We start from the raw sequence: 144,179 nt of genomic DNA on the forward strand, positions 1-144,179 counted from the left end.
ATGAAAGAAGCAAGGGTAAGACAAGGAGTAAATGGGCTCCTAAGTTTTAAAGGTAGTTACACAGCACACAGGGAAGACCACAGTTTTGATGTCCACTTCCTTGGTCTTACCACAGCTACACAGCTTGCTAAAACAGGATACTCACCATTGCTGGGAAAGTAACTGTTCTAGAGGATGGCTCTTTCTATAAGGTCAAAGGCAACTGCTATAACCATTGTCAACAGCTTATGAAATGCAAAAAGCAAGTCATAAAAAGAAAAAAAATAATTGAATGTGGGGGGAGGGGAAAGGGCTAGAACTGTCCTATCCAACCTTATATAATTAAACTAAATAACAAAAATAAGGCAGCTGCTGGCACTTTTTGTGCTCTGACATTACTGTTTTGAGTCTGCGGTAATGTGTACGATGCGTAAACAGTGAAGCTAGGCAACCAGACAGGGCACATATTCTGCTAACTGAGCAGTCTAATCTAATGTTCAGCCACCAGTTGAGACAAAACAGCCCAGGCAACAAAGAGATTGTATTTATTTATTTCAACTCTCATCATTACAGTGTCTGTCTATCATCTTCACTATGGCTAATCTCACTCTTGAAGACTGAGCACCACCCAGATCAATCTCTAGCTAGATCCTTAAAGCAGTCTGGCTGAATGCTCAGTTTATGTCCATCACTGTCAATCTTATCAAGCTACAGATGTTTTGGTGACCACATGATCACCAGCCACATAGCAGCATTCTTTAGTAAACACACTTTGGAATCTGTTGGTCTTCCATATGCCAAAACCAAACCAGTGCTGCTGGAGGTGTTGCTAGGTTCAGCTTCAAACATCCTAATTTCTGATCTTGACCCTCCACTTAGTACGGAGCAGCTGATGAAAACAAGGAGACTCAAATACATTAATCTGTTGCTGCTTTTCAGCCTTCCTCAGTGTCCACATTTTGCTGCCAGGCAACAGAATTGGTATAACTGTGTTCCATATATCTGCAGTTTTGTAGCAAGCTTGATGTCATGATGTTGTCACAGAGGCTGTTGAAGGGCCCAAAACATGGCAGCAGCAATAGCTGTTGCTATATAACTGTCTACAACTTTCAAGCTTCCTCCTAACTGTCTGATGCTTTCCAAGTATTTGACAGTTACCACCTACTCCATGTCCTGTCCAGACAGATTAATACTGAGCTAGTTGTAATCTGGAGCTGAAGGCTACATGATGGTAATAACCAGGGTCTTAGTTTTATTAAATTAATAACCAGACCAATGTGTGTTACTTCCTGCCTGACCAGATTGGCCATCAGCTGCAGCGATTTGCCCTCCAGGGTAAGTATGTTCACATCGTGAGGTTGTTTATGCTGAAGCCAACCACCTGCAATGCAACAATCTGGTTAATTGTCCTTGTAGATGAAATGGCTAAGAGTTTCTCTCTTGATGAAGTAAAAATGACTAATTAAAACCTGCAAAGTGGTTATTCCAGTATCTCACATGTTGGTGGCAACTGTAAAATGTTCGTCTGGAGCAATTAATAGCTAATATTAAAGAAATTAAATGCAATTGTAAATGTCATGTCTGCTCTGTATTCTTTGTGCAGCACTGACACTACTACTGCTCTTTGGCTTTGCCCCTTTCTTGCAAACAATATGTAAGATTACAAAAGGAGATTGTCTGGACCTACAGGAAGTAAGAGAGGATGCAAAATTTGGACAATCCAAGGAATAAGAACTATTGAAACAATGACTATGTTTTGTGTCATTTTAAATTTTCAATTCTACTTAATCCTATGCACTGTCAAACATTTAGGATCTGATTTTCAGTTAGGCTTGTGCATTTATACATACAGCTGGAAATAGGCTTGCCAATCCCTGATTTGTGCACGGGCACACACTGGTTATTCCACATGCATGTATTAGGCACATGCAAACACATACAAACATTTGAAACTTTGAAAATGTGGTCCTTGAAATGAAGTTCTACTCTGTAAAGTGACTAAATATGGCACCTCAAAACTATTCAGACACCATCCCTGTGGGTATTCTAGTCATTGTTTATTACTTTAATAATAGTTTTTACTACTTTTTTCTGTAAGATTATAGTATGAAAAGAAGTCAAAGAAACAATACAGGTGCTCAGCACCTTTGAAAATCAGACCATAGGTTTTCATTGAAGGGTCAAATCTCGTCAGTCACAACAGTGAGACCCTTTGAAAACAATGATATATTTTATTGAACACTATTAGGTTGCACAAATGTAACTGTGGACAGTATTTGGCTTGCAGCATCTTTATCAAGAGTGATGGTACACAAACCAGAAGGAATGCAAGAACGTTTTGACTTTCAGATTCCAGATTGATCTTGTAGGTCTGGCAGATGGGGGTGGGGGGATTTTTTTAAAACTAGTAAAAAGAACATATTTAACACAGAAATAATTGAGAGATGATAATGGAAACCTACAATATCATTTTTGCAGGATCACTTTTCAGAACAGAACCAAACTTTAAACTTTTAGACTACCACTAAGTTCTTTGATATTTGCTTCGAAACATGGGGGGTGGGCGGGGGAGGAGTGTTTAATTGCTAAAGAACTAGAAAACCGAGTGGCTCAGACTGTCAGACTTTCCTTCCAATGCACAGCATTTTTATTTCCGATGTTCCTATTTAATATTTACTACATCACATCTGATACCATTTAAAAACTATTCAAATAACTAGTTAATGAAGAAATAAAGATGGAGATCATAATAAAAAATGAATATGTGGAAGCAATATGTGAATCTTTCTCAATATATTCTATTCCTCTTTCCCTTATGCTTACCAAAAAGTGCCAAATGTTCCTCAAGGCAGTGGCTGGTGATAGACCTGACAGGCAGGTTGGAATGACACCAAGCTATTGCTGGGAAAAGCAGCATTTCCTCAAAAGAAAAAACAAGGTACAGAACATGCTCTCTCACTTCTGATCTTTCTTTTCCCCTAAGAATGCAGTTCACAACCTATTTTATTTATTTGAGTTTGCAGACATAAAATGGCCAAAAGATTGTTTAAAGCTTCTTAATATGAAGCAAGTGAAGCAGGTAACCTGCTGTCAGGTTACTGTTTCTTGTGATTGCTGCTGAAAGCCCATTGAGAAAGAAACCATGCCTGTCACCATAGAAAGGAAGATGTAAAAGCAATTCATTGTTTCTGCTCTGAAGAAAAACAATGTGCCATAGCCAGACTCCTCTCTCAGCAGTGCCAAGTGCACAGTAATTTATTACCTCTGGATGTTGGATTCCAAGCGGAGGAAACTTGAAATGTCATACCTTCATTCATAACACCGGCTCATGGAATTATTTTTTCCGGATTCCTGGGAAGTTGAAATATTTTAGAAGAATATCAGGAACTGTTGTTTTAGTGTGTTTGGCGAGTAGATAATTGCCTTCCAACTCTACTCTTTCAGGAAATGATGTAAGTGTTGCATTGTTCCTAGATGGGGACAGCAGTGTTTTTTAGCAAGGCACATACATATATATTTTTAAAAGAAACAAAAACACAACAAAAACATGCAGTCTAGTCATGCATTGAACCCAGACTTTCTGAATCAGGGCTAGATAAGAGGTTGGCCCCAGACAACTTGTCCACATTTCACATAACTGAAAGCATTCTTGAGAAGGTATGTAATGTAAGTACCACTTTGTTTTCAGGAAAAAAGAAACCTAAAACAAAACACTTTATGATGTGGGAGTAAAACCCTCATTATGTTAAGTGATATCAAACATGACCAGAAAAAGCCCCTGGGAGAAGTTAAACTTATTTATTTGATCACACGGGACAAACTAGCCTGGGAACTTAAGGGCACACAAAGGGTGCATGTAGGAAGTGACAATACATTAAAAATAATTTCTTATTGTATGAAATACATTTGGAAATAGTTTTCTGTTAAGCTGTCACCTTATAGCCACCAGTTTAAATGAAGTCCAGGATGATAAATGATTTAGTAGCAACCATGCAATAGCTGTTGGATGGCCTCTATGAAGAAAGTTAGGTGGTGTCAATTTGGTTCCTAGTGCACAGGCATCTACAGTGCAAAAATCCCCACTGTAACTGCCACTACCTGGAGCCCCTGTGGGCAGCCTTACCTAGTCTATGCAAGGGCAGAGGAGCAGTGTGAAGAAGCTTGCACTATCTCTGCTGTGACTTTTATATAAATTAAGGTGCCACGGTGACAGCTCTGGCACCTTTCTCCAGCACCTATATTTGCTTAAAAACAAAAAACAAAAAAAAAAAACTTCATTATTTTCTGAGCCTTCTGTTGGTGGTAGCTGTCTTACTGAAGAGCACCAACTGTGCCATGGGGCCCAGTGTAAAAGACTGCCTCATTGATTTCCTCCATATCCAGTAAAAAAAGAACTTTGCTGTATAAAAATGTACATATTCCATTCATTTTAATGGTTGTTCCATAGGAAACTGCAGCTGCAGCAAAAGATTTTACACTAAAATCTTCAGTCTCAGTGGTTCTTAATCCCAGAAAGCATTTTAACATTGTTGTATTATTATTTTGCAGTTCTTCTGGATTTGACTCTTTTGGATTTTTTGAGAATCCAATGGGAAACTGGGTTGTAACATTTCAGACACTAGTTATTAGTTAACAAATCGGACTGCTGCCTTAAAAGTATGTATTATTGTAATTCTAATTTTGTCACAAGTGTCCTTATAAAAAGCGGGAGCTTTTCTCAATGCTCTGTTAAATCAATACATTGGAGGAATGTGCAATATTTTTCCTGTTCCTATTTATGTAATTCTACTTAGAAGCTTTTCTAGGGGACACAGTAAATATTGGAACAGATTTTTGAACCATCTGGAGATAAGATTTTCAGGAACTGAAATCAATTTACTGAGAGCCAACAGCATCTGGAAAGGCCAAACCTGGTCCACTCAAAGGTCTTCCTATGACCATGAGCAATCCATAATTAACTTTTCAGAAGCTGAAGCTACTGCAAAGCATAGTGCATGATCTAAAACAATCTAGAACAAACATCGTGATGAAGGGCACTTTAGAAATGTTATAACCGCCACCAATGCCTTACCTCCTCTTTATCTTTACTAAATGAAGATGCGTTGCTGTAAAGTATTCTAGCACTACAAAGCAAAGTTCAAAATCTTCTTCATAAAGGGACAACAAAAAATGCTCTTCTGGTCGCACGTTTGTTTTAGCTCATGGAAGAATGAAAATGAAGGTTACTTACCTGTAATTGGAGTTCTTAGAGATACCTCTGCATATTTACACTTATGGACACTGCGCCGCCGTGTGGTGCCTTATGGTAAAAACCTCTTATAGCCATGTCAGAGTGCTTCCACCCCACCCCCAACCATCACTACACACTGAAAGTGTGGCTCTAAAAGGAGCAGAATGCCCTCACCCCCTCAGTTCCTTCTACTGCAAAACCAGAGACAGTACAACAAAGATGCTGACAGAGAGGAGATGACTGGTGGAAAGTGTAAATATGCAGATCCATCTAGAAGAACTCTGGTTACAAGTAATCAACCTTAATTTCTTCTTTAGGTGGCTCTACATTTTCCCATTTATGGGATTGAATGATCTGCGGTGCTGAAGCTAACCTGGAGGCTGGAGTAGAATCCTAGTTGAATAGACACTGAAACACTGCCTTGCTGAATCCAGCATTTGTCCTACAAGCCAAGTCCAGAGTCCAGGACGTAGGCTATGTTTACACTGGCGGCGGCAAATTCACTGCCGCCAGATCGATCTTTCATGATCGATTGAGCGGTCAGTGAGACCCGCTCAATCGATGCGGGAGTCGACTGAATAAGTCCACCCCCTCAACTAGCGTAGCACTGAGCTGACGGGAACAGTGCGCAGAAGCAATCGACGGGAGTTACGCAAACTAGTCTGCGTGGTTTGCATAACTCCCATCGACTGCCGCCGGATTTCCGGGTAAGTGTGAACAAGCCCTCATTGAAGGTCTGACCGAAGTCCAGGTTGCAGCTTTGTAAACTTCAGCAAATGGCATCTGCCTAAAACAGACAAAGGAAGTTGCCACAGCTCTAGTGGAATGCAGTCAAATTGCAGCAGGTATAGGAACTTTTGCCAATGTGTAGCATTCAACAATACATTGTTTAATCCACTGGGAAATTATATGGTTTCTTCCCTGAAGCTCAGTGTGGTTCTTGGGATAAGACACAAACAACATAGATTTATGAAAACCTAGCTCTGTCCAGGTAATAGCCTGTCTAACATCCCAAGTATGTAGAACTGATCCCCCCTCTTATTAGAATGCAATTGGGGTGGGGGCAGGGAGAGAGGGGAACAGCCAATCAATGGTCTTATCACCTTAAGTAAAGTCTGACAACTACCTCGTCCTTATGAAAAGGAATTAAAAGGTATGTCAGCCATAAAGTCATTCAATTCACTCACCCTCTTGAACAATGTGAAGGCAATAATGAAAGTTATCTTGCTAGATAAATGGTAAAAAAAGAACAGTCAGCCAAGGGTTAAAAAGGGGTGATTTTACTAGTGTGTCCAACATCAAGCCGAGGTCTCAAGAAGGGACAGTGTCTCTACCTGAGGGATAAACATTTGATAACACTTTCATAAATCTTTTAACTGAACAATGAACAAAACATCAATCTTCCATCAACTAGAGTGCGATATGCGGAGATGGCTACCAAGTTAACTTTTAACAATGAGTTGGATAATCCTTGCTTCTCTAAGTACATTACATAGTCCAGAGGAATGGAAGCAGATATAGGAGAATCAGATCATTCCTTCATTTAAATATGAAATCTGGACCTCCTTAGATGGTAGCAGTTTCTAACAGATTGTTTTCAAGAGTTAATTAGTATGTCCTGTGCAGACTAAGAATTAGGGTTTGGCAATATACAGGAGGCAGAACACACGATGGTACAAAGTGAACCACAGCTTTCTTGTATTCTTCCTCTGTCTTCCTCCTAGCAAGGATCCAGGTCTAGATCAAATATAGAGTATAATGGTGATAGCAGTGGAACCGAAGGGAAGAATGGGGATCCAGCGCTTTGTGGAGAGAGGAAGAAGCAAAAGGGTGTTCCAGGAGAAGATCCACAGTGCCTTCTGGCCTCTACTTCTTAACAGGGACCAGGGAAAAATGTCTCTTTTGGAAACTCTATGTTCCCCCCCCACACTCAGAAGCAAGGGGAACCAGAAAGTGAACCTGGGCTGCCACAGTGACAGAGTTCTCCAGAACCCAAAATGTAGCAGAACTGACCTGGGAACTGACAATTGATCCAAAGACATGACATCAGATCCAATGTTTGACACAAATCCACTTCCCTTGCTACCAAAGATGGATTTCTATTTCGCAGCTGTAGCATTCTTGTCAGAATTGGACAGATCTGACAGTTCTGCTGCACAGGAACTAGCACTGCTAACAGCAGCCAGTTTGTCTATATGCTGTAACAGACAGAACCAAAGGCGCTGATGACCGGATTCTGACAGCAATCAAATCCATCTTTCTGGATTCAGAAGTGGAAATCAGAACTGATCCTGGTCTTGCAGCAGCAGGGGTTCTGTCAGGATCAGACAGCTGAGACAAATAAGGTACAGTACTGGTGAGGGTGGCCAATCTCTCTCTCGACCACTCCTCTGGAAGGTGGGTAGTTGCATCTGACCATATGTCACATTTGGATGTGTAGCCTCAGAGGAGCCGCAGGAACAGAGTCCAACCCAACAGGGGTTGTGGCTTCTTGGAACCCTGCAGCCAGTTGGATGCTAGTAGTCACGGGGGCAGACAACTGGTCTCTTAGACCTATGAGCTGAGGCCTGATTGGGTCCAGAGGGTTTAGCCTCAAGATCCTTCCTTTAGAGGGAAGAGCTGCAAGCGAGTCTCCCATTATTGTAGGCTCTGGGAGTAAAGGTTCAGCAGAATGAACACCCAGAATGTGAGCATCCTCCGAGGCACTTGAGGCACTGCACATCGTCACTGAATGCTGGGAAAGAAGCGCACTTCTTAAATCCCAGCTTTCTCGGTTTCTTCAGTTCCACCATAACCCAGAATCAGGAAGAACCTTATATACTAGCTGTGCTGAATGAACTAACACTATTTCTAAGCAAAAAAAAAGTACGGCTTCAAAGAGTCTAGAGCAATTCACATCCATCAGGCATGTAGTTAGGGAAGGCGCTCTGCCACCTTTATAGCATTGCTCTCAGTGCATTGTGACACTGAAGGAGAAGCAGAGGGGCACAGGAGTGTTTTGACACTGCTAGAAGAGGTTTTTCCCATAAGGTACCACAAGGCAGTGGAGTACCTATAATTAGGAATATGCAGCGCTGCTCGAAGAACAACAACATATTCTTTAGATCACAGAATGGGAGCTGATGTGTCACAACAGACTGGAGGGGGGAGTTAGATACATCTCTTAAAATAATGCCAGAGAGTGATCTGGTTTTTTCCCCACTCTATTTATTTAAATATGAGGTCATTTCATGCCCATCCATTAAGTAATTGGGGGAAGAAAGACAGAGGAGGAAAGGGTTGTGAATTTCCAGTAGACTGCAGGTTTAAGTTTGCAGGTATTCAAAACATAACATTACCCTCCCACTTTCAACTGTTTGCGCCATTGTCATACTGGTCATGCAAGGGTCTCTTTTATTTGCAGTTCCTCTCCACCAGACAGACAGACAGACAGAGTTATTTGTGAGATGCAAAAATTGAGTTGCCAAAACATCCAGTTTCAAATGCCTAGATTCCCAGAGCCACAAGTCTGAATCTTACCAGAACTGACTACCATTTCTCCTGTTCAAATAGTTACACTGGACTAGATAGTCCCCTTCTACAGAAAAATTGACAAGAGAACCAGGATCTTTCCTGAGGCGTACCTCACTGAGTTTTGAAAGAAGCAATTTCTCCCAAGGTGGGATTTTGGAAGTTCATGGCACTGCAAAGGGTAATGTCTCACAAACCCATAGATTCCCAGGGTACACAATCAGTAGAGCTGGCTCTACTACATCCTCCTGCTCCATCTCTCAGTCCCCACACAGCTTCTCTCGTGTGGAACAAGGAAGCAGGACAGTACTGTAGAGAGACTGCTGAAAATAAAAAGACAGCACAAAGATAATAGGAGCCGCCTCTGCTGTACCAGGAAGTGTCAATATAGGAAGGACTAATAGCACTAAATACAATATTTTATACTTTTTCATTATTAAATAAGTGATACTTGCCTTTTAAAAATCAATTATTTAAAATGCTACTATGGCTAAAATGGATTTTTCCCAATGACTATTACCAATATCTATATCACATAGCTATAGCAGAGGGAGAGGAGGGTTTCAAAAAGCGAGATAAAAACAAAGGCCTTTGTCTTCACCCCTCAACTCTAATGTTGTAATACTTTTAAAAGATCACTTTTGTGTGTGTTTTAATTAAATATTGTGTAGCATTGTATAGCATTGTGTAGCATTTGATTTGTGAAAAGGCTACATAGTTCCGGTATGTACTATCACTATGGGATAATTAAACGGGTCAGAGGCTTCCTCACACAAGAGGGAACTGCTTTAATTTTAATTCAAGCCATTTCAGACAACTTGACTGACTGTTTCTAAAAGGGTAGCAGCGAAAAAACTCACAAGGCAGTTAGTGATGTTAGCTTCCAAAGCAGAAACACATTTAGGTTAACTTTTATTTAAACAAAATCTATAATGGCAATATATCTACTTAGAATTTATCAGATGCATCATCCAAACTAGCACACCTTTTATAAATCATATTAGCAAGAAACATTTGTAGCACTACCGGTCCTCAAAAAAAAGCAGGCAAAATACTGTAGGTAAGAAGTATTGCTTTTTGGCTAGAGTATCTGTAGTTTGGTCCAATAAATGTCTCACCTATTTACTGGTACAAAAGCTACCATATGGTTATTTTGGGGTCCAATTATATATCATTCTCTACCTTGTCCACGTGTGTGCTAGTATGATTATGGAACAATTGTCTCTCTGTTTGAAAGCATTCATACTCACATTGCCATCCACCAGTTAGTACCTGTACATTTCACAGTCCAAGGTGTGTAAAGGAATAAAGCACCCTTTTCAACTGGAGAATTAATTCATCTTAATTAAATGAATCATGGGTGATAATGTTTTCACTTATTTTCTCCAATTTAATATCTGTTATTTGAGATACACAAAATTTGGTCAAGGAAAAGTTTTTTGTTTTTTTAAATATACTTCTTAAATAAAAGACAGCAAAGATGTGATATTCCAACCATAAGTCCTGGGATGTGAAATGTCTCTTATAGGTATCCCCTAGGGTTGGTATAGGTCAGAGCAGAATCTAAGCGAGTCTCCCTCCCTCTTCCCCCTACTAAAAATAAAAGGTCTGCTTTAGGCATCGAAGAGATTAGAGGTCCAGAACTGCTGAAGAGAGGATTTTTAAATTTTATTTTTTAAACAAGTTTTTGATCAATATTAAAAATATAAAGTATCATGACTATTCAACTATTGGTCTAACGAATACTTTTAAGCAGTATATTACCACTGCAGCAGCAGTTTTTGCACCATCCTTCAAGTATTGCTTTCTTGCTGTGTAGGTGTCAAAGCAGAAAACTCACCTTAAAATTTAAGGAAAATTCCAGTGAGTATAGGGTATTCTAATCACTACTTCAAGATACATAGAAGAATAAATCAAAATAGTTTAGGCTCAAAGCACTAAATATAAAAGTATTAACAATCAAGCAGAAAGCTACCATCTTAATCTGGTACAAAGCAAGACTGCAAACATCAGCTTCATCATTCAAATATAGCAGAAGTCTAGGGCCTGATCCAACTCCCAGTAAAGTCCACTAGAATTATTTTTAAAAAAGCAACTTTAAAGTGAATTGTATCAGTACCCAAGAGATTTTGGAAAGTTTAATTGTTAAGAATTTAAAATATTTTAAGTCAGCCTAAACATTTAATTTTTTTTATGTAGCTTACCCACAACTTTGAAACTCCCTTCATATGCATTTTTCCTCCAAAGGGGAAAAAACAGATCCTTCAAATCCTACACTATCATTTTCCAACAGAGCCCATGCTGAGAGGTATCATTAGCCTCCTGATAAACCACAACCTCATTCACTAAACAAATATCAAAAGAGTGACACGTAAAAAAAACCATATATACATACATGATGCACTTATTTAGCTAAGCTATAACTAAGCACCACAGTTTTCCTTTTAAGTTTTAGAACAAAGCATTTTTTCATCCACTTTGCTAAACCACTCTACAATCAAGTTGTATGTATTGTTAATTTATTTCAAGAGCTACAGCACATAATATATTTTTAAAATATTAATGAAGCCTATTGAATAACTTAGTGATAAATAGTTTTATTGTAGTCTCCCAATGACGTGTGCCAACAAGCAGATAAATGTTTGTTTGTATGTTAAAGATCAACTGTAAACACTTTTCTTCAAAGTATTTCTTAAATGTATAAATTCCCAAAATGATAAGGGGGTTAGAGAGATTTTCAAAAGTGCAAAGTACCACTGGTTTTTGAAAACAGTTATCCTTAGGTATCATTATTAATTTAATCTATTTTGGGTTTTCTTTGCCAATGAAGTGCAGCTCTAGGCTTAAAATTCTTACTCTTGTACAGATGCTCAGCATACATTAGTCTTACAATATTATTGTTTATCAGCCCCCGAGTGGGATGTATCAGAGACACAGGTAGATTTATTGTTTTTCAAAACTGAGTGGATCTGATATGAATTATTTTATAGGAATAAAAACACAAATCAAACTCACTCAGTACCAAAGGAGTATTAAAGTACATTTTGTCAGAAAGTTATTTTGGTTTAGAGGATATTCATATTAAAACACCTTGTGGAAGAGAGTGCTTTCAGTTCATCCTTCAAATGAACAAAAGCTATTAACACTCTGGACCCTAAAAATAGGCAACAGTATCTTTTGTTTTTCTGATGAAACATGTACATCTGGGCTCTCAGTTGCAGCATGCATTCGTCAGTGGGTACATAAGCTTAGAAATATTCCAGAAATCACCTTCCATTCAATAGGGGTTTTTGTTAGGAGGTTCTCCTCACTTTTTATATGTGGGATACTTCGGAGCCATCTATGTTTTTTCCATCCACAACAGAATTAACAACATTCCACCATGCTTCAGTGTCAGCAAGTGCTCTTTTCAGTCCAGGTACCTGATGATGATTGATGAAGCTGTCAGGCCTACAGTAGCGGATAGAGCAGTTTGGCAGGAATTCAGTGTTATTGAAAGAAATCTCAAATACTTATTTCATCTCCTCTGCTAACTTTTAATCACATTATCAACATGCTGCCAGGAATGGAGCCTTGACACCAAGCCATAAATTTACACAGGCAACCATTGTCTGCATAGTGCAGTTACAACAGATAATGAGCAAGTTCTGTTTATTTTTACCTGTTTCTATTTTATATTGCATAGTAGTTAAAATAATATTTGAAAAATTTTCCTGTACCTCAGGGTAGTTTGCATCAAGTTTCATTCTGTTATTGCATTTAATTTCACTTGGTTTACAAAAAGATAATTAAGCTAAATTATATTCAGTTATATTGCTATTAAATAAAGATTTTAAATAAAAAGAAAAGATCACGGTGATGACAGAAGCTTGCAAATGCTCCAAAATACACCTGTTAATAAGAACAGAAATTAATACTGCAGACACTTCACCTTTAATGCCACTTACTCGCTTGCCATGCTGACAAAAACAAAAAGAGATCCTTTCCTCGATTGTTTTAAGGTTAACACAACAGATTTTAGGTAATAAGTCCCAATAAGATGGGCATTGCTCATCCTATTAAGTGCACCAATGGCAGGACAAATGCTTAAGGTAAATACTGTACCTGATATAAAATGCTAATGGAAGGACCGATATTTCCAAAAGTTACTTTTAGGTGCTTTTGGGGGAAAAGAAGAGGGCTGCTTTGGAGTGTAAAATTACAACAAAGCCATGAGCCTGTTACATAGAGAAAAATCATTGTTTCCTGCGACCTCTCAGCCACGCTTACAGGTGGCTATTTTAGAGAGAGCAATCAATACCTCAACTCTACTTCATAAAGGTGCAACTGTAACTGAGTAACACATTCGAATCTTCCAAAATCCACTTGGTTTTGCAAGATATGCTGGTTTTCTTAAAATAACTCTTAATGAGTGTGTGTATATATATCCTAATTTCAACCAAGTATGGTTTGCATTTGTAATACCTGCTCTCTATGGCAGGACTGTGGCTTGTACAGAAATGATAAAAACTAAATTAAGCTTTCTTCCACCCAGACAAGGCTGTCTTCACAAGCCAAGGAATTCTAGTTTGCAACTCCCTGAATTGATGGAATCATGGTTTAACAAGACAACACCATTTCCAGACCTGCCTGTCCTACAAACTAAAATACTGATACGCAAATCACCCTGAATAAAACAAGCTTGTAGAGGCACTTAAAGATGAGGCACGCAAGACTCCGCTGTAACTATAACACAAGTTTTTGGTTTAGGAAGAAGAGTATGCAGGGTTTTTCTCCTACTTTGATTAGGCTTTCTGAAAGAACCTCAGTGTTGGTCTGATAAGTCTGAAGCAAGAGAGTACTGGCACAAGAAAAATAACAACAATGAAGAAGGTCTTAAAAAGAAGCATATTTAGCCAGGTCCTTCTCCATCTCAGCATATTGTTCTTTAAGGCGCTCCATAGCTTTTCTGTGCTCTTCATCCACTTCTGCTCGTTTGTTGTGTTGCTCTTTCATGAACACCTCCCAATGGGCTAGATGCTCCTTTTCACCAGTCATTAGCATGTCAGTCTGAAGCTGAGAGGAGGAGAAAGGGAAGTTATAAAAACGATTGTTAGAAGACGATAGTGGGTTAATGCAGATTTGATGACCTTACAAAAAGCAAATATATCAAAGAAACAGTTTTATCTTCTGGTGCTGGAGTGAAAAATAACAGTTATACTCATATAGTCACGCTGCACAACAAGTCACAAGAAAAGTGATAGCCTCATGACATACCAATCACAACTTGCATCCATTCTAGACTGGTCACCCAAAAAAAAAAAAGGGAAAAAGAATCACACCCTTAAGCTAGCATTTCACTTTGGCTACAATTCAAGTAATTTATCTTATGTGATGACAATAGTCAATGGAGCTAATAACATTGTAATGTTGGAAGTACTATTCCTAGCACTACTCCTGATCTTAGTATGGCCTATCCCACCTACCCACATTTTGATCACAGGAATATGCTATTTATTGTTTGCAGTCTCCATCTTGGTTACATACATGACAGATGCCTACAGTAGGAATGGACAGTGTTTTCTTGTTCATGTTGAAAGAAACTGGCCAGACCCTCAGACGAGGCAATTCATCATTTAAGAAAGAATTTTTGGCTATTTCAGGATGGCTGAGAGGTTGGAAAGGGAATCATTTAAGTAAACTCCAGCTAATTTTTTTTAAATGTCTTTGCCCACTTCTTTCTGACCAGCCTGGTACAGAAAAGACAAGCATAGGTAATTCTATGGTTAACAATGCTTTCAAAATACATCCAGTCTGTGTTACAAGAGGCTGGATATTGAAAAATATTGTGCCCACTATATTTCACACCTGTGAGAGGGGAATAAAGTACCATTTTAGGTAGTCAAATGTGTTCATTTCCACCCACATATAAAGTCATCGAGCTGAAAATCATTGGGCATTTTGGGAGACATATATATCTTGATTTAAGATATTAAAAACCATTGGTCAAAAGGCGGAAGGTTGCTTCCTGCCTCACCCTTTCTTCTTCTTCTCCAAAACTGTCTTCTAGTTTGTTCTGGCACAAAAGAAATAACATTGAGAAAGTGATATTAACAGCCAGGCTCTTTAGGTTAATCAAAAATGGGATTAAACAATTTAATGCCGAAATTCAATTACTATAATTTCTTATTCTTTAAATAAATACAGGCAGCATACAAATAAGAACACAAATGTATCTTAACAAAACTGTCCTAAGTCCCACAGAGTAATGATTTTATGCACAAAATAAAAATGAGCCCATAGAGCTGTAATTTAATCTGCAGTATAAGTGAAGAAGTGAAGAAATGAATATGAAGATATGAATACTATAAATTTGAAAAATCAGAAAACAAAGACAGTGAAACTAGCCTATGCCAGAGCAAACAAGCAGGAATGATAGGGTGACAGACACTGATTAAAAAGACAATAATGGACTTTCACAGTAATGTCTTTATTCTCCCCACCCAAATAGTGATGTGGAAATTTTAACCCTCAAAAAGACTGACTGGTTTGGGGTACTGAACCTGTGATCTAGAAGTGAAAGGCTCAAAGCCTGACCCCAACTCAGTAAAAACCCAAAATTATTGGCATTTGATAGCTGCTGAGTGGCCTGTTTAAAATAAGTTTATAGTCTCAAGAGGACAGGTACCCATATCACAAAGAACACTGCTACAATTGACACCCTTTTGGCAGTCTCAGCAGGTAAAAAAGGAAGGCATGGGCACGAAGAGTGAACTATCCTCTTTCTCCTCTATTTGAAGGCCCAAGCACACAAGGTGGGGCTGTATGCAGAAGCCTGCATTGCTGCCTCCTGTGAATGGAGGGTTGGGGCCTTCAGGGCTGTCAGTCCTTCACATTTGACATATGCTAGAATTAAAAAGTATATAAGCTCACATTCTCTTCTACTGTCCATCCCAGGGAGTTCTCTCCTCTCCCACCCAAGTGTCTGCATTACCAAGAGGTAGCTAAATGACTCCCTTCGCCTTAATTATAATACTTTATTCACTAACGCCCAAAACTATCCCCACCAGTGTACCTACAAAATGATATTCTAATTTATCCAACTGCTAGCTCTGTCATTAATATTCTCATTTCTGGCCAGGAAATTCAACATTAATCTCACATGAGAACACAACAGGACTATATAAATTAATAAGCCTTTACAGGAAGCTTCTTGTCTATGCAGCTGTTCTTGAAGAATGAGAGCATGGGCAATAAGTAGAAGGTTTTCCAATACTTGACCTAATTTTGCTAAGTAAATTGATATTCACTAATGGTGAAAAATCCAAAGAATTGCACAACTTTAAGGTATACTGTAAGCCACATACAGCAACTTGAAACTACTCTGTTCATATAAAGTCAAGCAGCAAAAAAAAAATATAATAGGACAAGATGGCGTTCACCTCACAACTTCCAAGAGAGAAAGGAGAGATGCTGGGAGTTTATTCTCCCCTTAATTTAAGGGTTTTATGGAAATTTTCTACTCTTGTTAACCGTTTCAAAAGAAACCAGAGGGAAGAAGAATCTTTCATTAAACACTGTTTATTCACTGCATAAACAAACATTAGGAGACTCCCTCAGTAGAATTTAGAGATAATGCGATACATTATAATACTAACAAATTAGAGGGATTAGTACACTACTTCCGTAGTACACTACTACTAGATGAAAAAAATATTAACTTGCATTTTCCCCCTATATCATCCTGCAGTATTTTTTTAAAGTATATTACCGTTAAAAATGCCTAAGGCCCAAAGAAGGGAAACAGTAAGTAAAGTAATTTATTAAAATGTGAAAATCCACTTCACACTTTTCAACAACATCCTTAAGTGGCCAGAAAGATTTAAAAATTTTCAACATACACATGATCATATACTATGCAAGAGATATACACGAATTTTTTTTCAAAATACCTTCTCCCACCCACTAACCACTCCCTATAAAAGGCATACTTGAATGGTTCTTAGAATACATAGGTGAATTTCACAAGTCAGTGTTATTAGGTGATATCATGAACTCTGTATACAACAAAACATGATATAAAATTATCTTAATTCATCATTACCATATTTTAAGATTTAAGGCAAGTGAATTTTTGATGACCATACAAATATTTTATTTTTGTGTTAACAGCCTAGGCACAAGTCAATTTTATGCCTGGCCTGGCAAATTTTCATGACAATTTTGCAAGAAAAAGTACTAAGTTATTTTCATCTTCAAGGAATGTTATTTCAAGCTATTTCCAACTGTGATATTCTCTTCCTTGGGAACCTTCCATACCCCACACCCTCACTTTATATTTCTCACACCTCAAAGTCAGAACACTTGCAAGCCTAAATCATAATCTTAACCATATGTATTAATTTATAAGCTTGACAAAGTACTAACCTCTTAGTGCTGACACTTAGGATTTCCTGTTGTGAAGCACTAGTTGATTTTCACATCATGCTGAGTAAAAGATACATAGCACAAGGATTTTATGGTGCATAGAATTAAAAGATGACTGATCACTCAAGAGATGCAATAATCTCCCTGACAAATATAGCCTCTCCTATTGATAATGTAAGAAAAAAATTTAAAAAATAAAGAAACAAAATCTAGTTTACTGACATGGGTCTTACTGCCAAACTTTATGTCCAGAGGCCTAAAGCATCTCGATTTGTTTATATGAGCACTTACTCAAGTTCTCTTATGAATTAAAACAAAAACTGTGATGAATAAAAATGTTAGAAGTTTTAATATTTCATGGTGTAATTGCTCTAGGTTCTCAGAAATACCAGGAAGTCTAGCACTCAGGAAACCATTTACTAGCTCACTGTGCAACCTGAAATACATCACCACCTTCCAGTGCTACAGTTGTCAACTGGAAAACTGGTTGAAAAAGGTCTCACAGTAGGAAAGATAAAGACAGCTCAAATGTTACTCGTATGTGGATCCATGTGTTGAAAAAGTATCCCATTGTTACCAGAAATAAGTGGCCAACAAGGGAAAACTAGCCCAGTTTGTTTAAAATAAAAAAATTACAATGAAAACAAGACTATACTACAGAGGATACAAGATGGTTACTTACTAACACGACTGTAGTTCCTACCTGCAAGGTTCCATGGTGAAGGCATATGTACATCCATACATGCAATTTCAAAACTTTACAACAGCAGCGTCCACTGGAGCTGGGTATGCCTGTATTTGTGTCTTCATACCTCCCCATTTGAAGATATATTGGCATAGCACCAAATACCACTAAGTTCCTTCCATTCACTAAAGAATCTATTGTAAAACTCAAACAGTGGGGAAGGAGAATGGGAATTGTGGATGCAGACAGTCAATTATCTCGAAGAACCAATTAATACTGAATTTTTTTCCTTCTTTGAAAATGCCTGCAAGTAGGTGAGTGACATGCAGCTCCCTAGACCAGAATGAGGAGGGACTGAGGAGCTTGCTTGAAAGAGATCATCGGTCTAATGCTCCCAAATTGAGAACACAAATCTAAATGTTAATTCCAGGGAGGAAGGCTGTATGAAAATATGACTAGAATTCCAGGGAGCAGCCTTGCATATACTCTGTATGTTGGAGGACATTTGCGACATGCAATACAGCCCACCTCAGACCTGGAGGAATGCATCCTCAGACCATTTGGCATTCGTATCCCTGCTTACTCAAATGTGGATGCAGAGTCTGATACAATTTGACAGTCTTGGAGTGGAAGCTAACCAATCCCTAACACAATATCCATGTGCTAGACATATTCTGGGTGATTTACAGAATAGCTTAATCTCACTCAGATAAGAATTCAGAGCCTTCTTGACATTTAGACAATGCAACCTAGCATTCACATGTGATTGGGAAACGGGTGGAAGCAGAGATTCACCACAGGCATGTTAACAGACTGATTTAAGTGGAAATCATACATCACTTGAAGAATGGAACTTCAGGTGAGGAAGAATACGGTATATGGTAGGTGTCTGCATCTCATAAGCTCTTTGGACCAATCTGTTCATCATTAAGAACAGTCTTTAGTAAGAGGTGGTCTGATTGCTCCCTGTATAATATGTCAAGTGGTGGTTCCATTAGTTTGGCAAGCACTGCATTTAAGTCCCAAGGCAGCAGTAGCTCCCAGACCGAAGACAACACATAAAACAGGCATTTTAGGAACCCTGCCTCTGTAGCACTTGAGAAAATACAGTATATTCTTGAACTGAGGGATAAAAGGCTAAGATTGCAGCCAGGAAAACTCTTTACAGGGCTGAGGGAGAGAAATGATTGTTTGCAATGAAGGCAGAATGGAATAAAGAGCGTGAAAGACTAGTGAGGATCAGAACCTTTGTCTTGCCCAGATGAAGGAACACTTCATAAAGTATCTTGTGGAAGATTGCTTGATGTCCAGCAGGGCGACCAATATGTGCAAATTAGACCAAATGTTATCCAAATTACTAATTAACAAAAGCCCTCTCTCTCATAGTAGGTGCTGGATTCCACTTCCCTACCAGTTGATACAAGGAGACAGAACAAAATTGAGGGGGGAGGGGAGGGGAGGGGAGTTTGGAAAGTGGAGGCTAGTCCTCATCAGCTGTCCAATCAACTTTGATTCTGTCCCCTACATCTACAGACAGGCAACAACCCACACTGTGGACCTCACCCTAAAAGAGAATACAAGATACCAACTCATTTAAGGACAGATTTATGTGCTGAGTACTCATGCTAATCAGGCTGTTCTATGAACATGGTGGTGTAAACTGGATCACAGTTCCGATGATAATGTTGACTGAAAAGTCTCTGAATTTTTTTTTTTTTTTTTTTAAATAGTAATATGTTAGTTTAGCAGTCTGGTGGGCATGCATTTCAGGTCAGCAGGAACTAGAACCACTGTAAAGACAGCAATCTTAGATTCTTCATGCGCTGGAGCACCACACAGCACTTTTTCAGATAATGTGGCTTATGTCTATGGTAATATCAATTCTTTGAAGTTTATGGATTCCAAAGAGACCCATACCCAGTACTCCTCTGCCAACGGGGTCACAGCCAAAAGAATCAAACAATTTTTCTAAGTTGTTCCCTGCTGAAGCATGTCCAGATCTAGAATCCAAAAGACTACTGGAGAATGAAAAGAATAGAAAAAGGGGATACTCATGGTTTAGGACAACAAGGATACTGGAGTGGAGCCTTACAATGTTAAAAATTAGTATTTTCAATAATGCCAGCAAGAAATATCCTGGATACCTTATCAGAATTTTCAAATTGTATTGTTTGACTCCCCTATAAAGTCAAAGTTAATTTAGAACAGATAATTTATCTATCTAATGTACCACAGAAGTAATAATATTTAATCCAAGTATTTTTCTGTGGATATTTAAATTCAAGTGACAACCAAACAAACCAAGAGGTCTTTATGGAATTCTGCATCTGTGAAAATACAGACTGCCCAAATGAGAACCAATGTTTTCAAAAACGTATTCTTCATGGTTTAAAAGATAATAAATATATGAAGGCTGGGAGATCTGGATGGAAATTCAACTGCCTCTGGACACAGAATAATAAAATAGAGCAGGCTTAACATGTAAATACTACAACATTTGTGGGAAGCTGTATTTCCAATGCCTATATATTCTGACAGGAAAAGGAAATAAATTAAAAATGAAAATCTAATAGTGTTCTAAAATATTAATATGAACATAGATCATAAAAATGCTGGCTTTACATAGGCAAGGTACCTGAAGATCTTAATACACAGAGGACTGATTTACTAGGCAGTGAAGTTATTAGCTTTAGTAGTTAATCACTATGGGTACTGGAGGGATGAGGAGGGGAAGTAAATGAGAAAGCAAAAACATCATATTCTGTTGACATTTATGTACATTAGTTTTTCATTATTTCCCCAGCTGAGGTGCGTAATGTTACCATGTCATGTAATTTCTGCTACATCTGTATTCAACAGGTCAAGGAATCGTGTAGCATGGGAGTCACACATTTTGGAAGTCACCTGCTTCTATAATAATACAGGGAACTTCCACAGATAATTAGAAGTGGCACATTCCTAAGCATATAACTTCAGACATTGCTAACTTTAAATTCCATTAGGATATAGGTATTCAGTTGTGAAGCTTCTATTACACACAACAAAAATAAAAACGTATCAAATACTCTGAATAAATTCATATTCATCTGCTAGGAGCTAAAAGGATTAGACTTTCTGGAATCTTCAGAAAAGTGTCAACAGAGCTAGAAAATTCCTGACTTCTTAAACTCAAAGCCTTTACTACTGCAAAGTTATAAGTGACACCTACATTTTTGAAGTGCAGTTATAGTAATAAAAGTGACTATGAAAACAGCACCTTTTCCCCTCAGATTTGTTCCTCAGATGTAGTCTCGGTAACTACTTACTTTTGTGTAAGTTTTTACTACTTTTTATTCCTGTTAGCATTGTGGAACCAATGCAACTATTGGAGAGCGAGCTTGTTTATATTCTAGCCAAGACACAACCAGCAAAATAACTTTCTTTTTCCCCCAAGGGTGCAGTGTGTGTGTATTTTTAGAGAAAAGTTTAAAATCTTCCAATTGCAGATTCTGGATTGCAAGTAATGAATAAACCAGAAACAACCAACCTGATTTTCAAATCTCACCTTAAGTTTATAGGGCTGCCAGTTTGAAGATTAACATTTTAACTTGTAAACTGAATGTTTGACATGGGATAAGAGACACAAAGAATGAACTCATTGTAACGGTTTTTGGTTTTTTTTTTGTTTTTTTTTTAAACAGAGTAGCTTTTCAAAGTGTAATCTAATTTTAACTCATCTCCTGTATAGTCATTTGTGCAAGAATCCTAATTTAACAGCATGAGACTGCTGTACAAAAATTCTTTCATTTCATTTTTTGAAAGTTCTATAATTTAAATCCTTGGTTCCTAAAATGCAAGTTAAAACAGAGTGCTTGCCAATATTTTTAATGTATGTTCTGCTGTTCCAAAAAGCAAATTAAGTTAGACCTAAATAAATATAAAATGGCAATATTTAATAATCACAATTTAGTGATCAAAGAACACACACCAGAAGCCCCATGACTTTTCTTTACATTTGTTCTTGTGTTATTTAGGCACTGTATAATGCACCAACATGTATAATGCATCAACACTGTATAATGCATCAACATCTTCATGCTATCTTAGACACAAGAAAGATACAAAACTACATGAAATGCCAGTGCCTCCTTCCATGTGGAAGAACTGAAGTGCAAGTTCACATATGCATACACAACTATACCTGAACAGAACAGAAGTCTTAAATAATTCATAGTGTTGTACAATTCTACTAGGATATGTAGCCAGGAATCATTAGGCAAAGTCATTTTAACTCCTTGGTTAGCTATAAATAAGAATCTATGTCTTAAGTATTAGACATGCCAATCATTTCCTGCTGTTCAAATATACTCACAGCATTTCATGGCAATGTGGTCAAGAAATTAAAAAAAAAAATTAAAGAAAATATATTAAAAGACACACACTAAGTTCTGTGACATCACACTGCTCTGCCAAAAGATTAATGACTCTCAAAGGAAAAATAAAATACAGATGTATTTGGTTTACTCACAGATAGAATAAGAAAGAATTTTCAGGTCCAATTTTTTAAAATAAAATAATCAACTGTTTTTTAATGTCTAAAACAGTTGGATTAGCACCACTTGCAGTGTCTAAGAGAAACAGGAAGGGAAGAGATAATATTTAAAAACAGAAAGCCATTTATGACCTTTGTTGAATTCTGAAGCTGAAGTGGATTAAGTCACACCAATTCAACTATATTGGCACATGAAAAAGATATTGCCTAAGCAAAGCTACAGTAAGAGAGTGGTAAGGTTGCACTGTTAAAAACGCAGAAGTCAAGAAAAGTCAGAGGTAAAGTTATATATGCAATATCACTATGGACCCTTGTGCATACACAACATTATAGTTTTTAAGGTGATTAGGTATCTCAGTGACAGGTATGACATAAGAATCTAACTGGCCAGAAAAAAAAACCATAAATCACATTTTAAAGGTATGCAATGAATGGGATAAAGAAGATTATGTCTAGATCTCTTTTCCATATAAAATAAATACGTTAAAAATATTAAGTTTGCAAAGCCAAGCATTCAGAAGACAAGAAATTTCAGAATTAAGGTTGCCTGTTCCTGATGCAGGATTGCATAATGAATAAGGCTGTTTGCAGAACCCCTGCTTCATCCTTAGTTTTATTTTAATAAAATAACTTGAAAAACCACAGAATTTCTATTGCGTGCAATCATAATAGCCCTCATATCATTCGCCAGCAGGGCGTGAACAAAGGAGTTCAAGACCAGCAACAAAGACCTCTAATCATGTCTTAAACTAAGGCCTTGTCTACACTAGAAAGTTTTGTCGACACTAGTTACAGCGATGATCAAAAAGCACTCTAATTACATTTGTGCCTGTCCACACAGCACGCCTTGTGTCGCCAAAGCGTGTTTACAGTTGGTGTTCATTGACAGTGAGAGCAGTGCCCTGCGGGCAGCTATCCCACTATGGACTGCTCTCCACTGTTATTGTCAGTTTTCTGAACACATCATGGCTGGTCACGCAGTATATCATGAACTCCCATTTGGAACTGGAATCCAAGGTGCCTGACCTGCTGTGTGCCACGCAAACAAACAATGCTGGATTACTGTTTGCATTCATGGAGCATCTGCACATGGTGTACCGCCGCTTTTGGGTTCACGAAACAAACACCAAGTGGAGGGATAGCATCGATATGCAGCTCTGGGAAGATGAACTGTGGCTGCAGAACTTCTGAATGTACAAAACCACCTGCATGGAACTCTGTGCGGAGCTAGCCACTGTGCTTTGGTATAAGGACACCAGAATAAGAGCTGCCCTCTTGGTGGAGAAGCACGTGGCGATTGCCATGTGGAAGCTGGAAATGCCAGACTGCTACCGATTGGTCACTAATCAGTTTGGAGTCAGGAAGTCCACCACTGGGGCTGTGTTATTGCAAGTATGCAGAGCCATTAATCGCTTTCTGGTATGAAGGACTGAGAGTTTTGGAAATGTGCATGAAATAGTGGATGGCTTCACAGCAATGGGATTCCCTAACTGTGGCAGGGCAATAGGTGGCACACATCCCAATTTTGACCCCGGACCATCTTGCAACAGAATACATCAATAGAAAGGGGTACTTCTCTATGGTACTGCAGGCGCAGGTGGATCACTGACATCAACACAGGTTGGTCACAGGAACACTGACCCGTACACAAAGCTGCAAACAGGGACTTTCTTTCCACACCAAAGGATTCCAATGGGGGATGCTGAAATGCCCATAGTGATCCTGGGAGACCCTGCCTACCCCTTACTGCAATGGCTTATGAAGCCTTTTATGGGCAACTTGGATAGCAGCAAGGAGCACTTCAACAACAGGCTGAGCAGGTGCTGAATGACTGTTGAATGTGCATTTGGCAGATTAAAAGCTCGCTGGCGATGCCTTTATGGCAGGTTAGACCTAAATGAGGAAAATATTCCCATTGTTACAGATGCCTGCTGTGTGCTCCATAATATTTTTGAAGCTAAGGGTGAAAAGTTTCCCTCTGGGTGGAGCACAGAGGTGGATCACCTTGCGGCTGAATATGAACAACCAGATGTCATGGCTATTAGAGGGGTACAACAGGGGAGGAGGGGGCATTTGAATCAGGAAGGCCTTGAGGAACTATTTTGACAATGAGCACCAACAAGATGTCTTTGTAAACAACACTGTGCCATGCTATGACTGCTATCCAGCTTGTCTGGGTATCAATGTGAGGTGCGACCACTGCGTGCAAGAGACAAATAAAGGTTGCTTATTCTTCACAGAGTATGTCTTTATTAAATAACAGTTATTCACAACACACAAAAAGCTGGGCTGGAGGGGAGAAAGCAGTGAGGGGCAGTGCGAGCTATGCCAGCTGGGTGTAAGTCCATCTATTGTTCTGGAAGCTGTCTGAAGGAGTGGAGTAAATGGGGTACCGAGATGGGCCAGGACTTGGAAAGCAGTTCTGTATTGGCTGCAAGGGGGAGCAAGCAAGCATGAATTCAGTCTGCATCATTATAAGTGACTTTAGCAGCTCTGTTTCCTCCTCCATGGCTTTTATAATGCACTTGTAACCTGCTATCACTCACTCCTGGTTTTCCCTCCTCTCCTGCCTATCAATTTTCTGATTTTCAGACACATGTCTCCATGCCCCTTTTTTCCTTCACCTCAGAGGATCGGAGGAGTTCTTGGAACATCTCCTCTTTGCTTCTCCATGGCCATTTTCTTATCAGACTCAGAGCTTGGCAAGCATGGAAGGATTTCACCTAAAGGGCACATCTGCAGAACCACAACAAACAATGAACAGAAGTATTATTGTGAGTGCATTAGTAGCATTGATGTATTACTGCAAAATACACGTCTTTCTCACTGTCCCCTGGCAAGTGCACAGCTCAACGATCAACCAGGACATGGTGAGTTGCGCCTGGGAGGGAAGGGGCACTCAAGCTGGAAAAAAAGGTTTTCAGTGGGTTTTTTTGTGGGTATTAATGCAGGTAGACAGCAACAAAATTTCAAATTGTGCCACCATTTTCCACAGGAGGGGCCATAGAAGTTGATCTCACTCCTGAGAGTAAGCAGGGATGCTAGGATGCATCTCCCCCATGCGAGCAGCTTCAAACTGGGTCCCTCTGCTGCTCGCCTGTGCGCTGCTTTGATCCCTGCACAAGTGATTGTTGATTGGTGCTGGAAAGTTTCCTACAACAGGAGAAGAAACAAAGCAGCTCTGCCGAGGAATCTCCGGCAGAGGATTGGTGAGTACTTCCAGGAAAGTTTCCTAAATCTCTCTACGTAGGATTCCAGTGAAATCTCAGTGTGCATTAACACACTTCCCCTCCGCACTGCCTAGCTTACAGGGGAATGGGAAACATATGCAAACACAGCTACTCTTGTGCATTTCTATCCCTTCAACCAGCTGTATAATGCAACAAAGCAAAGGACAGCTGTACCTCACGTAACCAAGAAGCATCAGCTCAAAAAAAAAAAAAAAAAAAAAAAAAAAACACTTACCCAAGCTCCCTTTTCCTGCATCCTGCATGCCAGAGCTACAGAGCTGGGACTGGTTTGAAGCCTTCTGGGTCGAGAAGAGGTCCTGGCTCCCCACGTGAACAAACGACCTGGGGTGTCCTGCTCTGCATCGTCTTCCAACTCAACCTCCTTGTCCACAACTTCTTCGCCAGGGTTGAGCCTGGTGTCTGCTGTCTCCAGGCCTGTGAAGGTATCCACAGGTCTCTTGGCAGTGGAGGTGGGGTCACCGCTGAAGATGGCTTTCAGCTCCTTATAGAAAATGCAGGTTATCTGGTCTCTGCACCAGAGCGATGGTTTGACTCCCTGGCCTTTTGGTATCCCTGCCGTAGCTCCTTGATTTTTCACCTGGCACTGCAGCGTGTCCTATTCATAGCCCTTCTCCGCCACTAAAGGAGAAATTTGACTGTATGTATCCAAGTTCCTTTGGCTAGAGCGGAGCTCGGACTGCACAGCCTCCTCTCCCCAAACGCCAATCAGATCCAGAAGCTCCAATGTGCTCCAAGCATGGGAGTGTTTGGTGCATGGAGTTGCCATGGTGTGCTGAGACGATGCAATATGAGCTCTCCATGTCAACCAAGCAGAAAGTGGAATTTCAAAACTTCCCGAGACTTTAAAGGAGGAGGGGTAGATGGCTGAAGGGAAGCAGGGAGTTCAAACAGATGGCCAGTGCAGTCAGGATGGGCATTGTGGGACACTTCCTAGAGACCATTTACCGCAGCATAGCTAAGCACGGTGTCTACACTGACGCTTTGTCACAAAGTTTGGCGCAAAAAGCTCTATGCCTCTCATTGCAAAATCAGGGGAGTTGGGACGGCGGAGAGGAGGATTGCCATGTGTACACCACCACTGTTTTGGTGCAAAGAGCTGACTTTGTTCGACAAAAGTCTCTAGTGCAGACCAGGCTTAAAGGAGTAACTTCACTAACAGCAATAATAGGTTGTTATCCTTTACGTGGACCACCCATTAGAAAGAGAATGACACTTTAATAGATTTTAAGGCCAGAAGGGACCATCATCTAGTCTGACCTTTTGCAGAATACAGGCCACAGAATTTCACCTAGGTTGAACAAGTTCTACTATGCTATGCAAATGGCAATTTCCCTGGATGTTAATTAATTTTGCAAAATCTGGACTGATTTTCACAGGAATAGCAAAAGGCACCTTGCTATCCCCCTATGAAATTTCAAGTTCTTGCGCTCAACTGCAAAGACACTTATTAAAAATTCTGACTCCTTCCTGCACCATCAAACCTTGTTTGTCCACTAAACAATACTCTGCCATTTCTGTATATCCTCACTTGCTCTTTGCATGTCCTCTGTCATTCAGTCCCATAAATTTCCCTCTGAGTGCTGTTTGGAGGGATTCTTTTGGTCAACCCTTTTTGCATATTCTTCCAGCTATCCAACAGCACACATGCCATGATAGACACTTTGGCTTCATTCTTAACATATGCCACATATTTCCATCTTCTTTTCTGGGTACTTCAGAGATAAAAAGTTACTGATTTCTCTGACAAATCTTGGTATTTGTTATATATTGATTCCATTTAATACCTAGTATTTTTCTAAGGCTTTTGTAGGAGATCATTTAGATATCTGTCTGGAGCATTGGTGGATTTTCAGCTTTCACATCCGTACATGGAACCAACATTTGAGTCGAAGATTCATGGTTTGCTCTTTACGTTGTAGATTTTTGATGACTAAATCCAGTTCAAACTGGTGAATGCAGCTGCCACCTTGCCAATTTGTGATGTTATTTCCTTGTGGGCATCACCACTGACGTGCACTTTACTACCACAATATGCAAATTGACTCACTTCTTGTATTCCTTTGACTTCTAAACCAAATGCATGAAATTGTAAGTTGCTGGGTTTCTCAGATTTGATTTTTCATAAATAAGTATTAACCCTATCTTTTTTGCAATGCTGGACAGTCTTTACTTGCGTGTTGGTTGAGCTGTCACTTAAAGCTATGTCAGTAGCAAAATCAAGATCTTCTAGAGTACTGTTGAGACATGTGAAACCTGTTCTAAATCTGTACTTTTTCTTGTAATGAAGTCAATGGCGGTGCCAAAAAAACCCCTAACAAACAAAAATCACTTTGGCAAAGATATCCCTTTTTCCCTAACCTCACTCTTGGAAACAACTGAACTATTTTTGTTCAAACTAATAAAAAATATTCACACTGAGGCAGAGATGAAACATAGGAAATTTCACCCACAGGTTAAAATTAAAAGCAACTGAAAACGGGAATTTGTACTGGGAAATGTTAGGTAACCTTAACTATAGGCACTGATCCATCTCATTCAGAAAAATTTAGAAAAGAATGCATGCAAAACACAGGCACATTCTCAAAACTTTTTGATGGAAGTTTTAGGGTTTCCTACTTATCCTCAAAGATAGAAAAAAAATATTGCATAACCTGAAATTATTTGACTAGCCCATACAGTGCTGCCTCTGGTATCTTTGGAGGCACAAAAATCACTCTACACCTATATTAACCAGATATGTATGCATTTAGAAGTTTCATAATAGTAGCTACGAGAAATTGTACCAAAAAGTAATTTGCAAGTGGAGAGAATGATTTTCAATCTCTAATACCGCAAACATAAAACCAGTTTTCACTGAACATTCAAAAACATGCTTCCCTCCCCAGTGACAAGTATTTCCCCACCTACTGTCAAGTTGCTAATGCCAGCCATTTTGACATTAGCACTATAGAAAAAGCCAAAACATTGTTTTTAAAAAACATGAAATAAGGGAAAGCATTTTGTCCCATTCTCCTCTCTCTCTCTCAAATGGCTGAATCATTTCATTAAAATAAAAAATAAATAAAAATCACCCTTCCTGATCATGGTCAACCTGGAAAGTTTCAACCCAAGAAGTTGAAGTTTTACCACACAGCCTTAAAAGAAATATGCACATAACCTTAGCTGTAGCTGTCACTAGTACTCCAGCTATAAACCTGATACTTGAGTGGGGAAATATAGTACAATGAACATTCTGAAATACAGCAAACCATCTTTTTAAATTTCACTTCAGAAAGAATAACAGAACTACAAGAGGCAGTAGGTTCATCTAGTTTCCTATCTACATTTCAGTATTAGGTACAATGAACCTAAACATTGGCAGGTCCCATGACACTATATTATTCACACAATGCCAGTACTCAACTGCAGCTGGATTAGCCATCTCCGCTGATCATGGAAAGCGTGACATATTGCAAGAAATGAAGGAAAAATGTGAACACCTGCTGATACACACCACTGCACGTCTTAGTTCATGTGACTAGGCCAGAATAGCAGCTCTGGCATTTTCTGTACATCCACATAATTACAAAGTACCACTTTGAAATATAACCATGAAAGGTGAAATGGGAAAATGCAAAAGTGCCATAGGAAACTAATTTATTGTACAATTTTCCAAATTTGAGGTTTAGAGTAGATGTAATTCAAACAAGCAAAGTGCAGCCCATTGAGGGATTCCAGTGATTCAGATATTCCTATAATATGGCCTTTCATTAAATAACCAATCCAGAAGCATGAAATGCTTCCTCTTCAACAAGCAATAACATGCTCAATGTTTTCAGCTAACCAGCAAAGCTTTACATTTCCATTCTGGTAGATTTGTGGGTGTTTTTTGTTCCACAGAAAATAAAGTTTTTTGGTTTGTTTTTTTAAATATCTCCTGTATTTTATAAATACCACACTCTAAGCAAAGAGGGGAAAAATATTGAAAAGGAATTTTTAAAAAAGAAGTTTCCACACATTGGAAGAGTGAGGGAAGAGCTGGTGGCTATATTAGTCTTGTGCTCCAATAACATACACCGCTGACTGCTTTATTCAGCTCCTTCTTACATTTGCAGAAGTCATTCCAAAAAAAGTTGCACTTTTAGAAAATAACAGTAAAAATGTATTCCTAAATCTTGTTTTACCAAGCAGGCAGATTTGCTGTGGATGAGTTTGAGTGTCTTATAATATTTAGGTTACATTATAAATCCACTGGTCTGTCTTTACCTTTCTTTCTTCCTGCTCCCTCTGCTGGAGTCTGTGGATCCTATGGTTGGCTGCTTGCACTGAAACAAATAAATTGCAGTCTATCAATCAGCTGTTCCCAACTCAAAGAGAAGCCTGACTGAAAAAGGTTTAAAACCCATGAGGCTACTGGGAGACTATCGCTGCATGCAAAGACTGTGTTTTTCGTCCACTGGGGTCATTTACCTTTGGAATGAAAAGCTTTGTCAGTATTTGCAGGAAGTACTCTACAATGCTAACTTTGTGGACATAGAGCACTAAGTTGCACCCTTGTGCTTTCCAGAAGCCAAACAGGAAAGGCAGCTAAGTCCTCCTTTGCCCATATTCCATACTATTGCTGGCAAGTTACTGTGCACTACTCAGACCTCAGAAAAGATCTAAAAGTCTTATAAACCAATAACTAGAACCAGATGGGGTGAACACTAAATTTTGGTTGTTTCTTTGTTACTTATTTTCTTTTTTTCCAAATGTAAAAATTAGTAGAAAATTACACAAGGAGAGAGCCTTTTTAAATAGGAGCCAGTCTCCTCTATATTGTGATACTAGCTCTATGAAAATCTTTTAGTTTCAATGATAACTCTATTCCTAGCCAGACTTCTTTGACATCATATTCCATACATGCTGTGCACAATGGAATGGAGTCATTTTCCCCTCAGTGGGTATCTTGCATTCACAAACACAAAACTTAGTTTCCTGAACTATGTATCAGTCACTCATTTATTCTTATAATCATTAAAGCAGCAGTACTGCCATATAGATTGCACAGCTCAGCACTCAAAAATCAAGTTATGGCAATATCAAGGTTATTATGCCCCCTAGTGTATGTATATATTTGGATACAGGCTTTACTTACATGACTGCATTCTTTGAGCAGTAGTATGCAATGTATAAATATTTTTCTATAACCTTTATTATATATGTATAGCATTTCCTATTGTGTACTACTCTATATATGCCAGAGTCCATGCATACTATATGAAAATTAAGTAGTCAACATGCTTATATATATTAAAAGTTAAACATAACAGAGTGAAATATCATTGACATATAAGCTACCTACTTTTATAGCTAGATTAAATTTTGTAGTTAATTGCCTAATCCCCTGATTTGTGTTTAAGAAAGGCTGTGCTGCTGGCTGAAATGAAAGTATAAAATACAGAGGCACTGCCAAAGCTAGTAAAACACAAAACTTAGAAGAGCGCTCATTGCACAAAGTCTAAGCCATAAATGATAACTGAATGGTTATGACTAAGATCTATTATCCACATAGAAGAACGATCTTCTGTCATTTAGAGAGAGAGAGAATATAGCTCTATGCAACTTTAAAGAGCTGCAAACAGAAAATGTATTCTGTTCTATTACCTTCAGTGGGAGGTTTCAGACTCTAAAAATGCAGACAAACTTACTGTGTAAATGGAAGACAGCGCTGCTTGGTAGACAGAACATTGGAGGAATGCTCTGGGTTCAACTGCAGGGTGTAACATTGGCCTGCAGGATTACAATGGACAAGTCACTTCACCTCTCTCAATCTCCATTTTTCAATCTTCAAAATGGAAATAATTATCTCCTTTGTAAAAACACCCTGAGATCTCTGGATGAAAAGTGCTCTATAAGACCATTACACACACACTGTTGTTTTTACAAGGAGATCGTAATCTCTGTCTCATTTTTTTCAATCTGTAAAATTGAGAAGTTAAGTGACTTCCTATGATCACCCCCTGGGCAATGTCAGCACCTGGAACTGTAAACCCAGGGCACTGAAGTTCAAGTCCAGTGTTCTATCCACATTGCCTCCCATGTACATAGTAAGTTTGGCTGCACCTTTAGGGTCTGAAAACTCCCTTCTTTTGGGTCTGAAATCAATGGAAGGGCTTTGAAGTAACATTAACAGGAGTTGGATAGTGCCAAAACAGATCAGAAATACACGTTATCTTAGTCCTTTTTAAAGTTGCACAGAACTAAGAATTAAACAGTTGGATGTGGAAGACTTATTATATGATAGCAATTTAAGTGAGGATCATATTTTGAGTTCAAACTATTTGATATTATTCCTTTTAAAATACTGCATCATAGAAAATCAATAGCTTCTTGCTTACATCTCTTGAATGCTTCGTTCAGATTGTCATGCATCACCTGTTCACATTTAGGGAGAGTTTGGTCATTTGTCTCATGGATCATATTCTTTAGGTTTTCAAGAACTCTCACTTCTCGGAGGCCACGTTTTTCCTGTTAGGAAAAGTGAAAAAGGAAAGTTCTTCATGTCTTACACAGTTTTCATTAGCAGACACTCATATGTGGCTATTTTTAACTATTTAGCTCTAATGGAATATTTTTAAGGTTTGAGAACAGAGTGTGTGGTATGTTGTTACAAATAGCTATAATATGCCTCAAACATTTTATCTAGCTATAGTAAACACCAGCTGGAGACCCCACTAGCTTTCACGTGACACATACAAAACAGGAATCAAATGAGTGGCAATCCTGGGTTAACATGAAATCTATTTTACAAGTATAATGTGGTTACTAGGTTAATAAACTATTAAGTTTAACATAGTTCATCCAAGTGAATGGAAATGATCACTGCCACTTAAAACATCACATCTGCTTATTTACCACTGTTACATTACACGTGAAACCAACTATTAACAAATGTGAAAGTCCCTTTCTTCTTTGTGCAATGTAGTGACATTGCTCTCCCCTGTGAAAAATATTAAAAGTTATTAATAACATAACATGTGAGGCGCTGAGAAAGCATATTAATTTAGATATTTGAGATTTATAATAAGGGTTGGGTATGACAAAAAGATAAGGACAAGAGAACTGAAATCATCACACTTTTAGGGATTTGATTATTAAAAGATTACAGACCAATTATATAATAGTTCTACCTTTTGACTGGCAGATAGATTTCAATTTGAGTAATATAATACTGGCAGCGTACATGAACTGACAAAGATCCAGGCCAAATCAAGGCAAGTAAGATTTTGACACTCCAAGCATAGTGATGAAGTCAAAACTAAAGGATAACGTAATGCTGATGACTAAATAAGTGGCATACCATCTGACTCATTGCGGACCAGCAAATCCAGTGCTAGTGTCATTTTACTAGTGGAGCTGCCTATGCTCTACTGGTTAAGCTTTTTAAAATAAAGGTTTTGGCAACACAGCACCACTATCACCTTGTTTTTCCAATGATGTTTTGCTCTTTTTAAATTATGATTGATCTGCATCACAGGACTATCCCAAGAAACCAAAAATTCATAAAGTTATCCTGGGCTTTGTTTTAGTCTGGCCTTCACATTTTGGCAGGTAGAGTTGCAAGTAAGCATTCCTGTATTGCAATTTGCCCCTCACCAGTCTATATACAGTAATGTATAATATAGTAACTAATAATATTCTTACACAGTACTTAAACGTGGTCAAGCATCAATCATTATCCCCATTTTAAAGAAAGGGAAATGGAAAAGCAGACAGGTTACATGACTTGCTCTAAGAGTTACAAATAGAAACCAGATTTCCTGACCGCTGGTCTAATATTCACTAGATTACAATCCCTCCAAATATGAAACTCTTATCACTGAGACATGTTCATTTTCTCACCCTCAAAAGTCACTATATAGTGTATGCTAGTTTATTACTTGAAGAAAGAACACACTTCGTACCTGAAGCATCCTCAAAGCTAGCTTTTGAGGAGAAACTCTAAACTAAGTCTTACGGCTTTAAATAAGGGTGAAAGTGTAAACTATCCTTTGCTGTGATAAAAGAAAGGGTGGTTCTTACTAGAAGGATAAGAGTGATGGAAAACCAGCTTTCAAGCAAGAATGTACTTGAAATTAGCACAGTGAAAACCTTAGATGTACTCTGACAGCTACATTAATTTACTCTGATTTTGACCAAGACCTGAGGATGAAAAGTTTATCCTACCTCTGTAGTCCCTAGCTTAAATTAAAGTGATAAATCCTCTGAAGAGCTACATAGGACATTTAGATATTAGAGACAACAGTCTCTTTATTGGTTAACTTTGATTAAAACAATTTTTTTAAAAGTGTGTACGGAGCAAAGTGGGCTTCTCCTAACAGGAAAAATGGATATGTTTCTAGATTTGTCTGGTCAAACTAGCATGGAGACAAATTAAATCCACTTAAAATGTAGTTGTAAAAATGGAACCTTGTTTTTCCATCAGGCCTGCAAGTTGCATCTTGTGTTTAGATTTATAGCTCAGCCTCACTGAATGTTGACAAATACATAGCTGCAAACCAGTCTGGCTCACCTTTGTGTTAGTATTGCTAAAATATAGACATTAGAGTTATAAGAATGTGTTCAGTGCTTAGACTTTATGAAATGCTTGTAGGATCCTGCATGTATTAATCTTATTTATAAATATTACAAGGGATACAGATGTTTAAGTGTTTGCTCTGTAACCATAAAACAGTTTGCTAAAACTGTAAAACCCCACAATCAGTGAAAAAGCATTACAAAGTATGAAATATTAGTTTACCACAAGAAATGTCATCTCCTCCCCAATAAAAGAAGGCCTATAGACGTCAGACAAGCCATTGTGGAACATCAGTTGACAAAAGACTTTGATTCATCCCACCCCCATGAAGTGGAGACGTGCACAACCCAAAGTCCCATCAGCTTGAGGTCTATGGGAAGGGGATAAAAATTGCTGTCAAGAAAAATTGTTATCACTATGCTGCTAGGATTTCAGAGAGGGCAATTTTCTAAGCATAAGCAAGGGATGCTCAAACTGCTCGGTTTGGGTTAGTCCTAAAGAACATACAGAGCTTGCATAGTATAGCAGCTACTATTACCCTTTGGAAACTAAAATTGTATCTCATGTGTGTGTGTGTGTGTGTGTGTATGTTGACCTGCTTTAATTGTGTAAATAACTCATTTTTTTTAGTTAATAAATCTTTACTTAGTATTAAAGAATTGGCTACAAACATTGTCTTTGGTTTGAGATCTGAAGTTCAATTTACCTGGAGTAAGTGACTGGTCCTTCGGGACTGGGAGTAACTTGAATATTGTTGGGACTTTTTGGTGTAAGGGGCCATCTACCAAAAAGGCAGGCTTCCCAGGTAGTCAGATAGACCAAATTTTGCAAGGGGACTGTCTGTGACTCTGTGTTAAGGCTGTTATAGTGCATGAGAAGTTCAAATTTGTTAATTGGTTGGTGAACTCTAATTATAGAACATACACAACCAGTTTGGAGTCTGTGCTGTTCCTTGACAGTCTCCCAAGGCTAGCACTCACATTTGTGAGCTATTATAGACAGCTAGACAACCTCATTATTGTATTAAACATTTGTTTAAAAAAATAAAAAAATTGAGTAAAAATATTAATGAAAGTCTAGATATTGTATCAGTCTAATCAGGTGTTGATCTTAACCCTTTCAGTGCCATACTGTTTTCCTTCAATATGTAAATGTGTGTAAAAACAATTATTCTTAGAATTAATCTTTTAGAAATACAGAATACTATTTACTTTTCTAAAGTTTTGCTGCCATCTTGTGGCAATTCTTTTTCACTCATTCAAAATTAAGCTTGTCTAAAATTTTCCCCTCTTTTACCTCTCTAATACATTGACTTTGTTCTTGATTAATTGTATCCAACTGACAATTCTTTAACTGCTCTCTTTGCTTTTATAAAATATAAAAGCAGCAACTTAATATTCTGCAAGAAGTTAATTACACTGCGGACATCCATAAAGCAAAAACAAATGAATAAATAAAATGCAATACATTAAGCTTGGATTTGCTTTTAAATCTAACAATCCATAGAAAGTAATAAGTACATCTCCATCATAGAACACTAACAACTGAATTACTTCAAAACACATTTTCTTTTTAAAAACGCGGGTAAATTTATGACTAGTCAAATTATGACTAAAAGCACTGATTAGAGTATCATAATGCAGGCAAGCTCTGTACCAGTTTCCACACACAGTAAATCTGTACAGCATGTCAGGAATCCTTCATGATGAAAGATGTATAAATATATTCATGCTCTGAATCTGCAAACTGCTTCATGCAGACAGACTCCTGCACTCAGGTGGCTCTACATAGGAACATAATCCCACCAGGTGCACAGGTCCTCCCCCAAAGATCCATTTGCAAAGGAGAATGTAACCTATCAATGAAACTAGTAACTGTTTAAAAACAATCACCGGCACCTATACAACAGAGTAGGATTGGAAGTAAAGAATATTGTATTCTGTGAAAACTATAGGGTAAGTTTAATATGTATACAGAAGCAATAACCCAAGTTGGACTTCTGCCAGGATACTTGGGCTAACATCGTCATTGATACTGAAAGATCTTAGAGCATTCATATCCACAAATGCTCATGTTATTTTTAAGGCTCGACACCTCCATTCTCATAATGATCCTCATAAAATTATTCTATGAAGTAAGGATATTGTATACTGTATCAAATCTAGCAATACTTTCACTGATGTCTCTCCCATTGAACTAATGACCCAGTCGGACTCTGCTTAGTTTGAAACCCAGTAAGGTGACAGCATGAGGTATTATGCATAGGTTATATATAGTGCATTTCAGAGCAAAGATATTTTTAAATAGCCATTAAACCAAATTAATAACTAGGCGGCTCTAATCAGCACATGTAAGTACAGGCCATGCACATATTGAGAGAATAGCCCTTTCTGTGTCAAACAAAATTTGATTGCTTTAAGTTAGTTTGTGCTCACAAATCCCAAACAATTAAGGAAATCTCACTGATTCACTCACCAACTCTCCTAAAACTTTTCTTCTGGGGTAGGGGAGGAGACGAAAGAACTAATCACATTTTTTAAACAGCTACAGTTCACTCCCAGTAATCTGAATGCCCAATATCCAAAAATCCTAGTTGTCTGAATCCAAATGTCCCCGGTGTATCCCAATCAATCACAAGCAATACATTCCTACCTATAGATACAGATATCCTTCCCCTTAAACATGTGTAATTCATGCTACACCAGCATTAACAACTTGGTTCCATGGCGCAACATTGTGTCCAGTTCAAAGCTCAGCCCCTGTAACTAGCTGTATCCACAGCTGCATCCCGAGTCATTGTTCCTCTTTCATCAAAGAGCCTCACAGACTGAGTCATGGCACTTTTCACTCACCAGGGCCGCAGGGACACCACTCACACCACAATCTTACTGAAAATGAGGGGTTGCGTCCAGCCTGGACAGCCACGGGATGGACAGGGTGTGCAGGGAAGGGGCTGACATGCAGAGCACCACCATTGTTTGGCTCACAGCTGCCACCCATCAGGTAAAACAAAGCCAGAGTGATTTTTCAGGCTAACTTTCCCTGCTGTACCCAGACCTTTACTGCCTCCCAGCCTGCAGCTAGAACCCAGCTCAAAATAGCACTTCTATTTATTTGAATGGTCAGTTATCCAAAAGCTTCAGATAAATGGTAAATATATACAGTACATTTCCACACTTAAAAATAAAGTTCTTCATTTACACCATTCAGAGTCAGTACAGATCCACTGCTCTCCTGGGATTTCAGATGTTTGTTGCAATATAGAGTCTTTCCATCTACAGCCAACCAGAGGCTGCTACCATCCCTCTGATGATTCATCCACAGTGATTTTGTAACATCAGATTGGATTACTGCACTTCAGCCAAGGCTTTTGAGAGACTTCAGAACAACAGAGAATTTGGGTGTTTGTAAACAAGCAGGGGTTGTTATATTTTGTTGATTTTTAATTGATTGCTTGTATTGAAATAGAGTGAGGAAGATACCTTGGTGAAGTGCCAGTGTACATTTCTAAATAAACAAAATATTTATACTTCACCTAAAATACCCTCTAATATGTTTCTACATTTGGAGATGTCTGGCCAATTACATTAATTTGTAATTTATATAACAACAAATACACATTTGGAAATTTAAGTCCCTTTTGGTTGAGCTTAGCTAATTTACATTGTTTATGCTTAGGTTGGTTTTAATCACTTTTCCTAATCTAGGCAAAGACATACACTCCCTACTAATAATGTCTTCCCTCAAACCAATTAGACTTCTCCAAGGTCTGGTCTCCCTCTTAGAGAAAACAGCAGCTACAGTAGATTTCTCTTCTACATTAATACAAGCAGGTGGTTGGCAGCCCCTCAGAGAAGAAAAAAATGTAACCTTTTAATTTTTTTTTTTTTTTTTTTTTTTTTTTAAGTAAAGACCAAAATTATTGTCTAGCTTGCCACACAACTCCAAAATGATGAAGTGTACATCATCATTATTCTAGGCAGGAAATGTATGTTAAACAAGATTCTCTAAAACGGTGCTAAAATTGTTTCAAATCTCAATGTATACAACAGGTCCTTGATAATATAAAAGAACTTTAATGATGTTTCATAACTATACGAGATCCTCTATTTTAAAACAAACACTTACTTCAAACTCTTTAACAAAGTAACGTATTTCTCCTTGAATAACTGGCCTGTGATCCAGCAGTCGGGAATAAATTTCTCCAATATCTAGAACAGTAACAAAAACCAAAGTTTTAATTTTCTAAACACACAATCCATGCTAAGTTAAAACAACACAGGGTAGCATAGAGTATTTCAAAAGGAGGAGAAAAAAATGACATGAGTATCTAAAGGACATGCAAACTAATACAAGATTTCAACTGGATACTATCAGAGGGCCTTCCTGGCTATTAAACAAACCTACCATCTTAAAACAAATGCCACAAAAAAAGAACATTCTGTCATCCTAGAGCTTCCTGGCTGCTGTGTGGGTTCCACAACCCCTACCTATCATTCACTATTGGAAGCTTCATTCCCAAAATATAGCTGAAATATCTGCTCCTGCTGCTACTTATAATTGCCAAGAAGCAGAGCAGAGTGAAACTAACTTGATTCTTGTCAATTTCCACTATGCTACAGTTTGGGAAAGCTATAAACATCAGAGTACATCTGCAAGTCTGGAAGACAGCACATTGGTTTAGAGATAGTTTGAAAGGTTTTCTTTGCAACTATAAAGCCTTAAGAACATTTTAATGAAAGCTTAGATGGACAAAGTTTGCAACAAATACAGAGTTTATGGTAAAATACTTAAAAAAAAAAATCATTGAATGACTCATGTAAATTCTGATTTTTGCCCTACTTCAATCTCTACTTAAAAATATCTACTTAAAAATATCTGCCTGGCAGAGGAAGGCAAAAGTAGCATCTTTGAAGGAGGAATTTAAAGGCAAGGACCAAGGATCCGTGACTTGAGCATTTTTAAGATATGGGTGCTTAAAGATAGGGGTCTAAATAAGTGGCTCAATTTTTCCATGTGTGGAGTTCCCAAGATTCCCACTGATTTCAAAGCAAATGTATTTGGGTGCTCAGCTCCTCTGAGGATGGGTACAAATATTAAGGAGTTTAAAGTTAGGCACCTCCATTTGAAAGTGTGGGCTTTAATATACAGAAACAAGATGTCATTTTAACTGGTGAAAGCAAAAAAAGACAAGGCATGAAGGTGAGAGCGGACATAGATCAGGCCACTGCAGCATGTTTCTTGCATACAAGAAGCAGGTCAACTCAGTGTTAGCAGTTGAGCTGCAGAAGACACAAAGAAAATGAAAGGCAGCAGTGCTGTCCAGAGATTAACAATGCTATTCTTGCTATTCAACCTCAGGAGGAAGAGGTAGAAAGCAAGTGTTACTAACAAAATAATAATAAAAACTGTCATCCCAGATTAGATTGCTGTCAGAAGCAGGATACAGGACTAAATGGCCACCAAGCAGTATGAGCTACTTCAGAGGAAGGTGCAAGAAACTCTGTACTGAAAAGTTATGCAATGACTTGTTCATAAGGGAAGTTTGTTTCCTCCTCACACCAGGCGATTAGCACTCTTGCTTTATGGCTCGAAACTTGAGCCTGTATATCGCTGCTAAATACATGCACCTCCTCCTCTCTAATGCCACCACGGCTGCTCCTGAGCCATCGCCCTTTCTAACGCTGCCCTAAAGCTCGCCGAGCTCCCAGGCAGCTTCTTCCTGCCACCTCGTGCAAGAACAAGCAGCTCCAGGTGCGAACCGGGCGTCTGCGGGGAGGGAGCGACCCTGGCACCAGCGCGCCCCGCCCCCGGGGGACAGCAGCGGCACCTCGGCCGCGGTCAGAGTCCCCCGGAGACCGCTCGCTCGCTCGCTCGCTCCTCGCGCTCCTCTTTCACGCAGGAGCCGTTGCGAGTCCCCGCTTCCCTCCTGCCCGCCCCGCCCCGCCTCGCCCGGGGAGAGAGACCCACTCGAGCTCCCCGACCGGACACGGGCCGGCGGAGACGGCAGGGGCTGAACGCGGCGGCCCCGGCCAGCGGCGAGCGAGGGGGCTCGGCCCGTTGGAGCCGGGCGGCGAGGCGAGCTCCGCGTGCGGGCCGGCCAGGGCCAGGCCCCAGGCCCCGAGCCCCGCTCCTTACCCTTCACAATGGGGTGAGCCGGCGCCCGCCCGGCGCCCCGTTTCCTGCCGGCGGAGAGCGGGGACCCCTCGGCTTTTCCCGGAGGGCCGGGGCCGGGGCCGCCGCCGCTCAGGCTCATGCCGCCGCCGCACTCCCAGCTCCAGCCGCCGCGGGGCGACCGCCGCCGAGCTACCGCGACGCTGCGAAACAAGGCGCGCGCACGGCGGCGGACAGAGGGGAGGGCTCGGCCCCGGCAGGCGGCGCCTGCGCGGAAGGGTCCCGGGGCGGCTTTACGTAGCCCTCCGCGCGGCCTGCTTTGATTCTTAGCTCGCCGCCTCTCCCCTGAAGTTCGTTAGCCTGACTCACGCTGTTGCCATGGCAACCTCGGGTCGCCATGTTGGACCCGGCGAAGGCCTGGGAGAGAACGCGCGCGCGCCCCCAGCAGTGCGACGCTAGCACCCGCGTCACGTGACGACTTGCACCATTAGGTCACCCCTGGACAGGAGCTGGGCCGGGCCTTGGCCCCAGCCTGGTTCTCTACGTGCCGCAGCAGCGATGCCCCGCGGGGCCGGCCACGGCCCAAGCTGTGTCCCCGCCCGTGGCCAGCTGACGTCTCGCCCAAGGCCCTGAATGGCTGCCTCAGCTGCTCATCCCGACACGGCTGCCCCGCCCTGACCCAGCTCGCCAGCTGCCTCCTGGGGCCAGCCACTTCACCCCCTTCAGGCAGGGCTAACCAGCGCTCAGCAGAGAGGCCATAGACCAAAAGCCTGCCCACCAGTTATCCTGACTCCATCCCTACAGCTGGGTGGAGGCAGCTTGAAATTTAAACAATGCCACAGAAAATCATACCAAAATGAGGAGATTCAGAGTAAAGGTTCCCACAGCCACCTTAACGCTGCCCCTTAGTGCCTGTGCGTTACACATGGACCTTGGTCAGGCGCTGCTAGAATTAAAAAAAAAAAACCAACAGGTTTTTGTTTATTTGTATTGTGCTGTTTACTAAATAGCTTCTCTTTTCCTAGAGGCTGGATTCTTGTAATGAAACACTTTAATGTAAAATGCATATCTAAGAGTAATATTTTAAAAGGAAAAATGGGGCAATTCTTTTCATAACATGATATGGGACGGACCTTATGAAAAGATGCTCATCAAATTTTTGATAGTTTCCTTTAGGAAACAAGGGTAAAGCTTCTGAGTCTCCTACTTAGATACATCTTTCTGAAAGTCAGGAAACTAAAATAACAAATACTGTGTAACATGGTGACTGGGAGAGTGCTGCGTGTGTTGGGGGGGGGGGGGAAAGGAGGAGAGAGAAGGATGTTATGCCCAGGCAGCCGCTCAGCCCCTCAACTGGTTGAACTTTCTCTTATTTAGGAAGGAGTCATAGTTCAGGAAGTTATTCTGAAAAGTAATCAGAAATGTCTGTTTTTCCTGCTTCTGTAAGAGGAACTATAGGTTAATCAGCTGCTAGCTTTTCTATGTATTGTCTTCCAACAATAAATAAACCCAGGAATACTTATCTCTTATAAAGCACTTGTCATCAGTAGGTCTCAAAGAGCTTTACAAAGAAGATCAATGTCATCCCCATTTTACATAGAGGGAAACTGAGGCACCGAGTGGCAAAGTGATTCACTCACAGCAGGAAAAGCTAGGAATAGAACCCAGGTCTCCTGCGTTGCAGTTCAATGGTCTGTCCATTAGGCAAGTAGTTCTCATTGCTGCTATGGGCAACAAGTCACCATTTTGGGATTTGACAGCCCTGAAGAGTAAAGATCCCCACTACTATGAGTCTGTGGCACTGAGCTCCCTCATCCTGTGACTCCTCTCTTTGTTTTTTTTAATTAACTTGATTGCTTCTTTTTTTCTACTGACTCTCTTTCTGTGTTAGCTTACTAGAAAGACAGCCTAGCAGGTCAAATACCAGCTATTTTCAAAATCCATAGCGTTGATATTTCTTCAAACATAATCCTCTGTTCATTTACCATCCAGACAAAAAGTGAATGAAAATGGATAGAAGATATATGGTTACTTGCATGTGTGTGAGGTTCACAAGGTTTTTTACATACATCCCTTTATATTAAGTCCTCATTTTTCCTTCTTACAATACCATATCCATTGCCTGAAGTGCTAAGGGATTGAGAGCATCCTTTAACTCTGTGATGCTACTCTTTGGTGAACTACCAGTTTCTTGGGAGAGGTGCAGTCTTCACATCACCCTTCTTCCCCTCCATGTATTGCCTCTGTGATCTTTACAGACAACATTGGTCAAAATGCACAGAAAGTAACCGATAACCCTAACTCTACCCATAAGATAACACCTTATGCCAGAGGTTGACAACCTTTGGGAAGTGGCATGCCAAATCTTCCCCCTTCCCCTCTTCCACATGACGTGGGCCCAGTGCCACCAAAATTATACAAACCTGATGTGTGCCACTCAAAATTATCTCGCATCCACGTTTGGCACATTTGCCATAAATTGCCAACCCTTGCCTTATGCAGAAAGAAGAACTGCATTTTCAAATCCCAGGCTGAGTTTGCAGAGCTGGAATTAAGAGAAACAGTCTATTAACTTGTAAACTGAGTAAATTTGATGAGGGAATACTGAATATGAAATTTCAGTGTGAGAGAATTAAGTATGGAATCTCAAAATGTCCTGATAACATATCTTTTCTGACTATAACCAGTGCTTTCACACAATGCAAAATATTGTTCCAGAAACATTCATAGTGACAAATAAGTAGATGCCTGGTTTAACAAAACAGAATGCATATCTGGTAACGATAAAAAAGAGAGTGAATGACATTTAATAAACAAAAGGAAAAGGTCTCCCCATGCAGTATTTTAAAGCAATTTAAGACTATCAGTGTGATACTATTTTCAATAAACTTTTTCACATACAAGTTTAATTGTATCTTGTTAACTTTCTTCAGAGACTGTGTGTGTGAACGTACGTACAGTGACTAGTAGAATGGGCCTAATGCCTGTTTGGGCTTTTAGGTACTACTGCAGTACAAATAAAATAATAAATAATGCATTTTTATTATTTGCACCACATAATACACCACACAGTATGCCAAAACAGTAACTACATACAACATTCTAAAGAGCTGGTCCATGACACTATCAGAGCAGCAGCAGCACTCCTTGTACTAGGAACACCAGGGATGTGCCAGAGTGTAGCAGCTACTGCTACAATAGCAGAGGGACGAAGCATAATGGTTTCATGTTCCCTCATTAGAAAATTAGTGGCTTCACAGGTAATACCCTCTCTGGCAAAAAAAAATTAAAAAATATAATAATATTACTTAAGACCTGTTTTTTCCTTTCATTATAACCCTTTACACTACTTTTGACAGTGAAGAAAGATGTAATAAGAGTTCAAATCCTCAAAAACTACTCAGTTATTATACACTGAAAACTACATTAAAAAAAAAGGAAGGTTACTTCATGCATATTCCTCTTATAGTACACATGTGCCACATGTCCCTGAGTTCAGGGTCTTTTGGCCAGCAGTGTCTGTTAGAGCTGTGCATGAGCCCTGAAGGTCCTCATGCCCCACATTGAAGGCGTAAAAGGATGGAGTGGGCCAACCATTACTCAGTTTCCTCTCCACTGCAGAAGCTTGGTGACATAGAACGGAGATAAAGATGATAGAGGGCAAGTTGTGGAATGTGTATATGGACAACATCTTGAAGAACTTAAGTTACTATACAGGTAAGTAACTTTCCTTTCTTCTTCAAGGTGATTGTCCACATGCACATTCCATTTATGGTGATTCCCAGTCAGTGGGCTAATGCAATCAAGATGAGAGCTCGGAGTCTTAAGGAAATAGAGTTTGTAATAATTCCAAACACCTTCTGATCTTCAGGTTTCATAAATGTGTGAACGGATTCAGGTAGCTGCTTTACACATGTCCACAACAGAAACATTTCTCAACGATGCTGACAAGGCTGCCTAAGCTGTACTGGAGTGAGCCCTGACAGAAGCAGGAGGGTCCATAACAGATCCATACACAGTCAGATACCCATTTAGACAGTCTCTGAGATGACAGTGGTTCACCTTTTGTCCTCTCTTCAATGGAGATGAAACATCTGGGTGAAGATCTTAAAGATTTTGTCATTTGCAAATAAAATGCCAAAGCACATCTGACATCTAATGCATGAAGCACAGCCTCTTCTTTACAAGCATGTGGCTCATGGAAAAATACAGGCAGATGGAAGTCTGTGACAACTTTCAGTAGGAACTTAGTATGTTCCCAAGAAACACTTTGTCCAGACAGAAGATAGTATAAGAGGAGTCTGCCATCAAAGCGTGTATTTCTCCTAACCTCCTTAGAGAGGTGACTAAAAATGATATTTTCATAGACAAATGTAATAATGAATGTGTTGCAATCGGTTCAAAGTGTGGCAAATCAAGTCGCAAATCAAGTAGTTATTTCAAAATATAGGGCACAGAAATTTCTTGTGGAGTCAAAGACCTCTGGAGACACCAGGAAGAAAATCTTGTCCAATTCACCAGGTAAGTCAGTCTTGAAGGATTTTACATACTGGCTAATAAAATATTTCACACATGACATTAGCAGACTTCTTTAAGTTTAACATCCATCCAGTAGCCAAGCCATGATATGAAAAGACTTCAAATCTAGATGAAGGATCTTTACTACTCACAGTGAAAACAGATTTGGAAGCAGAGGCAAAGTCTTTGGCTGGCAAACTGAAAAGTTCAGAATGTTGAGGAACCAGCACTGCCATAGCCTCATTAGAGCTATCAATATCAGTTATCTTGTGCAGCGGTCTTGAAATCATCAGGACCAGTGGGCAAGCAACCAAGAGATTAAAAAGGCATGATAGCCTAGGTTCATGCCCCCTCTCAGATAGAAGACCTGACACTTGGGAGTTGTGAACAGGCACAAGAGGATGGCCCCAATCTGAAAAAATATCTGGAAAGATCCATTCTTTGATCTCCCACTCATGATTCAAGGAGAATTTACTCTCCTTGTGCAGTAACAATGGTTCTTTGAGATGTGTCCCCCTATGGGTGGGCTCCACTGTAGATGGGTCTGTGTCAGTGCACTGCTTATTTGAGAACTTCAGCAGCAGTGTCTGTTGGACCTGCACATGCACTGTTTCTCCTTATGCTGCGCCACGAGGCTAGCTAGCATGTGGGCTACTCATCCTCAGTTCCTTCTCTACCACAAAGTCATATTGAGAATTCTGAAGTAGAGGAAATGGGGGTTTGTAGTGGAGCACCCACAGGGAAACACATCTCAAAGAACCATTGTTACTGCAGAAGGTGAGTAACTTCAAATAGCGTCCATGGGTGCTCCACTGTAGGTGACTCCCGAGCAGTACCGCCCATGGAGGACTTGGACTTCGGACTCAGGATAGTCACAGATGATAGTACTGTAGAGCCAAAGATGGCATCAGAGGTGCATGAGTTCCCAGTGATGGCATAATGTTTCGCAAAGGCGTGGAATGACGCCCACGTTACCGTTCTGCAGATCTCTGAGACAGGGACATCCTTAAAGAAGGTGACAGATGAGGAGATCAATCTTGTGGAATACATACGAATCAAGTCTGGAGGGATCATATTACAAATTCGGTAGCACCATCTGATGCAATTCAAGACCACTTGGAGAGTGTTTCGGCTGATATTGGTGAGCCCTTAGAGCTTTTCGCCATGGAGAGTCTAGGGGACATCCTGAAGGTTTTTGTTTTTGTCTTATTGAGGTAGAATGTCGGGGCTCTCCTGATGTCTAAGGTATACAGTGAGACCCTACCTGCGTTCCAAAACCTGGGCTCCAGCCGAATCAGGAACATCTACACTGCTACTTTTAGCCTCCGAGCCCAAGCCCAAGCCCCCTTGGTTTTTTTTTTCCTGCAGTGTAAATGTATCCTGTGTGTCCCAGGCAAATTCTGCCCCTCCCTGCCCCCAAGCATTAGAATCCAGCTCTCCTCTTATTTGCTAATGGGAAAATCCTGTAGTTGAAAGACCAAGAATTTAGAACCATTTCATTTCTAGGACAAAATTTTTGTATCATAAACAATGTCAGGTTCTGAATTACAGGACTGAACCAAGGGCAAATATTGTGACAGATAAGTGCATAAGACTTCAAAGCTACTATACTGAAACTATTCCTGTTCTTCGTTTTGCTTTTTTTTTTAACCTTTAAAAAATATGGTTTATTTGCTGCATTCATGCTTTTATTTAATTAATTTATTTATTTGGGGGCCTAGCTTGTGCACACAGCTTTGTCTAACTTATTCTCAAAGCATATTTAAAAAATATTAAAGGAAGGCTGAGGGAGGTGATTACTATAAAAAGACTATTTGTGGAGCCCTTACCTATCAGTTTATAAAAAGTAGTCATCAAGTCTTAAAAATATGGAAATATCTATGGCTCAGAGCATGAAAATCAACATATGTAGTCATCATGTGTTTTTTGGAAGATTTACTAAACAAACTCTGTCACTTTTGCCTTGCAATAGAACCCGCTTTCTCTTTTAGGGATCATTGTGCCATTTGCTATTAGTGTTAGCAGCATTCTGGATTGCAAAATCTTCAGATTAACATGCTGAATCCTGTCATTTTTCCCACAGGCTGTCTAGCAATAATAATGCACTGAAGAATTGTTTCATCCAAGTGGCGGTGTCCAAGTCAAATGCTGGCAACAGGCAGGGAAACCCAAACCTGTTGAGGCAGACTTCTCCTGAGATGCAAAGAATTGGAATGACATCCCTTAAAAGAAGGGGGTGGGGGACATACTTTGTGTGATCGGGGTAAGTCCATGGGCTGCATCTGTGATGGAAGACTGAGACTGCAGTCATGATAGTTGGAAGTTTGTAGGCCGTGATGCTGATCCTGGTCAAAACAGGCCTGGGGCTGTACTGTTTGGAGTAGTGCCTTATCAGATTAGCTGTATGGCTACTGTATTTGATGCTCAACTTGGACAGACAGGCCTGCCAGGCAGAAACTGCTCAGGCAGATGATGTTAGGGAGGACAAAAATTATCCACTGTAAGACTAAGAAGACAGATGACACCCAGCAGGAACAGCAAGCCAAATCTGCACAATCCACAATACAGCTGGCTAGCCTTAGGCTACCTGCCTCTTTGAAGTGGAATAGACATCACCGATGAGCTGTCAAATTAGATCACCAGGCTGGAAATGCTGTAAAGGATTAGTTCTTCCAATAGAGAAGGGAAAGTTTAATAGATCAAAATCTTCCTAAAGGGGCCAAGGTAATGTGGGAGGGGAAAGGGGAATCCTTAAGATGTAACAACAATACTAACCTCCCTCCTCTCTGCACTGTGAAAGATGAGCGTGGCTGTGTTCTGCAGCAACAAAAATTATTATAGTCATTACCAGTACAGGAAATAAAGGCAAAGTCTGCAGGAATGGGAGCACAGAAGCAACAAGTAATTATTACTGCACAATCAAATTCTCTACGCTATCTATGATATCCCTATTTATTACCCTAGAGCTGGGACCCACAGTGTTATAAATCCAGTACACAAGACATGAAACCCCTGTGTGGATACTAAAGCTTTGTTCAACAAAAAATATATGATGGCAACTTTCCACCCATTGCTTTTGCAATAAAATTCACCCTGAGAAGGGCAAGGAGTAGAATTCAGTTTCAATAAATCAAGAATAAAATGAAGATTGCCTAATACATAGAAGTGTACTCCAGCATATGGAAAATATGAAATTTGGAGTTCCAGTAACAAGACAGCAGCAAGATGATCTAAATGTGGGTGCTAAGATGAAATATTGCTCTCTGGGGGCAAAAGATAAGCGTACTAATCTATCGGACAACTATTGGACAACCTCCACAACTTTTATATTGATGATAAAGACCATGAAATATATCTGAGTTTAAAAAAATAAATAAATGATGAAATGGAAAAGCAGAAGGAAAAATGAATAGATCTTCATGTCTTGTGTACTGGATTTATAACACTGTGGGCCCCAGCTCTAGGGTAATAAAAAGGGATATCATAGATAGCGTAGAGAATTTGATTGTGCAGTAATAATTACTTTTTGCTTCTGTGCTCCCATTCCTGCAGACTTTGCCTTTATTTCCTGTATTGGTAATGACTATACATTATTATGTCTCATTTTAATAGTGCCAGCAAAATAGCACAATTTTATTTATTAGTTTGTGTACACACACGTGTAACAACAACTATGGCCACACCAGTGCAAATGTAGTTGTGGGAAAGGCACAGCAAGTCCCCTTCTTCCACTAGCACATCCATGCAGCAGGCAACCATAAATCAGCTGCAGGAAGCTGGAAAGTATAAGGGAGAGAAAAGATGCTAATGGCCCCAGAGACCTGTATAGGTAGAGACATAACTTGATCCCTACGAACTGGGATGGCTGCACTGGTATCTTTGGATGCATCTATCACTGACTATTATCTATGGGTCTACCTCTAGCGTTCTCTGTTATGTCTCTCAGCTAACATTCTTGTGAGTTATTTGCCTTAGCTTTTTTGCAATTCACAGCTGTGGAGAGCAGACCCCTGTGTTCATGCCCTTTTGACCACAACAAGAGGGGAGTGGCCCAGTTCCAGAATCCTCTTCCTTATAGGCCTCTTTTGTGAGGTCACCTGTGTGTTGTTCCTTTTAGAGGCCAGGTCTACACTAAGAAAATAAGTCAGTATGATTATGTTGCTCAGGGATGTGAAAAATCCACAACCTTGAGCAATATAGTTAAACCAATCTAACCCCCAATATAGACAGCACAAGATCAATGGGATCCCATCAGCATAGGCAGTGTCTTCACTGAAATGCTACAGCAGAACAGCTGCACCACAAGATGGAAAAGCAGAGAGAAGTATTTAAAATAGAATGAATGCCATTTTAGCATAATTTAAATTATGATTAGATTTATTTATTAGATTTAAATTATGCTCAATAGTTGATCTTGGTAAAGTTATTTTAGTTTAAGTTACAGAACACCAATTAACAACTCACATCTTTCTTGAAGAACAAACTCTTCCTTCCTGTCAGCACCCAGTACCCACCCTCATAGGAGGGTTAGTCTGTGTATCTGAACTGCCTCTTGCCTTTTCTTCTAGACTTTATCAACCCTTTGTTGCAAGATTCAGTTGAATCTCCTGGACGCTCACTCTCTGATGCTCCAAACCCATTCACTCAGGTCCATGGAAAAGCCAGATCCAAATACTTAAGATTTGGAGATAGCTGTGTTATTTTGTTTTAAGGGTCATATGCATCACACTCAATGGCCCATTCAGTTGCCACAGAGAAGGAGCTTTACTCCTGTCTCAGATAGGGATCGCTTCCAAAAAAGAGCACACTCATACCCACACTGACCCCTCTTTCCTTTCTAGTGCTACAATATAATTAATAAATTAAAGGTAGGAAGCTACATTTTCTGTTACAATTATATATATTTTCATGGATGCCGAAGAGAGTTACTCACCTCGTGCAGTAACTGAGGTTCTTCGAGATGTGTGTCCCTATGGGTGCTCCACTTCAGGTGACTCTGGAGCAGTGCCCCTCAGTGGGCAGAGGGACTTTGGAATAGTTATAATTGATGGACGATAGTAATGTCAGGCCTATGGCAGTGTCTGATCTGGAAGCCTGATTGATAGCGTAATGTTTGGTGAAGGTGTGTGCCGAGGCCCAGATAGCTGCTTTGCATATGTCTGTTATGGGAATGTTATTTAAGGAAAGCTGTGGATTTGGCTATTGCTCTCAGGGAGTTTATTCTGACCCCTTGAGGAGCTTGTATGTTTTTTAGATTGTAGCATGAGTGAATACAACCCATTATCCACTTAGACAGCCTCGGAGTAAAGATGGCTATCACCTTGGATCATTCTGCTATGGATACAAAGAGTTTTGACGTTTTTCTGAAAGGTTTAATCCTGTCTAGGTAAAACACTATTGCATATCTACCATCCAATGTGTGCAATAGTGCAGTTTGTGCATTACTGTGTGGCTTTGGGCAGAAAGTAGGTAGGTGGATTGATTGATTAATGTGGAAAGAAATTAATTTTTAGTAAGAATTTTGGGTGAGGTCTCAGAATGACTTTGTCTTTATGGAAAACTGTGCAAGGTGTGTAGACTATGAGTGCCCCGAGCTCCCCACACGCCAGGCAGATGTTATGGTCGCTAAAAATGACACCTTCATGGACATGGGTCTAAGGGAGCACATTGCCAATGGTTCAAATGGAGGCTTGTTAATAGTATGTAAGACTAAGCTTAGGTCCCATGGTGTCCTGGGTGCGCATATATCTAGATACACATTTTGGATGTCAGTGGTGAATCATTTCACTGTTGTATGTGTAAACAGTGTCCTGTCTCCTATTTTTTGGAAAGCAGTGATGGCCACCAGGTGAACCTTGATGGAGCTCAGAGATAGACCTGACCTTTTAAGTTCGAGGATATAATCCAGGATGGTTGGAATTGGTGCAGATGTGGCTAGGATGTGTTTCTTCTTCACACCATACAGTGAATCTACGCCATTTTTTAAAGGTAAGTATTACGAATGGTTAGCTTTTTACTGTTTAATAATATATTTCTGACTTGTTTGGAACATTCTAATTCTTCTTGTTGCAGGAGCCACGCTGTCAGGTGGAGCTTTTCCAGATGTGGGTAAAGGGTCCAGCCGTTACCCTGGCATAAGAGATCCTTGCTCAGTGGGAGAATCGTCAGTGCACATATCAACATCTGGAGCAAGTAAGAGTACCAAATTTGTCTTGGCCATGAGGGCACTATCATTATTACTCTTACCCAGTCTGTGCATATTTTGTGGATGACTCTGAATATCATTATGGGGAGGGAGGGTACACATACAGGAGATCCATGTTCCAGTTGAGGAGGAATGCATCTCCCATCGACTGGGCCCCCAGATCTGCTCTGGAGCAGAATTAGGGATACTTTCAATTTTGCAGTGTTGCAAAAAGATTGATGGTTGCAGAATCACGTCATTCAATTCCTACTCATGTTTTTGTCCAGACTGTCTGCTGAGAGCGTATGCAGTTGTGTTCTGGCATCCTGGTAAGTATGCGGCTGATACATTGGTGTTGTGATGGATGCACCAGTTCCAAAATCTCATTGTTTCTTTGCATAGGGCTTGGGATCGAGTTACTCGCTGCCAGTTCACATAGAACATGCATGTGATACTGTCCATCATGTAATTTATCGCTTTGTTCTTTATGAGCAGGAGGAAATGTAAGCATGAACTGCATACTGTGTGGAGTTTCAGCAAGTTTATATGTAGTCACGTTTTGTTTGTTGACCATCTGCCCTGTACAGTATGATCCAGTAGATGTGCTCCCCATCCACTTAGGGATGCATCTGTGATGATCATAAGTGAAGGTGGTTCCTGTGAGAACAGGATATCTGTCCTCATGTTGGTGGATTGTGTCCATCACAGTAGGCAGGCTTTGACCTTGTTGGGCATCATAAGTACTTTATTCAGGCCATGTTTGCATGGCTTGTAGACTGTTGTCAGCCATGCCTACAGGCAGTTCATATGTAAGCGTGCATGCTGTACCATGAAAGTGGTGGCTGCCATGTGTCCTAACAGGAGACATGTATGGGCCATCAGGGTTGGGCTGTTTCTTATTGATGAGATTAGATTTATGATAGGAGGAACCTGTTCCCCGGTAGTGATGCCCTTGCTGATAGCGAGTCCAGATGTGTACCTATAAATTCCAGTTGTACTGGATTCAAAGTGGACTTTTGGTAATTTATCATGAGTCCTTATGCCTGAAATAGCAATCTCGTTTGTTGGGTGGCTTGTAGGGCTTGCATTTGCCTGTTTGCTTTTATCAAGCGATCATCTAGATATGGGAACATTGTTATCCTTTGTCTGCACAGGTATTCCGTTACCACAGCGAGTATCTTTGAAGAGACCCTTAGTGCCGTGGAAAGACTGAAGGGAAGTACTTTGTACTGGGAATGATGATCTCCCAAGATGAATCTGAGAAGCAGTCTGTATGCTAGGTGTATGGTGATGTGAAAGTAGGCACCTTGTAGGTCGAGGGCTGAAAACCAGTCCCCCCGTTGCACTGCTGGTATTATTGCGGTTAGTATGACATCCTGTATCTTTGTACTTTTACAAACTTGTTCAGCCTTCTGAGATCCAAAATAGGTTTCCATTCTCTGTTTTTCTTTTGGGTTAGAAAGTATCGGAAGTAGAAGCCCTTCCTTCTGTGTTGTTGTGGCCCCTGTTTTACAGGGCCTAGAAGTAATAGATGGTCCAGTTCTTGTTGTAACAGGGGCTTGTGAAATGGGTCCCTGAAGAAGGATGTGGAAGGAGGTTGGGTAGTAGGGATGGTAATAAAAGGAATGGAGTATCCTGATTGTATGATCTCTAAGAACCCTTTATCTGATGTAATAGATGTCCAGATGTTTTGGAATGGGCATAGATGATGGCCAAATTGGGTGGCAGATGTTGTTTGCATGAGGTGGTGAAGGAGGTCATTCAGTCCCTCGACCTAATTTTCAAAATTGTTTAGATCAGCGGTTCTCAACCTTTTTTTCCCAAGTACCACTCGGGCCAGGTACAGTCAGGTCAAGTACCACTTGACCCGACTGTACCCGACCCGAGTACCACTCGGGAAAAAAAAGGAGGGGACTTGCGGCGGGGTTTCGCGGCGGTGGCGGGAGGGATTTCCAGCGGGGTTTCGCGGTGGCGGGGAGAGACGGGCGGCGGGGTTTCGCGGCTGAAACAATACCCACCGCCAAAACCCTTCCACCGTTTCCCCATTTTCGGCGACAGAGTTTCGCAAGGGTGGGTGGGAGGGCCCATCCGGCGGTGGCGGATTCAGCGCCGCGCGTACCACCCAGCCCTCCAGTAAGTACCACCGGTACCACCGGTTGAGAACCGCTGGTTTAGATGATGATGATAGTGGTGTTGATTGTTGTTGCTGGTTTTGTCATCTCCTCTGTGGTCTCTATCTGTTTGTTGTGTTTATTGTGGATATCTGCATTGATATGACTGGTATCTAAATTGTCTCCTCTTTGTTGCCGGGATATATATGCCGAGTGTTTATAAGGTGGCTTGTAAGTCTATTGTCATGTGGAGAACCTCATCAGTCTTTGTGGCAAATAAGTTGGTCTTGTCAAATGGAAGATCTTTGATTGTAGACTGTCGTTCCCTTGGTAAAGCAGCTGAATGGAGCCAGGATGCCCAGTACATTACAATTGCCATAGCTGTTGTTCTAGCAGCCATGTCCGCTACGTCAAGTGAAGCCTGCAAGGCAGTTCTTGCCACGAGCTGACCTTCGTTTACAAGGGATCTGAATTGTTCCCGTCTTTCCTCTGGGATTACCTCAATAAATTCCGACCATTTTGCATAGTTGTTGTGGTCAGAGTTTGATAGAAACGGCATAGCACATAGCTGTAGTGTGGCCAATGAGTATTGTGGCCAAATAAGTCCATCCTTTTCCAGTCTTTGTCCTGAGTATGGGTTTACTTTGAGATTGTTTGCCCATTTTGGTTGGCCGCCTCTATGACAAGGGAATTAGGAGAGGGGTGGATAAAGAGAAATTCCATGCCTTTGGAGGGAACATAGTATTTCTTGACCACCCTTTTACATGTCAGTGGGACGGTGGCCAGGGTTTGCCAGATGGCATTGGAGGATTCCATCAGCGATTTGTCCATTGGTAGAGCTATTTTAGATGAAGCAGTGGTGTGTAGGATTTTATGGAACTTCCGATGAGTCTCAGATACTTCCTCAAGTGGTATCTCGAGGTCTTGTGCAGCTTTCTTAAACAGGTCTTAGAACTGCCAGAAGTCATCTGCAGTTATGGGCGGGGATGGTATTATGGCTTCATCTGGCGATGAAGAAGAGTTGTATGCTGTGGGTGATGTCTCCTGCTCGGTTGTGTCTTCCATCTCTTCTGTGGAGTAGGGGTGTGGATCCAGAATCGATGGGACCAAGCAAGACGGGGAACTGCTTATATCCCAGTGGGAGCTGGAGGGTCTGCTGTAGCCCCTTGCGTAGGGTGACCTGCATCCCAGTTAGGCCAGTGTACTGGATATGGCATGGGTGAACCAAACCATGGTGGTGCATACCATGGCTGTCCGTGGCATCTATTTGTATTCCCTCCATTTTGAGGCAGTGAAAGTCGACCTGTGAGGTGAGAAGTGTTGGGGTGAAAATATTCCTTCCTCCTCCTCGTGTCTGCTAAAGAATGGTATTGTAGACATGGTTTCATATGGATTTGGGGATGTGTCTGTGCCGAATAGAGGTGACTGAGGTGTGGAAGTCATCACTATATCCTTTTGGTGGCAATGATGTGTCTTTGCCTTATGCTTTTGTTCGGCCACTGGTGTCGGTGCCGTGGACTTACTCGGTGCCATCAGCTGGGTAGTCCCAATTAAGTAGTTGGCTCTGATCTAGTTGGTGCCGCAATGGGAATCAGTGCCACACTCGTGGTCAGTGCCATTTTAGTGATCAGCGCCATAATAGTTGTCACTGCCAAAGTTTGTTTAATTGGTGCCATGGTTGAGGAGGTAGTTTTTGTGTTGGACCTCGACTCCACATCAGGTCTCTGGGTATCCTTCAGTACCGTTAATGCAATGGTACCTGAAGGGTCTGATGCAACTGTTGATCTGGTCAGTGTGCTCCTCTTTCCTGGTGGGCTTGTAGGGGAAGTCGAAGCCTTTTTCCACGACGCTCTTTCTGCGGATACGGGCAAAGTTTCACAGCCAGCTCAGAGGCAGGTCTCAACCACTTCTCCATCAAAATCAGTTTGAGGCAGAGATCCTTGTCTCTTCTGGCCCTAGCCTTTAGATTTTTACAGTGGGAAAATTTCTGAGCAATGTGTCCCTCACCAAGGCATTAGATGCATTGGCAAAGACCGTCTGATGACAGCATGGTATCCCTACAGGATGTGCATCTTTTGCTAATCTACTCTATAAGGAGTGAAGGGAAAGAATAAATTCTGTTTCTTTGGGTTTTTAAAAACTAGGGAGAGGGTAAGTAACTAATTACTGACTAAACTAGTAACATACTAATGCTAACTCCACACTATGTATGAACTAGGACAAGTTATGAGGAGAACTGCTGTGGGCATGGCTCGAGGCACCAACAGCAGCGCGAGATGAGCTGCACATGCATGACCCAGATGGGTACTGCTGTTGGAAATTTCTGATCTGGGACGTGGGGATGTACTGAACACTGAAGTGGAGCACCCACAGGGACACCACTTAAAGAAGAATAAAGATTTATCAGCGTAAGTCCAGAATGGTCATACTGTGCATGAATGATGAATAAAATCTTTACACCACACTATTAAGTATTCTATATCTGGCACATATGTTACAGAAAATTGATTTTAAGAATGTTTTATAGAATTTTTTAAAATATTACTGGACAATTTTTCACATACTTCTGCCAAAAAACCCCAGATGTCCTAGTTACCATTTGTCCAACCGTATAGGGATCATAAGAAGTCATAACAATCATAAAAATAACCTAAAGTAGCATTTCTGTATCTCAAAATGTTATGATTTTAAAGTCTGATACTTCAGGGGCCTTTCAGAGCCAGAAGCATGAGCCGTGTCTCTTATTGGAAAGTTAGGAATCTCCTCTTCCAAATGGCATGAAGTTTCCATTTCTAGGCCACGGGTGAGGTATCAGACTTCCTAAGCAGTGACATTTTTATAGAATGAAAAGCTGTTACTAGGTTAAAATACTTCTTGGAGGTCGAGGAAGGGAGGCTAGTAGGAAGAAAAGAAATGAAATCAAGTAGTTAAGACTCTACACCCCACTATGTTCTACCCAAAGAGAAGTTTTCCTGGAAGCAGACATTTGCTAAGGAGTGGAAGACGGAGACAGGTAACCTGCTTGAGTGGGCTGAACATCTTTTTAGTTAGCAGGAGAAAGATCTATGCAAACCAGTTTCTGTGCACTCAACTGGGACACACTTTGATGGTTGGGGGGGGCAGAGGGATCATGACAGAAAAAAAATGGAGAAAGCCAAAAGTGAGCATGTTATATTACTACATTGACTTAATGCATGAGATTATGTGCCCTACAGTTGCTGCCCCGTGACTATGACAGCTTATTATTTACACAAAGCAACTGAGCTCGTCTTAAGCTCATGCTTTGGTGCTGAAGGACCCATATTTTGATCCCTGTTGATGACCATTGTGTCTGTGTGAAGGTGGTCGTTTGTTATATGATACTGTTTCCTGAACAAAAAACCTAGACTGGGTTTCATAATAATAGGGAATCCTCCATGCGCTCAAATTTTTCCTTCCCATACATCACCTCAAGTCTCTTACCTTCACTACACATATTACATAGTCACATGTTTTAGTTTGGTTTGTCCTACGAATTGGAGCTGCTCACACAAAGAAACTCCTCTCTTTGAGGCTTTGAGACTCCCAAAAGCAGGCTCTGGTCTGACTACCCACACAAAAATTAAATTACATGTAAAGACAAAGGAAGTAAATCTTACCTAATTATGTATTTCTAATATCTGGTCACCAGTTTCAACTTTGTCTGAAAGTGGTGATCATCAGCCTGATTTTGGTCCCCTGGGAATAGGAAGTATGGTAAGTCAAGTCAGAATGATAAACGGAGATTTAAGTGCACACTAACAATGGATCACATTTATTCTTCTACTGAATTCTTCAGTTGCTGAAAGGTTTTCATGCAGTGCTATCACACCATATGGCAGCAACCTTAAGTCCCAGAGGCACATACTTAAAAGACCATAACATGTCAGGTTTGAATAAATTGGATTAAACAATTATGCAAAAAATAATAACAACGTAATGATGAGCTGCATTAAACAAGAGTGTCATTGTTCATGAAATGCTGTGAAAATAAATTCATCACATCACCACGGTCATCATCATAATTATCAGTTTGTGAAGCAACAAAACAAAGTAAAATACCATCACACTATTTATTGTGCCCTTAAGCAAACAGAAATTTAAGAAAGAGAAAGGAGAGGGAGAAAGGAAAAAACACACTTTTACTGAGTTTTAGTGAATGTATAATGAACTATTTATTACAAAACAGAAGAACAAGGAGTAACTGTCTTTAAAGAGAGGAGCATTTATCTGCCAGCATTCTGTATAAAATTATCAGAATGTCAATTTCACAGAGATCATCAGCATTAATGAATAAGCATCAGCTGCACATCATGTGAAGGTTAATTTTATCTTTAAAAATGAACCCTATACATCCTTAAATAGGCCAAGTTGCATTATGTCCTGTTTTCTCAACATTCTCTTATAAGTCTAATTGCCTCAAACAATCTAAGATATAAACAGAAAATAAATCAATATGATCTAATTCTATTAGCTTTTTCTTAAGGCAGAAGTACTCACCCATCCTTTTTCATTCCACTCTGAAAAAAATCCTAGTCTTCTAAGTGAAGAGGAAAAAAAGATCAAGACTTTTAACAGTGCGTGTAATGTTGAAGTTAGAATATATCCTGCATGAGCAAATGTCTTTCCTGCCGTTGGGAAATAATGTTCACTTTACTAATTCCCTTCTAATTCCACAGTTCGACAGAGTGTCAATTGTATGATACATAATCACCTTTATTTACTTTATTAGTTTTTTGGTAATATTTGTGATATTTTTAACCCTTTATTCAGTCTGATGATTGAATCTCCTCCATTTCTACTAGCTGAGAGGAACTAAAACTAACACCACATGCTGGAAGGTGGAGGATAGTGGAAGAGTGCTGGATTCATGTGATTCAGTCCCTTCCCTGCTGTTCAGGATGATGTAGAAGCCCCTTTGGGGATCCAGGGAAAGTTGAGAATAAGAGTGGATGGAGATGGAGAAAAGTCACACACTGCAGCATGTTTCCTCCAACTATCTGAATGGGCATCAGTATTGCTCCAAGCAGCATCAACTCTTCTGGTTTGTTTCTGCAGCTGCTACTAGGCAGCTATAGAATGAGCTGGGAGAAATGGCTCCATCACAAAGGGTGGTGTGGTGGAGAGCAGACTAGAGACTCTGTAATTTGGAGGGCTAGGGTCAGGTTCTTGCAGTAACCTGGAATCCATGGATTAAGGCCCACAGCCACATCTCCTTTGCTGCCTAATCCCCTCCAACATTTGACAGGAGTATACTAACGAAAATCTACAAGGTGATACTCAGACTTTTGTGGATCCTAACCATAATGTTGATTTCTCTTGCTTTGATTTTTAAGAAGCACGCTACTTTTGCAACATGCTCCCATGACTGACCATTTTCCTTTTCTTATCTCATTGATATTTGCTCCCAGCTCTATGTGAATGATAAAGAAAGTATCCCACTTAGCCAAATTGTTTGGGTGCCAATATGTTAGGGTAATCAGGAATTAACAAATGTAGATTATAGGGGACCAATGGACTAGGGAGACATTAGCAATTCAATAGAAAAAGTAATCTGGTACGTAGGCTTTCAGCCAAAGGTAACTATATATAAAAATCACAGTAGGGCTCAATTCTGCACTTCTTAAACAGGCAAAACTTCTATATAGACAAGGGAATTTTGCCTGAGTAAGATTATTGGGGCAGGATTTAGTTTTAGATGTTCTAAAAAAATACTGTGCACACTAGTTTTCCACAATAAATTACATTAAAGTATCTACATTCAGAGTACATTCAAATTGTAAAGTCAAGCACTCAATAGTTTGGAGATGCCAGAATTGCCCATGCAACCTTATTTCTGCCCCCTTCTATGCATGCAATATGATAGCCTTTAATGACATGGTCACATACATTTTTTTTCTCCTCAGGGCCCTTGACTCATTCAGTGCAGAGGCGGCACAGTGCTCACTGAATGGATAGCTATTCAATATTTTGTTTTATTTTCTTCATTTAATATGTGGTCCTATGCATTATTTACCACATACCATCCAAATTCTGTCCTGAATAAAAAGTTATTTTTTTCCTCATGAGCTTTTCTATGATGCTGTCATCATACTCTCAGTTCTGAGATGAGGTGGCATTATCATCCTCATTTTACACTTAGGAAACAGACACGAAGATGGTAAAGAGTCAATTAACTGTGTGTTCACTTTGAGACACATAGGGTTTGATTCTTCAGACTACTTAGCATTTGATGGCATTTTATTAGAGCAGAAATCCCACTGACCTCATTGGCATTTTTAGTGTTTCTCTCCCAGGTAGTGAACACACTGTGAATGAATATCAGTCATTGGGATAGACTTTTTACAACTGAGGGAAGGATGGGAGGCCAGGCATACCTTTGTCCAGAGGGATCCCATAGGGGGTTGATGGCAGACAGTCTTTTTAATTTTTTTTTTTTTTTTAAAACAGCCAAAATAAAATGTAAACGAAGTAAAGAGGGAAAAGGGGCTTAAAAAGAAGCTAAATTAGCAATTATAAGAGAGTTAATGATCCACGATCCAGAACGGACAGCTCTAGCTCAATCTGTAGCCAGGGAGGTTGAAAAAGAACTGAGGAGGGATTGCCTGTACATGCTGGCTAAGCTTGCGGCTGGTGGGGAGCAGTGCATGCATGGGCAAGATGGATTACCAAATTCTCCGATCAGCAGCGCAGGGACACAGAGACACTACAGTGGACCACTCCTAAGGATACTACTCGAAGAACTCACACTGACCTCAGTGGCAGTTGTGAATGCTCAGCACTGTTACAATCAGACCCATGGTGTCTCAAGCCGTGTACTATAAAATGGGGACAACAGTACTTCCCTACCTCACCAGGGTGTTGTGAAGATATACACAAATATTGTGAGGTGCTCAGATACTATGGTAATGGGGACCATACAAATACCTATGATTGAGGAAAACAGTGTCTACTTGTGAAAATGTTGGTGTGTCACTTCCCCAGCATCATGAACTCTGTGGCAGAGGCAGGGATAGAATCCACCTCTTCAGTGTGGCATTCAACTGCTTTAACTATGGACCATCTTTTCTCCTCTGCCTTATTTGATACACCTCTTCCAACTTCTGCAACAAATAAAATGGGTCCTACAGACAACAGTCTGTCACTACACAACTCTGATTCATCTCCACAGTAGGTTAGTCCTGTGCACTGAGATAGTGGTCCTGAGGAAAAAATATGTGATCATGTAATTAAAGACAGACAGTCATAATGCATACATACAAGGAGGCTCAGTTAAGGTTACATCTGGCATTTCCTAACTTTTGAATGCTTGACTTTGCAACTTTTGTGTGTGTGTGTATAATTTCTTAAGGAAGTTCTTAAACACTTTCATTATGTGGAACTACATTGACTCCCTACGTGGGTTATTAGCAGGGTTGGGCTCTTTAGATCCACTACACAGTTGTTTACTACTTTAGCTAACAGATAACTGGTAGCAGTAGAATGCTGTTTTCTTTTTGAACCACCCGCTAGAGGGATTTCTCAGCTATTTACTAGACAGCAAAAGAATGATGAGTCTCAGGAATAATGGATTCCAGTCCAGGTTTTAGAGAGGAAACCTGTGCTCTAGTAGATAGACTTTTCAAATCTTGTCCCTCCCAGCCTCTCCCTGCCCCTTTTGCTCATATTCCCTTCCCCATACTCCAGCTTCTAAACCCATTTCCCACCTTTCCCAGTGGCATCCTCACTCAGTCCCCCTCCAGGCTTCTACATCTGTCTTGTCTTCCCCTACCCTATCCCCAGCCCAGTTTCTAACCATGGTCCCCCCACACGTTCCTATGCTCTTTGGGTCCTGCTCCTTCCTCCCCCATCCCGTCTTGTTCCTATTTCCACACACCCCCAATCCTGTCTTCTGTCTTCCCCCTCTTCTCCAGTTCCTTCAGACATAGCAAAAGGCACATCTTTGACAGCAGGAAGAACACTACCAAATTCCATATTCCTACTCCAAACCCACACGGATGCTAGAATCTCTCAATGATATTGCCACCGTTACTACTTCTGTGCTGCAATGGTGCCGCCTTCAGAGCTGGATGCTCAGGCAGACACCACTGCCCTCCACTCTGCCTTCGGAACTGGGCAGCAGAGACCATATTTCATGGTCTGACATGATTTTCACAGCCATGAATTTGGCAGACCCCTAGTTATAGGATTGGCTAGAAGCATTGTCTTTAGTGTGAAAGCTAAGGTGCAAATGACCTGGAGTAAGTAACAGGTTCTTTGGGACTGGGAGTAACCTGAATATTACTGTGATCTTAGGTGTAAGAGATCTATTACAAAGGTAATCTTACTTGGGTGGAAAATAGATCAGAGTTCCCAATGGGACTGTTTGAGACTCCATGTTAAGGCTTTTATAGTGCTTGACGGGTTCATACTTTATAATTGATTGGTGAAATCTAGGTACAGAACTCTCAACCAATTCTGAGTTTGTGCCCTGGTTCTTAATCTGCCTTGTGGTTGGTCCTCATGCTTTTGAGCCACTACTGAACAGGTTGTCAGTGTGGGGCCAAAATGTCCCTGTAGCTTTGCCCAGAGACCAGCCCTTCTTCCCTATTACCCAAGAGCCATACTTATTTCAAAATTAAAACAACACTCCATGAAGCAGTACTTTGAGGGAGCACTGGGGCATCTGATCTATCACCTGTTAATTTCAATCAATCAATCCTGGAGTAAGCTCTGAGTGTCCATCTTGAAGGTGAGTATTTGTCTGCTAGCTGGTGTAATTTTAGGAGCTATATTAAAAATGTAAGTTACAAAGTGAAGGAGGACTAAAGTCAAGAAGTGTCAAAATTAAAGTTTCCACCCAATGCAAGATATGTATTCTAAGCCACATTCAGTCAGAACTGTAGAAATTAAATTGTACAAACTTTGTTTCAGTAACTATTTACAGTAAAGAAAAAGGACAATTGCCTGAAAGTAGGCAGAAGGTAATGTTATACAATTAATAATGTATTTCAGTACATTAATGGTGCTAAGCATTTCCATTTTAAATCTTAATTTCCAAGAATTTGGGAAGAGCCAGATATTCACTGACACGAACTATTCAGTAGAGGTTCAAATAAAAAAGATTTTAATTCTACATAAAAAAAATACAAAAAACCTGACCCAGAACACATTCTCTCCCCCACCCCCTATTTTTTTTTTTTTTTAAACCCAAAAGAAATTAAACTGATGCAAGTAAAAAAATCACTTTGGTAGAATAGCTCATTATTGCTTCAGGGAAGTTGACAGCATTTAAAAAAAATAATGTATCAGGGTTTTCAAACTTGTATTTCTTTTTGGGTGAAAGTGTGTGGACATTCTGAAAAATTGCATTGTGCTTTGGAGACAGAGTTTGCACTTCTGTAACGTTTTTTTTAATGAAAAGTTTCAAGATTCAGTTTTGGGAAATATGTCAGACTTAACATGCAAACCAAAAATTAGCTACCTGAGTCCAAATTCCTTTGTAGCTCTACTCACAATAATCAATGCAAGTGATTTTTTTTTTTTAAAAGCTTATTTGGAGTTCAGCTATTTTAACTCTTAATTTTACACCAAAAATATTTTTAAGAAATAAAAGTATCACAACCAAATTAAGACTAGACTTTTTAAATAAATTTATTAGATCACATAAATATTGTTTGTAACGAATACATTTGTCTATTCCCTTTTTCACATCCTTGGCACACAATAGTGCTCTTACCATAATATTTACAAAACTAGTGTAAACATCCATGGAAAATAAAATGAAAATAATGAAGTGCTAAGTACGTAAAAGGTCAATAAATAGCAAAATGTTGCAAATATTGAAGGAGAAGTTGTTCTTTTGTCCTATATTCAGCCATTACATGAGTAAAAGAATAGTCCACTTAAAAAAATAAAACTTGATTCTTGATTCCCATTTTTCCACTACTGTTGCATTTAACAAACTATACAATTCTTTTATGAAGTTCAAATAATAAGAAATGAGTTATTCAATGCAATATCATTATTTTAGGCATCAACTGTTCTGGTTCATATAAGGAAGGTCACACATTTATGCTTGCAAGTTAGTGGTTTTGAAGTGTGCAGTTTTGAAATCCAGAAAACATTTCCCATTTTTTCAATTCCTAATCACCCTTCCAATATGGCACTGAAGATCCCTAATGGGCATTAGTATAGAGTCTATTCTTCATGAAGATGATACTAGACAGATGTTGCCTGATACCTGGATAATGTTGAATGTGATTAAACCAGCGAGACACATTAAGGTATTTCTCCTTCTCCTGCACTGTAAGGTCAGCCTAACAAGGGAAGAAATAAAAGATATTAAATAATCATATCACTACTATCATAGAAACATATGGTAATTACAGGAATAAAAAGTAGTTTTATGAAGTCAGTTCCCAAATACGATGAAAAATTATAGAAGTCTAGCAGTACTGTATATTGATTTTATATTTTTTGGTTGTGGAGTTTTAAAAACCATATGTTAGTTTTAGGAAAATCTGAAGATTCAGACATAATTTGCATAATTTAACATCAAACAGAACTGAAGGCTCAACTGTATGACAGGGTTTAAAGCTGAGATTACAAAGCAGACAGGACTGGTTCTTGTTCCAGTAACTCTAGTAAAGTGAAGAAAGGCAACGAAATTGCTGGTATTTAGCATGTTTAACAAGGGATTACTGTAAGTATCCTTAAGAAAAGTTCTGAAAGATATCCAAGTAATCCTCACTGTTGCACTCTAGTCTAGGAAGCCGTCTGTTCTTGCCTCTCAAGCCAAGGACTAGTTTACATTTTTTAGAAACGCGTATTGAACAGAGGGATGTGCTGTTTCGAAGCACGTTCAAGACAGAAATGAATTAAAGGTATGCTTATAATTTTTTTTTTTTTAACCGTTTGATCTAAGAGTCACAACAATAGCTGTTGGGTGTATTTCAACAATTCTGGGAAAGTCAGTAAATGCAACTGTCACATACAATAGTAATTTATTTTCTTTAGATGTACTCAGATTACTAGTATCTAGGACACAAGTGGCATCATTCAAATCACCACAGCAAAAAAAACTTAGATTAAGGATCTGTCCACATTAGAAATATAACCATGAATTAGTAGGGTTGTCTACCATGATTAAAGATGTACCTATGTGTAGTAACCCGCATTCTGGCACTAGCATCTGCTACAGTTGTGATGCAGCAGCACAGAATGCTGTCCTGGGAAGAGGGACAGCCTGAGAGAGGGGGCTCAGAATCCACCCGATGGGGCAGTTAGAAAAAGCTGTTGGAGAAGAATGGAGATGTGAGCTATAGGATGAACTGAAACCTGGGTAGGTGGGGTAGTGATAAAATAAAAACAGGAGAATAAAAGTAGGGGACTGAGGAGGAAAGAAAACATAGGAAAGGTTTTCAGGTCAGGAGAAGCAGAAAACCCCCCAGACCTGGGTATGTGAACAGACATTGTTAAGAGAACGGAAGTAGAGGGAAATAAAAGCTACATATGTAGAAACTGAAAGGAAATATAATTGGTGAAAAAGAGAACTGATAAAAATCTGTCAGATGAAAACAGAGCCTTGAAAATGGTAAACAAGAAGCCCACCCACAAGGAACCTAAAGTGTTCAAAACAGTCATTTCACTGTTCATACATCTATTGAAGGATATTCAAGAACAACAGTTCAAAAGTGTCTACTAGACAAGTGGTCACTAGGGACTGCTTGTGGATGAATTCAGTGAAAAGAAGTACAGCCACAGGAACAAACCTAAAGGAGCACTTCAAGCCAAAGAGAAGCAAGGACAGAAAGAGGGGAGCTGAACTTACATGCAAGAAAAGGAAAAGTGATAGTATATTAAGTCATTTATTTAGCTCTTGTTAATAATGCATTTGATACTAAGTGCACAGGGTGTACAAGCTCAAAGGTTAATGAGTTGGTAACCTATAGTTTATTATTATAAGTACTAAGTCTTTGGTAATGTTCTATATTAATTTATGCTCCTGGTACAATTTTAGGGTTTTCCCTTACAAAGTTAAAATTATTCCTTTTGCCTTGGTTTGCCTCTGCCTCTCCTCACAGTTAGCATAGCCTAGCCTAGCCAGGTTACCACTTATATTCAACATTTTTAAAGAGTTTTCAAGTCAAAATCTTAGGGTTACTGGCAGAATCTACTTCTGAATGTAGATGAACTGGCCATGGGAGGATTAAACTAGAAGGAGCTTCAGGGGGGCTGGGAGCGGGGTGGGGGGAGAGAGAGGGAAAGTGTTAATAGCCACTATACTGACTTAACATCCGCCTTTCTTGTGCTGGTGTAGTGGATGTGAACACCCCATCAGTAGCCATCTTAATAATGAATAGCTTTAAGGCTGTTTAATTTATGTCTGAAGACCGGACTAGACACACAGCCAGTCCAGGATGAGGACTACTTAGGTGAGTTTTACTCCACTTTTGCATTCGTTTGCACTGCAATAATTCCTGGTTGCAGTCAAGAAATTGGTCCAACTATTCTCAATTAAATCAAACTAACACATTTTCTTTGAAGTCAAGGCACAGGGGAGACACTGAAATTCTGACTGTACTGCTGGTTCTTCACTGTCTATTCTCCTTTCAGTAGGATTAGGATTTCTCTAAAATCAACCCACTACTTTTTTTTTTTTTTTTAAACCAGTGCTGGATCCTCTGTTGCCAGCTTAATTTCCAGCATGCTTTACACAATGCTCTGTTCCCTCTCCACAACTTTCCATACTAACTGGCCTAGCAGTGAGGGACTGTATCTGAAGACTGACAGCTCCAAATTTAATTTGTAGTTGGAAGCCACAAAGAAGATACATCAGCTCCAACTTGTTGGATAACAGCAACAAAGAGGGAAAAGCTGGGATAGTTCTGAATAGTGTCCATAGTCTCAAGCTGAGCTTCATCTTGTTGTGGTTAACTTTTGAGACAGCAAGAGTCCTATCAGCATCTTGGGAAAAAAGTAGATTTTGCAGCATCACCTACAGGAGACACCACACATCCCTCGCCAAACGAACTTGCTTGCTAGAATGCAAACATACTGTTGCAACTATATTTCTGCAGAAGATTGTGCAATTCAAACTCTAATACCATTTTCTGGTCCATACCAATTTTGTTGAAACTTAACTTAAGTAGCAATACCTTGCAAGCTTGCCTCTTATTGGTGCAGAAATGTGAAATCTTATTTCTACAACTCTGCATACTGTAGCTGACATCACTGATAGAAGTACACAAACAGTTACATCAGAACTATAGTTTCTGCTGCACTAGAAACAATTAAATCAGCATTATCCCAGTGGAAAAGAACAAAATTGGTAAGAGAAAAATGTCAGCTTTTTGTAGACTTGACAACCCAAAAGAAGAAAGTTATTAAAAGCAGCACAGAATGGTCTTTTAATTAAAATACTCTGTAAAATTGCCTGAAGTTCCCCATAGATTGGGCACTCAATGACATGCACAGAAGAGACATTTGATCACATGTAACTGTCCTAACATTCACTGTAGTTTGGCATTGGTAACCCAATATAAAGCAGCAGAGCCATTTACAACGCAAAGAAAAGTATGGCAAAAAACGAGTACACACAAGCATTATAAAATTCAGTATTTAAAATATAAACGTGCTTAAAATACTGGAACCTCCTGGAGCAAACTATTGTATTTTTGTAGAAGCTCTAGTTAATTATGTCCTTTATTCATAAAACCTGCTTTTAATGGGAAAGACATTTGAACATAAAATATGGAATTACACTGAAATTTAGCAGACAATGGGCCCAAGGATTCCTCCTACACTAGTTTCACACCATTAACTCTCAGACTTCAATAGTTATTGATTTACAAAAGTGAAAAAGCAGGAGGATTAGTTCTATTGGGATATGGTTAGCAGAGAGTGAAAAAACATTTGAAGGCAGAAGTATCTATTCTGATAACTAAACCCCTTTTGTACTGTGGAAAAAAAACAGGCAAAATATTTTAGTTTATTTGCATAATGTACTCGACAGGTGCAGTATATTAAGAGAGCACTTTGTGGCATGGTTTACTTTTTACTCAGTTCATAATTCTTAGGTTAATTGTTTAGAGATCACTTCCATTGCATTTTTACAACATTGTTAGAGATGAATATTTTCTGTTCTTCCTCATTAAATCAGGTAATTCCCCAAAGTTAAAAAAAAGCTGCTGTTCTGCTATTAAAATAATTATTTGCTATTAAAGCAATTTTAATAGCAAACAGCCACTCATTGAGGATTTTTTTTTTTTTTTTTTTTAAAAAGGGAGGAAAAACCTTGATGTTTCTATGTAGAGCTGATGAAGGCTTACCAAAGTAATCACTGTACAGTGAACCTAGAATGGAGTTTCTAAAAGGACTATGAATTGCATTCTCCAAAGGATATTTAATTTCAATAGCATTGTGGTTGCAGACGAATTCTCACCCTCTAAACTCTGTGGGCAAGAGTCTCACCAAGTTGTTTATGTACCAAGCCCTTCAGCGTGAGCAGGATCTCACATGAGCTCGAATTCATATACAAATTTAAAAGTGCTTAGAAAAACACAAAGGGAATGGAGGAGGGGGAAAAAAATCAGTAATGTCAACTTGACAGAATCTCTTAAGATAGTATCTGACTGGGATGGCTTGATAAGACATCCAACAACTTTAGCAATACTGTGATTAAAAAAATGCAATATCAACTTTAAGCCAGATCCTGAAGCAAAGTCAGCAAAACTATGCTTCACAGAGAGCCACTACATGCAATAAGAAGGATAGGCTCTGGCTCCTAACTTTAAATAGTATGTTATAACAGAATCCAGAATCAAGGAAAAATGGTAATTATTTAATTGTTATAGCTGTTTAATTTTTTTTCTTTTAACTGAAAATCAGAGTGATTATGGGCAAAGTAAAACATCTCAAGAATCATTAACATTGTTTTGTACTCCAAATATTTATTTTCCCATTTTATGTATATAGATGTTAAAAAGAGTATACACATAATTTCAGCCCAGTATTAAGATCAGCATTTTAACAAGGTTGAAGTTTATTAATGGACATTAACTAAAATACTTACTGGAATCTGAATAATAATGCTGCTGGATAAGTAGTTCAAATATTAGCAATCTTGAATTGGGAATTGATTGTTCCTTCTCATACTAAGCTTTTCAGCAGGATTCAGTTGGGAATCTGCATGTGAGCAGAAGGCCATCTTCCCAGGTTATTACATGGAATTCATATTAGAATGATTTATTTGATCTTGTTTATTTGATATGAACCTGATACTCTGATTGAAGATTTTTTTGTTTTATTTTTGATTAGACAGAAAATTCTATGCAAGTTCAGAGGTAGTTGATGTATTTTTTTTATTTTTGTTTTTTTACATTATGGGTGATTATTAAAGTTTATGAATTAGGAGAATAATCTTAAATCTATTTCTTTATCTCAGGAAACACTGGGGATGTTAAATAGAACTAATCAGACTTTTTGCTGATTGGTCCCCAAATGTCCTCATACAGCACAAGCACAATTCTAACAGAGAATGTACACATATAAAGTTTGTTTTCCTATCAGTCACAATTTTGGTAAAACAAAACTAATTATCCACGGAGGATTTAAAACTCTTACTGAATGCTCACTGACTGTCCCGTGTGTCCCCTAGCAGTAACCTTCTGTTTTCTCTGGAACCCATCAGCTCTACATTGTTTTTCACCATATTCACTTACTTACATGAAAAGTACTCAAAATGTCTAAAGGCATGGATATTTTTTTTAAAAACATAGAATTCATGACTCTGATATAAAAATGTAGTCATACATTGTTTGGAAGAGGCTTCTGGCTCATCGAGTGAGATATCAAACACTTCAAAGTATTTTTGGCCTATATTATAAACTAAAGAATCTAAGGGTTTTTTTTTATTTATACGTTAATTTCTAAACTTTGTAGTTGCAAAGATAATTTTAACATATTAAATGAATGTGAAAAAGGTGTTGTATAGCCTTCACTAGTTTGCTAACAGCCTCAAAAAGGCAGATGCGAACTCCACCTCCTTCGTTCCCCTCACTCTACAACAATTTAAACACTAATATTAATTAATTAATTATTGATTGGGTTAGCAGATAGAAGAAAGGAAGGAACTGGAAGTTATTGCCCAGAGGGAATTGCAAAGAGAAGAAAAAAAGGAAAAGAACAAAGGCACAGGGAAAAGGGGAGAGAAACTGAGAAGGGAAGATGGTGAAGCAAAAGCAAAAAAACCAAAGAGCAGAAGCATCAGTATTGCTAAAAACAAGCAAGTTTTCCCAATGAATGATGGCAAATGCAACAATAGTTATCCACTATATAAAAGTTTGATTTCTTCACAATGGTCATACTCTGCCCTTAATCTTTGTACTAACCTACCAGTGATATTAACAGGAGATCAACTGTTGACTACTGGTAGTATGTAGTCTGAGGCAGTATTGTGTAGTCCAATTCTAACAAACTTCTGGGTGCTGGGAAAGGGAAGAAGTGCCACTCCTTTGTCCTCCTCTCATCCTTACTCCTGCAGCCAAACAGGGAAAGAGCCAGGAGCAGTCCTCTCTTTCAGTAACCTTTTTTTTTTTTTTTTTTGGGGGGGGGGGGGGGGAGGAGGAGGAGGATATGATGCAGATCAGCTTCCTTCCCAGCAGCCAGAAGGGGCTGGAAATGGGAAGAAAGAAAATCTTCAAATTTCTCAAGACACATACTAGCCAACATTGATCCAAAAAGGCGGCCCACAAGATGGGTTCCATGAACAGAAATACATTAAGAACACTAGCACTTCCCTCCATGAAGTTTGAGTATGGAAATGCCATCACCGATACTCCTCCACCTCAAAAACAAACGCCTCCCAATCCCCCTACAGTAAAGTCGTCAAGTTTTTATCTGTCATTTTAAAATTAAGTACTGACGTATGGCTATATCCATAATGCTACAACACAATATTCAAAACATACATAATCTGGGGTTTTTTGCATCTAGATTTCCTCCCTATTTGTATCAGGCCTCGGATAACCACTCAACCATTTGCACTTTCTACTTTTGAGTCAGGAAATTATCTTCCATGAAATTTAAAAACATGTTCAGACATCAATAGAGTGCTTCATACTTTTCCCAACCATTATCTGGATAGTTGAAGTCTCCCAGGAGCACCAACTCATTTGTTTTTACCATCTGTTCTATTTCCCTAAGCAATAACTTCTATCTCTGGAGCAAACTCAATTTAAAATATGCGTGATTTTCACCATCTAATTTTTAGCTGTACTGTCACTTGGACGTGTGTTCTTACATCCTCTATTACTTGTATAGGGGACATATAAACAAAAAAGGATACATCCTCCTATTCCTTTATATAATACATAAAAGGTGTGCAATCTTGATAGTGTAACCATACAATAGAACACTAAAATTCTATGAGATCACATTTTTGTTCACACAATTAATTCCAAGTCACCTGATTATTTACTCTAACATTTTTATAAAATCATGCAAGTTAGAATTCCTTTCATTTGCTTGCTTAATCTTCTCTCATTTTCATTCCTGGACATTTCTACAATTTGCAATTAAATTTACTCTGAGTCAGGGACCAAATTATTTTTGTAAAAACCAACATTTTATAGTGGTACTGGCTAATCTCTCTCATTGCACACTCTTTTCTTTTTAGTGTTTTTTACCTAAAAATAATCATCTGTACTTTCTACTTTGATTTATCCCACCCAAATTTCCCCCCCGGAAGTTAGAACTCATTTTCTGTAGCAGACTTCCATTCTTTATAGCAGGGGAAGGGTCAAAAACCACCACACCAGCCACTGATTTACCTGCATGATGCTACTCCTCCCTTCCTTTCACTATCAAAAGAATCATGATCTTGCACGATTCAAATCTTCAAATTATGCCTTCTGACTCTGAAGTGAGCTACAACCCTTCCTAATATTATATTCTAGATACATAACATGATTTAACCTAGACAAGAATCTAAGGATTTCTCTCCTGTATTTCATGAACTCTGTGCAACAATTCTTGTTCTTGCTTCTTGGAAGCAGCAGTTCTCCATCCACATTCATTGTTCTATTTATCATCATGAATTATCAAGTGTTAACATCAAAAGATTAAATCCTAAAGCCTCTGCACCCTTTTCATATTCAATGAAATCTTGTCACCATATTTGTATATTCTTCTAGCAGTTAGCTTATCTTCATCTGCCTCTTCTTGGACCAATTATTTCACCAGTGATATCAAGATCAAGGTTTTATCTTAATTTTTCATCACCAAGTTCTTCCAGTTTTATCCATTTGTTTTTAATTCCAATTCTGTGAATGGTAATGGTACAGACTTTTGCCACCAAGTCAGGATAGTCAGAAAATAAAAAGGCACATATTTTGTCCTTCTGTCGCATTATATAAAGGACAGTTTAAAATCTCTTTATCCAAATACTACATACTGGCATTCCCTTTGACTGTTCCACAGCTAAATATTATTTTAAATAGGGAGCCATATTTAAAAGCAAATTAAATGTGAAGCACTTGCACAAAACTCTGCCCTTTAAGCAATGTTAATTACAAAATGGAAAAAGTAGTATTTCGATTTAGCTGAAAACCTTCTAAAGCAAGAATTTGTCTATTACTCAATACATTAACAATTATGACTGTTATAAACAGAAAAGTAATTAAATATTACTTACAATGATCTGATGTAGTCCATAGTACATTAAAATATCTGCTAAGGTAAAGTTGTTTCTGGCAAGGTAGACTTTGTCTTCAAGGTATAAGTTAAGATCCTAAAAGAAAATAAAAGAATTACAAAGTCAATACAATACCAGTAGGACAAAACATTAATGCAATTAATGATTTTCCTCCTGCTAAATTATAATGCTTAAAAAATTGCCTTTTAAGTCAGTTGCCTTTTATATCAGTTCAATAAATTGTCAGCTTGCTTCATGATAGCTACAACAGTTTTAACTATTCCCAAACAGAAAAAACTCTGTTAAAAAGAGTTAAAGTTGAAAAATGATTCAGTGAAGCCCAAAAACAAAAACAAAAAACCAAACTAAAAAACTCCTAACAGTCTGTAAATGAAGAGTTAAAGGATCAAGCTAGTTCCCTCATAGAATATAATCCTACATCACTAATCACTCACTCCGTTTACATCATCCATCCAATTTTAACTTTCTTTGTTCTGTAATGGAAATATGCTACTGGTTGTACACTGTTGATTTTATATATGTGGTTTACTCTACGTGCAAAGACTGCTAATGGAACACAACTCCGAACTACAATCAGTTACGTAAGAGTTCTGTAAATTCTCAGTCATGTATTGATGAAGTAGAAGAATATAATTTGGAATTTTAATCCACCTGTGTTACTAAATGAACTGATTACATGATGTGTGTCTATGGAACCACCCCCGTATGTTTGTAACTTTACAAGTAAACTGAATAGACTCTTTGCAGTGAGTAATGAATTATATGGCAGTGCAGAACTGTTCATTTACAGACTAACATTTGGGTTTATTTTAAAGGTACAAAAATTTTGTAAAGACAGCGTAGCTTTTCTGCATGTTAGTTAGATTCCAGTAAAGCACACTTTAAAACTTAAAACTGTTTTTTGTTTGAAAGTCTCCCTGATTGATTGTTGACATTTTAAACAGGGTTGATGCACAGAATCCACAAAAGGAGAGCTCTGCTCCAATATTTTTATAAACCTCACAAAAATGTTTCTTCTCCCCCACAGACTTTAGCAAGTCCATATCAGGGGTTATCTGAATAAGTAATGAGTAGGAGCGTACACTGCTGAGTTGGTTGGGATTTGGGGGCTAGTGAATAGAGAATGGGGAAAATTTATTCAGTGAAAAATGTTCTATATCTAGAGAATTAAGTATCCAAATCTTAACACATAAAATATCTTGCTTTTCTTTGCAGTTTTCCATATCCCTCAGCCTCCTACACCTCACCCCTTCCAGACCCCTCTTGTATCCCATCCTGTTCTCTATATTCTTCCCATGTGCCACCAGTCTTCTGTTCCCCTCCAAGCATCCCTTACTCTTGAGCCTCCCACTCCAAGACTAGGTAGCACAGCTCAATTCTGCTTCCCCATATGCTCCCAGTAGATTACTTCTCCCTCCACATTTCCCCAGTCTCCAAGGCTCCTACCATCCCATGTATCCAATCCTCTACCCCACCCTACACAAGACAAGACATGCCAAATAGCGAATAAGAGATGGGGTAGGGGCGGAGGAACAAACGAAATAGTCTTTAACTTACTACATCTCTTCTCAACACTACTGTAAAATGGTCAGTTTTCAAGTTCCTCTGGGTCTGGGAGCTTTCTGACCGTGTCCCTCTGCTAGGTCGAGGCGGGAAGAGAGTGAAGCAGTGTATACACATCTTCCTCTCCTCAATATGTTTGTTCCAGCCTTCCCTTGCCACCTCCCTTGACCAGTGGTTCTCAATCTATTTACCATTGTGGGGTGCATATGCAGCTCTCTCTGTTATGTAGGCACATCCACACAATACACACACACAACCTGTACAGCCCTGAGGGGGTCGCATGGACCACAGCTGTGTGCTGACCAGGCCACAAGCAACCCGCGGGTTGAAAACCACTGCTCTAGACCTACTCTAAGGAGAAAATTCAGGAACCCTTCCTCTGACCCTAAGCAGACAGGATGTTCAACCAATCACCTACTTATTATATACATCTTTCTAATACCCCTGCTACCTATCCCACCAAAAACATGAAGACCTTTCTCTTTAAAAGGCCAACAAAACAACAAAGTTTTCAAAAAGTCAGACAGACATGTTTTAAACACAACTTTACACCTTTTCTGACGTTTCCAAGTTTCCCTAAAAAATTCTATCCTGGCATGTGTTGTGGAACGTTCCATTTCAGGCAGACTTCTTTTTGAGAAAATTTGGGGCAAGGGGAATGAGGCTGATAAACAGGTTTATAATTAAAAACTAGCTTCAGTGTTAAATATGCAGCAGCCCCATAATCCTTTTTTGGGGCTACTACAGCACAAAAACTACTAAAATGGTGAGAATTTACAAGCCATTTGATATTATGTTTGAAGTATTTCCATTATGCCAATTTACTATTTGTATCAATCTCTTCTTGACGTGTCTTCTGCACTTTTGTAATTGCTGAATGTTCTGTCTGTTTTGATTTCTATTTATACAGTAAATCAGGGAAAATGTAAACCCCTACATAGTTAAAACTGTGTAATGTCACTTGCCCCTAGCTATATAGCTTTTTTATTTAGACTATTTGCTGCCTTGTTCATACCATTTATCTATCAAATTACTTTAAATATCAAGAGGGACAATGAAGATATTATAGAAATTGCTTAATCACAAAAATGCAAAGGCTAATGCGTTGTTAAGAGAAAAAGCTTGCAGAGCTAATCTGTAAATCAATTTACTAAAAGGCTACATATCACCTTGCATAAGAACATAAATAATTATTCTCCAACCAACTTTTTTCTGTCAGGTGACCTACTGAATGCAGCTTTCTATTCCTAACAAAATAACTTACTTCAACACACATTTACAGTCAGAATATCACTGAGACCCTGTCCTAGTCTTCCCATGTCCTACATAAAGTTATAAAATCTTCATTGGGCAAATTAAAAGCTAAACATCTAATACACATCCATGATATTATAATTGTTTTTACTTGTACTTCAGCGAACAAAATTTCTACAGAAAAGTTACTGCATGCTGATCGCTTTATTTTTGGCATTGTGTATCTTTCTAAAAGGCAGATGCCACTAATATCTGCAAAAACAGTTTATGCACACATGTTCAGAATGGTAAGATAAAATCATAAAGTTTGCTCCTTAGTTACATTACTGAGTAAGTTTGCTTAATGTTCTTATATATCAAAATATTCATAACATTTAAAAAATACTTCCATTTCTTTTATAAAAATCGATATAATGAGCTGTTATACTTTGAATAATTCTAGAACATGCGAAGCCAGATGGAATACAAAAAATGATGAGTTAGTTTAGCAACTGGAATTGAATCAGTGTACTTTATTCTTAGAGAAATAAAGGTTAATCTTCCCCCAATGCTTTGGCTATCATTTGACAGGATTCCTGCTTGGCAAATATATTTAAAGTTCATACCACAAAGTTGTAGCTCATGCTATTTCTATAATGCTACATATAGGCTGAGATTATTTGCTATTTTCTGGATACTTTGGGATTGTTAGTTCATTTCTTGTATCATGGACTGTTATAAGGATTCCCATGGATGAGTTCACTTACACTACTGTCCAACAGCCAAGAGGGGGACACTAATTCTAAAGTTTCTAGGTTGAAATTTATAGAAAGTAATGCCTTCTTAAGTGACAGGGATACTGAACTGAACTCTTCCTCAGGTCTTGTGGATGTTAGTTAAATCAGTAACCTAAAAGATATGACAGATGAACTTCTAGAGTGGACTGATTTTAATCCAAGTGATTTAAATCACTGATTTTAATAATCATTTGAATTCAGCAAGCAGAAAACCTTTAGTTAAATAATTGATTTCAACTGTTTGCATTCTTACTTTTTGTAGTTATTTTCTGGTCACTACGTCCCTCAAGATTTTAGAACTAATATCTCATCTTTTCTTACCTAGTTTCTATTCATAAATTGGAAGAGAAAAACAAGCTTTCCTGCTTTTTCAACTCCCCGTTGGTTTCTTAATTGAATTGAACTACCTGAAGCTAGCATGGCATTTCAGCAAACTTGTTTCCAGTGCTTAGCCAGTGACTTTCACCAGTTCAGGGATCTGACTTTCTTTAAAACTTGGCAACAAGCATGTACTGCTTAGTATTTTTTTTTTTAATTTAATAGAAAAGATTTGAACAGATAATAAATTTAGGCCTTGGCACAAGTGGCCATGATTTCAAATTTAATATTAAATACAGGTTTAAATAAAACTTAAAAAAATTAAAAACAATTATGGTTTTTTAATCGAACCAGTATACTTTCTTGTAACTCTTCTTTTAAGGTTATCCTTTACAGAAGTGGTAGTTGTACCTATGGTTCCTGTTTTCCTATGAATGTGTTAGTACTGCACACTGATTACACATATCTGTCCAAGTATTTAGACTACATAGCAATTGTCTTGGGGTTTGTTTTTCAACTATAACCGGCTGGACTCACTGTGGCAGAGTTTCTGAAGTGTTACTGAGATTTTGATAAAGAATCTTGCCACACTGTGGCTCTGGATAAGAGGGTGATGTGCAATTATTGTTGGATCCATATAGAACAGAAAGTTCCGATTGTTTCAGGACTTGTAACTAGTCCAGAATAGTGGCAACTGAAGCTTCTAAGGAAGACCAGGGATGCTATGCTATCCCAATAGAAAGCCTTTTCCATTTTGCTGCATAAGTTAGCAGAAGAACTTCTATGTACAAGATGTTCTGGACTTCAACTGAACAGTTTCTTTTGGTGGTAATTAATAAGCCAGAATCCAGGCTGTCAGATGCAAAGATGGGTGTGAGATTTGACCTCAGTTTTGTGAACCCTGTCAGGAAGAACAGGTAGTATGATAGGACATTGAGCTGATAAGTTCATCAGGTACCAGAACAGCTGGGCCAATCTGGACTTACCAGGATCACTGAGGATGAATCTTGTCGGAGTTTCCTTTGGATCTGAGGTCTTAAAGGGATTGACAGTAGGCATACATCAGTCCCAGGACCCATGAGATGTGGAAGGCATCTGACAGGGAGCCTGGGCTCAAACACCCCTCTGGAGCAGAATGTAGGGCATTCCTTGTTCTGCACCATGGCAAGCAGTCTATTTTTGGATACAGACACTCTTGCAAAATATGCTCGACATGACGGTCTTTTACAGTCCACTTGTGGTTGTCTGAGAATTGTCTGCTGATCTGATCCAGAAGGGTATTTTGCAAACCTAGAAGATGCACAGCCACTGGTGTGATATGACAAAACACCAATCCCAGAGACTATGGCTTCTTGGCAAAGCAGAGGTGCCTAGATAACTCCCTATCAGTTGACACAATACATTGCTGTGGTGTTATTTCAGTCATTATTTGGATCATGGATCCTTGTAACATGGGTAGAAATGCCACACATGCTAGATATGGCTCTAAAGATATTTATGTTGACCTTCCTAGGAGTGGACCAAAGGCCTTAATATCTGCAAGTGTAGAGACAGCCATTTTGAGCATCTTGGTAGGCAATGGTGCAGCAAAAGGTACTCTATTCCATATGTGAAGCAGGTTCTCCCATTTAATTTAAAGAGGAAGAGGCCTTCTTGTGGGAGCTTCATTTCATGGACATGTGGTGATTGCTTGGTAGATATACTGATTTCAACCACCCTTACATAGAAGGTGAAGTCTGGCATGCTAAGTGACATAGGAGCAACAGACCATGTGACACAGGAACCTGAGACATGCTCTCTCAGAAATCTTTTAGGTTGTCTGTAAGAGCTTGCTGATGATTAGAGAGACTCAGTCTGGTACCTCTCCTATGATAGATATATCTGAGGTCAGCAAGATCTCACCACAGTTTTTATGAATTCTATAATCTTTATCAGTGAAAATGTAGATTTTTCTCTGTTGATCTTGATCCCCAGTGTTGTGAACAGCTGTATGATCAAATGAATTGATCTGTGTCCTGAAAGTCAAGAGTTGTAAACCAATCTTGAGGATCTAATGAGGAATAATTGAAGCCAGAGTTACCGTCCTGAACCTGAAACAGATGCATCTTCTGAGACGCATCAAGTCTAGAATAGGACACCAGATACCTTCCTTCTTTGGGATTATGAAGTAATGGGAGTAGTACCCCTTACGTCTAAATTCTAAGGGCATCTTTTCCAGTGCTCTGAGCTTTAGAAAGGAGTTCATTTCTTGTTTTAACAGTATCTTATGATAGGGATCCCCAAAAAAGGGATGGGGAAGGAAGGTGGTGGAGGGAGTGACTGAAATTGGATAGAATACCCTTTGTTTCAAGGACCCATTTGCCTGAAATGATCTGAACCCAGATCTTCCAAAAATAAAAAGGCAGTTGCCACAAGAGAAGAGGAGGATGAGAGAGAAAGGCATACAGATCCTGAAACTGTTCTGAAGGGTTCTCAATCCTGAAGCTCTTGAATGGTTCTCAAACTTGCTGACATGAGGAACACACACATACAGCAGCAGAAGGAAAAGGCAGCAGAGGGTCTCCTGAACTGGAATGTCAGTTTCTTCCTTGGCAATTTCAACATTCTCTGCAGATTTTAGTAATAAGTTTAGGACCTTTGGTCTAATGAAACTTTGGCCTCTGGACTGCTTCCTCATTGGGTCTGGTATGTATATGATGATAGTGGTGCTCAAATTTTTCAACAAATGCAGTTCACAATCTTCAAACAGGTCTTGAATTGTTATTTAGATCTTCTTGCACATTCCGTAAGATTGGAGCCATTAAGCCTTGTGCACCACAGTGAAAGTCACCTTGAACGTGTCGCCACATCAAACACGTCTAAAGCAGCCTGCGGTGATGTTCGGGCTATTAATGATCCTTCAGGTACCATATATTTTGGCAATTCACAACTATGTTCTTGTGGAATCTTTTCTATAAATTGCGACACCCTGTGCCCTAGGTGAGATGGTCATACTTTGAAAGAAGCACCTAATAATCTGAAATACGCATCTGAAGATTTGCCGATGAATAGATTTTTCTGCCAAATCAGTTTTTTTAAAGGTCCTTCTCGCTTGGTGTCATCAGAGAAGACCTTACAGCAGAAAAGCATATGCAAGGGATGAAAGAAAGGAACAGAACATACGTGAAGAGGAGATGAACTGAAGAGCTAAACAGAGATTTTGAAAGAAGTAAATTGTACTAAAGACAAACATTTATATTAAAAGATAAAAGCTTGTGTATATTTTCCTAACTCCATGTAAACAATGACTGTAGTTGCCACAGGATATTATTTGCTTGTGAATGAATACACTCTCTCTCTCAATAACGCTGTCCATGTTATGAAAAAATATGAAACCCTAGTCAAGATAATGCAAATACGTAACAAGATTGTTCAGATGCCATGCAGAAGCGCTATTCAAAAAGCTAGAAAGATTAGTTCAAGTATTCTATAAAGCTTTTCTTCTCAACAAGACCTTTGTTTTAGAATCTTAACAAGCACTGAAGAGTTTTGTTACTGGGAGGTTTTACAGAATTGTAGCATCGCATTTGAGAGCCAATTACAGGCAGCCTACATTTTACAGAAGAGGTGACTGAACTGCTTTTGGCACATGCGACACATAGCTCATTACAATTTACGGCTTCAGGCTGCAACAGTCCCAAGACTGCCATTATGCATTCCAGACATATTATGAAACCACAGTCTCAGACTTGCCTGCCTACTTTACTTCTTTTCCCATAGTCCCTTTTGGCATAGGATGCTTATCTACTTCAGTACTAGGCTGTTTCTTGTTCCAACTATTAACTTGTGGTGGCAAGAGGAACAAATAGAAGCAAAGAAATTACTGTTCTGTAGGAACATTTTTACCACATTACTGTGTCAAGATGAACTCTGGCCACTCGTCACCTGATGTAAATGAAAATCTCCAGGAAAGCTATCATCATTGATTAAAATTAAGTGCCGCAACTCTTCTTCCTTTCCCAACATCTGCCTTTCAGTACTAGCAGTGAAAATTTTATTGTGTTTGGAAACAGTACAATATACAATTGTATGTTTGGAAACACACACATTTTGTATTTCAATATTGTAAGACAATTTCTCTTTCCCACACTGCTACTGCTGCTAAGATCAAAACTGATCTGAAAGCTGTCAAATCAGAATTATAAAAATCTGACCCTAAAACTGTTTTTGTGCCCAGAATTAGGTCACTTACAGAAGTGGTTCTAACCAAGGGTATATGTACCCCCAGAAGACATTTGCATACTCCCAGGGGTACATCAACTCATCTAGCTATTTGCCTAGTTTTACAACAGGCTACATTAAAAACCACTAGCAAAGTACATACAAACTAAAATTTCATACAGACTATAACTTGTTTATACTGCTCTCTATCTACTATACATGGAAATGTAAGTATAATATTTATATTCCAATTGATTTATTTTATAATTGTATAGTAAAAATGAGAAGTAAGCAATTTTTCAGTAATAGTGTGCTGTGACACTTCTGTATTATAACCTCTGATTTTATAAGCAAGTAGTTTTTAAGTGAGATAAAACTTGGGGTACACAAGATAAATCAGACTCCTGGAAAGGGATACAGTAGTCTGAAAAGATTGAGGGCCACTGATTTAAATGCCTAAGTACCTGGTTTGCAGACACAAAATAGTACTTTGATATCCAAATGTCAAGTAACTATGCCTGCTAAATTGTGGAAACTTAGTGAGGGCCAAATTAAAAATCTGCCCTTTAATCTGTATTCCAAAGGAACAAGACAAAATAAAAAAAAAAGTTACAGATTTATGTTGGTATAATCAGATGAAATTGAAAGGGAAAGTTTCCAGGGAAGGGAAAGTGTGTGTGGTTAGCAGACATAATATGGTATTCTGTTGAGGTTTTGTTTTTTTAAAATGGAGAAGCTAGTCTAAAACCTTACAATAAAAAAGTCTTGTTCATGGCAATCATCTTAGCAATATTAAGAACAATATTTAGAGTAAAGTCATGATTCTAGTATTCAGAATGTAAGCATACTGCAATATGCAGTAATCAGAATACTTGCTGCAAACTATAACCAACACTGAAATATTAAAAATTTATTTTTTTAAAAACAGATTTAAAATAGATTTACTTTCCAAAGCAATGATAACCAAGCCTGCCTTATAAGTGTAACCATTTCGTTCTCCACAACCTTGGCCGTTTTAGTGATGTTACTATTCAAGATTTAGATTTCAGTAGGGCCAAGAGCCCCAGTCAGGATCACCTTTGTTCTGGATGTTGTGCAATCACACAAGACGACGACGACAAGATCCTTACCCCAATGAGTTTACAATCTAAAGTGGGAATCCCACAAGCTGCTCTGTGCAGACAAGCCCATATACCTACATAGACACACACTGAAGCCAGAAGGGCTCTGTCCATATGAAGCAGTTTGCATGATCAGGACTAAAGGTGGTCAAAAATACTAAATGTTTTCCATGAAAACCTCTAAAAAAGAATTTTTGTAATGTTCAAAATTTTTCATTGAAAATTTAAAAAAATTTTTGACAAATGAAAAATGTTTCTTTTTTTGTTCCTAACCTGGGAATCCCTGCTCCAGCAAAGGGATTCAAACTTGGGTATCCCCTGCACATCCCAGGTGAGTGTTCTAACCAATGGACAAAAGGTTAAAAGGGAGAGGGCAGGAGGTGGAGGACATCACTTACAACAGTTTTTTTAAATCTAACCTTAATTTCCTTTGCTTTTACTAAAAATAACCCAAACAAATTGTTACTTTATTTATTTGCATGTGCATACATGTGGAACTGCCAGCAATCTGGGAAAAAAAAGGTATTCACCCAGTTCTACTAACAGTAGTTTTTTTGATTTTTGTAATTAAAGAAAACACTAAAATTTCCAATGAAATACAAGTTTTCCATGAAAATGTTTGTTTCCATCAAAAAGCCATTTTTCATACAGAAAGTTTGATGAAAACTTTTGATCAGATCCCAACTTGAGCCCAGAAGTCTACTACTGCATTGAAATAGCCCCGTAGCCTGAGTCAGCTGGCATAAGACACTGATAGGTTTTTAATTGCAATGTAGACATACCCATCTGGTGTTTCTACATTTTGTACCTTCCATATAAAATTATGGAATCTTTTTAAATTGGAAGAAAAAGGACTTTTTTTAGAAATTATATAGAATTTCAATACCATGTTGTACACTTTTAATAAATACATTATTTCAAACTGATAGTTATTCTATTTTTCCAGGACTAGGCATCTTTAACCTCCCACCCTAATAAGATAGTAAAAATTAAACTATTTTTAGCATTTTGATGATAGGGTTCAAGGAGTCTGAAGAAGCAAAATGGAAAAGGGTTTTAGTTTAATTTTAATTAGGTGAAACAACGATACCTTTCCCCTCCCAACCAGAGCTTCTGCAGCCTAAGCCATTAGAAACATTTAATATACTCAAAAATTCCATACATTTGTTGTTTATAAATATGAAAACATGATAGTTCATGGAAATTTCTCTCTATGCTTTCACTCATCACCATCTCCCATACAATATTGCATATTAACTCATCTTGGCATCCACCCATTATGTTACACGAATCACCATAGTATCTAGACTTGAAGTACATCCCCCACTGTTATCAAAGAAAAGAGTGGTTCTCAGTAACAGTAAAATAAATGTTATCTTGAATCAGAGTGCAGGCCAGTTTATATATACTGGGACATCAGTAGTAGCTTATAAATATGAGGAAACAGTAGTATTTCAAGATTTTTAAGAGACTAAAACAGTTGAATATTCTCTGAACTTTATAGGCAAAATTACAATCCCACCCCATTACATTCTTAATTATTAAGTTTTTACAGTAGGGCAAGAGGCTTGCTTTCCAAATTCTCGTTAAAACCATATCCTTCAAGTTTCAGGTTGTTTTTTCAATTAAGTGAAAAGAATGCAACTAATTTAATGGCAAATGAGTGAAGATCCTCAACATCTACTCATTTTATTACTAACGTACATTCACATATGCACATTCACATAGCATCCCCAACACAACAGCTTTAGTGTCCAATCATTCCAAAATTCAATGTTCTGGTGGTATAGCAATTAAATTATCCTTACCTTCAGAATTATTCTAATATCTTCTTTATTAGAAGGCAGACCTATCTGAGTTACTCTGTATTCTAACCACTGCTGAACTACTGCTCTCTCTTCCGCAGTTTTTCCAAGTAGCTGCTCCTTCTTAGCTTGTTTGACTAGATGGGTGGCTATAGTAGTCAATCCTGTTAGACTGGGACCATTGTTTATTTGAAGAACTGGACTCTAGAAGAAGAAAACACAAATACCATAAGTTTGTCATGTTTAACAAAGGCTGACCTTTGTACAACCTCACTACATGGCATATGGTTCACTTTTTTCTGAAATGTTTGTTTTAATTAGACAATTAAAATATTTTAATGCTAAGGAAAATACTTCACATGTAAATCATTTAAGTCTATTCTTAATCCTTGGGTTGATTTTTTTTTTTTTTTTAAGTTTCCATTGCAGGAAAAGAGAAAGATACATACACACACATATATATATATATAGGATATATAGAACAGAACATACATATACATATGGCATTTCTAGTTCAATATAACCACCCCAGTGAAAGCATCAGAATAAGAAATATTGTCAACCAGAAATCTTTGTAGGTAGCCTTTGACACAAGTTTCCATGTTTTCAGGTGTAGAAAAAACTTCAGACTACAGAATCGACAAATACCCACTTTTTCTGGACAGCCACAAATAAATCACACCAGTTAAACTTTTTCAATGCTTATTCAAAATCAATGCTTAACAGTTGGTGACTAAGTTACTGACAGGAAGCCATTTCAGGAGCAACTGCAATTTGTTTCACCTTAACAAACAAACATTCTGTATTACACTTTTCCATTCTTAGGGTTAAGCTGTAGTTTATTGTTAAAATGTTTTAATTTATAGTTGTGGAATTACGTGTGTGTGTGATGTCCTTTAAATAAAGCACATGTTCTCTGTTCCTATCAACTCCTATATAAACAATTGTCAAATTGTTCAATCACCTCTCAAAAGACATTGTCAGGTAACTAACAGCAAATGCTGTTCCAAGAAGAGAAAAGGAGATACAAATGCTATATGAATCTTTACCCACCCCTGCTAAGCAAGTCTGAACACAGTTCAACTAGTGACAGTGGAAACTAGGAGACTAACACTTCATGAGCACCCTGTTCTTCCAATAGTGTGCCAGTAGATTAAGCTAATATGGAATAAGGCACTCCTATTCCAGAGTTAAAGCATCCATACATGGAGTTAATGAGGAATAGCTATTCCAAAATAACTGCCCATGTAGAAAAACCCTTAATCTGCAAACTCCACTCTATTTTGTGAAAAGGACATTTTGATGTAAAACTGTTCTATGCCTTCACCTGAGCTCTGTAGCATTCATACTGAACTGAAGCAAACAGGTACCTAATAGAGGGCTAATAATGGAGGTCCGATAAAACCTGATGACCTCCCATTCAAATGGAATCACTCTTGATCAAAGAGCTGGCTACAGCCCATAGAAACCTGTTCTCCCAGGGTTGGTAACCAACAAACAAGTCATGTGATGGTGGTTTTTCTGACCCTGAAGCTATAAAAGAACAAGGTCTGCCCTGTATAACTCTTGCTCACTTACCAGAGTGGGAATGCAAAAATGAATAGAGGGGAAAAAGGAAGCAGTAGAACCCTGTACAGATGCTGATCAAATTACAAAAAGACTCAGTAGTTGGGACACTAAGGCAGGGATTTACATGTTGTTCTCAGGGATTTGTGGTTTTTCTATAGATCTGTACATCTCTTGTGCAGTCTATGAGTGAAATGTGGTAGATTTAGAACTCCTTTTGTAAAGTCTGTGTCTCCTTGCTTCAACTATCAAACGTTCCTGAAGAGTTAAGCAATAAACCAGACTACTACAAGGGTGAACATCTGGGGATGGTATACCTGAATGACTGGGGTGTGTTGGGAGGGTGCAGTAGTAGTTCTGGGTGCCTAGGGTAGTCTGACCATGAGTTCCCATTCCCTAGAAATAGGTCTGAGAGGCTAGAGATCGTGGCTGAAGTCTGCCAAAATCCAGAGAAACTCAGAAAGATGCAAGATTCCAGGATTTGGATCCAAGCACAGCAACCTGGTGAGTATTCAACCAGGTCTATGACAGCTTGTTTTTTTAAAGTTGGACAGAATGTCCCAAAGAGGCAGGAGAAATAGAAGGAGAGCAAAAAGTAAAGGATGGCAATATAATTTACAGCACTGTTTCAAAGTAAAGGACCCATTGTCAAATCATTCAGAAAAAAATGACTGGTCCACCAGCCTCAATGAATGACAGTGTAGAATGTAGCTCCGTAGTGCAATGATAGTTCTTAGAAATTTAAAGCATAAAATGTCTTTTCCTACTTTTTGCAGACTCTCAGTGACATTACAATAAAAACTATGTTCTGATTTTTCTATGGTTTGGGATGAAAACATCAGCGTTTTGGAGGAAACATTTAAAATATGCGATTAGAGGCACTTTTGTTTAACACGATTACAAGATTTAAGGACCATGAATAATTCCATTTTCCAGAACAAATATTGACTTGCTCAGTTTTTAAAATGAAGTAATCTACACTTAGTTTATTTTCAAAAAGTTGCACAAGCGTCCATATTTAGGATTGTTTACCAAATTCAATAAATCAGGAGATATAGAAGTCAAACCTATTGTTGTCTAATTCCATGTACTGTCCTCATCACTGTAACATGACCACTAATTCAATGAAAACCATGAAACTGGACAAGAATTGTAATAAATTTCACAATAAAAGGATTTCCTGACTTTTAGTAAGCTTTATCATACTCAGTGAAAATGTACGCAATGAAAAAGTCAGCAGGCTTTTATGTATAGTTGTATTTTGAACTGTAAAAAGAAAAGTTCTGTTTTACTCAGCCTAGCACTGGGAAAGTATAAAATGTAACAAGAACATAGCTGAAATATATTTAAAACTGAAGATTACAGTTAACATTTTTGATTCTTATAGAAATCATCCATGACAATAGTAATCCAGCATAAAACACTAAACCAATTTTCATCTTGTTAGATGTATAATTTCTGAAACCAAGTAAATTTCTAAACAAAACATTTTCTTCTGATTATTAAAGCAGCATTATAGAAAATGGAAAACTGGCTTCAGTTTATTACATCAGTCTTTTGTATCACCAGTGCCACAAACGATCTCATCACACAGTACAGCCTGAAGACAGTTCTTTTAAAAGAAATCATTAATATACTGTGAATTAACCCTTTGGTTTTATTTGATAAGACATCCATTTTGTCCATGACTTCCAATAGTGGGTAAGTATAGTGTACAATATTCTTTGAAGCCATTCAGTAAGAAACCAATTGCTAAGAGTATGATGGCACTACAGAAAGCATGCGGTGGAGTACCCATCTCTCTCCACAAAACCTCATATTGGGGATTTTAATTTTCATTAAGTATCTTAAATAGAATAAAAGTGGTAGTCAGCATCTATTCTAATCATTAATCCAGATCATAAACCTAAGAGCTATGTTGCTATTTTCATGACAGAAACTCAAACTTTACAAAGGGTAAACTCCAGTGAAAGAAGCTCAATCTCAATCCTCTCTGTGGATACCCTACCCAGAAGTAACCAGCAGTTTGTTCTTCTCTTGTTTATGTTTATTTATATATATATATATATATATATATATATATATATAAATATAAAAAATATAAAAAGGAAGGAAGAGAGAAAAGAAAAGATGTACTATGGCTAAACAAACTTTGGAGACTTTAAAAAAAAAAAAACAGAGAAAATGAAGTAACATTGATCTAATTAAACAAGACTTTTGAATATTTTGAAGTTTGAGAGATATTTCAATTAATATTCTGAAGCAGAAGAATTGAGTTATACTTAAAAAATGGCTCTACATATTAAAGATTGTATGCCAAATACTGTTGGCATTTAAGCATTAAGCACATTTCCAAAGAGGGTCTAAACTAATTCCTGACTTAATTTAAGAAGGCAAACATCTAGTTTTTCTAGTGATAACAGTTACCCTGGTGTACTTATTTCCTTTCAGTTTTATGAAGTTAATGATCTCATATTTGCTGTCACACAATCACTATTCAAAGTACAGCAGATATTCAATAAGGAATTTTCTGCAGCATGTTACACTTTCAGCTGTTGGAGACAATCAGACATCCAGGATCAGAATTAAGGAGAGACTATTTTCCTCATTCTTACACATAATTAAGTGTCACTCAATTTGGTTTCAACAAATCTCATGGCCTTTCAGTTAATTGCATCCTAATGCCAAAATAGAATGGATTTCTAATTATAGGAATCAAAATTCAGTGATGAGTATTACTACTGAAAAATTAAAAACCTCTTCAGCAAACAAATGTATGGTGCACAAATGTATATTGATGTCAACACTGAGGAGCATAGGATTAAACAAATATGCACTGAGAGTAACTCAGTGGCAGTACCAAGGTACTCAGGAACAGAAGTGTGCCCACGACCACTTGTTCACAGCAGTACTGAGCCAGGAGTCTGCTCTTCCCAGGCAGTAACAATTGATAAAGTTTGCTACCTAAAGATGAAAGGAATCAAATTATACCAACCCTAAATACAAAATATTTTGTACTGCATACCAGATAAAATAGTATACCAAAAACGCAGAGATAAAAAGAAAAATAAATTAGATGAATTAAGAAAAAATATAATACATCTTGTGTGTCTGTTTGAATGGTGTGATTTGAAAGTTATTAGAAGTAAACTTGAACATATCATGGCCTCAAAATGTAATCCTGAAAAACCAAGCTACCAGTTTCCCATACTGATAGTATAAATGAAGTGCTACCTTTTTTGTTGATTGGTCAGCCAATCTAGAAAACATGGTACGTTTGCAAGCAGAGGAAGTGGATATCATTTCACCATAACTCAAAGGCCTGAGCATAAAGGGCAGGGAAAGTTGGAAAGTCTGAAATTAGTGTGTGTTTGGAGCCAGGTTTCACAATGTTATTTTAATTGTATATTGGCCAGCCCATTTGTTATTGTTCCTTTCAGGTGGCCCCATGCAAGATTCTCCTTTCAGTTGTGCCTTCCACAGTTATGCACCATTTCTATACTTCAATGTTAAGGGGGAAATGTCTGCTGCATCTTAGTCCTGGTCTGCAGTCTGCAAATGAGTCTTTATACAGATTTAATTATTTCAAGGTGTTCTATTTTAAAGAAATACTTAAATTTGTACAATCCTTAGAGTAGACACAGTTATACCAGTATAAATACCTTATTTATATGAATAAGCTATACTTACACCAACCTACCTGCATCCATACTAGAAGGTCATACTGCTTTTAATACCCCAGTTTCACAGTCATTTACATGTTGCAAAGACAGCACTGGACAAATGTATTAACCTCCAGCACTGCCGCAAGGCCAGTTGTTTGTTCCAGCTATGAGGACCAGGGGGTACTCTGGTGGGGGAGTAGTTTCTGAGCTAAGTAATTCTGGGGGTCATTATTGGTCAAAGAGGATATGCTAGGGGGCAGCCCACATTTAGACCTGATGCTGCTTTTCCTTGTATGCAGCGTTGTTGTAACTGGGTTGAGCCCAGAATACAAAGAGACAAGATAGGTGAGGTAATATTATTGGACTAACTTCCGCTGGTGAAAGAGAAACGTTTTCGAGCTCTTCTTCAAGTGTGTAACCCAATAAATAAATGCACCCTGCACTGCAGAAACAGAGACCGTTCCCAGTGACCCCGCAGCGCACACAGCTGGAGGTGTCTCTACTCTAGGCACATGTGACCCACATGCGCCGCAGCGCGGCCCTAATACAGAAGCCCCCCAGCACAGACTTGGTAAGAGCCGGCATCAGAGCTTGAGCGAGTCCAGCTGGGTCCGTCGGTTCGGACCAGGCTAGAACCTAATCGCAGCCCCGCCGGGGGGGGGGGCGCGAAGGAAGCGGCTGCTGTCTCCGCGCTCAGCCCTGGACGACTGGGGGAGGGGGCTGGATAGTAGCCCGACCTCTCACCTCCTCCCACCCCCTCCCCCAGGCGCCCCGTTAGGGGAGAGGAGATCACGCGCAGAGGCCAACGGCCGAGGGACGCGCTCGAGGAGGAGACTGGGGGGGTGGGGGGAGGGGGGAACAGCCCGTTCGTCGCGCGCGCACGTGCCCGACTCGGTCCCGGTCCCCCCCACTCGCTCCCTTCACCTTCCGCTCCCCTTGGACGCCGTACTTGTTCCCTTTCTTCAGGCCCAGCGACTTCTCTAACAGAACCAGCTCCTCCGGCCCGGGCCCTGCCGCAGCTGCCATCTTTGGAGAGAACCCGCCGGGAAAGGAAGGAAGAGTGACGGTCTGACGTGTCCGACGAGTCAACACCAACAAACTCCAACATGACTGGACGTAGGGGAGCCACCTCCTCTCCACCCCCTAAGTAACGCCTCCATCCATTGGAGGAAAGGAGAGACGGGGAGAAGGACAGGCCCAGCCGAGCGAGCACAGGACGCCGGGTATGATAATATGCGCCTGCGCCGAGAGGAAGGCGGCTTGATTTTTGCGCAGGAGAAAAGGGCGGGGTTACGTCTCTCGCTGACGGGAGAAAGGCGCTTGCGCTGAGGAGTTGCGTGATTGTCGCGCGCGCAAAGCGAAAGGGGGGGTGGGTCTCTGGGGGTGGAGAAGACTCTAGTATGTTAATAAGGTCTGTGATGTAGCCAATGCCTGGGCTGGTGATTGCGCTGTCCTGCCTCGTGGGGGTGGCAGCGTAACAGATGGAGACCCCCGCCCCTAGCTGAGCCCCTCCCTGCCAGGCCACGGTGGCAGGTGGGGCCACGGGTGACCTGAGCGGTGGGGCTGGCTGCTGCTTGGGTAGTAGGCAGGGCCCGAGAATAATCTTTTTGCCCCGTAAAAACTTGTAACACGGGTCCCCTCCCACACACATACCACAATCCCTCCTCCCCTGTGTACACTGGCATGCGCCATGACCATTTTTTTCCCTCATGGTAATGGGGGTTGCAGTCTGGGCTGGCCCCCCTCCCAGGGTCTCTGGCCCTGTGTGAAATGTACCTTTTCCATCCCCATGTAGGGGCCCTGCTAGTAGTGGGATGGGGCGATGTGGGGGGCGGGCACGCAATCTGCTGATCCTGTTTGAGTGCAAAACTCACCTCATGAGGTGATTGGAATCGCCATCCCAGTTACCTCATAGGATCATACTAATTAGGGCGTTTGTGTAAGAGGGGTTCATTGAGGCTGAAATTCCTGTTCTGGTTTTGTAGGTTTCTTTTGGAAAAAAAGATGCTTTTTCAACTTGGTTTTAAGCGTTAGTTTAATTTATTACCTACTTCATGGGTTGCAAAATTAGGGGGTGATACATAGTTTATAGGAGTTTGTAAAGGGACTGCCTATAGTTCTGAGGACAGAGGAGTCAGTACAAATGCTAGGCTCTGAGGCCATTGGCAGATAAATCATAGAACCAGTGAGTCCTTGAATTCCAATATTTAGGCTCAGGGACTAGTGAGTTATCATCATGGTATTATTCATAATGAGATTAGGGAATTAACTATAGTTATACATGCCTATGGAGTTATATGTGCCTATACATGCCTATGGAGAGTCAAGTTGGGGTTGTACTACATGACCTGTTGAGGTCCCTTCCAACCCTAATCTTCTATGATAAATACAGTTCTTTTGTTTAGACTGTAATTTTACATTCTACTCTGATTAAGGGTGTGGCATGTAGCTGCACAGCACCAGGAGCAGATGAGAGAATGAATGGTGACTCAAAAGGCCTGGTCAACTCAATGGTGACTCAAAACACCGACAGGCAAATTTGGTGGCAGTTGACAGGAGTTACGCAAGCTATGTAGAGTAGCTTGCCTAATTTATGTAGACTTCTAAAATTCCCTTCTGCGCGCTGTCTCTACTACGCTGCGCCTGAGGGGAAATGCATACCCATTGATGCAGTGCTACTCTTTTTGGGGAAGTGGTTTTATTAAATCGACTTCTGGATCGATTGAGCAGGTCTTCACTTCCATTCAATCGATCTAGATAAATTGATCTGACAGCGGCAAATTTGCCACCATCAGTGTAGGCATACCCAAAGTCACTGTTCTTCCTTTGCTCTTCAGGGAGGAGTTAATTACTTCATTTTCACAGAGCATCTTACTCTGCCTGTGCACCTGGCCAGCTACTGTGCCTAGTGAGTATGGAGGTAAGGGGCAGAGCTAGGGATTTTCCAGCTCCCTGCCCTCTCCGTCCATTTCTTCACAAGGAGAATATTGGACAAGCAAGTCTTCCATTTCCTCTTCCATTCACTGCTTGAGTCACATTCTAAGTAGGGCTGAGGAGCATAGCCTAGTAAAGGCTGTGACAGTCTGACCCTATGTGTGCAAAGCAAGAGACAAGATTTACGGGTTTGAATTATTGATTGATTTGTTATGATTTTGGTAAAAGGTAAAGAGAAAAAAGTAGATAATTGAACTATGCTGTTTTACATAGGAGGTCATAGTTCCAGAATTTGTTTGGAACAGATTCCGCCTCCTTTCATTGAGTAGTAACTTACTGTACATGTGGTCTTATTTGGTCTGCTCTCAAAATAAGATAACTGTTTCAATGAACTCCTGGTTCTCCTGAAGTCAATGAATACACTTCTATTGATTTCAGCAGAGCTAGGATTTCATCCATTGTAAGTAGGATGCAGAATTTGGCCTTTTATTTTTAAAGCAGGTGGAGTAATATAAAAGGAATGTAAGAACTGGGATAAGAACTCAGGATTTTTTCTTCTTCTTAAAAGTTCTGTGTTTGTTTCACTAGACAACACTGTTTTCTAACTGTGTCAATTAAGCAATCATCTTGGTCATAAGAGGTCCATTGGACTACAAATGCACCATCTTTTTTTCTTGGTTGTATTTTCTATAATTGAGAAATATCACAAGTTTTAACTAGAAAACATTTTTGCTAAATTCATATATGGTAACCCTCTGCTCTCATACTTTTTTAAAAAATCAGAGGAATAAAAAGTGGAGAGAAATTTTGTAAATAATGTAATATGTAAGTTTGTCTTCAATATTATTATGTACACTGGAAACCTGATAAATTAAATGGTAACTCAGCCCAGAATGCAAACTGTATAGTGTATTTTAATTATATGCTGCCTTTCTATCAGTTAAAATGCTATGAAGTTGTCTTGAATTTTTTTCATGCATCATAAATATCATATTTCTCAGTTTTGATGTTACATATGTAAAGCATAGTCCTCAGGCTACATGAAAAGAATTATAAAACTTTTTCAACTGAATAGTTTTGATTTTTAAATGTATTAAAGATAATGTTTTATTTAATCCACTACTAGCTATCTAAGTTGAAGGCTTCTGCAATGTATGAGAGCTCTGCATATAAAATCATAAATGTTAGAGATAGAAAACACCTTTTAGATTGTATCAATCTGGCTACCTGCCAGGTCAGTGTATAGTCCTAGACACAGGATGAATCACGTATCAACCTGATGCTATACTATTAGTGAAAAAGTGTAGCAATCTATAGGACCCTGTTTATAGGAATTACAAAATCCTGCCATGCTGATTCATAGCTTCCATTCACTTCTCCTGAGAAAGATGTGCCTGGCAAGCCTTCTGTTGTATAGGTCAAAGACATATTTTGACAAAAGACAACATTGAAATTATTTTTATAAAATTGCACTTTAATTTGAAAAATTATTCTACCGTGATAGTGGTTTTAACAGTAAACCTTTAAACTCTTCAATGTTGGTTTCTGCTGCAGCCTCTGTGGTTTTGATGTGCCAAAGTTCTACTGGCATTTCAATGCAGTGTCGGTGAATTACATGAGGAAATTGTGCAGAGTTTATTAAATTGCAGCACAGCAATTAACTTAAATATTCAATCCCGGTATATTTTAAAAATTGTTTATTCCAGATGCTTGAAATACATAGGAGAAGCGTGGTATTTGTGATTCTCTATGAGCTGAAAAATAAACAATATAGTAATAGAGATGTACTTATATGTTACATACAGTTGTTTTGTAAGTTTATAGTTGAAATGTTTTGGTTCTTTTAGGATGAAAACCATATAAACATACAATATTAGTAAATATTTCACACTATATAAATCAGCAACAATTATAAAAAGTGGGCTTCCTATTTCACTCAAATGAAAAGATTTCTAATAGTTGTTTCTAGTCTTTCCTTTGGTTTTCATCCCCCCCCTCCTCCCCCCCCCCCGCCCCACCAACAATTTAAATCCTTTCAAGTGGTTGGAAGAGAAGACTTTACAGATTACTTACATATACATAACTGGTTTTTTTAATAATGATTTTCCTTTTACCACAAGGCTGCTTGGCAATATTTGTAATCCTGTCTTTTCTTATGCACAGGTCTCCATTATTCCAGTAGGTGGAGCTTTGTGATTTAAGCTTCAAAAGAAACTTGACCCAAAGTAAAATAATTCACAACAGGACGGGTGGGGGCAGAGGGTGATGATGAAGCGCACTTTGCTTAGAGGTATCACTGTCCTGTATGCATGCGTGATACACAAAAATCTATATCAAGACTCTCACTCACAATGAAAATAACTTGAAAAAAATCGATTCTGTCAAATGGAACACTGCTCTAATCTGCTGTTATCATAGTCAAGTTTTAAATCTAAAGTACCTGAGGTTATAAATTAAATGTCAAATATAATTAATTTGGCACTTGAAACATGAAGTGGATGACTATCCTTTGGAGAAAGCCTGACAGCTTTATGTATGTCACATTGGTATCTGTTAAAATGAGTTTTACATGCCAGAAAATCCTAGTGTGTCATATTGCTGTTAGCTGTACCATAATTTTGTCAATGTAACTTTGCCTCAAAATAGTTCTTGCATTAATTGTCTGAGGCTTCTGAAAAATAATATAAATAGATATTGTCTATCTAATCTATTGCTCTATGCTAAATACTGGTTTTATTACAAACAGAATGTGCAATGTACTACATAGTCGTGTATTACATACTACAGAAGATATTTGCAGGATCAAATAATCTGTATTATATATATTATACAGATGGGGCAAATCTTCTGCCCTGTGCTGAACCTGGGCCCAGACGTATTGCAGTTACAGTTGGGGTACAATCCTTCTCCTGTCTTCCTGAACTCTGTAGTAACATCCACAGTCCCTGCACTCTCTGCAGGGAGGTTTATATGTGAGATATACACAACTGAAGACTATATCTACACTACAAAGTTAAGTTGACTTAAGTTACGTCGACGTACAGCTACTGCTGTAATTAAACTGCTGTTGCATGTTCACATTATGCACTTTGTGTTGGTGGAGCACATCCACGGTAGCAGCTCTTGAATCAGCACAGAGAGCACAATGCAACTGGCTGCAGAGTGTTTTGGGAAAGGTTTGCAATGCCGCATGGGGGTGGGTTCAGCATCACCTGATGCAGGTTTCTCAATCCTGTCATTCCATGGGCATCCTACTATTTTCCAGCTGCTTTTCAACTGCCTGGTAACTTGTGAGCCAGCCATCTGTGTCAGAAAGCATGAATCCTGCACTGCTCTTCAGTATTGTGCTGTACATTATGAACACAAGATTATAAGAGGAGCTCAATGGAGGGGCTATTCATCACCATATTCTGACCCCAGCCCCCTTCTTGTAGAAGCAGTATGTCTGTGGCTGTGCCCCAGAGGCGACATTTTGCCTCCCTTGCCTTCTGCTTTGCCTGCCACAGCTCTTGAGTTTTACATGGCACTGCTGCTTATGTCCCTATCATAGCCCTTCCCCTCCATACCCCAAGCAAGTTCCTGCAGCTGGATTGGAGCTATGCCTGCACACCCTCCTCTCCCCACAGACCCAGGAGATCCACCACCTCTCATGTACTCCAGGCAGGTGCACATTTGCTGCTGCGTGGTGCCAGCCTCCTCAGCTGGGCAGTTGCTATGTGAGCTCTCCACACCAAGCAAACAGCAGGAGCAAGTTCAAAATTTCCCAGGGCTTTAACAGGGAAGGGGCATTCACTTGTGTACCTGGCTGCAGGGCAACAGAGTTCAAAACAGTGACCAGAATGGCCACGATGGGCATTGTGGAATACATCCTGGAGGCCACTTAATGTAAACAGGGCGTTGCTTACATTACCCTAAGGGTATGTCTACACTGCCAAGTGAAGTCAACTTACTTAAAGTCGATTTTCACCCGTTGATTTTTAGAAATCGCAGCAGTGCGTACACACCACGCTGTTTGCGCAGGTCTCGTGCTTCCACACTCACCATGCTTATTTCGACTTTCAAAGCAGTGCACTGTGGGTTGCTATCCCACAGTGCAACTAGTTGCGGTGGCTCTTGGGATGAGTGTCATCGTCCCATGATGCAATGCTGCTTCCCCCTCCATTCTTCCCCCAAACAAACAGGAAAACTATTTTCGTGCCTTTTTTTTACTTTGCACGCTTGCCATTGCTGCGGAGACATGGAGCCAGCTCAACTCTGCACTATTATTGTGAGCGTCACAAATACATCGCGGCTTATCATTGAGTGTTTTCAAAGTAGAGCAAGAAGCCAAAGCACAGGCAACAGCGATGCCACCGAGGCTGCCCTGCTACAAGCCATCGAGCAGAACAATTCCCGATTGCTGCAGGCTGTAACGCATCATCTGCAGTCCATGGAGCGCCAGTTCTGGTCCTGGGAAACAAGCACAGACTGGTGGGACCGCATCGTTATGCAGCTGTGGGATGATGACCAGTGGCTGCAAAACTTTCGTATATGAAAGGCAACTTTCCTCGAACTGTGCTTGGAGCTGGCCCCGTCCCTGAAGCACGTGAATACTCACTTGAGACAAGCTTTGACGGTGGAGAAGAGAGTTGCCATCGCTCTGTGGAAGCTGGCAACCCCCGACTATTACCGCTCGGTTGGGAATAAATTTGGAGTCGGTAAATCTACAGTGAGCACCGCTGTGCTTTAAGTATGCAGGGCCATCAATACACTTCTGCTATGAAGGATAGTGACTTTGGGAAATGTGCAAGACATAGTGGATGGGTTTGCCATGATGGGGTTCCCAAACTGCAGTGGGGCCATTGATGGGACACACATCCCTATCTTAGCGCCTGCCCACCTAGCAACCGAGTACATAAACCGCAAAGGGTACTTTTCCATGGTCCTGCAGGGCCTTGTGGATCACCGGGGTCATTTCACCGACATCTATGTGGGGTCTGGGAAGGTGCATGATGTGTGTGTATTTCGTAATTTGGGGCTGTTCTCTAATATGCAGGCAGGCATTTTTTTCCCCGACCAAAAAATTCACATCGGGGGTATGGGAATGCCCATAGTGATCCTGGGGAATCCTGCTTACCCCTTGCTCCCTTGGCTAATGAAACCATACACCAGGCACCTTGACAGCGACAAGGAGTGTTTTAATAAGAGGTTAAGCAGTTGCAGAATGGTTGTAGAATGTGCCTTTGGGCGTTTAAAAGGCAGATGGAGGAGTCTCCTCACTAGGCTGGACATGAGTGAAAAGAACCTTCCTTCGGTGATATCTGCGTGCTGTGTTCTTCATAATGTGTGTGAAGTGGAGGGTGAGAGGTTCCCGCAGGGTTGGGCTGTGGAGACAGAAAGACTGGCTGCCAATTATGAGCAGCCAGATGCCAGTAGTACGCTGAGAGCTAACCGTGGAGTGCTTTGCATTAGGGAAGCTTTGAAAACCAGGTTCTGCAATGAGATACAGGACTGATTTATATTCCTGTATGTTGTTTGCCTTTGCTAAACATCCCCCCCAAAATCGATATCTGTACCCTCCAAATCTCTCCAGGACAACATATGATTTAATAAAGAAATGTATTGAAATGATGCAAACTTTTATTTATGAACATTCAAGTCATGGGTGAAGGGGGGAAGTGTTCATTCACAGTCTCAAGGGGTAGGATGGTAGCTTGCTGGCCAGCTGTCCGTGGGGCCGCCACAGCTCTCTTCTGACTGCAGCCTGACCATTCTCCTCCGAGAACTTTTGGGGTGGGGGAGGGGCAGCAGCAGCGCAGCCCTAGGTGGAGGAGCATTATGAAGGGGCTGCAGTGGGACTCTGTCCTGCCTCTGCTCCTCCTGAAGCTCCGCAAGCCGCCGGAGCATGTCTGCCTGGTCGCGCATGATTCGCAGCATCTCCTGCATGGTACTGCGATCATGCTCCTGCATTTCTCTGCGACTCTTCCTGTCCATGTCCATATTCTGGGACAAGGTCAGCCACCACGCTCTGAGCTCTGTCTTTGCGGCCACGGAGGCGTTCATGAGCTCGCCGGACATGTCATCTCTTGTTTTTTTTTTTCCTCTTTCTAATCTACGATAGTCTTTCCGCAGCATTTTTTGAGGGCTGGGCCAACCCAGAGGTGTCTACAGAATGAAAAGAAAGTAACAAGATAGCCATTGTTAGCAGACTGAAGAAAATGATACAACTGCAACAATGTAGAGAATACTCCCCATGCAGTGCACAGGGCAAACTCAGACCCTCATTCCATTCCTAGCATCCCAGAAGGGTCGGCTCACTGTTCCCTTACAGAGATGGGAAGCAAGGGGATCTGCGGACAGCGCAGGGGCGGAGGAATGCAAAGGTACAGGGCGTCTGCTGTATAGCTCGGGTATTTTAAACATGCGCCGTGAGATATCAATTGATGATTATCAGAGCATATCTCATCACATAAATAATCTGTTCTGTGGGTAACCCACAGTAAAGTCTGATAAACGCCTGAAATCCCCTTCCTGCCCCCGCTCTCCATGTAAAAGAACAGAATTGCTAAGAAGAAAAAAACTCACCACATATCTTCCCCGGAATCATTAGTGCTGTCCTGTGTGCTGCTGGACTGCTCTGGGGTCAGGAATAGGTCCTGACTTTCAGGGAGAACGGACACCCCACTGTCCTGCACCCTGCTCTCCTCAGCCTCCTCCTCCTCCTCCTCCACAGAGTCCTCATCATTGACCATGGACTGTGATCTTGTGGAGGTATTGATGCTGTGGGGCGGCATCGTGGTGGGATCGCCACCGAGAATTGCATGCAGCTCATTATAGAAGCGGCATGTTTTGGACCAGGAGTCAGAATGGCTGTTAGCTTCCCTGGCTTTCTGTTATGATGGATGCAGCTCCTTGATCTTCACACGGCACTGCTGAGCATCCCTCTTGTGTCCCTTCTCCAGCTTGCCCTGCGATATCTTCCCATAAATGTCCAGATTCCTGAGCTGAGCCAGAATGGACTGCTCGTCTCACAGCCCGATGAGCTCTAAGACCTCTGATCGACTCCATGCTGGAGCACGTTTGGGCTTTGCAGTAGCCATGCGGAGAACAGTGACAAAACTTTCTCCATGGTGGCAGCATAGGAAATGAAAATTAAAATCTTCCTGGGGCTTGAGGGGAGGGGACATTTCTGGGTAGCATGATCACTGAGCAGCACAGTGCGACTGTCCAGAGCGGTCAAAATGGGACATTGTGGCATACCTCCTGGAGGGCAATAAAGTTGATTTAAGTGAAGTTGTGTCTACACCGACACTAAATCGAACCAATAAATTCGAATTAGGTGCTACGCCACTTGCAGAGGTGGTCTTATTAAGTTGACTTTTGCCGCGCCTTAAGTCGATTTAACTGTAGTGCCAGCGTAGACGCAGGTGTTCGGAGATCGATGTAAGTGTAGACCAGGCCTAACACTGTGCTGCTTTAACTATGTCGCCCTAAGCCCAACACCTCCCATTGAGGTGGCTTTATTATGTCAGTGTAGCAGGTGAGTTAAAGCAGTGGGAGGAGCACTGCACTCCATAGTTAGGTCGGTATAAGCTGCTTTAGGTTGACAAAACTGTGTAGTGTAGACATGGCCTAAGATTGATTGGCTCTACTCCTTCTCCAGCTCACTTTCTCTCTGTGTCCTTAATAACAGAATGTCCACAACAGACCCCCCCCCTGCACTTTGTGCATCCCATGCCTCCACCTTGCACAAGGGTATTGCACTGCATATTTATTCATATATATCTGTAGGGATATGAAGGGGGTAAGATTTGTCCTGTAGATATTTGTTATTAGTAATGTATAGTTGTTGAAATAATATGGTTTTTTGATTATTTTATTTCCATCACATGCAGTGAAACCTTCCTTATCTAGTCTTTATAATTAGCCTAGAGATTGGCAGTTTCTATCCACTTTTAAGCAAATATTTATCAAGGGGTCCTGTGGAAAAAATGTGATAATTTAATTAAAGACTGTATCAAAATGCATACTCAAAAGAGGGATGAATAAAGGTTGCACAGCCAACCTTATTTCTGGCATTTCCTACTTTTTGATTGCTTGTCTTAATGTTCTCTTAACTTTTTTTTGTTTTTTAGTACTCACAGTATGTATATAAACACATACACCCTATATATATAGCTGGGTTTTATTTCTTTTGCTAACAGCAACAGTTTTTGGTTTCTTCACTTCCATGCATTGGGTTTGGGATTAGAAATTCCCCACATTTGAAAGGATTTAGTTGACAGCCACGACATAAAAAGCCCAAAATAGTCTGTTACAAGATTTTAATTGAAGCTAAAAGAAATACATTTATGTAAATTTTGTTCGTGCCCATTGCTAAAGTACTTAGAAGGTTCCTTTTGTAATTAAAAATGAACATTTACAAACAATAAACCTTTAAAATTGAAGAAAAAAATGACAGCTTTGCATACTAATTACTTGATATAACCATTCAGTAGCAACTATGGAATCTATTCTACATGAGCAACCAGAACTTTGATTAAAGTCATTGAGAGTTTTGGGTGCAAAAGAAATGCCCATATTTGCAGAGTGCTCATTTTCCTATGTGATCGCCAGGCCTGTCCCTTTTAATATTGGTAGTACAGCTGGCTCCATAGCTAGCTAGACAATAGTCCTCCTGTTCCACTTATATATTCTTATTCTTTCTATGGGGTGGTGGAATTGGGAATAGAAAGCAAAGAGCAGAAATTAGTGTTGCTTTGAGCAGCATTTACTTTCATGAACTCTTCTGCTGGAAAATGTGGATTCTCCAAAAGACCATGCTGCTTAAACAGCTGTTCCCCAGCACCATCCCCTTTCTGTCAGATGTGCTGCTTGCTTTCCTGTGGTACTCTAATATAGAGGGTCTTATGTGCAATTGTGTGTATGTATCATGTAAAAGAGCCATCTCTCCTCTCTGTCTCTGAAAATTCCATCTCCCATCCCCTGCCACCAGCTTTTCCTCTTATTTGTCCACCATTGCAGAGAGTATACCTCTAGACCCACATCTATGTTAACATTTAATGCTCACTGTTGTCAAAGCTGTATGTTTCCAGGCAGTAATCAGGTGAATTAAAAAAAATAACTGTTTAAAGTTAAGATCAGTAGTCTTTGTCTTTTTGCACTACATTATAACGTTAGTTTGAAGTGTATTGTTTTTTTTTTTTAAATGTTTAAATGTCAGCAGTTGATTTCAGCCTAAATACATTTGAAGTGGCAATCCTCCCTCCCTACTGACAACACCCCTACTCCCACAGAGCAGCCCTAGAAGCAGAACAAGTGAGAGTTGTCACATTTCAGAGGCTTATCTCGTGTGCACATATAGGTTCCAGTTCAGCAAAGCACTGAAGCATGTGCTTAAGTCTACTGATGCTAGGGTGGCAGCATCCCATCACCAAACCCACTAAAAAGCTCACGTCTCATTTTCTCTTCCCCCTTCTTCCGACACTGTTTCCTTTGAAATGCGTGCTCTTATGTTTAGGCCCCTATTAGGCTGTGGCTCTGGTTTGAAGTTCAGCTGAAGAGCCACACCTGGATAAGGGTTTGATAACTCCAAAAATTTGTCAGCTATTTTCAGGAGATTTGGGGCCATGGCAGAGTTGGTTTCAGATGGGTGGGTCCGATTTTGGATCATGACCAGTTTCCAACTTAAAAAAAATATATTTTGTTTGATATTCAAAAACATCTGATATCATAAGAAAGATAATTTGGTTGTTACAGAAGGGAAAATTCCAAGCATCAGGCAACAATTGTCACCAAACCACCTCCTTCAGGAGGGAAAAGATGGACTTATGTTTAATGCACATTATCTGGAATCAGAAGAGCTGCATTCTACTATTTTTTCAACTCATACCTCCTAGGTCAAATTAACCATCCTTTACCTCGTTGTTGTCTTATGGTCTTCCAGAATCAAAGATTTCATTAAAGGAAAAAAAGCCAGAAAGATGATTTGTTCAATAGGGTTCAGCAGTAAGGAATTGTGGAGATGAGTTTAATGTTAGCCACAGAATGAACCAAATCATAGCTAGTGTAATTCCAGGGCTGATTGACCCAGCAAGCTTTTTAGTCTTTTTATCCTGTTTGAACAGTGCCTTGCACAATGGGATTCTAGTCCAGAATTGGGGTTCCTAAGTACTACCATAATACACATAATTGATAATTTCCTAGCATAATTCCACTAATTTTAGTGGAAGTATGCCACAACTGAACATGGTCTTGGCGTAGTTTATTGGTTGTGAACATGATATAATTATAGAAAATATAAGTTTTGTCCCTTTACAAAATAAGTGCTAGGTTTTTCTATCTAAGTTTTTGAAAACAAACAATAACTGAATCCCTGCCAGCAGGCTGTTCTTTGGGGTATGCAGTATTTGCATAAAACAGAGTCCTGTTATGAAAACATGAGGTTAGTTTCAGCGTATGTGCTTGATAATGTATCACATTACCTGGGATTAGTGCTATTCTTTGTTCTATGACTATTTAGCCCATGCTGCACTGGAGATGCATTCTAAATATACACTAGATGGCAGGAAGTTCAGGTGTATAAAAACAAACCTGGCTGGATTATACTATAGCCTTCTCTTTTGCTTCTGGAAAAGATCAACTGGTCTTCATTAAGACCTACACAGAAGCACTCTCTGATCACTGTATTAGAAGTGCATGTAGAAGATGATCTAGCCCTCTCCCTACAGGACACCAAGGCATTAGTTTCCAACAGGATTGCTTTTGCCTTTTAGCCAACAAAGAGAAGATGCCTGATCAGTAGCATCTCGATCAGTAGCAGCTGTTGTTGAGAATGAGGCTTGTGTTAGAGAAGCGAATGTGTTAAAGAAGTGCTGTCAGCACCTGAGGCAGGCTCTGATAAGTCATCTGCAACAGTAGACTCCTGTATTTGCCCTCCAGGAGATGATGGCAGCTTGTCGCAAAATTTTTTTAACAGAACATCTTTCCAATGCTCTGTGTTTGCCCCAGGATGAAAGATGCTCTCAGTGTTGTCCTTAAAGTGAGGATCTAGTTATGTTGCCAGCACACACAGCAGTGATCATTCTCAAACATATAGATGTTTATCCCTGGATCACTTGGGAACTGTAGTGACAGAGTCAAAATCAGCACTTGTATAAGATAGTGCAATTCCCATTTGGCCCCAAACACTGTCAGTATAACAGAAGTGGTGTCGTCAGGCTCTGCATCAAGTTTTCTCTTGACATCCTCAAGGAAAATGTGTATTTGAGGGAAGATTTGACATAGTTATTAATCTACACTAAAGTCATAGTTGAGTCTCAAAGGGCTCGAATACATTACCAAAATATTTAAAAACTAGATTCCTTCCATGATTTGTTATATTTGACATTGTTTGGAGTCAAAACCATGTAATGGTTTTATCTACTCAAGAAGCCAACTCAGTGTAAAGTTCTAGCCTGCTGCATTTGGGCTTCCTGCTAGAGCATGTGTAGTGAAATGATACATCTCTTCCAGCTTCTGATATTAACTTTTGTAGCTTTTTAGTTCATTTCTACGCTACAGTAAAAACCACATGCTAGTATGGTTTCTGGCACAGTTAGAAAATGCACATCCACAGAAGCAAGATTTTTTTTTTTTTTTAAACCACTGGGTCATCTAACACTGCTCAGAACAGGTCTAGGAAACATGGTGATAAGATTACCTAAGAACTGTCTACACCGTAGCTTCCACCCCTGCTACCACTTATGGAGCTGCACCAGTGGAAAATTATATTTGCATGTCAACTTTGCCTGCCTTATTCACTGGATCATCTGATGTTTGGGACTTCTGAGGGTTACTATGGGAAAATCCCATTTTGAATGAAATAACTAGAAGTTAGAGAGATAAAACTATGTACAAAACATAAGTGCCTCTGAATACAGCAGCTGTGAGTATCTGACTGACTTACATTGACATGTCTCTGTGCTGCACCACTTTTATACTGTACACCTCTGTGCACAACTAATTGCCAGCCCTGTTACACAAAGGAAGTACTTCTGCTGATAATCTGGGGAGAATTTTACAATGTCACCTCTGCTGGTTGGCCAATTGTGTGAAGTTGCTCTCAGAAGTACCTCCGTTCAGAGGCCCATTTCATGGCATTAGTTGAGGTTCACCAGGGCAGGTATTGCTCATACTGCTTGGGGTGAGATTCTGTACAATCACTACCTGTTGCTGTAAATTGGCTCCGCTAGTCACTTTAGTGTCTTGCCTGCTCACTTTCCGATGTCAAAGACCTCATGATACAGCCCTATTGCAGCTTCCTCGAGTTCAGAAGACTAGTAACTAAATCAGCAGGAAAGGAAAGATGGCGTCCATCCATCGTTATAAGAAATCGTTTCCCACTGACATCACTGGCACCATCCCAGTTCACTAGGTCCAGCCTGTCACAGGCTGCTGTCTACTCACCATTAGGTGGCACCCCTTTCTGGCAATTCTGGGGATTAGCTCTGCCAAATTCAGCACCCCCTTCTCTTCTCTTCCACTGTTGCATCTCTCTTCCACTCACGGAGTTGCAGTACTGCTGCTTCATGACTCAGATCGCTGACCCGTTCACACTGCGATTTTCTCCTTTCGGGGAACTCAGTCTTTCAAAGTCCCTCTGCACAAGCAGCATCAGGCAGTCCTCACATCCACTGTCCTGACTATGGCCCTGTCTACATTAGAGAGTTCACAGCGGCGCCACCGTACCAGTGCAGCTGCGCCCCTCTAAGAGGTCTTATGTAGCTCCTCTGTGCAGACGGGAGAGTGCTCTGCTGTCAACATAATTAATCCACCCCCAACAAGCAGTAGTAGCTATGTCAGCGGGAGGAGCTCTCCCGCCAACATAGCACTGTCCACACTGGTGCTTTTGTCAGTGTAACTTATGTTGCTCAGGGGGGTGGTTTATTCACACCCCTGAGTGACATAAGTTATACCAACACAAGTGGTAGAATAGACATAGCCTACATCACTCCAGCGGTAACCCAAGTAGTCCTCCAGTTCGCTGCCCCAACAAATGCTACTCTGCAGTAGCTGATAGGGGGAACCAGGCCCATTCTCTACTCCGGGTTCCACTCCAGGCTTTATAATAAGCATTTTAGGTCTGGGACTTCAATAGCCCTACTGCTCTCTTCTCTAGATAGACTCTTTCCTATAGAGCTTCTTTAAGCTTTTCCTTTATCAGTCTTCCTAGTCAGATCTTTCTCATAAGCCTATTAGGTAAACCCTTCCTCATGGGTGGATGGGTTTCTTACTTTGCTCCCTTAGGGAGAGAGGGACAGTGTTACAAGCCTGTTTCCTCACAGGTGAACTTCCTTCTAATTAGCTCCCTCCGCTCAGCCTACATCTCCCCTGTTTGCAGCTTAATTGGCTGATTGGGTCAACCTGGCCTGATTCAACTTTTTCAGGGCCAATGTGGGGAATATATCCCATCACACAGCGATCTGATGCTTTTTGACGTTTCTGTAAATACTTTCTTATATGACAGAAAGTGATCACAAGACAATACCGGAACAAGTTTAGTTTTTGCACCAACGCATTAATAAAACTAGAAGACATCCTCCATCCCCACTCCCAAAAATAGGAAAGTTAAGAGAAAAATAATCAATAAAACTATGGCACTATAACTAAATGTGTATCTAAATAAAGTTGAGAATTCAGAAGTGAAGAAAGAAATTAAAGATGCCTCCTGTCTATCGAGCTACCATACTTATGTGATAGATTTAAAAACTTCTGCTGCATAAGGATGATTGCAATGGCTAGCAGGAGACAAAGGCCTGATCTATACTGCTGGTGAAATTCGGCGGCAGTCGACGGGAGTTATGCAAGCTATGCAGAGTAGCTTGCATAACTCCCGTCTGCTTTGTAACTTCCGTTTAGCGCGCCGTCTCCACTGTACTGCTCCGACGGGAAATGCATACTCATCGACGCAGCACTACGCTTTTTTTGGAGGTGGTTTTAATAGATCGACTTCCAGATTGACTGAACGAGTCTTTATTTCCGCTCAGCCAATCCTGATAGATCGATCTGACGACAGCGAGTTTGCCGCCGTCAGTGTAGACATACCCAAAACAAAGCTGAATGAAACATGGAGCAAAGGAAAAAGGGTGCAAGCTGTATTTATGTAAATGGTAATTTTACAGGATTAATCCATAGTGAAGTCCCTTGAAACCCATGCTTATAGGAAAAATAAAAAAGTGTGATGTTTCTGCATTTTGTTCTTTCTATTTTATTTAGTCATGCAACAGAGTGGGAGGCCAGAAGGCCTGAGTCAGCATTCTGTTCACAGCCGCTCCAATCAAACAAGGCAGAATGGAGCTGATTAAACAGGCTGTGTCTAATCTGCAGGTGGGACAGAACTGAAAGGCTAATTAAGCCATTAGGCAGAGCCTACAAAAAGGCACAGGAAGGCACTGAAAAGGGGACAGGCAGCAGGTGGAGGTGAGAGATTGATCCTCCCTATCTGTTATAGGAGCTGGGCCCCTCAGGACTGCTAGGCTAAAGCTGTACATATTGTGAAGGTGATGGGAACCTACTAGAACAGTAGCATTCAACCTTTAATAGTAAAAGAAGCACTTGATCATTAAGTCACAAAGTAATCAAACATATTTAAGAATACAAAACTGAATACATATTTTTTATGATGTGGTAATTATGACATATTTTCCCATTAGAGCAACTTCTTAAAACTAAAATATGATCACAGTGGACATAATCATGTACTTCAGTTAGCTTCCTATGTAAATACTCATTCACCCATCCACTTGTGTGAGTCTGTCTCTCTGAAAATATGTACATGTGAGCACAGGTTCATTTGTGTGTGTGTGTTTGAAATTGCCAATTCCTTCACCTAAGAAAAATGGCTGTACTGAGACATCAGCATATCACATGATGTATGATACAGGATATCACATGATGCATTACTCAGAACTGAAAGAGAATTACATCAAAGATAAGAGGAGCTCAAACTTGAGAACGTCAGGTTGAGTAACATTGCATCAGAGCTGCATGCTTTGGAGCACTGGTTTACTAATGCCAAAACAGAGCCACAAACAGGAAATTATCTTCTCCTGCAGTTCATCTTCCAAAACATGCAGCTTCTCTGATTTTTTTTTTTTTTTTGGTTTAGTTTATGATCACTAACTCTTTTGAATGATTTCCTTGTCTCTAAGCAGTCCATGTTGCTTCTTTGCAATGTTGCTATCATTAGCAGCTCTTTATTTTCTGTGTGTGGATGCGGTAAGATGATGGAGAGTGTTTGTGTTGAGTAAAGAAAAAAAGTATTCTGCATAAGAAGGAAGTTATAGTTATAAGGAGCAGTGTGTTCACCATGTAAGTGACATTTTGAAAAATTTGCTTTTAAAATTACTTGAGCACACAATCTGAGGCATTGTAATTGGTTTTTACTTCACAGGGGCTCACAGGGGACCGGGTAATAGTTTATAAAATATACACAGAGATCAAAGTGGTTTGAAATTCAGACTGATTTTCTATCTTTTTGGGGGGAAGGGGAGTGGGAGAAATGAACAGACCTTCAAAACACTTTCATTTAAGGCCAGTTCCTGCCAGCAAGGGAAATTTAATCCACTCAAACCACCAAATCACTGAGTACATTTATTCATTAAAGTAATCAATCAGTAGAAATAGGTTTTTCTTTTTATATATTAAATGGCAAAAATGATGAGTTCATAAAAATGTCAAGAAATTTTCATCTCTGCTATCTCTTTCCTTTGGTCAGCTGTCTTCAAGTGTATTATCCTATTTGTGGGAATCTTACTTATTCTGTCTCTCTCATAGAAAGCAAGTACTGAGTGCTATAGAGAGACTAAAATTAAATAGAAAACATTGAGATGTCAAACGCAGAAATCATGACACCTGCTCTTTTGACTGGACACAATAACATCAACAGCTGTAAATTTCTGAATATACTACAGTGGTAGCATTACATTAATACATCAGTCACTGCAATTTTTGTTTACATGTTATGTAGTTGAAAATGAATGCTTCAGAAGAAGTTATGCATGTCCCTTGATCATCATCATTTGATAACCACAGACAGTGTTGCAGTCATCATGTTGCTATACTATTTATAATGCAAGTTGTTTCTTGGAGATTTTTAATATAGATGAAGAGTGAGTAAAAATGTCAACTGTACATTTACAGGATGAAATCAAATTACATGCATTTTCTTATATACTATAAAGACTAAACTTCTACTCATTTCAGTTTGGTAAAGTGGAATAAATCTCAGATTCTTCTTTAAGTGCTCGTTCATATATATATCTATTCCACTCTAGGTGCGAATGCACTCCAGGCAGTCAAGACGGGATTATTTTTGCCAATATTGTCCATTGGGGCTGTCCCTGTGCGATGAGTGCCCTCAGGTGCCCCCACCCTTCAAGGGTACAAAGTGGTGCCAACTGACCCTTACCATCTGTGGCTACAAGACAGAACTGAGAAAAGTGTCCCTGTTTCTTGCACATTTATGATTAAAACTGAAATTTTTTAATATTAATAGTTAGATAGCTAGATTAGGATAGGTTTTTTTATTAGGATTCCATTTCAAATAGTTTTTTCTCTGTCTTTTAGTTACCAGGTACAGGGCTTCAACCCTGATGACTGAGCAAAAGTCACCTGAATACTCCCCCTCAAGCAAGGCCGCTATACCCATCCATAATGAGTATACTAGATGACTGATTTGTTTACGTAAGGGGCATATCACTGATAAGAGCTCTATTTTGTTGATTCTTTTCTAAAAGAACCAAAAAGCAAGGACGGCTGGAAACAAGGTGCAATATTTTAAACAGTGAGAGTAATTATGACCGGAACAATTTACCTAGGGTCATGGTGACAATTTTTAAATGAAAATTGGATTTTTTTCTAAAAGATATGCTCTAGGAATTATTTTGAGGGATGTTCTAGGGACTGTGTTACATAGCCAATTAAATAATAATTTATTTTATAGACTAATACTTCCAGTTTTTCTTGCTTATTCCTCATACTCCTTGCATTAGTGTATAGACATCTAAGATGTTCAGCAGATTCCCCCCATTTATTTCCCTCTTGTTGCTCCCATGACTGTATTGTAATTTTCCATTTCCCTTCTAACATCTAGCCCTCTATTAAGGTGCCTTTTTATACTTACCTACGGGCTTTTGTAATCCCCCTTCTCTGAACCTAGTTTAAAGCCCTCCTCATTAGGTTGGCGAGTGAGTATGTGAAGATGCTCTTCCCATTCTTGGTCAGGTGGACCCCTTCTCTTCCCAGCATTCCTCCTTTCCAGAACAGCAATCCATGGGTCGAGGAAGCTGAAGCTCTTCTGTCGACACCTTGTACATTGGCATGCATTCAACTCCAGGATGCATGTGTCCCAGCCTGGAGCCTTATCCTCAGTTCTGGTCTTAGTACACTGATACTGGCTAAGGAGCATCCTCAGGTGGTCTCTACTACTGCTGGGCAATTGGTATCAATGTTGATGGCTCCTGCTCTGGTATTGATAAAGTCAATACCAACATTGTCAGCCCAGTCTATTCCACTACTGAATGCCTCAAAATTGCTGTATACAGTTCTGACTTGAATCAGCATGGGTCTTTCACAGCCCCACGTGAGTACCAAAACCTCTGGGATTTAGAGTTACTCTGTCTCGCTCTGTGGCCCAATAAATATTTATTTAAAGTGAAACAGGTTCAGCAAGAGAGAGAGAGAGACTAACCCCAGAATAACCAGTAGCCTGGCAGTCAGAACACTCACCTGGGATGGAAGAGCCAGGTTCAATTCTCTGCTCTGAATCAAAGAGAATGGGGACTTGAACCTGGGTGTCCCACATCTCAGAGGTGAGTGCCTCAATCACTAGGCTATTGGCTGTTTTGGGATAGAGCTCTGCTGATCAGAAATCCCATCCTGGACTTGAAAAACCTTCCTCACAAAAATGTATTCAAAACGGATACATTTCCACAAAAAATTTCAGTTTTGATGGATCAGCATTTTCCAATGAAAAAATTGTTTAATCAAAAAATTCCTGACCAGCTCTACCTCCAGTATGTGAGAACACAAGAATTGCCGTACTTGGTCAGACCAATGGTCCATCTAGCCCAGTATATCATCTTCTGACAGTGGCCAATGGCAGATACTTTGAAGGGAATGAATAGAACAGGGCAGTCATTAAGTGATCCATCCCCTGTCATCCAGTCTCAGCATCTGGCAGGCAGACGCTTAGGGACACACCAAGAGGATGGGGTTGCATCCCTGACCATCTTGGTTAATAGCCATTGATGGATCTATCCTCAATGAACTTATCTCGTTCTTTTTTGAATCCAGCTATAGTTTTGACATCCTCTGGCAATGAGTTCCACAGGTTTACTGTGCACTGGATGAAAAAGTACTTCCTTTTGTTTGTTTTAACCCTGCTGCCTATTAATTTTATTGGGTGACCTCTGGTTTTTGTGTTATGTGAAGGGGTAAATAACACTTCCTTATTCATTTTCTCCACACCATTCATGATTTTATAGATCTCTATCATATCCCCCTTCAGTTGTCTCTTTTCCAAGCTGAACAGTCCCAGTCTTTTTAATCTCTTCTCATATGGAAGCTGTTCCATACCCTCAATTATTTTTGTTGCTTTTCTCTGTACCTTTTCCATGTCTTATATATCTTTTTTGAGATGAGGTGACCAGATTGCACATAGTATTCAAGGTGTGGATGTATGATGGGTTTATATAGTGGCATTATGATATTTATGATTGTATTATCTATCCCTTTTCTAATGGTTTCTGATATTCTGTTAGGTTTTTTAACTGCTGTTGCACATTGAGTGAATGTTCTCAGAGAACTATCCACCTTGATTCCAAGATTTCTTTTTTGAGTGGTAACAGCTAATTTAGACCCTATCACTTTGTACATATAGTTGGGGTTATGTTTTCCAATATACATTACTTTGCCTTTATCAGCATTGAATTTCATCTGCCATTTGGTCACTGCTTGAATGTCACCAAGATTGGAATTTGTATGGAGAAACATTAGAAGAAGAAAGAATGGTGACTTACCTTACCGTAACTGTGTTTCTTCAAGATGTGTTGTGCATATATATCTCATGAACCACACTCCATCCCCACGACTATGGAGTCTTTTAATACCTGGATTCTGTACTGGCAAAGGAACTGAAGGTTGGTTGGCCCCGTTCTGCCCTTTATGCTCTCAGCTGATGAGGGAATGAGGACCCTCTGGGCGCAGGCATGGCCCCAATAGACACAGCTGGCCAAAAGATTCTGATCTCTAGTTCATGGGGTGCATGCTCACCTACAGTGGCATATATATGGACAAAACATCTCAAAGAACCACATTTACTATCAGGTAAGAAACCATTCTTTTCCTATTTAATATATGGGTTAGGAATTTTCCTATCAAAGTTACTGTAGTAACTGAGAACTTAAATGAATCTGCCAAATCACACATAACCAGGTAGCTTAAGAAAATGAATCATTAAGGACCCAACGCTTCTCCCATTCTAGTCAACGGAAGGAGGAATAAACTCTGAGGGCTTAATCCAAAGTCTACTGAAGTCAATGAGGGTTTTTTCTACTTAAAAATAATTATACAACCCTAAAACAGAATAATGTGAGAACTTTAAGCTGTTGGAGGAAACACAGGTCAGATTCTCAGCGGATGAAATCAGCACAGCTCCATTGACTACAAATGCATTCCTGAGGTAAATTAATTCACTTCAGAAGTGTTAGGGAAGAATTTCTCATTTTACTTTTAAAAATATAAATAAAGTTTGAGAGTGAAATTAATTTACTTCCATCACTTATTTTCACAATGATGTGTAAGGGGAAAGGGAAAATATCAGTGAACTCTAGACAATGAAATCGGTGGAGATCATTATAATTTGTATGACTGTCGCACCTATAGTCCCAAGACTGGCTAAATTGTAGAGCACTCTAAAATGTTGCTCTCTGATTGCCCTGTATAGATCCAATGATGCATTTGAAAAGGTTCCTACTGCGTGTTTATGTATTACTCTTTCAAAGGGGACTATGTCAGTATGCACTAGGTACCTTCTAGAGTGCTTCAAAGGGGTTTACATGGGGCAGTAGAATATAACATTTTAGAGCGCTCTACATATTACACCCTTTTTGTGCTCATTACTGCATAGTGTAGACAAGCCCATAGCGAGACACCATGCCTGCCCCGAAAAGCTTATAAAATAAACAGATGAGAGAGATAGGAGTTATTAGCATTCCCATTTTACAGGTAGGAACTGAATCACAGAGAGACTATGGAACAGGTTTTTAAAGATTTAGGCACCTAACTGCCTTTGAAATTAATGGGAGTTAGGTTTCTCTCTGCATCTTTCAGTGCCTAAATATCTTTAAAAATCTGCTCCTAAATGCCTTGCCCAAAGTACCTCAGGAAGCATATAGCAAAGCCAGGAACTGAACCTGTCTCCTGAATGCCAACTCCAACACCATCGTTGTTCCTCTCACCTGTGGCACTGGGTGTCATGAAGCAGTTGTGGCATATATAGTGTGAAAGGGGAAAGGACCTATTGGGGAAACAGAGGCCCAGAATGAAGGGGAATGGATGAAAACTGAAAACTCCATGATGCTGACTGAGCCCAGAAATGATCCTTAAGTGCTACTTTTATAGAAGGAAGTAACATCCCACTTGGCTAGGTTTTAAGATGTAGCAAAGAATATAGCCTCCAATGCCAGAATCAGAAAATACAATTCTTACATATTTGGTACTCTGTGAAAAATTTGCCATAGGTTTCTACTTTTCCTTTTTATTTTGCAACATATCCCCTCTTCTTATATCTTATATCTTATATCAGACCTCCCTGATAGCATGATCTTCCTCTGTGAGCTCACTGAAGAGAATGGAAGGTAGGATCTATTTTCCCAGGATAGGCAGCCTGAACACTTTAATGAAAGAATAGAACTTAGAGGTTGGATCTGAAGCAGATTGGCAGTTACTTCTTCATCTTTCTCATAAACCTCATTTCTGTCTGCAAAAGCTTGAACCTTTAGCTATATATATATTATATATATAAATATATGGATTCAGAATAATTACATATTTTAAAAAGTGCAAAAGAAATACAAAAGTTAAGTAGGATCATAGGATTTGCAATACTAAAGCAGATAGGTAAAATTCAGTATCCAAAGATAATGACAATTGTCTGATGCCTCAAAGAGAGGTGAAACAATCCATAATGCATCGAGCCAAATATACCTGTCGTTTGATGGAGGGCGGTGGCAGGGCAGCAATGGGAAATCTTATTGCTAACCCTTACTGGCAACCAATTTATGCCCTGAAGCCTGAGGCCTGATTATCCCTATCACTGGTTTAGCTTGAATAGCTGTGAAGTAAAAAATAGCAATAATAATACATTTACCAGCATAGTACCTGATAAAGTTCTTCATAGGCAAGTCTGACATCAACTTAAACTCTGATCTGCATCTCTTGATGATGCAGAACCGCAAGCTGACAGGATCAGTTAGTGGAAATTTGAGAGGCAAATGCTGAATCATTAGTGCCTCCAGGGAATAAGGGGATAGGATATTATAGGGTATCTACATTTTTATTAAAAACATTGCTATCAAGAAATACAAAAAGCAGTAAATAATATTAAGCAATCAATAAGAAGTGGTGTTTACATAATGCCTTTCTCTCATCATCCAGGTGAAGGAAGGAGATAGTTCCAGATTTTACTGTGAACTTTCTGGATTTTGTAAGATTATATTGACTATTGTTTTAATGCCTTCTGTAGGTCCTCAACAGAGGGTGCTCAGCACCTTGCAGGACTGGGTCCAAAGGACAGAAGCAGTCTACTGTGACCACTCTAGAAACATATTGCAATATCATCAGGGCAGGATCAGGAAGACAATCCTTAGCCCTGAGCTCTAGTATATACAAATAAAATAGGGTTTATCGGGGGTAGCATAATTAATTTAAAGTTCCTTCTAAATGTAAAACACCAAATTCCCTTGACATACTCAGCTTTTGGATCTGCAGCCTGGTAGTGACATAAAAATGATATTAAAATAAGAGTACCCTTCAATTAATAAAAGCCAGCAAGTTCAGAGTTAAAGCTCTGATATGCTTAGACAGAATATTGTGGTTGATGTGGCCCTTTAAGTGGTCTCTAAGATCAGTGGCTGATTTTACAACATTGGACTAGATTCTCAGCTGGTGTAAATCACTGACTATTGACTGCAGTATAGCTACACCCATTTATGCAAGCTGAGAATGTGGTCCATGACCTGCAATAATTAGTTTTAAAATATTTGCATGAGAATGTCTACAGTTTCATGTTTCTTTTTTTTTTTTTTCTTCCTTTGAGCATCTTTTTCTTTTGTTTCTCTGTTTCTGAACAACATAGGGAAAACAAGTCAAATAATATGGCCAGATCTTTTAAAGGGCTTGTTAATTACATTATGGATTGAATAATGCTTTATTTTAAACAGGGGCAGTGCTGGGGGGCTTGTGGAGGCAATAGCCACCACAGAATTTGCCTTAGGTCCCCCCTCCCCTCGTACTCACTCCTCCCAGTGCAAAGGTCAAACATTAAGCAGAAGTAAGGGTGGCATGGATGGTATTGCCACTCTTACTTGACTGCTACTGGCAGCTACTGCTGCCTTCAGAGCTGGGTGGCTGGAGAGCAGTGGCTGCTGGATGGGTAGCCAGCTCTGAAGGCAGAGCTGCTGCTGCTAGCAGAAGGGTAGAAGTAACGGTGGAATGGTATGGCACTGCCATCCTTACTTTTGCAGTTCTGCACTGCTGCTGGCTCTGACGTCTTATCAGCCTGATTTTCTGCCCCAAAAATACTACTGGGCAGGAGCAAAACAATTGTGATTTTACTGAGTTAGGAGTTTGACAAGATTCTCCTACTTAGTTAAATGAGAAAATATCCAGAAGGCTTCCCCAAAACCGCAACTACTGCCTTAAAATTTACAACCTTCTTACAAAAGCTGAATGGTCCTTTTTGTGTGGTAACATTCCAGATGTTCGGTGCAATGGATGAGGTCTTTTAAAACTCCAGACCACTTGAAGTCAACTCCTACTCACCTGAAAAGGACACAAACTCTTAGGAGGGCCATGATATTTTTGTTATCTATTCCAAGCCCTGGGACCTAAGTTTTAAAAGAACTAGGATACACAGGACACAGTTACCGGTTGCGTAATCTGCAGGATGGGTTGGAGTGATTCTTAGCACCTATTTGTAAAGGGCCTTTTCAATGAGTGAGTGATATGACTCAGTAGAGGCTCTCGCAAATGTACCAAACTACAATCTGGATTCCAATGTGCACCAATCCTGAATTTGCTTCAGTTTGAACTGCTTCCAAAGTGATGTGTGAGATGTGACCCAAACCATTTGCCTTAATACAGGTGGTTGTTTCATTTTCTTTATGTCAGCAAATGGCTAATTTTAAAATATAATACAGTACATTCTCCAATTTAAAGTAGTTAGCTATTAGTGTTATTTAACCAGTAATTTTGTTCCAGACGTTTGCATTTGTTTATTGTTATTATTGTTAATATTATTATTATTATTAGTTTGTTTATTTATTTATTGGCTTAGGTTTTTTCTGTTGATTTTCTGTGAATAAATGTTGCCCCAGTGAGATGCCATAGATGAAGTTTAAAACTGATCTGACTATATATTTTTATTCTCCTTGTGAGTATAACATGGATAAAACACACATTTAAGTGCGTATTGTTAAAAAAATGTGAGCCCACAAGATGTATAGTACAGTCCTCCCCTCCCCCCCAATTTTCTATCTAGCTCACCTCAGCCCATCCATTGGGAACAGGCTGGCACTGCCCCTGATTTTAAGGAATCGTGAAGAGGTTAAAGCATGGGTCTGGGAATCAGGATTCTTGGTTCTATGTAGAGATAAGGCACGTATATGGCTCCCATTACTGTAGTATCTTAGCACCTCACAATCTTTAATGTATTTATCTTCACAACACCTCTGTGAGGTAGGGAAGTGCTGTTATCCACATTTTTAACAGATGGAGAACAGAGTCATAGTGAGCCCAAGTGACTTATTCAAGATCACACAGGAAGAATGTGGGAGAACAAGGAACCGAACCCCGTTATTTATCCCCTGGTTTACCTAATGCAACATAGGTAAAATAATCCATGTCTGCCTCATGGGTTGTTGAATGAAAGGCTCTATACACATGTAAAGGTTATCAATTTATAAGTAGTATTTGTTGATTTTGTCACTTTTTCTCAGGTGTCATGATTTGAATGAAAGTTACTGTTCCTGATTACCTCAATGGACTTTCAATAGAATGAGACCCTCAATTACTCTCCTTTTCATAATAGACTGCAGACAAAAGATGGGGGAGGATTACAAAACAAGTTCATTCTGAAGTCTAGCATAAAACACTATGAGCTGAGTATGCAGAAATTCTCTGCAGGCGATTGTAAAAACAATACTTGAAGTATATACCCATCTGAATAGAAGGAAAAAATCCTTTGTACAAGAACTGCATGCAAGTTTCATTTTACTTATTGTTTCAAACTTTTTTCTCATGAAAGTTTATCAGAATTCACACACCTTAAAAATGCATCATATTGATCAATTTCTCTTGGACAAGATCAGCCCTGATTCAGTTCCACTGAAATAAAGAGCTGTACATGCATGCATTAGTGTTGAGTTTGGCCTAGAGATTTTAAAATGCTGATTATTATCTAAATACACTTAGACTCTTTCCAAAATTCCAATTATATTTTGAATTAAAACAGTATTTAAGTATATTTAAAAATGATTATTGTACCAACAGTGCAACAATCTTGGCAAGATTTAGCTAGTTCCCAGCCCCTTTGTGTCACCAGAGAATTGCAGAGGGGCCAGAGAGAATCAGAGAATCTGGCTCTTTATTGTTTATTCTTTCCTTTAATTTAGTGGAATAAAAATATAAGTGTTTGTCCTTCTAATACATTCTTTTTTCCAAAATCCACAAGAGGTTAGCTAAGTGACTATACAGACATCTAGAATCAATTGTCTACAATGCTATCCTATTTCATAAACTGTTTATTTGGTTAACCCAGGGTCACTGTTTCTTGCTTGCCAGACAGCTGTGGTATGACAACGTTCTTGGGTCTTAGAGCCTTTGATCTGGAAAAGGCTCACATATGTCCTTAATGGATCTCAGGGTACAATACCCAAAGCTGAAAAATAACTTCTTTCAGGTAGTCAGTTTAATAAACTTTCTGGGCCAGATCCTCAGCTGCTATAAATCAGTATAGCTTAGAGCTAAGGAACTGGCCTATTAGTGGTGACCTTGGCACCTGACCCTTTGTGGCTATGCTCTGACAGTGTGTAGTGATGCTTTGAAAATGAAACATGTTATATACCACCTAATCAGGTATTAGTATTTCAGATTGGTGGAAAGCATGTTATTTTTACTTAGTGGGATGAAACCAACATTATTATTTCTACTATTCTAATGTCAGGACTTTTTATTTCTGCTAGGATGACTACACAGGCTTCCATAACCAATCATAGAATCATAGAATATTAGAGTTGGAAGGGACGTCAGGAGGTCATCTAGTCCAAACCCCTGCTCAAAGCAGGACTAACCTCAGCTATATCATCCCAACCAGGGCTTTGTCAAGCCTCAGCTTAAAAACCTCTAAGGATGGAGATTCCACCACCTCCCTAGGTAACCTATTCCAGTGCTTCACCACCCTCCTAGTAAAAAACTTTTTCCTAATGTCCAACCTAGACCTCCCGCCCTGCAACTTGAGACCGTTGCTCCTTGTTCTGTCATCTGCCACCACTGAGAACAGCCTAGCTCCATCCTCCCTGGAACCCCCTTTCAGGTAGTTAAAGGCCGCTATCAAACCCCCCTCACTCTTCTCTTTTGCAGACTAAACAAGCCCAGTTCCCTCAGCCTCTCCTCATAAGTCCTGTGCTCCAGCCCCCTAATCATTTTTGTTGCCCTCCGCTGTACTCTCTCCAACTTGTCTACATCCCTTTTGTAGTGGGGGGCCCAAAACTGGACACAATATTCTAAATGCGGCCTCACCAATGCCGAATAGAGGGGAATAATCACTTTCCGTGACCTGCTGGCAATGCCCCTCCTAATGCAGCCCAATATGCCATTAGCCTTCTTGACAACCAGGGCACACTGCTGACTCATATCCAGCTTTTTATCCACCATTACCCCCAGGTCCCTTTCTGCAGAGCTGCTGCCCAGTTTGTCGGTCCCCAGTCTATAGCTGTGCATGGGATTCTTCCTTCCTAAGTGGAGGACTCTGCACTTATCTTTGTTGAACCTCATTAGATTTCTTTTGGCCCAATCCTCCAGTTTGTTTAGGTCACTCTGTATCCTATCCCTACCCTCCAGGGTATCTACCACTCCCCCCAGCTTAGTGTCGTCCGCAAACTTGCTGAGGGTGCAATCTACCCCATCCTCCAGATCATTAATAAAGATGTTGAACAAAACCGGCCCCAGGACCGACCCCTGGGGAACTCTGCTTGTGACCGGTTGCAAGCTAGACATGGAGCCATTGATCACTACTCGTTGAGCCCTATGCCCTAGGCAGTTCTCTATCCATTTTATAGTCCATTCATCCAACCCATACTTCTTTAACTTGCCGATAAGAATACCGTGAGAGACCGTATCAAAAGCTTTGCTAAAGTCAAGGTATATCACGTCCACCGCCTTCCCTACATCCACAGAGCCAGTCACCTCATCATAGAAAGCAATCAGGTTGGTCAGGCATGACTTTCCCTTGGTGAATCCGTGTTGACTGTTCCTGATCACCTTCCTCTCTTCCAAGTGCCTTAAAATGGATTCCTCAATAACCCAACATCCACCCCCATGAAAAATCTTGGCCAGTCTGAAACACATTAGAACACACAAAAAAACCCAAACAAACAAACAAACAAAAAACTGACTCCAGGCTGCAGTTAGAATGAAAATGTCTAGTCTGCTGATAGCAGTGGGTGGAATTTGCCTAAAAACAACATTTTCTGACACATCAACAACCTCTGGATCTTCTCCAGTTCACCAGACGATGTGAGCAAAGAAAAAATCTCTAAACTAAATTTTAAGAAAACCAACACACACACACACACACACTACTTGTTTGTGTTACTGTAAAATAAAATACAGCTAACACTGGATGTATAGATACATATGACCAGATTTGCCAAAGCTGGCACAAGAAGGTGAAAATTATACCTCTCTATGCCAGCCTGGTCTCCTAAATCCCAAAGGGGAAATTCCCTGAAAGAGAATAGATAGTAACTCCATTGCTCAGGATTTCCTGCTGCAAGGAGCAGCTTTTGGTTGAAGCTAGGACTTCATAGAAATCTCATTGACAAAGGAGCTGAGGTGATGAACTGAATCGAAACATTCACTGAGCACTCTGGCTGTCCCATTCCTGGTCAGTACTGCCCACTTTTTGGCCTAACCTGCCCTTGAACCCCTGCTCTGCCCTTCAAGCACTGCAGCAGTTTCCTCCCACCAAAGGATTTCTGTCTCATTGTCTCTGGACCAATGGCTATACCAGCAGAAAGTGGCATAGATTCTGGGGGGACTGAGGACCATTGAATTTATTCACAGTGAATAGATAAATAGGGGCCAGATTCTCAGCTAGTGTAAATCAACATGGCTTCACTGACACTGATTTACACCGGCTAAGAACCTGGCCCATAGATTTTTTGGGATATATAGAATTTATTCACCTTGATGGGGAGAAAATATCTTCGATATTTGGTCTTGTCTTCATTGAGGTGAACTACTGCCAAAAAAAAAGTCCCTACCAGCTGTAAAAATGACGATCAATAGATAGATTAGATCAGGTTTTCATGGATACACTAACAGCTAAAATAATTTTTTTTAACCTCTAACTTTTTTTGTGAGAAAATAAAATGCACAGGAGGAAAACTGTAATTTCACTATGGAGTGGTTTTTGTGTGTATGGAAATGACAACATTTGTCTGTGACTATGGGGATCTTCTATCCCATCTGACAAACTGATTTAAAGTGGCAGTAGAAGACAAAAGGCAGGTGGAATTTCATTATTTTTTGCCACCTATACTAAGCTGTGCTAATTGGAAGAAATGGTTAAATGTCACATTGGATCAAATGTTGTTTAAAAGTTCATAAAAATATTGATCTTTCATGAGGATATATTTAATTCCTCACTTTAACCTGTGAATCCACAATTTAATCTCTTGAACAACATGGTATTGATAAGTAGATTGCAATCCATTCCAATAAATGCCATTAAAACCATTTAACCTTTGTTTGTGTACATGCCTGTGTAAGGTTTACATTGCTTATAGGTACTTGGGGCCACATTTTGAAAGGGTGTCTGATTTGTGCACATGTGATTGTATATGTAAAATCAGTATCTAGTGAATGCCAATCCAGAATAAGACCTCAACTGTATCATCCAGTACCCATGTAATTAATTTTGTGTACCCTGATCCAGCTGCAATGGAGCTTCAGTTGTTCCGCACGCAGTCTGAATGTGATAATGGGGTTGAAGCAACTGAAATTCCATTATGGGTTAGACTCTTAGAGTATTCACTTCTGAATCAGTGATGAGTAGTGACAGCCTACTGGGATCCAGTGCAGTGGTTCATCACTGAGGGTCCCCTACTGAAAAACACTGAGTGCCTTCAAGCCGAGAATTGAGAATGCTCAGTATTTGTTAGCAAGTGTTCAGTTGATCACAGGATCAAGCCTTAAGTAGAGAAAGAAAAGCTAAAATACTGTCACAAATGTCTAATTTACCAGTAGTGGCAAACCACTGTACACTAGTGTATTTAATATGAGAAGAAGTATTTTTACTTTTTGCACATACCTAAAATTCAAAGCAATGCATGTAGTAGAAACTTTGATTTAGAACTTGTTCTCAATATTCTGTGAATGCTGGTTTCCCCCCCCTTCTTTGCTGCTCTCTCTCAAGTGGCCAGATGATGTCACTGTGGTACTATGTCTCTGACAGCTCTATTTTTTGTTGTTGTTTTAGAAAAGCAGCAAGTTGCTCCTACAAGAAAAGACATGACAACATATTTCCCCCCCACCCCACAGATATAGCTAATAAAAATGGGGACTAACTGATAGTTGTAATTTTGATGGAGATTTACCTGTAGGCAAGACTCCGATCAAACTCATACTATTAACAGAAAGCTGATTGAGTAAAGAATATAATTGTCCAAATCCACAAACTGACTCAGTCTGTCTAATAATCCATTAGTTTGTCTTTCCTCTTGCAATTTTCCCCATTTATATTTTGCTGTCTATGTACTTGTAGGTGAACAGATAAAATCTCTATAAATATAGAAGTCATAGAAGAAGGCAGAGAGATGACAAGGAAAGAAGGGTACATCTGCAATCCAGTGTAATGAAATTCATCACTGTTCAAGAATAATTAGTGAAAATGGGCTATAAAACTGGACTGATGATTTAGTGGGTAGCACTACACTCTGTCCCATGGGGTACAAGTGTTCTGGAGCAACCTTGGATCTCTTACTCTTTGGTCTGCTTTGGTCTGGAAGTATGCAGTGTTGTTGTAGTCACAGGATATCAGAGAGACAAGGTGGGTGAGGTAATATCTTTTATTGGCCCAACTTCTGTTGAAAGAGACAAGCTTTTGAGCTTACACAGAGCTCAAGTTTTGGAAACGTCTGGAAGTATCGTATCAGTGACTTCATAGACTTTCAGTTTGGTCAGTGAAATGGGCTGTGGTTGCTGGTAAATTCACATATGGCTGATCTGGGATTGATGTGGTAAAATAACACTCACTCCTCTGGATGGTGCGGGTATGGAGATAAGACTGTGAAAAAGCTGTCTGAAATGAAGAGGTGGGATGCCCACTTGATAACTCTACACTACTGCTGGAGAGTTCCAGTCTGTTTTGTAGTAGACTTCCTGCCTTCCAGGGTGAATTCCACTGACTAGCATTGAGCTCCTGTACGATACCTTTGTCCTTATTACTCAGGTCTGAAATCTTGGGGTCAAAAGAGTAAGTGAGACTCAGAAGGCCCATGGAGGTATAAGGAGATGACTGAGCCACTCTACATCATTGGGGAACTTTCTCCCTATAATGGATAAGGTACTGGACAGTCAGAGAAGCCCAGTTCAAAGAGAGCTCAGGGCCAATTAAGCTTCAGAAAAGCTGTATCCAGAGAAGAGAGTCCTGGCCATAGATATTAAGATTGCAGCAGTAGAAGTTACTGTAAGAGATCATTTCATTCTCATTATAAAAAAAATGCTGTTTAGCTTCTTAAATGGGTGCCTGTATATTCCTCCCAATGCTTCCTTCCCTACACAGCATAATATTAGCACACAATTGCTGTTGGTGATGAAGTAAGGGAAAGCCCATGGCTAGGTGCTCACTCACCTCCTTCCCATGTGCCATAAACCGAGAAGGAAAACAAAATTGACATCACTGTATTGTGTTGTACAGGAGTGATGTTTGAATATGGGTATTAAAAATAAATGATAGAGAAAAACCTGTAACTGCGGAGAGATCGCTAGTGAAAATTACCAGAGCTGATAAAAGAATAATTACAGGCGCTGTGCAAGAACTGATGTAAACTGGGTTAGGGATTGTACTGCATGGAGGTGGGTTCTTATGTTTCTGTTCAAACACAGATTTCCAAATGCATATTTCAAAGGAAAGGTGGAGTAGAATCATGTAGTCAAAGCAAGCCCTGGTGGGAATGGATTTTGTATTTTGTATTCACTGTATTTTGACCATCAGTTAGTGAGGATCCCAGGGCATTTATATGGAGTTCCAACAGTTAAGAGGAAGAGAAAATATTCCAGGACAATGACAAGTGCCATATAGGGAACATAGTAGAATTTTAGTAGAAGATACTAGGCTGAGGTATAATCTCACAGGGATCAGCATCTTGCAGAAAGAAATATTTATATATATATATATCCCTATTTACACTAGAGATACATTTTGCCTAATGTATTTATCTAGTGTCAGTATGACTACAGATATGTTTACTGAGAGAACATAAATCTCTTCTCTTAAAAACTCTCCCAATTGATGAAGTCCTTAAATATGCTGCTATCCAGTTGACTATGTGCTGTACTTTGCTTGCTGCTATATTTTTCCTCTTGCTGTCATATACATTCCCCTTTTTAACATGCACATGATAATAAGCTGATATCTATGTGAGTTGGGACATGAAGTTGCATTTTTAAAGCTTAGGAACATAAGATGTGAGGACAGATTTATATCCCATTTGCTCATATTTCAGTTATGCCTTTACCTTGCTCTGACTAACATATAATTCCTTTTATTTATCAAGAGAGTATTGTGGTTGCAATGCAACATTACAAGCATGTTTCTAATATCAAGGCTTTCCCTCCCTCTCTCAACTTTTTTTTATATCATATGTCACAGCAAAGAACTGATTAATACATACTGTCTGCACAACTGTATGTTTATCACCAGGTCAGTTGGATTGGACATGCAGTTTTGGAGAATATACTGCCATTGGATACACTTACTTCAAATGTAACCTGAAGTTTAATCAATAAAAATATCAGCAGTAAATTTGTCTTGTTCTCCTTTTTTATATTGCAGAAACTCCTCAGTAGCAATGGCTTTCAGCTGCTCCTGCAGAGATGCCTCTATCACTTATTGAGTTCTCTGTGCTTCATAGCAACTCCAATTTTGTGTTGTCCCAACTGAAATCTGTCATGCCCCAATGATCTTGAAATCTCCAGCGATTTGATTGTTATGTAGATATTATTTTAATCTCCTTCAGCTTTTGTAATGTATTTACACATTGAAAGTATTTTTAAAAGGTGAAAATAAAAATATAAAAGTTTTAAAAGTTGTAAATAACAGCCTATTCCAAAAAGTGAGAATGGACCTGCTTGCGCTTTCTAACAGACACTACATGAGTCAATGTCTGTAGCTCTAAAATGAAGTGTGAGAATAAATGTTCAGCCAACTGGACAATCCAACTAATTTAAAAGTCTTAAATGTGACTTGTAAAGAAAAACAATGAGGATTGTGTGCCTTTTGGGTTTGTTGCTTCTTTATGGTATATACTGGCTGATAGATAGGAGAAGGGGAAGGAGTCATTGTTTTTAACTTATAAATTCAGGTACTGTCTAACCTAGAAGAATCTGTGAAGAGGAATCTATGATAACTAATGAAATAGTAACTTCAGAAGAATGAAGAGCATGAATGCCATGCTAATTGGGAGAGAAAGTATTTTTAGTCAGATTTTAAAAATTCCATTAAATAATGTTTATTTAACTTCAATGAATAAATAACATTTGAGTCAAAATTCACAAATATCCTATTATACTATTCTTGATTGGTGAAATCTTGGCAAAACTCCCATTGACTTCAGTGGGGCAGGATTTTACCCAGTGTTTCTAAGAGAAAACAGTCCCACACATCAAGAAGAGAAAACTAAAGTGAATTAAAATAAAAATAAAATTAAAGCTATGAATCATAGTAAAGAAATGAAAAAGGACGCTATATGCTTACTTTTAAAAACAGCTTTTGCAGATAACTTTAAGTACTTTTCTCAAAAAGAAGATTGGCATACCATTGGGTCAGGATTTATTGGCTAGAAACCCTTTACTCTATAATACAGAAACAGGGGATGGAGTGTTGTGGTGACTCCATAGTTGATAATCAGTTTGGTCTTCCGCCTTACTGTTTTCACTGAAATTTACAATCTGAAGTGGTAACTCAAATCTAGAGAAATGTGTAGACTGTGGCATAGTCTCTGATCAGAAATGGTGAAAGCCCTTATCTTTCTTCCTTTAATTATTTTAGGATTTCATATTGTACCTATCACCAGAGTATGTAGGCACTGAGAGGTAGATTTTAAAAGATATTTAGATGCCTAAAGACGCAGATAGGACCTTGTGGGATTTTCAAAAGAGAAATCAATGGGAGTTAGGTTCCCACTCACTTTTGAAAATCTCACTAGATGCCCTACATCATTAGGCACCTAAATACCTTTAAAATCTGGCCCTGAGAGAACAATTATCAGTCTACCCTTGAAGACATTTAAACCTAGAATGAACAAAGTACTAGAAAATATAATGTAAAGAGAGGAATAATCCTGCACAGTAACAGGGGATATTAGACTAAATGGAACTTTTCCACCTTTAATTTCTTTAATTCTTTGGTAGTCAAAGGGTAGCCATCTTTTTCTTCATTTTGTCACTTTTTTGGTCCAAATGCATAATAAATTAATTCTGATTTGCATGACATTCCTGCATGTAATTCTTAGTATGAACTAGAAAACTGACTTTGTTTGAGATTTATAACTTTAATATTCAGTTTTATTTGTATTAAATTTCTTAATTCTCCATAAGTTTCTGTTCCATTCATAAAACAATATATACTTCCACCAGTGACCAAAACATACATGTAAATTTCCATGGAATAAAAATTTTAAAATCAAGAGGGTAAAGTGGCTAACTTTATTTTTCCAAAGGTATTGAGATACCATAGTGATGGTCAAAGCATAAGATCCAAGATAGATTGGCTAGAAAAATATTGAATTCAGATCCTGCTTCTTTAATTTGATGCAAGGGAACTAGCTCTGCACATTGTGGCTGTGGGATCAGATGAATGCTAAAGTGAATGCAGGAGAGTACACCCTCCTAAACTGTGCTAAGGCCCTGATTCAGCAAGCTACTTCAGCACGTTTGATTTCAGGCATTTTAATAGTCCCATGAAGTTGATGGGACTATACATGTGCTTAAAGTTAAGTAAATGCTTACGTGCTTTGTTGAACTGGGGCCTAAATTCAGTTTGGGTAGACCCCAGGATCTGGCACTTCATATTGGTATTTAGTGTGGCTGTGAGTTGGGCCTGCTTTTCTTTTAGAAATGTGCAAAAAAAAATTAACCATTTTATGTGGTAGGCTCTTTATTAAAGAGTCATAGTTAGAAAAATGGCTATGTAAACATACTACCTTCTTGATCAACATTAAACATTTCATTAGCATGAAATTTGTTACATTCAGACATTATTTTGGAGTGGAAAGTCATATCCTGGCAGTGGCTGATAAGTAGCATTTAGAATGATTTTTGTTATATATGATGACATTATACGATTGTATATATGATTTTTTTCAGCAATTTCTCAGGATGGAGAATACTCCTAATACTCCTAATACTCTTCCTGCATCTCTGTTTTCAGTGTAGTGAAATTCAAGGGCTTATAACATACATTTATATAAGTATTTCAGTACATTAATAAAGACAGAAATTATAAAAGAAATAGGAAATGATATTGGATACAGCAAATCTACAAACTTTATCCTAATTTTAGCTAATTAATTACTAAGAACTCTCTGCACATTCCAATATTTACTAAACAACAGTACTTGTGCCTTTTCTAATCAGGGTGTCCCAACAGGTAGTCAATCCACAGACCTTTTCTAAGATGCTTTCATCTCCCTGGGGCTCTACAGTAACCCCTAACTAACTCAGGTCAACAGTTCCTTTCTTTAGAACTTATTTTCTGAGTCAAAGGTAAAACCCCACCCTTCCAAGCAGTCAGCCTCAGGCTGCCCTTTAACACTTTAATCCTGGCACCAGACAAGTTCCCCAGTCTAGATCTTCGCCCTCAAATGTAATAATAAGTCTTCACATTTATATAGCTGCTTTCACCTGAGCATCTTACAATAATTTTACAAACATTAAGGATTTAATAGTCTGCTAGTAGGAGTTACACATATCCTCCAGTCGGAGAATAGGGGACTAATTGATTACGGCTTACAAAAACCCTGAAAGATCCCATTTTACAGCTGGGGAGAACTGAAACTCGGGGAAGATAAATTATGTGTGTAATGTCACCCAGGGAGGATAATGGCAGAGCAAAGAATGGAACCTAGAGCAGCTGATGCCTTAACCCAGGCTGCACACACTACCCCACACACACTCTTCTGAGCTCAGCAAGACATTCAGAGATCATTGCTAACATGTCTGAGGGATGTACAGAAGTGCTTCATTAGATGCCTTACAATGTGAGTGGGTTGGTAGCCTTAGTAAAGCTTGTGAAGCCTGTCTCACTCATTCTTTCTTGAAGGCAATGAGGGACAGGTAATTTTTTTGTGTATCTTGGCTTAGCAGTTTATGTCCAGCTCATTCCTAGGATGCTATTAGTTGTGGCTAATGCATAGAAAGAATTGCTACCAGTGTTGTAGGGATACATTCTCTCTTTGTGGAAGCCAGCTCATGGTAAGCAAAGTTGTTCATAAAACTAGGAGTTAGGAGAACTATTCTTGGCTCTGCTACTGACTGCACAATTTGCCTCAGGGGTCACACAGCAAATTTCTCTGTGCCTCAGTTTCCCATCTATAAAATGGGAATAATGATACTCATCTTTGTATAGTGCTTTGAGATCTGTAAGAGAGAAGATCTATGTAAATGTTAAGTATTATGAGTCAACATTAAGTAGATGTTTCTCACATGCATCAAGAGGGGAATAGACTTTTTCTGAAACATAACCTAAGCCTAAGTCGTAGAAGTCACTGTAAATGCATCAACAGCCCTATGACAGTTACATTTCATATCTTTCTCTATTTCATATACAAGTATCAAAAAATGCTTCCCCCCCTCCAATAAGATCACATAGGAGGGCTTTTCTTTGTTCAAAATGCCTGCTAAAACATTTTGGTTTATGTAGAGGCACAAAGTGGTATTACCTGTGGGGCTTCGGGCTGTGGGGGCCTCCGGGCAAAATACTCTACATGCTGAAGAGAAAATGCAGTTACTGAAGTCAAGTTTATGTTTGTTAACCTATTTTTCTTGAGATAACTTTGTCAGATTGTCAAACAAACTCTCCAATGGGATTTGAGTCACAGCCACATTAAACTGGAATCCAATCTCGTTATGCTGGCCTCAGCTAGTGGATATTCCCTCTGAGCAAGCCTGCACTGTATTAAGCTGCCTTCTGTTTCTTCAACCTAAACTGTGAATGTATAATCGTATTTCCTTTTGAAAATGACTTGTTTTTCTTCATTACAGAAGCAGGATTGATTTTCCTACAGAGTGTTACACTTGTAGAAACAGCTATAATCAAATTTCAGTATAATGTCTCTATACAAGTAATTCTCCCAATTAAAATTGTATCCCTTTTGCAGACCAATTGGGCTAAATTCTAATCGCAGTCACTCCAGTATGAATCTGAAATAGCTCCATTGAAATCATGGACCAAATCTTCCACTGCTGTAAATCAAAGCAAATGGAGCCACACCAGTTTATATCAACAGAGGATCTGCCCTCATATTTTCAATGTAGTAAGGAGTTATACTTTACACTGGTGTAACTGAAATAAAAATTTGATCCAACTGACTACAATCAAGTCCCTGCCTCATTAGTGAATTGAAAACACTGTGCTTTTTTACAGTGTCCCAAACATTCTGTCATCTAATCCTCCATAAACATAAGCAAGGCTGGTCAGAGGTATAGTACTATCATAGGTAAAGTATTTTTTGGCATCTAGCATTGTTTTAAAGAGTTCTCTGTGATCTGAGCATAATTCCCTACAGCATAGAAAAGAGAGAGGGATGTCCCAACAAGAAAAGCTTATGTTCTGGATGAACAGTCCTGAAGCATAACAGAGAAATTCCAGCCAGCCATGAAGAAAGCATGCTCCATCATTGTGCCTCCTGAAATGTGCATCTTTAAAATGCTGCCCATGCTGCCTCTGCATCGTTCCTGTGCCCTGTTTCTGAGTTTATATGACTATACAGCCATGTCTACTTAACTGGGATGTGGATTGTTCAGTTAACCCAGCCAAAATCCACTTCTCCCAAGCAACTTTCCAAATGTCTTGTTTTTTCCCCAGACACTTCCCATTGTCATGGTGCTTTCTTCCCTTAGTCAGTGTCCTTACCCCTCTCTGGGTGATACCTTCTGTGGCTTTTTTTTCCTACTCAGTTTTCCTCCATTAGGCAAGCCTATTGTCCACCTTAAATGGACATCTGTGTAGCTTGAAAGCTTGTCTCTTTCACCAACAGAAGTTGGTCCAATAAATGTTATTACTTCACCCACCTTGTCTCCATGAAGTAGAAGAGACACATTAGACACTGCCTAATAAGTCCACCTTTAGTGGACCTGCACTTTATAATACCTGTTAGAGAAAAATTCAGAACAAGTCCAACTAAGGAAAGGGGACAAGTCTTGTGATCAGATATCAGAACAGTGATTCCACAGTTCTTCCAAGTAGCCTAATAGCTCCCGTAAGTGCATGTCACTTCATTCAAATGTAACTTTCTCATGTAACACTTCTGATAGATGGCAACTGAAACTAATCGCCAACCATATAAAACCTGATTTTCACAGGTAATGCTCATATACTTGACTGCCATGGAGACACACACTCTCTCATACACTCATACCACACACACACACGTTCTGAGAGCCTGAGTTGAGCAGATAATTCAGACAGAAGAAAATCTTTATATTTAGATATAGGGCTCTGGGCACAGCTCTGGTTGTTCTGTGGCACTAAGGCAGTGCAAAGCAGCCAGAATGCCTCTGTAAAAGGGCAGCTGAGGATTCTCCCCTATTATAAGAAATCTTCAGGTTCTGCAAAGCTGGTGTAATTAGTTCTAGGCCTCCTGCCCCCTTCTTGATGTTGGGGTCATGTCAGAGACGTACAAGAGGTGGAAAGTGGCAGCACAGAGAATTGGTTACAGATGGCTTAATTTCAAGCAGTTGCACGAAGTTATACAGAGAGCTCAAGTCAACATAAAGGCAGCTTAGAGCTACCTTTCTCCTCCCTGACCCCTTTCTTCAGCTGTACAGAGTGTAAATTTGCATACCCGAGGATTGAGCCCAAGGGGCCTGATTCTCCACTGGAATATACAATGGGCCTGATACTTCACTAGCTTGAACCTTAAGTAGCAATTTACATCTGTACAAAGTGGATGTAAAATGCTACCAAATTTTACATCCACTTTGCACAAGTGTAAATGATTACACAAGTTGCAGGACAGTGAAGCATCAGGCTTATTTGAATATCTATAACTATATCTATAGTTGAATATATCTAATATTGAATATCTATAACTATAATCTATAACTATATAGATATATATATAGATATATATATACTGGACTATAGATATAGAATTTCTCTCACCTGCTGCAAAATGTGTTCTCTTGAGTGGTGGAACAAGAACAAATCATGCCAAACCAAACTAATTTCCTTCTTTGATAACGTTACTGGCCTACTGGGTGGGGGGGAAGCTGTAGATGTGACGTATCTTGATTTTTGTATGGCTTTTGACAAAGCTTCTGTGGGATTATCTGAAGCCTGCATCCCAAGCAAGGGCAAAATATTCATAGGGAAAGGTTGCAGACCAAACTGGATGATCAAGCATCTCAGACAGGTTACTAAGAGAAAGCAGAAAGCCTACAAGGAATGGCATATGGGATGGACCAGCAAGGAAAGAATTGAAAGGTGGATAAGGAACTGGTTACAATGGGTCATGCTGAATGGTGAACTATCAGGCTAGAGGGAGGTTACTAGTGGAGTTCCTCAGGGATTGGTCTAGGGACCAATCTTATTTAACATTTTCATTAATGACCTTGGCACAAAAAGTGGGAGCATGCTAATAAAATTTGCAGATGACACATAGTTGTGAGGCATTGCCAATACAGAATATCATACAAGATGATCTGGACAACCTTTAAAACTGGAATCATAGAATGGAATGAAATCTCATAGTGCAAAGTTCAAGGTCATGCACTTTGGGACTAACAACAAGAATTTTTGCTATTAGCTGGAGACATATCAGTTGGAAGTGACAGAAAAGGAGAAAGATTAGTTGATTACAGGATGACTATGAGCCACCAATGTGATGTGGCTGTGAAAAAGGCTAATGCAATCCTAGGATGCAGCAGGCAAGGTATTTCCAGTATAGATAGAGAAGTGTTATTACCATTATGCAAGGCACTGGTGTGACCTAATATGGAATACTGCGGGCAATTTTGGTCTCCTAGGTTTAAGAAAGATGAATTCAAAGTGGAACAGATGCAGAGAAGGGTTACTAGGATGAGTAGAAGAATGGAAAACCTGCCTTATGAGAGGAGAGTCAAGGAGTTTGGCTTGTTTAGCCTAATCAAATGAATGCTGAGGGGAGATATGATTGCTGTCTATAAAAACATCAGAGGGTAAATACCAGGGAGGGAGAGTCATTATTTAAGTTAAGCACAATGCTGACACAAGAATAAATGGATATAAACTGGCCATGAACAATTTCAGACTTGAAATTAGATGAAGGTTTCTAAGTATCAGAGGAGAGAAAATCTGGAACAGCTTTCCAAGGGGAGCAGTATGGGCAATAAATCTAACCTGTTTCAAGCTTAATACATTTATGGAGGGGATGGTATGATGAGATTTCCTACAATGGCATGTGGTCCATCTGCGACTGCTAGTAGCCAATATCCCCAGCGGCCAGAGATGGGATACTAGAGGGGGAGGGCTTTGAGTTATTACAGAGAATTATTTCCCAGGTGTTGGTAGGTCTTGCTGATATGCTCAGAGTCCAACTCATTGCTGTATTTGAGGTCAGGAAGGAATTTTCCCCCAGGTCTGATTGGCAGAGACACTGGGTTTTTTTTTTTTTTTTTTTTTGCCTTCTTCCACAGCTTGGATCACTTGCAGGTTTTAACTCGAGTAAATGGTGAATTCACTGTAATGTCTTAAATCATGATTTGAGGTCTTCAGTAACTCAGCCAGAAGTTAGGGTCTATTGCAGGAGTAGGTGGATGAGGTTCTGTGGCCTGCAATGTACAGAAGGTCAGACAAGATGATCACGATGGCCCTTCTGGCCTTAAAGTCTATAAGACATTCTCATAAGCAAACTAGGGAAATGTGATCTAGATGAAATTACTATAAGGTGGGTGTATAGCTGGTTGAAAGACCATATCAAATAGTTCTCCATCAAACTGGGAGGATGCACCTAGTGGGGTCCTACAGGAGTCCTGAGTTCAGTACTCCTCAGTATTTTCATTAATGACTTGTCATGGATAATAGAGTGGAGAGTATGCTTCTATAATCTGCAGAGGACACCAATGTAGGAGGGGTTGCAAGCACTTTGGAGGACAGGATTAGAATTCAAAACAACCTTGAGAAATTGGGGAATTGGTCTGAAATCAACAAGATGAAATTCAATAAAGATAAATGCAAAGTACTTCACTTATTAAGGAAAAATCAAATCCACTATTACTAAATGGACAATAAGCGCTAAGTGGTAGTACTGATTAAAAGAATACGAGTGTTATAATGGATCAAAAACTGAATTTGAGTCAACAATGTGAAGCAGTTGCAAAAAAATATCAGTCTGGGACATATTAACAGGAGTGTCATATGTAAGACATGGGAGGTAATTGTCTGCCTCTACTCAGCACCGGTGTGGCCTCAGCTGGAGTATTGTGTCCAGCTTTGGGTGCCACACTTTAAGAAAGAGGTTGACAAATTGGATTGAGTCCAGAGAAGACCAATAAAAATGATAAAAGGTTTAGAAAACCTGATCTATGGAGAAAGAGTAAAAAACAGGGCATGTTTATTCCTGAGAAGACAAGGAGGGACCTGATAACAGTCTTCAAACATGTTAAAAGCTGTTATAAAGGGGACAGTGATCAATTGTTCACCAGGTCCACTGAAGGTACAACAAGAAGTAATTAACTTAATTTGCAGAAAGGTAATCTATTAGGAAAAACTTTCCAGCTATAAGGGTAGCTAAGCACTGCAATAGGCTTCCAAGTAAGGTTGTGGACTCCTCATCATTGGAGGTTTTTATGAACAGGTTAGACAAACAGCTGTCAGGGCTGGTTTAGGTATATTTGGTCCTGCCTCAGCACAGGGAGCTGGACTATATGACCTCCTGAGTCTACATTTTATGGTTCTGCATTGCATTTTAGGACAGGAAGTGACGAATACTGTGTATAACTGAAATTATAGGAGTTAATGGATTTGTGATTAATCCAAACCCAAGTACTACTAAGCTCTCTTAGGAAAGCTTGCTCTCATGAGATTCCCAAGACAAAGATGTCCTGATAGTTCAGACAAGCATCCAATCATTTAAAGAGTACTGGGACTTTGATTGTTGCCTGCTCCTGTACTGAAGACACAAGCTGGGATGTTGGTGTGCTTCTTCATCCCTGTTTGCATCCACTCAGAAACTAGTCACAATCAGGCCCTTATGTTAATGAAAAACATGAAAATTAAAAGAGTAACATACTTATCTTTTCAGAGGGGTAGCTGTGTTAGTCTGTTTTTAGCGAAACAGTGAGACTTCTGTGGCACCTTAAAGACTAACACATTTATTTGGGCATAAGCTTTCGTGGGCAGAAACCCACTTCGTCGAATGCATCTTATCTTATACTTCTATCTTATACTTATCTTTGGTGTCCGATGTGAAGTAACTGTGGTGGCCTCAGTACAATAGCCAGTGAAGATGCGTCTACACTGCAAAACTGCCACTGTAATTGGCGGTAATTGACACTCTTGATGGCAATCTCAGCAGAGAGTCCAAGACCTGAGCATGGAGACTGAGTGACTTCCTTGTCCCTACTGGTGATTTTTTCAGATTTGGATTGTTGTACTTTGGCAGGCGGATGCGTGGAACTTAAATTACCTAACATCTACAAGGAACCTGGTCTTTGGCTAAATAGAGGACTTCAGTCTCAGGACCATCGACTCCTGTTCCTGCTCCTTTTCTATTTGTCCCAAGAAATTAAGTTGACCTTCATGTCTTTGTGGCCCCTCCCTTCTCTTTAGGGCCTTAAGAAGCTCCATCCACTTCCTGGAGGTCACATAGACCTTTCCTGAGCAGTAAAATCACACACACACAAATACAAATAAGTAGAGACAAACAAACAAAGTACTTAGTATTATCCACTTAATATTATCTATTGTTCTTGTTCCATTGAAAAACATCATGTTATTAAGGGAGGTCAGTACTGCCACATTTTACCCCAAAGGGGACTCATCCATGTGTTAAACATTTTAACTCTCACAATAGAAGCATATGTTATATATTTCAATGACAATTCACTTAGTGTTTACAGATGAAACACGGGTGTGTATCCCTGCAAGCATAGTATATGCTTTTGATACCAAAAGAGCAGGCAGTAAAATCATGTACTGTATGCTGTTTGCTAGACAGATGTGTCTTGTGGCAGTCAGCAAACCAGATGCGCAACTTCATGTCAATGAGTTAATGTGTACATCAGCCTCTGCAAAGTACACAGAGTCCTGAGCATGCTTAACTTCCGTAGGCACCATATAGCTCTAGGAGGGTGGGGTTAATGTACTTGGAGTTGCTCAGAAAGATAACAGGTCCTTTAGGCTTCAGCAAAGGATTGCCCTTCCTCAGGTGGTCATTCTGAAAGCATCCTTCAATAGGAAAGATGGAAACATGACAGGATACTTGCTCAAACTTCTTGAGCTTTCTAGGGGAAAATAGGTTTCCTATAAAGTTGTTTGTAAATGAGGGTGGTATGCATACATCCTGGAAAAAATAGGGAGGAGGGAATGGAGGGAGTTAGGTCACAATAGAACGTTTCACTGCATAGCCCTCTAAAACAATCTGGCATCCTGAAAGTGGCACATAGTTTGGAAGAATGTTCCTATTTCAGCTTCCTTTAAGTAGATTTGACTTTGTCTCATTTAAAGCGAATGTGTTGCTTTGTTGAGATGAAAGTTTTGATGACACTCCATCCTAATTGTTCGCTGCTCTATAGAAGCACAAACCTGCAGCCGATTCTCTATGACATGTTTTTGCGCTTCTCATTGTTATAGTTTTCCACCAACTGATCATCACAGCAAGTCAACCTGCAAATAAGTACTCCTGAGCACTTTAATGAGGCCCTTATCCACGGCCAACTTAAGAATACTCATTGGGCTCCTTCTCATCTCTCCCCTGTTGAACGACAGCAACTCCAAATAACCCTCCTATTAAAATGAAAGCATTGCTGTCAAAGATGTCAGGTTGAAGGGGCGGCAAGCCTCTGAAGCCAGTTATTGCATCATTCTTTTGCTGGGCCAAGGTACAGTGCCTACCGGAGTGATTAGAGCAATTACTCAGCACTGTCTGTCACAGTCAATCAGATTTGTCCAGCCTGAATGTAGAAATGACCTAGACCTGCCTTTCCAGCAAAACATTATTATTGGATGTCATCTCTGCCTTCAGTGGCTTCTCTCTACATGCCCAAGTTGAAAACATTACTGAGAAAACTTACTTCCTAGCAATTATTTTTCTTTCATTTCTCAACTTGATAGATCTCTCCAATCATTTGAAACACGCTTTATTTTTCTTGTGTCTTTTCTCTTTTGTTCCTCCTGAAATTTATTGTGACTTTATGCCACTGAACCAGCAAAAGCACCCAAGACACAGAAAGTCCTCCTTTCCCTTTTATTAATTTAGCACAAGCTAATGGAGACTGTTTATAGGGAGCCAGATGAGTTAAAGGTATGAGAGAAACCCGAAGTAAAAAAATAATGTAATCCTAATGAATTCAAATCTCTGTATATCTCCTTTAGGGCTTGATCATATTATGGAAAGGATTAGCATTTTCTTTAACCTAGAATCATCATCTCATACTGGATATGATGTAGTATGTATACTATGGCAGATGGTATTGGGTTAAAAATACACAGAAAAATGATGTATTTAGTGTTATTTGAAGATTAAACTAAAACAGTGGTTTTCAACCTTTTTTCCTTTGTAGACCCCTACAAAAATTTCAAATGGCGGTACGTAACCCTTTGGAAATGTTAGACCTAGTCTGCAGACCCTCAGGGGTCCCTGGACCACAGGTTGAAAACCACTGAACTAAAGTCATCCTGTGATAACTCGCCATTTTTTTTCTGTGTGGCAGGAGTTGGAGTCCTTAACTGGACTTTCCATCTACAAAACTGTATAAGAGATCACACTTCAGTCATTTGACTCAGTCTTAGCTATCTGGCCCCCATACATGGCTATTAGTTGTCACTCTTGCTCTTTATTTCAGATTTAATTTTGCTAAGGATCCTTGAGATCAACAACAAAACAACAACAAAAACAACCACATCTCTCCCTAATCCTTTCCCCCTCTATAATTACAGGAAACTTTGAGCAAAAAATATTTACATCAGCCACAAAATTGTTGCAAGTACTTGTGTAATCCTCCTGCCAGGTGTTACTGGCAGTAGTAGGGGACAGATTCAATGCTGTCCAGGGGGCCCTTTTAAATAAATAAAGTGATTTACTTGAAGCCCCCACCTAAAATGTTATCCATTCTCAGGATTTAGGAACTTAAATTTTAACACAGGCCCAAGTGTTGACAAGTGTTTCTTCCTCACTCGCAAGCACTCAAATGTTCCTGGGAACATAAAATCACAAATTCCATTTAATTGGGAAAAAATCCATAACCACATATTGACAAAAATAAAAATGATCAGAGCCTAAATAGTGAGTAAAAAGCATAGCTAACACTACAGTCCCAGTTTTAATTGCCCGGCTTGTTTGGGCCCAGAACTCTTATTCATGAAACAGCCACCCACCTAAACCTAAATTTCACTCTCAAATACAATGAGACTCAGTGGTGGTGAAGCTAACCTAAGGTTATCCTCAGCGGTCCAGTGAAGTTCTATAGGCGTCAGGCTAGATTCTGCAAAGCCAGGTTAACCATGTCTGCTGCTGTCAGGATGGGTTCTGTGAAACTGATTCCTTGAGGCCTGCTACTATCAGCTCCTGGCTTCACAAAGTCAGCTCTGGCAGTTCAGCTACAGATGATTCTAGTTCTACAAAGTCAGCTCCATGAGCTCTGCTGTTATGAGGTCTGGCCCCACAAAGTCAGTTCCACACTAGGTTCAGAACTTCTGGTTGGAAAGCTCAAAGCAAGACCCTTGGGTAGGATCACTATCCTCTTCTACTCAGTCTCTAGTCTCTCTGAGAAAACCTCTCATTTTCTCGTTGAATGTGGGGTCACTACCCAATCAGAGCCCACTGCCTATCATCTCAGGGTGACCCACTTTCCCCAGGCTATACCTTTCACAGTTGCTCCCCCTTGAACAAATACATTCACATGCACCATTTAATATAATTTCCAGAAGAAACAAATGTCAAACAATATAACATAAAACACTGTACAGAACTGGACTGGGGTGAAATTATAATATTTAAATGGAGATCACCAGAACTAGCATCTTCCCTTTCTCCTATATAGGGAGCAGAGAACTTCTTTCCTTTTAAGTCTTGTAGCTCTGGAGTTTACACTTATTTTTATCAAGCAAAGACTTACTGAGATCAGTAAAGGTAGCAGTATCAGGCTGTGATAAATCTACTGTCATAATATGCTGTTGAAGGAGGTAAATATTACTTCCTTTCTCCATTTACTCATATGGGGAAACTGAGGCAAAGAGGGGTGCCCAAGGTCACACAGGAAGCATGTTGAAAAAGCAGGAAAGAACCAACATCCTCTGAGTCCTATGCTTGTGTTTTAGCTACAAAGCTATCCTTTCCATCTCCCTGACATTCTCTAATTCAGCAAATTCAAAGGCAGCCTGTTGTTTCTGCAGAGCATCACCACTAATTAGTCGCATTATAGAGTTCTAGCTCCCACTTTAATAAGACTTGCACTAGAAGCATGCAGGCTGCTGTGAACATGATAAAGCTACATGCTGCAGAGGGTGAGTCTGTATAATTATTTAAAAATAATTTATATTGCTTTTTCGTTTAACATAAGCATGTAAAATAATCTGCACAGGTCCCGTGCACGAGCAGAATATTTACAGACCGTATACAAAGGTGTATTCCTTATAAACAAATAACTAAAGAGAACTAATAATTAATAGGTTTTTCAGAAAGATGACAAGGGGAGAAGTCTGCCAAAGTAAATTCACCAAAAAGTGCCCTTAAAAATGACTCTGTCTTTTCAGTTTACTTGTTCATTTGATATGTGGGACCTGAAGGGCACTTGCTACAGGAAGTTAAATAGCTTTTAAAGTAGCGTCTTTGTTATCTTACCAGAGGCTGTTAGCAAGACTAAGGTGTTTTTCCCCAGTATTTCCCCTCAGCCCCATGTAAAACAAAGGAGTTGTGGGAGAATGTGGGACTGTTTAATGTTTAAGTTTCATTGATTTAAAACTTTCACTTCTCTACCTGGTGATTACTTATATTTTAGCAAGGCTTGGTTCCAGAGGTAACTTTGATTGCCATTTTGCAAAACAAAATATGTTTCTTTTAAACTTTGCAAATATGACGTGGCAGAACTGGGGCTCTGGATTTGCAAAACCTTGTTTTTCTCTGAGATGGAAAACGAGCTCAATCTAGCCCTCAGTGTTTATGGATAAATAATCTTTTTTATTCCATTCTTCACAAAATGGGCAATATGGTCTCAGTTTGAGTTCTAATTCTGCTCCTTCTTTGGGGGACATAGGCACTTTTGGCTTTAACTGTATGAAATACGTATGGAAAATGAATTTTTTCCAATGGCATTCATGGCATCTTTAATCAAATGGTGGGCAATTTTTTGACTCATGATGTCCACAGTATCCTGCCCAGGGATTTCTGACTGGCAACAAATCTTGTAGCTCTGTTTTTAACTCCTCATTTCAGCATTCACTTTTTGAAATGATACCAAAGGAACAAACTGATCTTTCTGTATCAAGCCACATAATTCTTTTCTATACAACAGCACATTCTGTAACTGATATCAGCAATGGTGGGTGCAGCTTCACTAATGTTGATGATGGTTTAAGTGTGAGTATAGAGAGACCTAAACTATTTTTAACATCAAGGGGCACTTTGGGTACATCTGTTCTGCAAATGCCTTATGGCGGTATGTAAAATAGATACATTACATGCCTCCCTAGCGTAAGTATAACTAGCAGTGTAGACACAGAGATTTTAGATGAGCAGAGTAAAGACATCTCTGAACTCTGTGGGTACGTACTCTACAGGGCCCTCTGTGTGCCTAAGCACAGTCCTCCCCTGTCTACACTGCTCTATTTAGCAGCGTAATGTCCTGCTACCTCCCTGCTGCCTGCTCTTTCCCCACTACTTCCTGCCCGTTCATTGACATGTGTAGCTACACACTTCACTGTGGATGTAGCCTGCTTTTCACTGTGGCGTGTAGCTACACATACTCTACACACTGCCAGTGCTGTGCAGTGTAGACATAGCTCTTGTCATCACTAGTGCTACTGCACCCGTTACTGATAGTAGGTACAGAATGAGCTGATGTAGACAGGACTTTAGAGCATTAATTTGCATTTCACTAATTTTATTGGCTTTAGAAAAGACTGTGGCTCAAGTTAAGTTTAAATTCACAAACAAAAAACTTTGTTTAATGTTAGTTAAGTTTGCTGTCATCAACAAACTAAACCATAAAAAATTAAGAAATACAATGACAAGGATTAAAAAGGTATTAAAAGATTGCAAAGTCAAGCACTCTCAAGTTAGGAAATGCCAGGATGAATGTTGCCCATGCAACATTAATTCACCCCTCCCCTTTTGGGTATTCATTATGATACAGCCTTTAATTACATGCATAAGTGACAACCACTAAAAAGAGAGTTGTAAGTGACTTTCCCAGCATCACATAGGAAATCAGTGGCAGAGATAGAATTCAAGTATCCACAGTTGCATTCAATGGGCTTAACCACATGAGACCATCCTTTCTCTTCCTGCAATCACCTGCCTCATTCTTTACAAACCTTCCAGCTTCTGCAACAAATGAGGCAGGGGTCCTGCAGACAATAGCCTCTTCACTACCAAACCCTGGTTCATCCTCAGAGCAGATACAGCCTGTGCACTGAATGAGGCAGGGGTCCTATGAAAAAGAAATGTATGTGATCATGTAATTAAAGGATGTATCATAATGCATACATACAAAAGGGCCAAATTAAGATCGCATGGCTAACATTCACTCTGGGATTTCTTGACTTGAGATTGCTTGACTTTTAAAGTTTTTAATCCTTAACTTTGTATTCCCTATTTTTTATGGTTCAGTTTATTGATAAGACCAACCTTAACTAACTTTAAAAAAAGTTTGTGTCTGGAGTTTTCCTTAGATTTTGAATTTAAAAAAAATCTTTTATATGTGTACTGCTAAAATAACAAAGCCCTTATATATATTTGTCATCTTCAATGTACATTTTACTGCCATTAATATCTTTGTGAAGCTCCATATTTAACCACTCAGTGTCATGTTGACCAATATATTGAACAGTAAATTAAACTATTCCAAGAAAACATCTTAGTTTTAATGCAACCTCAGTTTCACTATAGGTTCCAAATTACATTTTTTTAAAAATTATGTAACTAAGAACTGAATAGGGACTCATAGCTTTCCCAATATTTTTAGAAGATAAATATTCAGAAAGCCATAGCCCCTGACTTGTACATGAAAAGGAGATGACATATTATATCTTATTTTCATGTAACCCTTTCAGAGGAAAGTAACAATTAGCCTTTGAAAAGAAATAGTGTAACTTACCCCAGTACAAACCCAAAGGAGCACAGCAGGAGCATATAAAAACCCAAAGTCTTTTCATTACAGCTCTGCCTGTGACCCTTCACTGTTAATGTTCTGGTCCTCTGAGGTAAATCAGTTTTCAAAGGCAACCATTGTCATGACACCCAGGGCAATAGTGACTCTTCCCAAGTATGCAAATGAACCGGATGGAGTTATGTGATGAGTGGCAGATTATCTCTGATGTCATAATGTTACTGCTGAGGCAGGAGCAGGGGGCAGCAAATGTGCACTCTGTATGTGTGTTTGTTTGTGTGTGTGTGGGGGGGGGAGGGGAAATAAGGCTTTTCTGGTGTTCCAGTTTTCCTAAGTTTCATTATAAACCTCATACAAACACAAAATATATATTGGAGATCTCCCCCCACCACACTAATTAGTGGTTGAAATGCTATTCACGTTCCTCATGGCATATTTACAAAAAAGGGTTCAGAAAAGAAGTCAGAAACAGAGGTAGAGACCCTGTAAAACAGAAAATTCTGACACAGCCTTAACTTAACTCACAGTAGTGAGACCAGAATCAGCTTCCTGCCATAGTTTATGCCTCACCTGGCCATCTGAGGACATCAACGTCCTTACTAATCTTAATTAATGTAGCTTCACAATATTCTTGTGAGATAGCCACTCAGCAATGAGGTGCACGTAAATATCTAGAGAGGAAAGTAGTAGTATCTTTACAGATGAGGGAACTGTGGTACCAAGAGATTTATGAGTTGCCAATGATCCCACAGGAAGTCTCTGTAGCAGAATTCGTAATAGAACCCAGGTATCCTGATTCTTATCCTGAATCTTACCAACAACATTCATCCACGTCCTTGTAGTGGCCATATCCCACTGGACAGTACTTTAAAAGTGTAACTTCCTATGACTTTTATTGGTCATTATTGTTCTATTCTGATCACATAAAATACTGTGACACTTGCTGTGAACAACACCCCAATAATTGCACATTGTCATAGCATTTTCTGGTTAATAAGGCAAGGTCAGACAAAGACGTTCTAGAAGAGACTTCCAGTGAGTCCTTCTTTCATTGTCAAGTCCATCAACATACTTCCACAGACTGGATTAGACACCCAGAATGGTTTCTGCTGGTCACTCCAAGTACCACTTCTAGCCATCTTTCTGAAAGAGTCCTGTGTGCAGAAACTATAAAGCTCTAGTCATATAATCGGTTCACATACAGTTCTGGTACAGGACATTAGTTGTGGGTGGAATACTCTGCCCATACCATCAAGTTAAGTAATACACAGTGACTGAATTTAACATACAGGGTGCCTGAGCTTTTGGAAATAACTTGTAATTATGCTGCAGTTTGTAGTCAGAACATGTATGACATGCTCTGCTGAGTTATGTAATTTGGTTATCGTTACCTCATTAATATCTGTCGGCATGCTGTACCTTTGGATGACCAACCACAGCATTTCAAAGGTGCATCCTGATGAACAAAGCTGTAGATATGTATTTATTTAAAAATAAAATAAACAAACAAACAATTCTGGATGTTAGAGTAGCTCATTTAGTTTTGCTTTTCAACTGGTTGTGTGCTGTGTCACACTGATCTAGGTTTGTCCTTTATCAATTTTAAAGCTTTTGACATACTGCATTCAAGTTCACTCTGGATTAGCAGGAATTACAGACTCTAAACTTTTAATTGTTAATGACACCTTTGTTCCTTTGGTCCACAAACATGTACAAATGCACCATCTTGTTTAATAAAAGTCTCGCTCCTACTGCATCACCTTCAGAGTTATCCTTCCCCCCATCTAAAAATACACACACACACACACACACACACAGAGTCAGTAAAGCTCATATACACACATCCATGCTAACGTGACTCAATATCACTAACTATAACAGGAGCAGAACAATAACACTTGGGTCTCTAAGTGGATGTGGCATTGTTTAAGCCTGGGGCATACAAATTAATGCACCTACTAGCTGGCATAATTTGCCCGGTCAAATATCAAGACAATTCTTCCACCAGCTCTATCCTACAAAGGAAAAGAACTTTTGAAAACAGCCACTACTTTATTTTATTTACTGTGTCTGGAAGCACATCTCATACATCTTCACAGAATGGAAAATACTTGTGCGTTAGTGGAGAGTACACAAAATAAAACACAAAATGAGGCATAGAAGCAATAACTGACTGTCAAGCATCGGGATTTCTCCTTCACAGTTTCAAAACATCTTGATGAAGAAAGAAAAAAAAGCACACTGAGTAAACCTGTCCAGAACTTACTTGATGTAATCATTTGCTGCAGGCTCTCAGAACAGCAGCTTTTTTTATTGCAAAACAATTAGACAACTAGTCCTGCAATTGAAATTCAATGGGCTTCAGGCACCTAAATCCTTTAGGCTCCTTTAAAAATCCCAACCTGTCATCATGACTGATGTCTACACTTTTTCCATGACCAGGTGAAAGACGCTAGGATGTTGTAGTTGGCTGATCCTCAGCCAGGGCTCAGCTGTAGTCGTGTTGAGTCTTTTGCCCCTGGGTCCCCTACAGGAGCCCCACTCCTGGGCAATCTATCTCACTGCTCCATGTGGGAGTTCAGCTCACTCCTGGTGTCTTTTCAGAGTCCAACTACAGTTCACCTGTCTATAGTCCCTGGAGGTGCTCCCCAGGTCCTGCCAGAGATTGCTACTGAGAAGCAGCCCTCCAGGGCCCTTTGTCCATAGTGTTAGTCTGCCCCAACCAAAAAGGGTGGGAGAAGGCTGGCTGGCTTCCTTTGCTACTGGAGATCCCTAGCAATTCCTAGCAGCCTTCTTGCTCCTGGAGAAACTTCCCCCATTCCTCTTCTTGTATTTTACGGTGTAGCAGGCTCACATTCTGAGTCTGTTACCTCCAGGTGCTGGATTTCATGATATATGGCTACAGTCTCTCTTTTCCTAGTATTTTTTAAAAAATTGTAATATTGCTTTTTTAATGGTGCCCCATTTTCCTGATACGGGTATTTTAGTTTAAACTTTGTCACTTTCAGGTGCCTGAGTTTGTCATACAAAATCCCTTATCAGTATTACTGTTTACTCTCTTAGAGGATGTGATCAACCATTTCTTTGATGTTGCATGTCTCACACAGCCAATCTTTGTGTTTATTAATTAAGGCCAAGAATTCCTGTTTAAGCCACATTGCCCAGTAAGTATTGGGAGTAAAGCTCCCACACTCTTTCTCTCAGGTTCTTGCAGTATGTCAGCATTTTTAATTTTAAGGCATGCTTCCTGAAATCTTTTCCCCCTTTTTTCTTTTGTCCATACTTCCTGCTACTCCTCTTAGTTCATTTTTAATTAGGTTTTTAAATTTCTGTTTAATAAGAGGGATCTCTTTGTCAAGTTCTTCATTTTTACAGCATTTTTTGCTACATTGTCTGCCACATAATTTCCTGCTATCTCAACATGCACTGGGATCCACGCTATTTCAGTGTTTACTCCCATCTGTGCCAATTCTTTTAGTAACAATATTTAATTAATTATATCATTTCTGCTATCTGAATTCCCATTTGTGATTACCAGTGAATCTGATAAGATGACAATGGAGGTAGATCATACATCCAATATCCAATATAGCTCCAACTATCCCTGCTAGTTAGGCTATCATAACAGCTACAAAATTTGATAGACCAATGGATTTCTTTACTCCAAGTGTTGGGACACAAAATGCTGTCCCTACTCTCCCAGTTTTCTCAACTTTAGACCCATCTGTAAATATATGGCAATGTTTGCCCCGTTTATCACATATATATTGATTTGCAATATTTAATACATTTAGCTCTCCTTTCCCACTTTCAGTTTCATTATATAGTTCCACATGTATGTTGTTAAAGTGCAGCTCATGGATCCCCCATGTTCCCCTCCCTCCCCCCCATTCTCTGTTTACCAGACTGGGATGGGGAGCTCAGAGCTTCTGCCCTGCAGAAGGGTGGTGGGGCTAGAGAATTCTGTCCAGTGGGGAGGAGGAGCTCAGGGGAAGGGGATCAGTAAATTTGGCCACCTCTTCTCTAGAAGGAGGGACAATCTTTTTTGTTCTGGTTGTACAGGGCCTAGCACAATGGGGTCTTGGTCCATGACTGGAGCTCATAGGTGCTACCACAATAAAAAAAATAATGATAATAATAATTAATTATTAATTACCCGACAAGATAAATCCTACACTGGTAACATGTAAGAATGTTTTTATATTGTTGAAATGATAAAAAGAAAAGCAATCCATGGTAACAGTGTTGTATTTTCATGAAATTTATTTTTTCTTAAATCTACCTTATGATTTTTTTTTTGCCATATATGTGTCAGAAATGTACCGAGAAGAATTTTGAACATAAATTTCCTTCTTTCATCTGGAGAAACATTATGGAGCAACACGTCTGTTTTTCTAATTTGCAACGTAATGTCAAGTTACAGGATGTTACTCTCCTGGCAACTCAGTGCTTCTAGATACTCTCTTAAAAAAACCTAAAAGACAATGATGTTTTTACCATATTAGCAAATAACACAAACCTGTTACGATTACTGTACTAATATTCAAACAAAGTTGACAAATTCAGGCCCAGACATGCTTTGCCAAGTTTCTAGTTGCTGCAGCAGAAGTGGGGTTGGCAACAGGAAGGTAGGTGATGAGGGAGCCATTTATTGCTCAAGACAGATCTGTGATGCCCCCAGCCCTATGTAGGCTAGAGCAGTCTGGGTGCTCTGC

The 144,179-nt window shown here is 39.6% G+C and overlaps 2 protein-coding genes across 4 annotated transcripts; both read right to left on the bottom strand.

Annotated features, from left to right (window-relative positions):
- Positions 1-529: 529 nt before the first annotated feature.
- On the bottom strand, positions 530-40,472 carry BLOC1S5 (biogenesis of lysosomal organelles complex 1 subunit 5). Of its 2 annotated transcripts, XR_010923743.1 has the most exons (9): positions 40,270-40,472; positions 38,260-38,342; positions 31,952-32,081; positions 29,838-29,896; positions 13,499-13,774; positions 12,031-12,169; positions 8,833-10,559; positions 3,287-3,449; positions 530-1,360 (listed from the first exon to the last, which is right to left on the bottom strand). XR_010923743.1 is itself a non-coding variant. In XM_067568359.1 (5 exons), the coding sequence occupies exons 1-5, from the start codon at positions 40,385-40,387 to the stop codon at positions 13,595-13,597; spliced, it is 570 nt and encodes a 189-aa protein (XP_067424460.1). In that variant the 5' UTR covers positions 40,388-40,472; the 3' UTR covers positions 12,235-13,594. The 2 variants fall into 2 exon arrangements, 1 of the variants encoding a protein (XP_067424460.1); XM_067568359.1 differs by lacking the exons at positions 530-1,360; positions 3,287-3,449; positions 8,833-10,559; positions 12,031-12,169 and having other exon boundaries at positions 12,235-13,774.
- A 22,219-nt stretch (positions 40,473-62,691) lies between these two features.
- On the bottom strand, positions 62,692-89,256 carry EEF1E1 (eukaryotic translation elongation factor 1 epsilon 1). Of its 2 annotated transcripts, none has more exons than XM_067568360.1 (4): positions 88,991-89,256; positions 82,814-83,014; positions 71,753-71,848; positions 62,692-63,374 (listed from the first exon to the last, which is right to left on the bottom strand). In XM_067568360.1, the coding sequence occupies exons 1-4, from the start codon at positions 89,147-89,149 to the stop codon at positions 63,234-63,236; spliced, it is 597 nt and encodes a 198-aa protein (XP_067424461.1). In that variant the 5' UTR covers positions 89,150-89,256; the 3' UTR covers positions 62,692-63,233. The 2 variants fall into 2 exon arrangements, with proteins under 2 accessions (XP_067424461.1, XP_067424463.1); XM_067568362.1 differs by having other exon boundaries at positions 88,966-89,192.
- Between the last annotated feature and the right edge of the window lie 54,923 nt (positions 89,257-144,179).

Source organism: Emydura macquarii, unplaced genomic scaffold, assembly GCF_026122565.2.
Source record: "Emydura macquarii macquarii isolate MOO-44397 ecotype Brisbane River unplaced genomic scaffold, CSIRO-AGI_Emac_v2 contig_2890, whole genome shotgun sequence".
NCBI lineage: Eukaryota > Metazoa > Chordata > Testudines > Chelidae > Emydura > Emydura macquarii.

Coding starts and splice junctions, on each gene's coding strand:
- BLOC1S5 (XM_067568359.1), bottom strand. CDS start 40,387: ATGAGCCTGAGCGGCGGCGGCCCCGGCCCCGGCCCTCCGGGAAAAGCC. Junction 32,082..38,259: donor ACTTTGTTAAAGAGTTTGAA/GTAAGTGTTTGT, acceptor TTTTCCTAACAG/GAAAAACGTGGCCTCCGAGA. Junction 13,775..29,837: donor GGGAGCAGGAAGAAAGAAAG/GTAAAGACAGAC, acceptor TCCTCCTCTCAG/CTTCAGACTGACATGCTAAT.
- EEF1E1 (XM_067568360.1), bottom strand. CDS start 89,149: ATGTTGGAGTTTGTTGGTGTTGACTCGTCGGACACGTCAGACCGTCAC. Junction 71,849..82,813: donor ATATTAGAATAATTCTGAAG/GTAAGGATAATT, acceptor ATTTTCTTTTAG/GATCTTAACTTATACCTTGA. Junction 63,375..71,752: donor ATGGACTACATCAGATCATT/GTAAGTAATATT, acceptor TTCCCTTGTTAG/GCTGACCTTACAGTGCAGGA.